The following is a 142,440-nucleotide window of genomic DNA, read 5'->3' on the forward strand; positions in this document are numbered from 1 at the left end:
AAAAAAGATATTCTAGAGTTCCTCCTAAAATCTTTCATCTTTCTCCATTTCCATTTATGTTACATTAGGAATTTCTGTGTTTGGTTTGAGACAAGAATTTCCTTCTTCATTTTCTGTGTGGGTTACCAATTGTCCCAGTCCCCCTTTATTAATAATCTAGCTTTTCCTAATCTACTTTAAATGCCACTTCTGTCAAATGTCAAATTTCTGTGCCTGGGTGGTTTTATTTTAGACTCTTTTATTCAGTTGCATTGGTTTATGCTGCAGGATTCCTTATCTTTTTACCGATTTTTAGAGTCACTCATTAAAATATGGCTATATAGTTAGGGCTTCTGTATAGATTCCCTCTTTCAGATTCATCAAATTCTCTTCCACTTCTAGTTAAATTGATATTTCTTTCTTTCAACTAAGAGTAGATGTCAAGAAGACTGAAGCCAGGCATGGGTGGTTCATGCCTGTAATCCTAGCTACTCAGGAGGCTGAGATCTGAGGATTGTGGTCCAAAGCCAGCCAGAGCAGTAAAGCCCATGAGACTCTTATCTCCAATAAACCACTGGAAGTGGTGCTGTGGCTCAAGTGGTTGAGCACTCATCTTGAGCTGAAGAGCTGAGGGACAGTGCCCAGGCTCAGAGTTCAAGTCCCACTACCAATTAAAAAAAAAAAGAGGGCTGGGAAGGTGGCTCAGTGGTAGAGCACTTGCCTTGCATGCCTGAAGCCCTGGGTTCGATTCCTCAGCACCACATAAGCAAAAATAAAAAAGCCGGAAGTGGCGCTGTGGCTCAAGTGGTAGAGCGCTAGCCTTGAGCTGAAGAGCTGAGGGACAACGCCCAGGCCCAGAGTTCAGGCCCCAGGACCCGACTGAAAAAAAAAAAAAAAAGACTGAAAAAAAAGGAACAAACAAAAAGAATGGATAGTGATGAGCCAGATAAGAGTAGAACATGCCTTTAATCCTAGTGCTAGGAAGGCTGTGGTACAAAGATTGAAAATTTTATGCCAGCTTGGGCTATGTAACAAGTTCAAGGACAGCCTGGGCCGCATATTAAAATCTTGTCTCAGAGAAAAAAAAAAAAAGACATTACTCAGATGCAGTAGTTCAATCATGTAATTCTAACAACTTGGGAGGGAAAAGATTGGTAGATCTGAGTTTGAGGCCAGCCTGGGCAAAAATATGTCTCCATCTCAAGAAGTCTCTGTCTCAACCAATGATGAGGGAAAGTACAAGTGGGAAGATCAAAGTCCAAACTGGCTTCACCCCACTTCCTAACCCTAGTGCTTTCCCATATGCCTCCTGTGGCATAGAAGACTCCTTCTTACCAGGAGTTGGTGGCTCACACCAAGATCTGAGGATCGTGGTTGAAAGTCAGCCCTAAAGGATAGTCCTGAAGACTCTAATGAACTATACAGAAAAAGCTGGAAGTGGCACCATGGGTCAAGTGGTAGAATGCTAGCCTTGAAAAAAAGAATCTCAGGGACAGTGCCCAGGCCCTGAGTTCAAGTCACAGACTAGCACAATAAATAAATAAATAAATAAATATTCCTTCTCTTGTGATCTATATTGTATACTCTGGATTTTAGCAAATTGAGTAATTTTTTTCTCTGTTTTTATTATTCTTTTGGAAGCTTACTGCCCTGTCCTGGGTAGAAGAATTTATACTTTTCTTCACATTTGACATTTCAGCTAATTTTATTTTGTCCTTTCCTCTATCTCCTTGATTTCTGGGAAATTACATGTATGTTAGATTAAGATTGTTCTGATTTTACTTTCATTTTCATTTTATTCCAATCTTTCTCGATCCTCTAATTTGGACTGGTTATATTGCTATGTCTTAACGTTACTGATATTTTCTACTATAGTATTTAATCTCTGAACTCAGTTCAGTGACTTTTCATGTCAAACTATGTTTTTAACTCTAGAAGAAGTTCCATTTAAATCCTTTCTTTTCCTTTTCCAAGACCAATATTTGAACTTGCTATCTGAAGCTTGCTTCCATTCATTGGTTGGTGCTCTATCACCTGAGCTAGACCTTCAAACACCCCCCCCCCCATTTAAACCTTTTTAGTATTCTTTTGCTCATTACGTTCACTTGTCCTTTAAGTCCTTGTTCTGAAGTCCTTGCCTGCTAATTTCATCATCATTCATTTCTATTAAGTGGTTTTAAATATTCGTCATGAATAATGTTTCTGTGTTGTTCTAAAGTATAGTATTTTTTGTTGTTAGATGGTAGGCATATACTATTAAATAATTGTTAAGATTTTTTTTTCAAATTTCCTATAAAGTTTCTTTTGACAGGAAATTGACTTGCCTTGGCCCATAAGTGGAATTTGTAAGCTTTGTAAAAGCAGATCTTAAATGGTCTGTATTCTAAGGTAGTTTACCTCTATTACTAAAGTATGGTCCTTTTGGGATCTCTACTGAATTCTTTTGCATCTGGGTGCTGGTAGCTCACCTGTGTTTTTGGTTTTTTTTTTCTGGTCGTGGGGCCTGAACTCTGGGTCTGGGCGCTGTCCCTCAGCTCTTCAGCTCAAGGCTAGCACTCTACCACTTGAGCCACAGAGCCACTCTGGCTTTTTCTGCTTATATGGTGCTGAGAAATAGAACCCAGGGCCTCATGTATGCAAGGCAAACACTCTACCACTGAGCTACCTTCCCAGCCTCTGTAATTCTACCTACTCAGGAGGCTGTGATCCTGAGATCACAGTTCAAAGCCAGTCAGGACAGAAAAGTCTAAGAAAATTTATCTTCTATTAACCATCAAAAAAGCCAGAAGTGGGGCTGTGGCTCAAGTGACAAAGCACCAGCCTTGAGTTAAAAAGTTAAGGGACATGCTAGACGCGAATGGTTCACACCTGTAATCCTAGCTACTCAGGAGGCTGAGATCTGAGGATCATGATTTCCAGCCCAGGCAGGAAAGTCCATGAGACTCTTATCTCCAATTAACCACCAGAAAACTGGAAGTGGTGCTGTGGCTCAAGTGGTAGAGCAGTTGCTTTGAGTTGAAGAGCTCAGAGACAACCTCCAGGTCCTGAGTTCAAGCCCCATGATTGCTCCCGCCTCCCCCCCCCAAAAAAAAAAGAACAAACTTGGTTTTCTCCAAGCACTGTGACATCCTTAAGAAGCATCTGGCTTACAGACCCTTGGAAGACTTGCTTTGGCTGGCTTTGTAAATTTCACACTAGGTACATTTTGTCAGTTTGGATACTCCAAAAGCAAGAGCCAAGGAGGGGATCTGCTAGATTTATTAAAGTAAATGCTGTAAGGAAAAATGAAAAGGGAGCCAGAGGATGCTAGAAATCTTATGATTGCAACACAGGTCTGATTCTTATGAGAAGAAAGAAAGGCTGAACAGAAGGAAGGCAGAGGGCATGCTGTATTTCTGAAGCACAAGACTTCCTTTTTAGGCCTCAGAAACCCAAGTCTTTAGCAGAGATTAACACATGAGAAATCCGGACCTTACTCAAATGTGATAATGAATTTCAAGAGTCCAGCAGCTGAGACCAGTCAATTAAGCTCTGCATCAAGATCTAAGTAGTATACATTTTGGAGGCCACCAAATATTATTCGTCTCTTGCAGCAAAGAGATTTACTTCTCAAATTTTGAAGAGGATTCCTCCATGATTCCTATTGTCTTTTCTTCCTAGGGGAAAATTCAGAAAAGAAGATCAATCAGACAAACTTACAGCCCTTATTATAGAAGTTGATCTCAGAGTTGCAACTGGTCCTCATTCTCTCTTACCTCCACCACTCATTCATTCTGGATTCCATTCCTCACAGGTATCACTTTGGTAATCATGCCATTCTCAGTCTGAGGTTGCCATAGTTTTCTATTCTCAGTTACCAGGAGTACAAGGCAATATCAGGAGACACTTGGATAATTATGTTAAACACATATGCCACTCCATCCGCCTAATAGCAGTCTTACCTGCTCCTGTTCATCAATAGGCAAACTACCCCTACCAGTAAGGTGACTTCTCTCTTGCCTGCTACTGTCTATGCACAAGGAATCCAAGATGTCATGGCAATTGTAATTTAGTTAAATGTTATTCTTGCTTGTGGCCTCTAGCAAGAATGTAACTCTTTTTGGACATCAGGGACTCCCCAGTTCTTCAAAATCCAGAGATACAAGGATGTGCAATTTAAAAATTCCCTAGTTGGGACTAATGGTAAATAGAACTGCTCCTGCTTCCTAGAGCCTATATTTTTCCATGTGTATCTGCCATATCCCCTCAGGTTCTTGTGAGGGTGTTAAAACCCACAATCTGAGAAAGTGGGTCAAAGTCAATTTATTATTTATATCTAGACCTTCATTCCAGTCTCTTTGAGCAAATGCTCATGCTCTTGGTCCCTCCCCTCCCCCCCCCCCCCCCCCCGGGCCATCCCAAATGTCAAATCTGAGAGTACTGCCTTGGCTTCTTCTGCTACATAGATGGCTACCTGCAAATTCTTTTGAGGATAGAGATCCATGCCAAGGTTTCTGATTTCAACGCACATGCTATATACCTGAAGAAAGGCATGCCATCCGTTCCATATATTTCTTCTGAACTGCCACTTAACTTGTGAATATAAAGACTGGGGGAGTGGGGGGGGCGGGACTAGGAAGGTGGCTCAGTGGTAGAGTGCTTGCCTTGCATGCCTGAGGCCCTAGGTTTGATTCCTCAGCACCACATAAACAGAAAAGGCTGGAAGTGAGTGCTGTGGCTCAAGTGGTAGAGCGCTAGCCTTGAGCTGAAGAGCTGGGGGAACAGCACCTAGGCCCAGAGTTCAGGTTCCACAAATGACCAAAAAAAAAAGATTGGTTCAGTGTTCTTTGAGGCTGGTTCTTTAGGATCTTATTAATATTACCAGTAAATTCCATGGCACAAAAGGGGTTGGATGCTATGCTGTGTTTGATTCTGTCACTGGATTTTGGTTACTGGTTCCAGGGCCTGAAAGACAATAGTTTCATCAGAGAAAAGAATTCAAGGATGGACACTGGAGATTTAAGCAGGAGCCAGTTTATTAATTCAAAGCAAAATGCAGCAAGAAAGGCAAAAGTGCATTCTCCAAGAGAGTGTGCTATATTGGCGATCCTAAAATCTCCAACTTTTTTTTTGTCATTACTGGAGTTTAAACTTGGGGTCTTATTGTTTTTTTTGGGTCCGGTCATGGGGCCTGAACTCTGGGCCTGGGCGCTGTCCCTCAGCTCTTCAGCTCAAGGCTAGCGCTCTACCACTTGAGCCACAGCACCACTTCCGGCTTTTTTCTTTTTGCTTATGTGGTGCTGAGGAATCGAACCCAGGGCCTCTGGCATGTAAGGCATGCGCTCTACCACTGAGCCACCTTCCCAGCCCCTAAACTTGGGGGTCTTATAATTGCCAGGCAAGTGCTCTACAATTTAAGCCATGCTCCCAGCCCTTTGTGCTTTATGTTTTTCCTTTTAATAGGATCTCATATTTATGCCTAAGATAGCCTGGACCACAATCCTAAAGCACATACTACTATGCTCAGCTTTTATTGATGATCTTCTGAACATTTTTGGGGGTCAGTTGTGGGGCTTGAATCAGGGTCTGGACACTGTCCTGGAGCTCTTTTGCTCAAGGCTAGAGTTCTACCACTTTGAGCCACAGCTCCACTTCTGGTTTTCAGTAGTCAATTGGAGATAAGAGTCTCATTGACTTTCCTGCCTGGGCTGGCTTTGAACCATGATCCTCAGAGCTCAGCCTCCTGAGTAGCTAGGATTACAGGTATAAGCTGCCAGGATCTGGCGTCTTCTAAACCCTTTAGTCCAGGATTGACCTGCAACCATGACCCTCCTGATCTCCAACTCGTGAATAGTTAGGATTACAGGTGTGAGACACAGGAGTAGGACTGGGCAGCTTCAAGATTTTATTGTTGTCTTTTGGTATAGGGATGGCTGGTAATGAAAAATTAATGTTCCATTAACTTCTGAGGAGTGGGCTGTATGTCATCAACTCCCCTTTTTGCATTTCAGGTGGTGGGAGTTCATGGCTTTGGATGGCCAGTTTAGTACTGTTATGTTTCAGTTGGTGAGAGCTATGGGTCAGCAAAACCCTGCTATATGTCACAAGTCCTTTCATTAACATCAGCAGTTCAGGGTATTATCAACATCCAAGCCATAGACTTCATAACTCTCTGGCTAACCCCGTATATCACTCCTCATGTAAGGAGTGTGGACCCTTACAATCTTTTTTTTTTGGGGGGGGGCCAGTTGTGGGGCTTGAACTTAGGGGCTGGGCACTGTCCCTGAGCTCTTTCACTCAAGGCTAGTGCTCTACAACTTTGTGTCATTGTGACACTTCCATTTTTCTGGTGGTTAATTGAAAAGTCTCACAGACGTTCCTGCCTGGGTTGGCTTTGATTTGTGATCCTCAGATCTCAGCCTCCTGAGTAGCTAGGATTATAGGCATTAGCTACCAGCATCTGGTCATTTATGATTTAAAGAGGGCTGTATACCTTTTTCAGAAACTACTTTCTGCTGAATGGTGGCACTGGCCCTACCAATGGGTCTGTATTTTCTCTTTGCTATTTGCTGGTGGTTGATAACTGAAACTAAGGTAGGGGAAGGGAATGATGCAACAACCTGTTTTAGGGGTTCTTGTTGTTGATGTTTATCTTCTGGAATATAGCATTTTCAGGGGAAATTTTTGAAGCCCAGTAGTTGGATTTGCTGTGGGTTGCCACTGTGGTTGCTGTAATTTTGTGAGAATGATCTTCCATCTCCTACTTATTAGGTGCAGTTGAATATCCTTTAATGCTTTTTAATGTTGTGGTCCTGAACCATCATCCCATGGCAGATGATGGAACTTTGTATGTAGGAAACCTTGGAGAAGTACTCTTGTCCACCCCAGGCAGATGTGATTTGGTTCTGAGACTCAGTGATTAAAGGAATACTAAAGCAAGCATTAGCAAAATCCAAAAGGGCATGATAAGATATCATTTAATACAACAATAGTAGTGGCGTCCTGACTCTTTTAGCCATAGATTTTGTTTTGACATACAGGACCAAATATGGCTTCCCTTCTATGGAGCAGGCTTAAGATCCAATTAGAAAAATGTGGGCAGTTGTACCCACACTAGTAAATGTTGCACCAGTGGACACATCCTACAGTGAATGATGATGATGGAGTAACACATGGGACCACTGGGGACAATTTTCCCTGGTAGCCTGCTTAGTGCCCTCTGGCATTATGAATACTAACCAATGATGAAGCAGCTTCCAATTTGGTCCCAGCTTGATTTCTCTTTGTCATATAACCAGAGCATGTGAAGAAGTCTCTTCAGCAATAGGAACTTGCCATCCATTTCTGGTGTACAACCAACTTTAGTGGCAATAGCCATTATGGTGTACAAAGGGCCTTAGGGCCTCCCTGACTAAGAACTTATAGGGAGGGGGCCCACCTCCAACACTGCCATTTTATTCAACAGCCTTATGATGGCTTTTGGAAATACCATGTGGGTATCTCATTTAAACTCTTCAGTTGTTGTTCTAAATATTTGAGGTCACACTTTTGTAGCCCAGTATTTTGTTAGTAGCAGTAGTTGTGATTTCCTTTTCTATCTCTGCTGGCAGGCTATACTGCTAAGTATTTATTACCCTGTGTAGGGCAGACATTTTTTTAAAATTGGTCTTTGACTAGTGAGGTGTTACAGTTTTTAACCCGTTGTACCCTTAGGTGGAATTTTGCAATTATACAGTGTGGGGTATGCCCTAGAAGCACATCTACCCTCTCCTTCCTGGAGATAGATCTAAACAGTGCATTCCCAGAGAAGACAACAGTTCATTTCCAGGGGAACCTGTACTCATCTCTCCACATCCATCTGCAGCTGTCCACTGCCCTCTATGTTTAGGGGGAATGGTCAAGAAATAGGGTGCATTCTGTACCAGTTTGCATTATTATAGTATATGTGGTCTGTATATTGGTAGGGATCAAAATATTTACAGTTTAATTTGGGAGTCACCAGCTCATCTTTCCATGGATTTTACTATGTGGATGCAGGAGCATGATGGATTTTACATTTAAAAACAATTTAGTGCTCTGATATAATGCCACAAAAAGTTGCACACACATAGGATTTTAGACCTTTTTTCTGCCAAAAACAAAACAAAAAACAAACAAAAAAAACTACTGGCTAACTCCTGTAATCCTAACTACTCAGGAGGCTGAGATCTGAGGATCGAAGTTCAAAGCCAGCCTGAGTAGGAAAGTCCGTGAGATTCTTATCTCCAATTAACCACCAAAAGACTGGAAGTGGCACTGTAACTCAAGATGTAAAGCACTAGCCTTGAACAAAAGAGCTCAGGGACAGCGCCCAGACCCTGAGTTCAAGCTCCACAACTAACCAAAAAAAGTCTAATGAAATTGTATTAAATTTCAGACTCCCAGTTATAGACCAGATCTATAGATCTCTTTTTTTTTTTTTTTTTTTTTTTTTTTTTTTGGTTGTGAGGCTTGAACTCTGGGCCTGCTCAGCTCTTCAGGCTCAAGGCTAGTGCTCTACTACTTGCAGCACAATTTCTGGTTTTCTGGTGATTTATTGGAAATAAGAGTCTCATGGACTTTCCTGCCCAGGCTGGCTTTGAACTGCGATCCTCAGATCTCAGCCGCCTGAGTAACTAGGATGACAGGTATTTGCCACCAGCACCCAGCTTCAAATCTCTCTATTTTTATGATTAATATAGAGGCCATACCATACTGCAGAAAAAAAATTTCTAATCAAGTTTTTCAAAATTTCATCTCTTTACTATACATCCTAAAGGAGAATCATCAGGAATGCTAATAATACTACCTTCTTGTTTAGTCTTGCTCTGGGCCTTAGAGAAAAAAGAAAAAGACAAAAATTGGTGAGCATAACTACTCTAATTCTCTGGAACTCCCCTGTACCTGTGAGTTCCCAGATCCAGTTCCTAGATTATACCCAGGAAATGCCTCTTTTGTTTCAGAATGCCGTCAATCTCACTAGAGTCTCTCACAATGGCAACCATTTCCAGGACCACTGAAAACTCCTTGACAGCTTGGATCCAGTACCTACGTTCATTGTGACCAAAAGTCAGATGAAGAAGGAGCAGGACCTGTAGGCCTTGCCCGGCATCAGTGGTTTAGGCCTATAATCTTAGCTACTCCAAAGACTGAGATTTGACACTTGTGATTTAAAGCTAGCCCAAGAAGGAAAGTCTAAGACTCTTATCTCTAATTAACCATCCAATAGCTGTAAGTGGTTGAGTGTTAGCTTTGAATGAAAAAAGCTAAGGTACAGTGCCTAGGCCCTGAATTCAAGTCCAGTATTGCACAAGTGAGAGAGAGACAGAGACAGAGACAGAGACAGAGACAGACAGACAGAGAGACAGAGAGAGAGAAACAGTATCACAATTATGACAGGTGGCCTCTTTGAATATCAAAACAGACATCTTTAAGAATTAATCTCTTATGAAATGGTAACCCCTTTGTATATAACCTTAATAATGACAATAAGTTAATATAAGCAAAAAAAAAAAAGAATTAATCTCTAAGCTGGTGGTGGCTCACACCTGTAATTCTAGCTACTCAGGAGGCTGAGATCTGAAGATAGAGGTTCAAAGCCAGCCTGGACATGAAAGTCCAATCAACTACCATGAAATTGGAAGCAGAGCTATGACTCAGTGGTAGAGTGCTAGCCTTGAGCAAAAAGAGCTCAGGGGTAGCACCCATGCCCTGAGTTTAAGCCCTACAATTAACAACAACAACAGAAGATTAATCTCTAGAGGATTTTTAAAAAAATGTTTAGAATCATCTTTAATAACAGTTGACTTTTGTTACAGCAACTTTCATTAGATAAATCTAAGAGTTTGGCCTCTGGGGAGTAGAGTCAGTATCTCATTTCCTTTCTAAAAAAAAAAAAGAAAGAAAGGAGACAGAGTGTGGCCACCTTACACTGATACTCTTTGTTGAGTCTTAACTATGGTGGCAATGATGAATAAATGCATTAACCATATAAAGATTAATTTTAAGGTGTTTCAACAGAAATTTTAATTTTTCTAAAAGCAGAATATAAAGCCTGGTTTAAGAAATATGTCATTAGTTTCAATCCATTCCTCTAACTTATAGTGGGGGTTAGGAGAGGGGATTCTATCTCATGATATACTCTACTTCTGGGGAGGAGGGAGAGGGTCACCAAACATAGAATATGCATATCTTCATCTCCCTTGACCTTCAACAGATTTACCAAGACAGCGCTGAGTAAATTTTCCAAGTTTCTTATAACTTCCCTCTCATAAGCCCTTCCATATTCCTTTGTTTTTGTCCCTATCTGTCTATTTCTAGTTTTGTCCTTATCTATTTCCCTTTTGGAACAAATCTTGCTTTAAGGCAAACCTTTATTTTACCATGTAAAAACCCTTCTTACCCAGAAAATGTCCTCTAACTTCTAACTTACTTTACTCCATCAAATATATCTTAGCACAAATCGTATCATAATCCTTCTGATTTGCCCCTCACCTTCCCATTTCCATTTTGGAACTTCCTGTTTTTAGACAAGCTCTCATATTCATATATTTTATTCTCTTTTTATAGCCCTATTCATATCTCCTCATCTTCTACTTACTGGTTCCTTTTTACCTTGTTTTCTTTTCCCTAATCCAACTATACTTTCCTCCTCCCCCTCCCCCTCCCCCTCCCCCTCCCCCTCCTCTTCTTCTTCTTCTGTCATGGGGCCTGAACTCTGGGCCTGGGCACTATCACCTCAGCTCTTCAGCTCAAGCCTTGTGCTCTACCACTTGAGCCATGGCACTACTTCTGGCTTTTTCTGCTAATGTGGTGCTGAGGAATCAAACCCAGGGCCTCATGCATACAAGCCAAGCATTCTACCACTGAGCCACTTCCCAGCCCCTTCTTCCTTTTTTCCTTCTTTTCTTCCTTCCCTTCCTTCCTTCCTTCCTTCCTTTCTTCCTTCCTTCCTTCCTTCCTTCCTTCCTTCCTTCCTTCCTTCATTCCTTCCTTCCTTTCCTTCCTTCCTTCCTTTCTTTTTCTTTTTTTGCCTGTCCTAGGGCTTGAACTCAGGGCCTAGATGCTGTCCCTGAGTCTCTTTGTGCTCAAGGCTACTGTTCTACTACTTGAGCCACAGCATCACTTTCAGCTTTTTTCTCAGTAGTTTATTGGAGCTAAGAGTCTTATACACTTTCCTGCGTGGGCTAGCTTCAGTCCTCAGATCTCAGCCTCCTGAGTAGCTAGGATTACAGGAGTGAGCCACCAGTGCCCAGCTTTAGTTTTCTTTAAAGGTACCTCTATCTATTTCCCCTTTTGGTCTTACATGAGGCTATGAATTACAGAATGTTACCCTCCAGCCTGTGTACGCCTAGGCATGTCTAGACTGGGATCTTCCTATTTTAGGCTTTCTGTTATAACTCAGATGACAGGCATCCACCACCATGCCCCACTCCTGTTTAGATAGAGTATTGTCACCTTTCTGCCTAGGCTGGCATGGAACCACAATCCTTCTGGTTTGAGCTGACCCTGAAGTGAGGGTATCAGGTGTGTGTCCAGCCCCCAGCTCACCAGGACTTTGGTAATGGCCTTGGTGAATGAAGGTTGTCCTCTAGATCCATTTAGACATCTGGTTTAAACAGTACATCTATCCTACCATGTCTATTTCCCTCAACCTCCTTATTCTCTCCTTTATCATCTATAAGGGCAATCCAGGCATTTACAATATTCTGAGTACTGGCCATATCTTTTGTCAGGCTTCTTAAAACCACCTTACTAGTGAATCTGTCATACTCCCCCTAAGACCCTTGCTAGGGTGTAAATTCCATGTCCTGAGAAAGTGTGCCAAAAATCAATGAATTTTTTAATATTTATTTTATTTGACTTTTTGGTTTTTTTTTTTTTTTTTTGGAGTCCGGTCGTGAGGCCTGAACTCTGGGCCTGGGCACTGTCCCTTAGCTCTTCAGCTCAAGGCTAGCACTCTACCACTTGAGCCACAGAGCCACTTCTGACTTTTTTCTTATGTGGTGCTGAGGAATCGAACCCAGGGTCTCGAGCATGCAAGGCAAGTACTCTACCACTGAGCCACCTTCCCAGCCCTGTATTTTTGTTTTTGTCAGTCCCAGACCTTGAACTCAGGGCCTAGGCATTGTCCTTGAGCTTCTTTTTGCTCAAGGCTAGCGCTCCACCACTTGAGCCACAGCACCACTTCTGGCTTTTTCTGTGTATGTGGTACTCAGGAATGGAACCCAGGGCTTCATGAATGCTGGGCATGCACTCTACCACTAAGCTACATTCCCACCCTTTTTTTTTTTTCTTTTGTCCGTCATGGGGCCTGAACTCCGGGCCTGAGTGCTGTCCCTCAGCTCTTCTGCTCAAGGCTAGTGCTCCACACCACTTGAGCCACAGCGCCACTTCCAGCTTTTCCTGCTTATGTGGTGCTGAGGAATCAAACCCAGGGTCTCATGCATGCAAGACAAGCACTCTACCACTGAGCCACCTTCCCAGCCCCAATAGATTTTTTTAGTAGCTTTGAATAGAACAATCCAGTCTCTGGTCAAACACCCTAAAAATTGAATTCTAAGGCTTTTGCTGACATACAAACTATTCTTGTGAATCTTGGTGTCCCCCTTTTTTTTTTTCTTACCATGCCTAGAATGTTTTCAACTTAGAGTTTAACCTAAGTTACTGGACCTGGCAGTGGGGAAAAGTCAGAACAGTTATTGAGGTGAACCTGCAGCAGCATCCAAGAAAGTGGAAATGTTAGTTCTTATAAGTGAAACTGGGACACTTCTGTTAAGCCTAGAAGATTCAAAGGTTGCAGAGACAGCATTCTTGGCAGTATCCAACTAGATGCCCCTATTCTGCACTTTAGAGTTCTTTCTCCCACAAGGGTGGTTTGTATGATAGGCCTGCTAGGTATTCGGATGCCTCTGAAGTTCTATAAAACAATTAGATCTTCACCCTACTATTCAGCTGAGTCTGCTCTTCCACTTTAGGAGATAAATGCTTCTTTGTGAGACATCAAGGCCCTGCAGGACTCAGTTAGCTTTTAACTCCTTAAGTCTCTTATTATCCCTCTACAAGACACAGATACAAATCAGCAGTAACCAGCCAACCTCCATCTCCATATGTATTCTCTCTTCTCCAAAGTCTTTCATGTACCTATATCATCATACCTGACTCTGCCTTAAAGAGACCACAGCTATGAAAAACCATGCATGTTCAGGATGCATAGAGTTCAGTGCTGTACTGTAGATGCTTATTTTTCCCATAATGCCACACAACTTCTGCTAAAGACATGCTGCCTTATAACAACAAAAAAAATTTTTTTGGGTCCGGTCTTGGGCCTAAACTCTGGGCCTGGGTGCTGTCCCTCAGCTCTTCAGCTCAAGGCTAGCGCTCTACCACTTGAGCCACAGCGCCACTTCCAGCTTTTTTTTCCTGCTTATGTGGTGCTGAGGAATCGAACCCAGGGCCTCATGCATGCAATGCAAGCGCTCTACCATTGAGCCACCTTCCCAGCCCCCGTGAAACTCTTATCTCCAATAAACCACCAGAAAACTGGAAGTGGCACTGTAGCTCAAGTGGTAGAGCGCTCGCCTTGAGCTGAAGAGCTGAGGGCCAGTGCTCAGGCCCAGAGTTCAAGCCCCATGGCCGCCAAAAAAAGAAAAAAAATTTACTTTAACCTTTAAGCACACTAACTTTTACATTGTTTTCTGGGTATCATTTTCTTTTTAGGAGGAGGATTTTCAGAAAATTGAAAGAGGAAATCACTCAGCAAACACATGGTGATTTAAACACAACTGACCACAGCACAGGACTGACTGTGCATTAACTGAGCTCTTGAGTGCACACACAGGAATTAAAGTTTTGCTTTTAAAATCTTATTTTTTTGCTGGGTGCCAGTGGTTTATACTTGTAATTCTAGCTACTCAGGAGGCGGAGATATGAGGATCAGAGCTTGAAGCCAGCCTGAGCAGGAAAAATCTGTGAAACTCTTATCTCTAGCCACAAAAAGCTGGAACTAGAGCTGTGGCTTAAGTGGTAAAGTGCTAACCTTGAGCAAAAGAAGCTCAAGGGAAGTGCCCAGGCTTTGAGAACAAGCCCCAATAATGCAACAAAAAATCTTACTGTTTTTTACTATGCTTGTTCAAAACTACATGTAATGAACATGAATAAGGCAGACTTACTGTAGGTTGAATTCTATCAGCACCTTTGACTTGTCTGAGTTTAATACAAATAACTATGTTCTTTATTTCCCTGATAATGCTAAAATCTTAGAACATATCACTGTATTCACCTGCTCCTACTTTTTTTTCCTACTTTTTTTTTTTTTTGGTCATGGGGCCTGAACTCTGGGCCTGGGCACTATCTCTCAGCTTTTCAGCTCAAGGATAGTGCTCTACCACTTGAGCCACAAGCACTACTTCAGATTTTTCTGCTTATGTGGTGCTGAGGAATCGAACCCAGGGCCTCATGCATGCAAGGCAAGCACTCTACCACTGGGCCACCTTCCCAGCCCTGCTCCTACTTCTTGTTTTAATGTGGTCAAGCACTGTAATTCTACATATTCATATATATATATATATATATATATATATAATTTTTATTTTTTTGCAGTGCTGGGGATCAAACACAGGGACCAAGTGGCAGAAATCCTATCAGCACAGGTAAATCTGCTGAGAAATTGCTACAGACCCTTTCTTACACGTTTTATTTAAGAATGTTTTAATAATAAAAAAATAACCTGGTGTTGGGAAGATGGCTCAGTGGTAGAGTGCTCCTCCTTTGTTTCCCCTTCCCATCCCTTCTCCCTTCCCCCTCTTTGAGACTCTTTTTTTTTTTTTTTTTTGGGTCCGGTCATGGGGCCTGAACTCTGGGCCTGGGCACTGTCCCTCAGCTCTTCAGCTCAAGGCTAGCGCTCTACCACTTGAGCCACAGCGCCACTTCCGGCTTTTTTCTTTTTGCTTATGTGGTGCTGTCTTTGAGACTCTTATCTCCAATTAATCACCAGAAAATCGGAATGGCACTATGGCTCAAGTGGTAGAGCACTTGCCTTGAGCTGAAGAGCTCTGGGACAGTGCCCAGACCTAGAGTTCAAGGCCCATGACCAACCAAAAATAAAATGGAATATTCATTCAATAAACACTTATTGGGGCTGGGAAGGTGGCTCAGTGGTAGAGCGCTTGCCTTGCATGCCTGAGGCCCTGAGTTTGATTCCTTAGCACCACATAAGCAAAAAGAAAAAAGCCGGAAGTGGCGCTGTGGCTCAAGCTCTATCTAGCCTTGAGCTGAAGAGCTGAGGGATACTGCCCAGGCCCACGACTGGACCCCCCCCCAAAAAAAAAACCACACTTATTAAAATAATCTCTAGGAATTTATATAGTTTCAACAAATATTCTGATGCCACCAAATGGTCTTTGGAAAACAGGAAAACTAAAGGAAAATTTCAAACTAAATTACTATCCAAAGAAGACTGCTAATGGCAGGATTATTCTATAATAAATCTTATTTTTCATGAGGCATCAGATGCTTTTAATATTTTAATAACATTGTTCAGTGTAATAATTAGTAGCCTCAAAGAAATTACTCAGAGGAGACAACCAAGAGTAAATGCTGCCTGGAACATGTATAAATATTCTAGGGCTTGGTTTGAAATATCCTAAGACTTTGGAGTCATGTGTCTGGAAGTCCAATTCCTACCTTGTATTTTTATTGCATCTCTCATCTAGAGGATTTGGAGAGGAAAGTGTGATATATTAGTATCCCATCCCCATAAACAAGTTTGGTCCAACAGAAAATGACTTGTTATCTGTTAAACCAGGCAGGGGCTAGCTCCAGCTGGAACTCGGGCTCCCTCTGGAGGACACCTGGGCTATCTGACTTCAAAGAGAACTTCAGAAAGCAACTTTATACTCTTGTTCAAAAGGGGCCTATAGACCACATACTAGCTACTGTGTACGTATAACAAACATGCTGTGATCCACAGTGGTACATGCCTGTAACTCAAGCTACTCAGGAGTTTGAAGCAGGAAGACTTTTTCAGGCCAGGAGTTCAGTGTCAGCCTGGGCTATAGCAAGACTTAAGTCTCAAAGAACAAAACAAAAACCCTAGCATGCTACAGAGACCATTCTAACCCACCAGTAAAATTATAACCATATGTTATTCTTTTCAGATTTTTTGCAAGGAAGATGTTACTGTCAATATATGCTAGGCATTATTCTAAGCATGGAGAATACAACAGTGAGAAAGCACTTAAATCCATGCCTTTATGGAATCTGTTAGTGCAGGAACACAATAAGCAAGATAAATGCAAGAAAATCCCATGTGAAAAAAATAAGGCAGGAAAGAGGAATAAGAATGGGGAGTTCCAGGGCTGGGAAGGTGGCTCAGTGGTAAAGCGCTTGCCTTGCATGCTCGAGGCCCTGGGTTCGATTCCTCAGCACCACATAAGCAAAAAGTAAAAAGCCGGAAGTGGCGCTGTGGCTCAAGTGGTAGAGCGCTAACCTTGAGCTGAAGAGCTGAGGGACAGCGCCCAGGCCCAGAGTTCAGGCTCCACGACCGGACCCAAAAAAAAAAAAAAAAAAAGAATGGGGAGTTCTAATCTTTTTTTTTTTTTTTTTGATTGTGGGGCTTGAACTCTGGGCTTGGGTGCTGTCCTGAGCTCTTCAGCTCAAGGTGAGCACTCTACCACTTGAGCCACAGCACCACTTCTGGTTTTTTAGTGTTTTTTTTTTTGAAGATAAGAGTCTCACAGACTTTCCTGCCCAGGCTGGCTTCCAACCGTGATCCTCAGATTTCAGCCTCCCAAATAGCTAGAAGTACAGGTGTGAGCCACCAGTTCCCAGAAATAGAGCTTTTTTTTAAATGGTTGTTTTTCCTTTTATTAAATCAATCAATCAATCAATCTATCTATCTATCTATCTATCTATCTATCTATCTATCTATCTATCTATCTATTTTATGTGTTACAGAGGAATTGAACCCAAGTCTCATGAATGCTAGGCAAACACTCTACCACTATGTCTGGGGCTTTTACTCTAGATAAAGTGGGAAATCACTAAGGGGATTGGGGGGCTGGGGCAGAGCAGTTTGGAACTACCCAGGCCATGTATCTTAGGAAACTGAAAGTTGAAGGAGGGTGAAAGCAGAGAGATTAGTCTAGAGATTTCTGCAAAATCCAGGCAAGAGCTAGTGTGACTACCAATGGAGAGTTTAAAGTGGTTAGATACTGGAGATACTTAAAAAAATAAATCAGGATGTAAGGGAGAGGAGAAGAGAATCACTCTAAGATTCTTCTGCTGAGCACTTGAAGAATAGAATTGCCCTCAATGAAGATGTGGAAAGCATGGAAGGGAGCAGGTAGAAGTGGAGAAGAAAGAGACCTTAATTTTGAGATACCACTTACATCTTTTTTTGTCTTCTTGTTTTAATGAAGCTGTTGAATGGACAATTGGAAATCAGAGTCTGGAGCCTGTGGGCCAAGTCCACAGAAATTTCAGTTACCATTGTATAAACTGTGAGTTTAGATCAGACAGAAGAGAGATCTAAGAACCAAGTCCATATACTGATTACGAATTACAGACCTCCTATCTCTTGCTTTCCTGTTGTTTCCAGAGTTCACTCAATTATTAAAAGAAACTAGCCAGATAAAATAAAAAATTCATACTGATTGTTATCTACCTTTCTTCCAGATGGCTATAAATCAATTATCTGGGAATTCTAAGTCTTCAGGTTTCAAAATTAGAATGAATAAATCTATTCTCTTTTATATTGGAATAAGATGTTTGTTAGAATGGTGCTGTTTGTTGGCCCTCTGAGATGTTTCTCAAATACAAATTCAAAGCTGATTAAGATATTTCTTGGGAACAATACCGAGGCTGAGTTCAAGCCTCAGGAAAGATGTGCACACACACATACACATACACACTCTCTCTCTCTCTCTCTCTCTCTCTCTCTCTCTCTCACACACACACACACACACACACACACACACACACACACACACACACACAGAGCAAAACTGATAAACCTCAATATAGAATTTCCAAGAAAAATAAAGGAAAATAGAAAACAAATTATAATGGCTGGGCATCAGTGGTTTATGCCTGTAATCCTAGTTACTCAGGAGACTAGCATCTGAGGATCACAGTTCAAAGCTAGCCAGGGCAGGAAAGTCTGTGACACTTTTATCACGAATAAACTACTCAGAAAAATCTGGCCCTATGGCTCAAGTGGTAGCGCACTAGCCTTGAGCACAGAGAGGCTCAGGGACAGGGCCCAGGCCCTGAAGGTAATAAAATCAATCCTAAACATATATTCTATCAGGAAATAGAAGGATGTACTAGTCAGATTTATGCTACTGTGTGAAAATATCTGAGATAATAAAGTCAAAAAGAGGAAAAGCTTATTTTGGTTCATAGTTTGGAGGCTTCAGACCATGGTCAGTTGGCCTATGGCAAGGCAGTTCACCATAATAGGAACACATGACAGAGGAAGCCTGTTTTACCTTATGAAGAACAAAAAGAAAGAGGGGCTGGGAAGGTGGCTCCATGGTAGAGTGTTTGCCTTGCATGCATGAGGCCCTGGGTTCAATTCCTCAGCACCACATAAACAGAAAAAGCCAGGAGTAGCGCTGTGGCTCAAGTGGTAGAGCATTAGCCTTGAACTGAAGAGCTGAAGAACAGCGCCCAGGCCCAGAGTTCAGGCCCCACGACTGACTGAAAAAGAGAGAGAGAGACAGAGAGAGAGAGAGACAGAGAGACAGAGATAGGATAGGCCCAGTTGCTTAATATCGCCTTAAAGGCCATACGACCAACCATCTATCTTCCTTTCAGTAGGCCCCTTCCTAAAGGTTCTATCACCATCCTTAGTGCCACAGACTTCCAACAGAACAAATCCTTTAACATATGGACTTTTGCATGATGTTAACAAATTTAACTATAACAAAGCTAAAATATTTTTCAAGATATGTTATGTATCTCATTAATAAAGATTATGAAAGGTCATGCAAGGACAGCAAAAAGAAAAAAAAAAGAACAGGAATCCTTCATTAACCTAATGTTAGTATCCTTAATTAAATACTAATCAATTGACTCCAACAATACACAAAAAGGATCAAATTACAGTGAAACCAACGAGGATACTCTTAGGAGAGGAACACAAAGGTGCAATACCTATGTACATCTGATCATATAAAATAATATCTATCAAAATGAACTCTAGGAAATGGAAATGAGGATTTTTTTCTTTGTTGCTATTTTGGTTTTCTTTTCTTCTTGTCTTGTTTGTTCACTTACCTGTCTGGATTGGTAATCGGGCAAAGAAATGGAGGGAGAAAGGGTGAACAATGCAGTAGTGGTATTCACTGGACACTGGAAAATGACCTATATAACTTGTGGGTAGAGACGGGAGGGAAAAACTAGGAGAGAAAGAGGGAAAGGGTGACATTGTCCAAGAAGAAACGTATTCTTTACCAGACTTATGTTTTTTGTTTTTTGTTTTTTGTTTTTTTTTGTCAGTCGTGGGGCTTGAACTCTGGGCTTGGGCGCTGTCCTTGTGCTCTTCAACTCAAGGCGAGCACTCTACCGCTTGAGCCACAGCACCACTTCCAGTTTTCTAGTGGTTTATTGGAGATAAGAGTCTCACGAACTTTCCTGCCTGAGCTGGCTTTGAACCGTGATCCTCAGATCTCAGCCTCCTGAGTAGCTAGGATTACAGGCGTGAGCCACCGGCACCCGGCTTTTTACCAGACTTATGTAACTGTAATCTCTTTGTACATCACTTCTTTAATAACAATAAATTTATTAAAGTTTTTTTTTTTTTGGTCGCTCGTGGGGCTTTGAACTCTAGGTTTGGGCACTATCCCTGCACTCTTCAGCTCAAGGCGAGCACTCTACTGCTTGAGCCACAGCGCCACTTCTAGTTTTCTAGTGGTTTATTGGAGATAAGAGTTTCATGGACTTTCCTGCCCAGGCTGGCTTTGAACTGTGATCCTCAGATCTCAGCCTCCTGAGTAGCTAGGATTCCAGATGTGAGCCACCAGTGCCCGGCTTATTGAAGATTTTTTACAAAATGGATCAAATGGAATTTAATTCTAGAAGTGCAGGGTTGTTTTGACACTCAAATACCGATTGATGGAAAGGAAAGAAATGTACATATCATCCAATTTGGAAAAAAATAGTTGTATTGTCAAAGTTTGTAGAGTTCATAAGCTTTAGAGATCATGATCATGACAATTCACCTTGTGCAGGTTAAAATGTGTTTGACTTTGGCTAAGTATCACTTTTCCACAATACTATGAAATTTACATGATCACTTAATCACAATAAAGAAATTTTTAAAAAAAGAACTTGGGAGAGAAGGAATGATATTGTCCAAAAAGAAATGTACACTTTACCTGAATTATGTAACTGTAACTAACTCCTCTGTACATCACCTTTATAGTAACAATTAAGTTTTTTTTTAATTTAAAAAATAAATTTAGGGGCTGGGAAGGTGGCTCAGTGGTAGAGTGCTTGCCTTGCATGCATGAGGCTCTGGGTTCGATTCCTCAGCACCACAAAAGCAGAAAAAATAAAAAAAGTCAGAAGTGGTGCTGTGGCTCAAGTGGTAGAGTGCTAGCCTTGAGCTGAAGAGCTGAGGGACAGCGCACAGGCCCAGAGTTCAGGCCCCACAACCAGATGCCCCCCCCCCAAAAAATGTAAATAAATAAATAAATTTACAAAAAAAGGAAAAAAAAGTCAGTTGATGAAATTCACATTACAGAACAAAGGAGGAAAATTCTAAGAATTCAGTGGATATAGAAAAAAGTATTAGACAAAATTCAACACTCACTCAATGATAGGCTCCCACAAAATAGGAATAAAAAGACCATATCTCCATCTGATAAAAGTCTTTTACCTAAAAGCTACAATTAGGGCTGGGAAGGTGGCTCAGTGGTAGAGCACTCGTCTTGCATGCTCAAGGCCCTGGGTTCAATTCCTCAGCATCACATAAGCAAAAAGAAAAAAGCCGGAAGTGGCGCTGTGGCTCAAGTGGTAGAGTGCTAGCCTTGAGCTGAAGAGCTGAGGGACAGCGCCCAGGCCCAGAGTTCAGGCCCCATGACCGGACCCCCCCCCCAAAAAAAGCTACAATTAACAGCATGCTTCCTGAAAAAGTAATGAATAGTTATCCTCTCATATTGAAAAAATAAAAAAAGGATTCTCCCTACTTTTACTCAACATGTCCTAGTTAGTACAATAAGAAAAGAAAAAGTGGGGCAGGGAGTGTAGCTCAGTGGTAAAGTGCTTGCCTAGCATGCATGAGGCCCTAGGTTCGATTTCTTGGTACCACATAAGATTAATAAAAGAAAAAGAATCATTTTTTTAAAAGTTTTAAAAAAAGAAAAGAAAAAGTGGGCTGGGGAGGTGGCTCAGTGGTAGAGTGTTTGCCTTACACGCATGAGGCCCTGGGTTCAATTCCTCAACACCACATAAACAGAAAAAGCTGGAAGTGGCGCTGTGGCTTGAGCTGAAAAGGTGAAGGGCAGTGCCCAGGCCCAGAGTTCAGCACCCATGACTGAAGGGGAAAAAAAAAAAAAGAAAAGAAAACAAGAAGTAACAAAAGGCACAAACACTAGGAAGGAAGAAGTAAAACTGTTTGTGCAGATGTTATGGTGGCCTAAACAGGTTCTCATCCCTTATCCAAAAGGCTTGGAATTACAAGTGTTTTATATATGAGAGATTTACAGATTTTGTTTTCTCTATTTGCATACACAATGCTAGCTGAACATCCTTAGTCACAAACCCTGAGATGTTTTAAATTCTGAAAGTTTTAGTATAGTGTAAGTGCTTCAGGAGTTTTGAATTCTGGAATATTTTGAATTTTGGATTAGGGATGTTCAACTTGTATAATAAATCAATATGTAATATACATAAGAAGCAGGGGAGGAAGAAAAGTAAGGTGAAGAAGAGGATGAAAGAAGGGAGGAAGGGGACAGAGTAGAAAGGAAGAATGCATGTAAAGAAGGAAGGAAGGAGGGAAAGAAACCCTACTACAACCTATAAATGAATTTAGCAAGGTCTCACGATACAAGACCAATATAGAAAACAAATTTTACTTTTGCACACTTGCAACAAACAATTGGAAGGTGTGATCAAAAAAGCAATGCCATCTGAGGATTGAGGTTTGAAACCTGCTCAGGCAGGAAAGTCCATGAGATTCATCTCCAATTAAGCACCAAAAAAGCTAGAAGTGGAGCTTGGCTCAAGTGGTGGAGTGCTAGCCTTCAGCACAAATCTCAGGGAAAGCACCCAGGCTTTGAGTTCAAGCTCTAGGACTGGCACCAAAAAAAGCCATTTTCAATAGAATAGAAAATACATAGGAATTAATTTAGCAAACTGTGTATAAGATTGCTATATTGCACACAATAAAATATGAGAATTTTAAGATCTAAGAGAAATTTAAGATCTAAATAGGCTTTATATCAGGCTTTTAGATTGGAAGCCTCAATATTGTTAGGATATCCATTCTCTTCTAATTGATATAAAGATTTAAAACAATTCCTATCAAATTCTAAAAGGCATTTTGGCAGAAATTGACAATCTTTGATACTGGTGTAAGAATGGACAAATACAGAAATACAACAGGTATGGACAGACTTATAGCTATTGAACCACTCAATTTCTTTGAAAGAGAGTAGTTACTACAGCTAACAGTGAGTCTGTTAGAAAGGTATAATTTGTGTACTCAGCTATTAATTCTAATTAAACTTTTTTTGAGAATAAAAGGTACTACAATATTGTGATAGATTATGTTTTGCTTGTGGTTTTGTATTTAGTACATACAAAACCAGCTATAAGAAGCCGGGCACTGGTGGCTCACGCCTGTAATCCTAGCTACTCAGGAGGCTGAGATCTGAGGATCACGGTTCAAAGCCAGCCCGGGCAGGAGAGACCGTGAGACTCCTATCTCCAATAAACCACCAGAAAACCGGAAGTGGCGCTGTAGCTCAAGTGGTAGAGCGCTCGCCTTGAGCTGAAGAGCTAAGGGACAACGCCCAGGCCCAGAGTTCAAGCCCCACGACCGACAAAAAAAAAAAAAAAAAAAGAAAGCCCCACTTGTATTTTGGCCGGGCGCTGGTGGCTCACGCCTGTAATCCTAGCTACTCAGGAGGCTGAGATCTGAGGATCGCGGTTCAAAGCCAGCCCGGGCAGGAGAGACCGTGAGACTCCTATCTCCAATAAACCACCAGAAAACCGGAAGTGGCGCTGTAGCTCAAGTGGTAGAGCGCTCGCCTTGAGCTGAAGAGCTGAGGGACAGCGCCCAGGCCCAGAGTTCAAGCCCCACTGCTGACAAAAAAAAACAAAAAACAAAAAACAAAAAACCAGCTATAAGAACCAGTTTTAGTACATACCAAAACCAGCTTACTTAGTCTGGTAAAACACTACTTAGACAAATTTTATTAATTTTGAGAGAGAGGAAAAATCAAGTTAATTTAAATACAGTCCTTAGAAGTTCATATGTCAGCTGAGGATAGAGCCAAGTGCAACAGCAATTGCCTAGCCATTAGGTGTGACATGCTAGGTTCATTCACCAGCATCCAGGTATTTGGGAATGGAGACTTTGGAAGGTAGTTAGGATTAAAGGAAGTAATGAGGGTAGAACATTCGTGATGGCATTAATGGTTTTATTAGAAATGGAAGTGAGACTTAAACTAGCATATGAAGTACTTCACCATGTTTTTATTTTTATTTATTTCATTTATTTATCTATTTGCCAATCCTGGGCCTTGAACTCAGGGCCTGGGCACTGTCCCTGAGCTTCTTTTGCTCAAGGTTAGCACTCTACCACTTGAGCCACAGTGGCTCTTCCGGCTTTTTCTGTTTATGTGGTACTGAGGAATCGAACCCAGGCTTCATGTACACCAGGCAAGCACTCTACCACTAAACTATATTCTTATCCCCTTCGCCTTGCTTATATGCAGCAGGAGGCCTCCCCAGAACTAAGCAGATGCTGGCTACAGATCCTTGGGCTTAAGTCTAGCTTCTAGAACTGTGAGCTGAATAAACATTTCTTCTTTATAAACTATCTAGTTTGTGTTATTCAGTTAGCAACAGAAAAATGGACAAGACAGTAAAATCCTTTTTTGGAGCCAGGTGAAAGTGGCTCACGCTAATCCTAGCTACTCAGGAGGCTGAGATCTAAGGACTGTGGTTCAAAGCTAGCAAGGCCAGGAAAATCCTGGAAACTCTTACCTTCAATTAACCACCAGAAAACCAGAAGTGGCCTTATGGCTCAAGCAGTAGAATGCTAGCCTTGAGCAAAAGAGCTCTGGGACAGCGACCAGGTCCTGAATTCAAGCCCCATGACCAACAACAAATAATAAACAAACAAAAAGAATTTACGTCAGGCTGGCATAGTGGCTTACATATATTTACATTATAATTCCAGCTACTGATGAGGTGAAGCTCAAGATTGCAGTTCAAGGCCAGCTCAGGAAAAATCTTTGTGACAACATCTCAGTAGAAAAGCTAGGGGTGCCGGGCGCTGGTGGCTCATGCCTGTAATCCTAGCTACTCAGGAGGCTGAGATCTGAGAATCTCGGTTCAAAGCCAGCCCGGGCAGGAGAGACCGTGAGACTCCTATCTCCAATAAACCACCAGAAAACCGTAAGTGGCGCTGTAGCTCAAGTGGTAGAGCGCTCGCCTTGAGCTGAAGAGCTGAGGGACAGCGCCCAGGCCCAGAGTTCAAGCCCCATGACTGACAAAAAAAAAAAAAAAAGCAAAGCTAGGGGCTGGGAAGGTGGCTCAGTGGTAGAGCGCTTGCCTTGCATGCCTGAGGCCCTGGGTTCGATTCCTCAGCACCACATAAGCAAAAAAAAAAAAGCTGGAAGTGGCGCAGTGGCTCAAGCGCTAGAGCGTTAGCCTTGAGCTGAAGAGCTGAGGGACAGCGCCCAGGCCCAGAGTTCAGGCCCCACGACCGGACCCCCCAAAAAAAAAAGAAATGAAAAGCTAGGCAGAGTGGTATGTGCCTATCATTCCAGCTATCTATATGGGAGGTATAAGCAAAAGGATCAAAATCTAGGCTCAACAAAAAAAGGAATACCTTTACCTAAAAAATAAAGCAAAAAGGAGTGAGTATTGGCAGAAGTGGTGGAGTATTTCCTTAGCAAGTATGAAGCTCTGAGTTCAAACTCCAATATAACAAAACTCACACTGGAAAGCTTGAGCATTCTAGGAGTTAGCTAACTGTGACTCTCAGAGGGCTGAGGTCAGTAAGTACAGCGTATATCATGTGGCAGGATATGTTACCCACTCAGTAATTATTTCAAGTAAAGAAGCAGGCAGAGAGGAGATGACTTTATAATTCCAAATCAAAGAATCTGAACAACAGAGTTCTTAGGCAAGAGAAGAAAAAGCTGTATGATATTAATTCAGATTGGGTGGATAAATGGCTATCATAACAGCTACAGTTACATTTTTGTTGTGCATAAAATAAAAAGGGGAGAGTTATCAGTTTGTATTTTCAAGATTTAAAAGAAAAAAGAAGAAAAGATTTAGAACACTACCAGAAAAAAAATCAGTTCCTCTTCAAATTCCTCTCCTCACAATGGTCATCTCCACCCTAAAATTAGAAACCAAGCTAGTAAGAACCAGGGAGAAGAATGTAAACAAACACTTCTAAAACATGGAGTTTATTAATGTTAAATTACATGTAATCTACTAAATGATAAACATGCTGGTCAAGCCAAAAGTTTTGCTTCAACACTTCATTCAATTTGTACCTTTCAAACAATCATCATTCTGCTGCTCCAGAATATTCAGTGTGGAACCAAACCAATAGTTCATGCTTATCAACTTTTTTTTTATTGCCAGTCCTGGGTCTTGAACTCAGGGCCTGAGTCCTGTCCCTGAGCTCTTTTGCTCAAAGCTGGTACTCTACCCACTTGAGCCACAGCTCCACAGCTTTTTTTGGTTGTTAACTGGAGATAAGAGTCTCATAGACCTTATTTCCCTGGGCTGGCTTTGAACCATGATCCTTAGATCTCAGCCTCCTGAGTAGCTAGGATTATAGGCTTGAGCCACCAGCACCTGGCTTATTCTTGTTTGCCAGGAATGTTTAGTGCTCCCAGACATTGGGATCTTCCTTTATTATATCTTTAGAAAACCTTTCCTCCTGTAAATTGTAAAGTTCTGAACAAACCTAAGAATAAACATTAATCAAGCATGACTGAAACAACAGAGGATCAAATAAAATTATATGACTTAATGTAAGCTGCAGTTTTATTAGGATATATCAGTCAGGCAGTTTTTATAAATTAGTGCTCAAATTAAGAAAACATGAATAATTAAAGATTATAAGTTCTAAAACAAATTTAGGTGATTATACACATAACTATATAGGATTTGCAATACATCTGATTCTCTAAGTCAGCATTTCTGTGTACGTAACATTAATAAAGAGGATCTTTTTAAGGCCATACAGTGATTCTGGGATTCCCTGAATTTTCAGCTGCTGCATTTTCTACTCTACATCTTGCAGGTTCCTCTTCCTTTCAGTTTGTGCATTTCCTGTATTCTAAAAAGTAAATAGAAACAGGACCTTAATTGAGGAAATATTAAGTCTTTGGCTAAGGAAATACAGGCAGAGATAAAATACCTGTACTTTGCACCTGGGGATTATTTTGTCAGGTAGAAGGAAACTACTTAGCAAAAATAAACTAAAAGTGGACTTTGTTATATACTCTCTTCTTTCTTGCCTGTTATACATTCACAGTAATTTAGGATTTCTCCCTAGTCATGAAAGTTGTCTGCACAATTTCTATGTACATACTTAAGATATATGAAGAGTTGAATGTTCATCTAGAAAATACTTGGATCTACTTAAGTAATTGTAAAAACAAGCCAATGGCCGAGCTAACAACAGAAGAATAAGTTGTTATTCCCTATCATGTTTGATGTTTTGACTAGTTCCAAACATCAATTCTTAAGTTTTTAACCTCCTGAGTAGCTGGGATTTTAGCTATGAGCCACTAGTGCCTGGCATTTTGTTTTGTTGTTGATGTTTTCTGTCTTGGTCCTGGAGCTTGAACTCAGGGACTGAGTGCTGTCCCTGAGCTTTTTTGCTCAAGCCTAGTGCTCTATAACTTAAACCATACCTACACGTCTAGTTTTCTGGTGTTTAATTGGAGTTAAGAGTCTTCAGAGTTTCCTGCCCAAGCTGGCTTTGAGTTGCAATACTCAGATCTCAGCCTCCTTGAGTGAACTACCAGCGCTCAGCTTCTGGTTATTTTGGAGATAATGGTTTTGGTTTTTGCCTAGGCAAGCCTGAACTATGCTTTCTTATTTATGGTTCCTGTCATAGGTGAGATAGCAAGCATATACCATCACATCCAGCATTCTCTGCTGAAAAGGGGTCTAGTAAACTTTCTGTCTGTGCTCTGGGCTGATCTAGAAACTTGATCCTCCCAAAGTAACTCAGATTATGGATTACCTTTCGCGTGCATGTGTGTGCATGCATGCTTGGGGCTGGTTGTTGTCTCTGAGCTGTGTGTGTGTGTGTGTGTGTGTTGATTGTAGGGCTTGAACTCTAGACCTTGGTGCTGTCCCTCAGCTCTTTAGTTCAAGGATAGTGCTCTACCACTTGAGTCACAGTGCCACATCTGGTTTTCTGAGTGGTTTATTGGAGATAAGAGTCTCACTAACTTTCCTGCATTGGATGGCTTTGAACTGTGATCCTCAGATCTCAGCCTCCTGAGTAGCGAGGATTACAGGTGTTAGCCACCAGTGCCTGGCCTGGCACTGTTTCTCAGCTCTTCAGCTCAAGGCTAGCACTTGAGTTTTTTGCTCAAGCCTAGTGCTCTATAACTTAAACCATACCCACACGTCTAGTTTTCTGGTGTTTAATTGGAGTTAAGAGTCTTCAGAGTTTCCTGCCCAAGCTGGCTTTGAGTTGCAATACTCAGATCTCAGCCTCCTTCAGTAGCTAGGATTACAGGTGTGAACTACCAGCGCTCAGCTTCTGGCTGGAGCCACAGCGCCACTTCTGGCTTTTTTTTTTTTTTTTTTCTGCTTATGTGGTGCTGAGGAATCGAACCCAGGGCCTCATGCATGCAAGGCAAGCGCTCTACCACCGAGCCACCTTCCCAGCCCCTACTTCTGGCTTTTTGATGGTTAAGCGGAGATATGAATTTCTTAGACTTTCCCACCCAGACTCACTTTGTACTATGATCCTCAAATCTCAGCCTGCTTTTACTAAGCAGGATTATTGGTGTGAGCCACCAAAGTCCAACTTTTTTTTTTTTTTTTTTTTTTTTGGTTGTGGGGCCTGAACTCTGGGCCTGGGCGCTGTCCCTTGAGCCACAGCACCACTTCTGGCTTTTTTTTTTTCTGCTTATATAGTAATGAGGAATCGAATGCAGGGCTTCATGCATGGGAGGCAAGCACTCTACCCCTGAGCCACCTTCCCAGCCCAATCCAATACTTTTTTTTTTTTTTTTTGGTCGTGGGGCTTGAACTCTGGGCCTGGGCGCTGTCCTTCAGCTCTTCAGCTCAAGGCGAGCGCTCTACCACTTGAGCTACAGCACCACTTCCGGTTTTCTGGTGGTTTATTGGAGATAGGAGTCTCACGGTCTCTCCTGCCCGGGCTGGCTTTGAACCGCGATCCTCAGATCTCAGCCTCCTGAGTAGCTAGGATTACAGGCGTGAGCCACCAGCGCCCGGCTGTCCCTCAATTCTTCAGCTCAAGGCTAACACACTACCACTTGAGCCACAGCACCACTTCCAGCTTTTTCGGCTTATGTGGTGCTGAGAAATTGAACCCAGGGTCTCATGCATGTAAGGCAAGCGCTCTACCACTGAGCCACCTTCCCAACCCAGTCCAACCCCTTTTTAAAGTCTTTTCAGGACTGGGCAAAGGAGTTTTCCCCTTCCTATTTACTTATCCTAAAAATGATAGAAGATTTTAAGAATTCTTTTTTTTTCAGTGTGCTGGATGACTTAGGTCTATAAACATTTGTTTTTATTTTGGTGCTAGACTTGGGTCTTAAACTCCGAGTCTATCTCTTTTGTGCTAGCTCTCTACTACTTGAGCCACGGCTGCACTTTTGACTTTTTGGTGATTAACTAGAGATAGAAGTCTCACAGATTTTCCTGCCAATCCTGGCTTTGAGTCACAATCTTCAGATCTCAGCCTCCTCAGTATCTATAGGAGTACTGGATTAAGCCACTGTCACCAAAAATAACTTAGAAATTTTTAGCAATTGATTATTTTATGAAAAGTGACACAGTTCTAGAGTTCAAAGACTACAAAGTTTGAAATTTTATATAGCTTTTCAATAGTAACAACTAAATTTATAGAGTCAAGGACCTTAAGTAACATTTAGTAAAAGTTATAAACAAAAAATTTTACCTTTTACTTTTCTTGACTTTGATCCATATTAAGTAAGTTTGGTATTTTAGGTGAATCTGTTTTCTTTGATTCCCTCTTGAGCATTTTTATCTGTTTAACTTTTGCAAAAAATATACAAAACGATGAAAATTTGTTATCCTTGTCTTGAAAATTTATTTTCAAGAATTCAAATGGAAATTCTGATGTCCACTAAAGTCAGTTTCTTAGTTTTTTCCAAAGAATTAAATAAATTATGAATTGTAATAGTAAAATATGGTAAACATTTGTTTTATAATTTAGAAAGTCAATCAATTGTTAAAAGACATTTATTTCATTTTTGTTCTGAGTAAAACTGTTAAAGTGGACCAAATAAATTCTCTTCAGTTGTCCAAGTAGTAAATTCTTGCTATGATATCACATTTTCACAAGGTGTCACTATTCTTCAAAGAAAGATAAGAACATTTACTAAGCACAAAAATAAATGGGTCAGCAGGTTGCCAGTGGCTCATGCCTATAATCCTAGCTACTAAGCAGGCTGAGATCTGAGGATCATGGTTCAAAGCCAGCCTGGTCAGGAAAGTCCCTGAGACTCTTATTTCCAATAAATTACTGGAAGACCAGAAGTGGAGGTGTGGCTCAAGTGGTAGAGTGACTGCCTTGAGCTGAAGAACTGAGGGCCAGCACCCAGGCCCAAAGTTCAAGCCCCAAGACTGACAAAAAAAAGGGGGGGAGGGGCTGGGAAGGTGGCTCAGTGGTAGAGTGCTTGCCTTGCATGTATGAGGCCCTGAGTTCGATTCCTCCACATACACAGAAAAAGCCGGAAGTGGCGCTGTGGCTCTAGTGGTAGAGTGCTAGCCTTGAGCAAAAAGACGCTCAGGGACAGAGGCTAGGCCCAGAGTTCAAGCCCCAGGACTGGCAAAAAAATAAATAAATAAATAAAAAGGGGTGGAGGAGTCTCATTCTAATTTAATATTAAGATAAATCTCAAATTTATAAATCTTAACCTACCAAATCCTCGAATGTCTAAAACACATGTAGCACCCTTAGTTCAATACAGTGACAAATAATCACAGAGCAACAGAGGAAGTAACGTATTCCAGGTCACATTACTGAGTTAAAACCACTGTCCTCAAATACTGTCCCAAAATGTCACCATTAAACTAATGAAACTCTACCCTTTTAGGCAGATGTGTATGTAAAACTATCTCCATTAAGATGTATGAGGATGAATTTTAGTGAAAAGTTTGTTTGCATGTATGAAAATGGAAAAATGAAATTTGCTGAAATTGGGGAAGGGAGAGTGGGACAAGGAGGAAGTAATAGATGGGATTTGATTGAAGCTGGGTGACGGTGGCTCACACCTGAAATCCTAGCTACTCAGGAGGCTGAGATCTGAGGTTGCGGTTCAAAGCCAGCCAGGGCAGGAAAGTCCATGAGACTCTTATCTCTAATAAAAACCACTAGAAAACCAGAAGTGGCGCTGTGGCTCAAGCAGTAGAGTGCTCACCTTGAGCTGAAGAGCGCAGGGATAGCACCCAAGCCCAGAGTTCAAGCCCCACAACCGAACAAAAAAAAAAAAAGAAGAAGATGGGATTTGGTTGATTTGGTTAATTGTATGCATGAATGGAAATATCACAAAGGAACCCATCTGGTACAACTAATGTGTGCTAGTGAAAAATATAATAAAGCTGGACACCAATGGCTCACATCTAGCTACTCAGATGGCTAAGATCTAATAACTGTGGTTTGAAGTTAGCACAGGGAAATAAACCTTTGAGATTCTTATTTACAATTAACTAGCTAAAAGGTGGACTGAGCAGGCACTAGTGACTCATGCCTGTAATCCTAGCGACTCAGAAGGCTGAGGTTCAAGTTTGATGACAGCTGGGACCAACAAATCCAAGAGACTTAAGTTCACCAGTAAAAGCAGGAAGTGGAGGTGTGTCTCAAGTGACAGAGCAGCTTGAGGTCCTAAGTTCAAGCCTCTGTATTGGCACAAAAATGGACTGGAGGTGTGGCGCAAGTGGTAGAGCTGAAATGTTGATGGAGACTACAAGGCTCTGCGTTTAGGCTCCAGTAATGGCACTGCACTCACACACTCACTTTCTCACACACACACATACACACTTAAAAAATAAAATGAGGGCTGGGAAGGTGGCTCAGTGGTAGAGCGCTTGCCTTGCATGCCTGAGGCCCTGGGTTCCATTCCTCAGCACCACATAAGCAAAAAGAAAAAAGCCCGTAAGCAAAAAGAAAAAAGCTGGAAGTGGCGCTGTGGCTCAAGTGGTAGAGCGCGAGCCTTGAGCTGAAGAGCTGAGGGACAGCACCCAGGCCCAGAGTTCAGGCCCCACAACCGGACCCCCCCAAAAAAAAAAAAATCAGAAAAAAGAAATAAAATGATGGGGGCTGGGAAGGTGGCTCAGTGGTAGAGCACTTGCCTTGCATGCCTGAGGCCCTGAGTTCAATTCCTCAGCACCACATAAGAAAAAAGAAAAGAGATGGAAGTGGCACTGTGGCTCAAGTGGTAGAGCACTAGCCTTGAGCTGAAGAGCTGAGGGACAGCACCCAGGCCCAGAGTTCAGGCCCCACAACCGGACTCAAAAAAAAAAAAAAAAGAAATAAAATGATCTACCTTAAGTAACACATAGAAATTTACTATTTTCTCAGCAATTTACTATTTTTCTACCTGAATCACACTATAAAATTAAAACTATACCACAAAAGTTCTGTAAATGATATTATTTATAAAGAAATTTATAAATTCATACAATAAATATGTACCTTTCATGTCCTTTGGCTGTATTAATGGCAATTCAGGGAAATGGAATTCCTTCCTGTCACATCTGGAAAAATTCAGCTTCCTTTTGTTCCCATTTGCTGTTTGGTCATTTTGACCTGTTCGCTCATTAAAAACACCCTTCTCCATTTGGTTCTAAAGAAATAGATTTAAAGAAATTGTGTAACTATTTTGTGTAACTATGACTAACTTAGAATTGCTAGTCATTTGGATGTAAAATCAAACAATTATTCTCATAATTAAGAAGTGGATTAAAGCCTGGCACTGATGGTTCACATCTGTAATCCTAGCTACTCAGGAGGCAGAGATCTGAGGATTTCAGCTTGAAGCCAACCCAGGCAGGATAGTCTGTGAGCTCTTACCTCCAATTAACCATCAGAAAACCAAAGTAGAGTTGTAGCTCAAAGTGGTAGAGGACTAGCCTTGAGCAGAAAAGTTTAGGGACAGCACCCAAGCCCTGAGTTCAAGAGTTCAAGCCCAAGACTGACAAAATGGAGGAGGAGGAGGAGGAGGAGGACGAGGAAGTAGATTTAAGTCCAGGCTGTAATCCCAGAACTAGGGAGGCAGAATCAGGAGGATTGTGAATTCTAAGCCAGCCTAAACCACATAGCAGGATTGTCTCTCTCTAAATACATTAATATACACATACATACAAATAAAAAATAGAATACTATTAAATATATAAGTAACTTTTTCATTATATGTAATATTCTGAGAATAATAGTTTCAACCTTCAGAACCACAATCTTACTTTTATAATACTATTCATTGTACTTGACGTTGGATTATTTACTTCAGTTCAGTTTTGTCAAAAATTTACTTTTTGATATATAAAATGATACATTTTTTGGACCCCAGGATTTATTTATTTATTTATTTATTTATTTTTGGGTCCGGTTATGGGGCCTGAACTCTGGGCCTGGGCGCTGTCCCTCAGCTCTTCAGCTCAAGGCTAGTGCTCTACCACTTGAGCCACAGCGCCACTTCTGGCTTTTTTCTTTTTGCTTATGTGGTGCTGAGGAATGGAACCCATGGCCTCATGCATGCAAGGCAAGCGCTCTACCACTGAGCCACCTTCCCAGCCCAAGGACCCCAGGATTTAGACCCCAGGAAAGTTAAAAGTAAGCAGTCATTATGTGGAAACTTTTTTTTTTTTTTTTTTTTTTTTGAATTCAGGGCCTCAGCACTGTCCCTGAGCTTCTTTGGTCAAGGTTAGTACTCTACCACTTGAGCTACTGCACCACTTTTGGCTTTTTCTGTTTATTGGGTACTGAGGAATTGAACCCAGGGCTTCATGTATGCACTCTACCATTAAGCCACATTCCCAGCCCTCTGGAAACTTTTTGTGTTGATTTTTTTTCTTTTCTTTTTTTCTTGCTGGTCCTGGGATTGAATTTAGGGCTTGGGCACTGGCTTTGAGTTTGTTTTGCACAAGGCAAGCTCTCTCCCACTTGAGCCCAGCACTAATGTCCTTTTCTGAGTAGTTCATTGGAGATGAGTCTCATCGACTTTACTGCTGGGGCTGGCTTTGAAAGACGATCTTCAGATTTGACTCCTGAGTAGCTAGGACTCCAGGCCACCAGTCCCTGGCTAATTTTCTTTCTTTTTAATGGTATTGGGCTTTGAACTTAGGCACCTGTATTTGCTAGGCAGGTCACATGCTATATATCAAATTACAATATAGTAAATTAACTAAAACTGAGCCAAATGGAAGAAAGATGCTTTAAAATGTGACCTGTTTTCATATCTGAAAGAAAAAAAGAGAGCTGGCAATGCAGCTGTGTGGTTGAGCATGTGTTTAGCATATGTAAAGCCCTGGCTTTGGTCAACAGTGCCACAGAGAGAAAGAAACAGAGACAGAGATAAACATGACAGAAATAAGCAGCGCACTGATGGCTCACACCTACAATCCTAGCTACTCAAGAAGCTGAGATCTGAAGATCACCATTCAAAGCCAGCCCAAGCAGCAAAGTCTGTGAGATGCTTATCTCAAATTAACCATTGGAAAACTGGAAGTAGAGCTGTGGCTCAAAGAGGTAGAGTGCTATCCTTGAATGAACAAGCTCAAAGACAGTACCTAGGCCCTGAATTCAAACCCTATGAACAACAACAACAACAAAAAGATACAGAGAGAAAAATTAAAAGCATATATTCATATTTTTAAATGTTATAGCCCAGAGACAGAGAAAAGGAAAAGGGATCAATGTTTAAAAAAAGGCCATTTTTCAATGACTAGCTTCTTGCCTTACTTGAGTTGGAACTGTGTCCTCTTGTCTGGTATTAGATATAACTTGTCCAGTAGTTTGTTTCTTTTTTGCTCTTTCACCTAACCTATTATTTAAAAATAAATAAGAAGTTAATAGAACTCCAAGAAGTATCTATGTTTTAGCTTAAGGATAAACAGGGCTAGGGATATAGTTCAGAGGTAAAGTATTTGTTTAGCATGTACAAAGCCATGGGTTTAATCCTCAGCACTGTAAAAATAAATAAATAAGTCTAATAATATTTTTCTGGATATGGAGGTTGAGGCAAGAGGACCACAAGTTCAAGGCTAGCCTAGGCTACATAGTAAGACTAGTCTCCAAAAAAAAATAAGTGAATAAGTTACACTATAGAAGTCTACTATGAGAACATTGAGTACCAAAAAACAACAATCGTTTGGAAGTACCAAGAGCTCCAGAGGAGCCTAGTGCATGCCACCTCTTTTCTTTGTAAAAAATACATGGTCTCACCTCTGATACTTTGTCATAGCAAATAACAGAAAACTAAGACACCAAGATACATGGATACTAGAATTTAGGACATAACACTGCTTCAAAATGGGAGATATTTTTCTGAAGATTTTTTTCCAATGAAAAACTTGCAAAACAAAGACATCGGAGAAAAATTAGACATATTTATAGCCAAGAAAAATTAATTCATTCCATAGCATTCATAAGAACTATTCAGTAATGACCTGTTATATAATTACAATTTCAAATAGATGCCTGTAACTTAATTTACATACAGACACTAGAAAAACAATTCTTTAAAATACCATATGCAGGAACACAGTATTACTCAAGTCCTTTGCTGTTACAGCTCACCTTGGATTAGAGTGAGGGAGATTTGGATTGGGATTTGCAGCCATGAAATTATTGTTTGCAAGGTTGATGGGTGGCATTATCATACAACCTCCAGCATATGGATCTTCTTTCATACCATTAGTGTTAGTGCTGGGATTGACAGAGTTTGGTGGTTCAGTGATTACAGGTTTTGTATCTAAAGATGTAGCATGAGCATTGTCAACTGCATCCTGTTGACGATGAACACCTTCATATTCTAACTTTTTCAGTTCTGAAGTATCTCCTTTTCCTCCTTTGATTTTAAAAACCCTCACTCTAATGTCCTTACTCTTTTTCTCTTTTTCTGTTTCCTGGAACAGATTGAAAATCTGAGTGAGTCATCAGAACAGCTATTTTTCTCTCTCCAGTGCTAACTAGAATATAGTTGAAATGAAAATTAACGTACCTTTCCAATGTGGGAATTATTTATCACTGTATTGTTAAGGTTTGTTTTTCTTTCTTCTCTCATATATTCATTTTCTTTAGGAATATCCTTTGTCTTCACAACTGAATTGAGTTTTGCTTCTTGTAGTAATTTAGCTCTCAGCTCTGGTAAGAATCTGAGAAAAACCAAACAATATCAAACAGTAAACTTTTCATTTATGTAAATACTTTTATCTCTACTGAACAATTTAATCAATTAATGTACATTTTAGGTACAGCATAAATAATGCTGTATAGTTATAACCCATGACAAGAGATGGCATAATTTGGTGATTTTTTTTTTTATGTTTTTTTTTGGTGCTAGTCCTAGGCACTGTCCTTGAACTTTTGTGCTGAAGGCTAGTGCTCTACCACTTGAGCCACAGCACCATTTCCCAGCTTTTTTTGGTTATGTGGTGCTGTAGAATTGAACCCAGGCCTCATGCATGCAAGACAAGCACTCTACCACTGTGCCATCTTCCCAGCCCCCATTTTCTGAAGGTTTAATAGGTTGAACTCAAGGCACTTTTACCCGTAATAGTAAAATCTTTCTTTTTCTTTTTTTTTTTTTTTGTTGGTCGTGGGGCTTGAACTCTGGGCCTGGGCGCTGTCCCTGAGCTCTTCAGTTCAAGGCAAGAGCTCTACCACTTGAGCCACAGCTCCACTTCCAGCTTTCTGGTGGTCAACTGGAGATAAGAGTTTCATGGACATTCCTTCCCGGGGCTAGTTTTTGAACTGTCATCCTTAGATCTCAGCTTCCTGAGTAGCTAGGATTACAGGTGTGAGCCACTGGCTCCAGGCCATAATAATAAAATCTTAATATCTAAATACTAAAGGAATCATTTTAGCTTAATAGAGTTGATAGGACACAAATTTTTTATTTAGTTACTGATACTCAATGGCACTTTCATCAATAGAGTACTACCTCATTTTTTGGTTTTACAGCAAAATTCCTATCATTCTTGAAGTTCTAGTTACTTTCAAAGATACACTTTCGGGGCTGGGAAGGTGGCTCAGTGGTAGAGTGCTTGCCTTACATGCATGAGGCCATGGGTTCAATTCCTCAGCACCACAGAAATGGCACTGTGGCTCAAGTGGTAGAGCACTAGCCTTTTTCTAAAGAGCTGAGGGACAGTGTCCAGGCCCAGAGTTCAAGCCCCATAACTGACCAAAAAAAAAAAAAAATACACTTTACCCTATTCTACCTCTAATGGCAGTTCCCAGACTTTTCTATACCTAACTTTAATTCTATATCTATTTTATAACTAACCTTAAGTTGGTATATGTTTTTCCAACTTCATGTCCATAGGTCAACTGAATGACTTTGCAATAAATGAGAAACTTTTCATTCTATATTTTTTAGCACTACAGAGGTTGGAACTTGGGGACTCATGCTAGTTAGACAGGTGTGTTCTACTGTTATGCTTTCAGCCCTTCCTGTTTCTTTCAAAACCCAAATATAAACATTTTTTAAAGAAGTATGACTAATTTTAATCAACACTGAGCATATAATAGACAGTGTGGCACCGAAAAAAGGGTTTTTCTGTGCTATCCTGGGGTTTGAACTCAGGGCCAAGATGCTATCCCTGAGCATCAGTGTTCAAGGCTACCACTCTACCACCTAGGCTACAGCTCCACTTCTGGCTTTTTTGTGGTTGACTAGAGAAAAGATTCTCATGGACTTTCCTGTCTAGGCTGGCTTTGAACTGTGATCCTAGGATCTCAGCCTTGTAGGCATGAGCAAACAAATGAGTAAATAAATGTTTACTAATTCGCATATTTTTGTTGTTACATTAATTTATTTAGTAATTCTTAGCCTAGCAATATTTCTTACTAAAAATACCACATTCATAATATGCTTACTTTTCAACAAATCCATCTCTAGTAAAATATTCATGATGCAAAAGATCATTAGATGATATCCTTTCAGCAGGATCAATTTGTAAACAAGCCTAGAAAAGAAAAAAACATTTTAATAAATGAGTTGTTTTTATTTGCATATATTAGTTGTATAGAGGTGTTTTATTGTGACTTTCCACACACATAAAAATATATCCAAGTCAACCTTACCTATTAAAATAAGTGGGTTCTTAACAGGATATAAACTTTGATAAAGGATTAATTCCCCAGAGCTAAAAGACTTTCTGGAAAGATAGAATTAGATCTGATTATTTACTTCCCTAAGAAATTTGTACTTGTAAAGCTTTATTACTGGTTAAATGTTCTATGACTCTTGTCAAAACAAAGGTCAGTCTTTTTTTTTTCTACTATAAATGACAGAAATTGGGGGTTTAGAAGTGTAGCTCAAAGGTGGAGGGTGGAGTTATTTGCTTAGTACATGCAAGACCCTGGGCTCTATCCCTAGCACTTTAAAAAAGAATAATGATACATAGAATTAACAGAAATTATTTAGTTATTTGATCCTTTTATCAGCCCAATGTGAGAAGTTGAGTTGCTTGCTCACTGTGCTGGCCTATTATTTGAGCTACTCTACCAGCACAGGACTTTTCTGCCCAAGATTGCTTGGAACCATGATCCTCCATTGTCTCAGCCTCCTGAGTAACTAGTATTACAGGAGTGAGCCACCAACACCTGACAACCTTTCTGTAATTGACTGAATGACTGATTGATTGCTGGTCCTGGGGTTTGAACTCAGGGCACTGTCCCTAAGTCTCTTTGTGCTTAAGGCTAATGCTCTACCTCCTAAGCTACAGTGCACCACTTCTGGGTTGTTTTTTTTTTTTTTTTGAGTAGTTTACTGGAGATAAAAGTTTCACAGGGACTTCTGCCCAGATTGGTTTCAAACAGAAATCTTCAGCTCTCAGCTTCCTGAGTAGCTAGGATTACAGGTGTGAGCCACCAATACCCAGCTGTTTTATTTTTGTTCTGGTTCTGGCACTTGAACTCAAAAACTGAAGGCTGTCCCTTAGTTTTTTTTTTTTTCTTCTTAAAGCTATTACTGTACCACTTGAGCCACAGCTTCATTCCCAGCTTTTTGGTAAATTGGAGATAAGAGTCTCAAGGACTTTACCTCCCAGGCTGGCTTCAAAACCATGATAGTCAGATCTCAGCTTCCTGAGTAGCTAACCTTACAGGCAGGAATCACTGCGCTTTTCTGTAATTTTTCAACAAATGGAATTTCATTTAAGTAATATTTTAAAATTGTATTATGATTTATACAGATTTCTCAGATACAAATGCTTAATCTGTTAACATACATGAACCATATCTGCCAACAATCCATTAAGCTTTGGGTATTTTTTCCTTGCATTTTGAGGGTGTTGAACTTGAGGAAGTATCACCCCATCAAAAATGGGACTCTTGGCAAAGATACTCTGCAAGTGAGGTGTCAAATTGCCTGAAAAGAGACAAATATGGATATAAGAAAAAAAGAAAAATTAATATACAATCAAAACAATGAAATTGGTATGTGATCTACATTAGATTACTGAAAACATAGAGAAGGAAAAGTAACATTTTTTTTTCTTTTGTGCCTTATCTGGGGCTTGAACGCAGGGCCTGGGAGCTGTCTCTGAGCTTTTATGCTCAAAGCCAGTGCTCTACCATTTGAGCCACAGCTCCACTTCTTTTTTTGGTAGTTAATAAGAGTCAAATGGATCTTCTTGCCTAGGCTGGCTTTGAACTATATCTTCAGATCTAGTAGTAGCTAGGAGTAGCTAGGATTACAGGTGTGAGCTACCAGCACCCGGCATTTTTAGCTTTTTCTTTTTTGGGGAGAGGAGTGTTTAACACTGACCAAGAAAGTACCTGAATGTATTTATTTGTCTTGGTGCTTAAACTCAAGGCCAGAGTACTGTCCCTGATGTTTTTGCTCAAGGCTAGAATTATACTACTTGAGCCAGTTTCACATCAAGATTTTTAGAGGTTAATTGGAGATAGAGTCTCATGGACTTTCCTACCTGAGTTGACTTCAAACCATATCCTCAGATTTCAGCCTCCTGAGTAGCCATCAGCACCTGGCTTTTTCAGTTGTTTTTTTTTTTTTTTACATTGAACAAGAAGTACCTGACCATTCATTCATTTAATTAATTAATTAATTGATCCTGGGGCTTGAACTGAGGGCCAGAGCACTATCCCTTGTGTCTTTTGCTCAAGGCTAGCACTATACACTTGAGCCACAGTTTTACATCAGGAGTTTTGGAGGTTAATTGGAGATAAAGAATCTGATGGACTTTCCTACCTGGAGTGACTTCAAACTATGATCCTCAGATCTCAGCCTCCTCAGTAGGATTACAGGGATGACCCACTAGCACCTAGCCTAAACAAAAACTTAAAATAGTTGGGTTGGATGAGATTTTTTTAAATTTTTTTATTTATTTTTGTCAGTTGTAGGGCTTGAACTCTGGGCCTGGGCACTATCCCTGAGCTCTTAAGCGTAAGGCAAGCACTCTACCACTTGAGCCACAGTACCACTTCAGGTTTTCTGGTGGTTTTTGGAGATAAGAGTCTCATGGATGGGGCTGGGAAGGTGGCTCAGTGGTAGAGCGCTTGCCTTGCATGCATGAGGCCCTGGGTTCGATTCCTCAGCACCACATAAGGAGGAAAAAGAAGCCAGAAGTGGTGCTATGGCTCAAGTGGTAGAGCGCTAGCCTTGAGCTGAAGAGCTGAGGGACAGCGCCCAGGCCCAGAGCTCAGGCCCCATGACTGGACCCAAAAAATAAAAACTAAAAAAAAAAAAAAAAAGAGTCTCATGGACTTTCCTGCCCTGGCTGGCTTTGAACCATGATCCTTAGAGCTCAGCCTCCTGAGTAGCTAGGATTATAGGTGTGAGCCACCAGCACCCGGTGAGATAGTTTTGTTTTTTTTTTTTAGTAGTTACCTATATAAAACTTACAAGTAGTTGGAGATAAATAGTCTGTTATTTGCTAGGTGCTAGTGGCTCATGCCTATAATCCTAGCTATTCAGGAGGCTGAGATCTGAGGATCTAGGTGTAATGTCCGTCTGGTTAATCACCATTAAACTGTGGCTCAAAGTGGTAGAGTACTAGCCTTGAAGCATAAAAGCTCAGGGATTGCTCCCAGGCCCTGAGTTCAAGCCTCATGAAAGACCAAAAAACAAAAACAAAAACAAAAACAAAGAAAGAAAAGGAAAAAGAAAATCTGTTAGTTGCTCAGAATCCTCATTAACAAAACAAAATACAGAGTAGATAGCCAGGTAAATAATTTATTCAAGAATATATTTAAGTCAGACACCTTGCATTCATATACTGTTTTGTGGAATGGGAACTTCTTTGTACAACTACTTAAATATAATAATAAAAACTGTTAAAAAATCTAGATTCTTCATGCAAAATAAAAAGAATATATTTAATGACAAACTGAATATTGAAAATACAGTTGGTGAGAGTTTATTTGATGATATATTTTAACTATTCAAACATTTTTGTGGTTAGTCTTGCCCCTAGTGTAATTAAAAAAAAATAGTTCTGAGATGGACATAGGAATGAAGGGAAGAAGGATGAGCAAATGCAGTCATTATAGCAAATGTACATGATGTAAAAAATGAACCATGTAACTTGAGGGTAGGGACAATAGGGGAAAATGAGGGGAATAAAGGAAGGAGTAACATTGACCAAGAAGCATAACCTGACTTATAACCTCTTTGTACAACAATAATAATAATGATAATGATAATAATAAATTTTAAAAATAGTTCTGAATGAAGATCTTGAAGACCTCTTTGTCTGGTGGAAAAGCTATTCATAAACATGTAGTTTCAGGATTAGGAGGAAGTCCTTTGAACAATCTAAGTGAAATCAGGGTAAATACTGATTTTACAATATGTCAGAGTTTTGAGGCATCACATTTTTTTTGTGTCTTGTTTAAAGTTCTGCTATGATATTGTTAGAAATGATTTTAGTTCTGTCATTTTACAGCTGAAGAAACTGTATCTTTAATTAACCATAAAAAGCCAGAAGTGGAGCTGACTCAAGTGGTAGAGTGCTAGCCTTGAACAAAAGAGGTCATGGACAATGCCCACGCCCTGAGTTCAAGCTCCAATACTGGCATACACACAAAGAATGTTCTTGTTCAGAAGTTCTTGTTTAGAAGTTCAAATAAGGGTTGGAGGCGTGGTTAAGTTGGTAGAGTACCAGCCAGTGAGCAAAAGCACTGAGTACCGAGTCCCAGTCTCAAACCTAAAAAGAAAAGTAGTGCAAATATTTGTAGAAGCTAGCTTGTTTTTTATGCTTTTTCTGCAGTACTGAGGACTGCACTCAGGGTGTTGTGGGCTTTGCACTTGTCAAACAAGTGTTACCGCTTGATAAGAAATGTACTCATTATCTTGCCCATCTAATTGTAACCCCTCTGTATAGTATTTTCACAATAAAAAATAAAAATTAAAAAAAAACAAAAACAAGTGTTACCCAACCCCAAAGCTAGCATTTACAATTGAAGTATATTGTTATTGTACTATTTTTCTTAGCATCAACATCTGCCTTCAATATTTGCATTTGCATCCTGGTAAATTAGATAGATAGGTAGGTGTGTGTGTGTGTGTGTGTGTGTGTTTTTCAGTCCTGTAGGTAGATAGAAAAAGGGTGTGTGTGTGTGTGTGTGTGTTTCAGTCCTGTGGTTTGAACTCCTGTGGTGTGTGTGTGTGTGTGTGTGTGTGTGTGTGTGTGTGTGTGTGTGTGTGTGTGTGTTTCAGTCCTGTGGTTTGAACTCCTGTGGTAGAAAAAGGGTGTGTGCAGGGGCTGGGAAGGTGGCTCAGTGGTAGAGCACTTGCCTTGCATGCCTGAGGCCCTGGGTTCGATTCCTCAGCACCACATAAGAAAAAAGAAAAAAGCCGGAAGTGGCACTGTGGCTCAAATGGTAGAGTGCTAGCCTTGAGCTGAAGAGCTGAGGGACAGCGCCCAGGCCCAGAGTTCAGACCCCACTACCGGACCCCGCCCCACAAAAAAAGAAAGAAAAAGAAAAAGGGTGTGTGTGTGTGTGTGTGTTTCAGTCCTGTGGTTTAAACTCCTGTGCTGTACCTGAATTTTTTTGCTCAAGGCTCGTGCTCTACCATTTGAGCCACTTTTGGCTTTTTGTAGTTAACTGGAAATCAGAATCTCATGGACTTTCATGCCCAGGCTGGATTCAAACACTGATCCTCAGATTAGCCTCTTGAGTAGCTGGGATTACAGGTGTGAGCCACTGGCACCCGAATCAGAAAATATTTTTTTGTAAAAGCAGAATCTTCTGGCTTCTTTATCAGCCTACAGTGTCACCACCTATCAAAACAATGTTTCCTTATTCATATGCAGAAAAGCTTAACTTGAAAATCAAGCAGTATTGATCTGGCAATGTTTACTTTAGACACATAATAGATATTTCAGTATTACCTACCTACTTTTAAAACAATTCTATGAAGTAAATCCAAATCAGAACTGCTGGGAAGATAGGGATTTCCAGTGGCCATCTCAATGATCATACAGCCCAAAGCCCAAATATCCACAGGTCTGAAACAAACCAGAATGACTGTGTCATGCAGAAATATAATCTATTGTAGGGTTGAGGAGGTGGCTTAGTGGTAGAGTGCTTGCCTTGCATGCTTGAGGCCCTGGCTTCGATCCTCAGCACCACATAAGCAGAAAAAGCTGGAAGTGGTGCTGTGGCAGAGTGCTAGCATTGAGCTGAAGAGCTGAGGGACAGTGCCTAGGCCCAGAGTTCAGGCCAACAACTGATAAATAAATAAATAACTAAAAATATCCTAAAAAAAAAAAAAAGAAATAGCTGGACGCCAGTGGCTAGCTACTGTAATCCTACTGTAATCCACGCTACTCAGGAGGCTGAGATCTGAGGATTGCAATTCAAAGCCAGCCCTGGCAGGAAAAGTCCATGAGACTCTTATCGCCAATAAACCACTCAGAAAACTAGAAGTGGTGCTGTGGCTCAAGTGGTAGAGCACTAGCCTTGAGCTGAAGAGCTAAGGGACAGAGCCCTGGCCCAGAGTTCGAGCCCTGTGACCGACAAAAAAAGAAAGAAAGAAAGGAAGAAAGAAGGAAGGAAGGAAGAAGGAAAGATATAATCTATTTTAAAAATATTGCTAGCCAGGTGTGATGATACCTCCTGCCAGTAATCTTAGCACTTCGTTGTCTGAGACAGGAGAATTTTAAGTTCAAGGCCAACCTGGGCTACATAGTAAGTTCAAGGCCAAGGCCAGCCTGGGTTACATAGTGAGACTTTTCTCTCAAAAATTTTTTTTTTTTTTGTAGTCCTGGGGCTTAAACTTGGGGTCTGAGCACTGTCCCTGAGCTTCTTTTGCTCAAGGTTGGCACTGTACTACTTGAGCCACAGTGCCACTTCTGGTTTTTTCTGTCTATGTGGTATGGAGGAATTGAACCCAGGGCTTCATGCACGCTAGGCAAGCACTCTACCACTAAACCACATTCCCAGCTGGTTATTTGTATTTATTTGTTTGTTTATTTAATCAGTTGTGCTTGAACTCTGGGCCTGGGTGCTGTCCCTCAGCTCTTTAGCTCAAGGCTGGTGCTCTACCACTTTGAACCACAGCGCCACTTCCAGTTTTTTGGTGGTTAATTGAAGACAAGAGTCTCACAGACTTTACTGCCTGGGCTGGCTTTGAACTTCGATCCTCAGATCTCAGCCTCTTGAGTAGCTAGGATTACAGGTGTGAGCCACTGGTGCCTAGTCAGTTTTTGTATTTTAGATGACTATTTTACATGAGGCCAAAATCATGATCCTTTTAAAGACATGAGCACAATTTAAAAGAGAATAGCATTTTTTTCAGGAAAGCATATGAATTTAAAATCTTTAAAATCTTTATAGGCTATAGAGGCTATAAGTAAACTGAGGAGGCAGCTCTGTCAAGGGTGTGGCAAGCTTAAAGCAAGCATGGACACGTGTGAGGATGTTTACATAGGTCTCTAGTAGATGCAGCTACCTGAATCTGAGTAAATCGTAGCAACAGCAGCCAGTGGTACACGGTCTACAAAGTTTTGCAGTTACAAATAGTCGTTAGCCTGTTCTAAGTCCCAACCCAGATACAGAGAGAAAAAGAAAGGTGTAGGAAAAAAGAGAGATTCCAGGGAAAAGGCCAAGTAGGTTACCCAAAACAAACATACTTTCCATAACTCGTATCTTTTAACACTAGTTCTGGAGCTCTATACCAGCGTGTAGCCACATAGTCTGTATAAATGTCCCCAGGACCTGCTAGTGTTCGTGCAAAACCAAAGTCACAGAGTTTAGTGATTCCTGACTGGGATACTAAAATATTTTCAGGTTTTATGTCTCGATGAATAATCTAAAAAAGAAACAGAAAATGAAATTATATTAAAAATGAGTTTTGTTTCTAGAAAATCTCTCAGAAATTATACAGAGAAAAAAATCTAGCTAATTAAGATAGAGAAGCTATATTCATGCCATATGTAAATGTAATTACATACTTTCAATTTTTGTCCTAGCTATGCCTTCAAAATGAAATGAAGCTGAGTGCTGGTGGCTGGCACCTATAATCCTAGCTACTCAGGAGGCTGAGATCTGAGGATTTTGGTTTGAGAACCCTGCCTGGGTACCAAAAAAGCTGGAAGTAGAGCTATGGCTCAAGTGGTAGAGCATTAGCTTTGACAAAAAAGCTCAGAGACCATTCTCTGGCCCTGAGTTCAAGCCCCATGATCAGCACACATACACACAACTGTCATTGGCAGATGCTCGATACACATGTTGAGTAAATGAATACAAAAAGAAATAAATATTTCTTCCCCATAAAGTGGCCAAAACTTGCACTTATATAATGGCTGCTTTTAGCTAGGAATTGAACCCAAGGCTTTATACAAGCTAGGTGAGCATTCTACCACTGTGCCCAGCCCCCCAAATATCTATATTTTTTGCCAGTCCTGGGGCTTGAACTCAGGGCCTAGGCACTGTCCCTGAGCTTCTTTTGCTCAAGGCTAGCACTCTACCACTTGAGCCACAGAGCCACTTCTGTTTTTCTGGTGGTTAATTAGAGATAAGAGTCTCGGGCTGGGAAGGTGGCTCAGTGGTAGAGCACTTGCCTTGCATGCCTGAGGCCCTGGGTTTGATTCCTCAGCACCATATAAGAAAAAAGCCGCCGGGCGCTGGTGGCTCATGCCTGTAATCCTAGCTACTCAGGAGGCTGAGATCTGAGAATCGCGGTTCAAAGCCAGCCCGGGCAGGAGAGACCGTAATCCTAGCTACTCAGGAGGCTGAGATCTGAGAATCGCGGTTCAAAGCCAGCCCGGGCAGGAGAGACCGTAATCCTAGCTACTCAGGAGGCTGAGATCTGAGAATCGCGGTTCAAAGCCAGCCCGGGCAGGAGAGACCGTGAGACTCCTATCTCCAATAAACCATCAGAAAACCGGAAGTGGCGCTGTAGCTCAAGTGGTAGAGCGCTTGCCTTGAGCTGCAGAGCTGAGGGACAGCGCCCAGGCCCAGAGTTCAAGCCCCACGACCGACAAAAAAAAAAAAAAAGAGGGCTGGGAAGGTAGCTCAGTGGTAGAGCACTTGCCTTGCATGCTTGAGGCCCTGGGTTCGATTCCTCAGCACCACATAAGAAAAAAGCTGGAAGTGGTACTGTGGCTCAAGTGGTAGAGTGCTAGCCTTGAGCTGAAGAGCTGAGGGACAGCGCCCAAGCCCAGAGTTCAGGCCCCATGACAGGACCCAAAAAAAAAAAAAAAAAAAAAAAGAGTCTCATGGATGTTCCTGCCTGGGCTGGCTTCGAACCACGATCCTCAGATCTCAGCCTCCTGAGTAGCTAGGATTATAGGCGTGAGCCACCAGTGCCTGACAATGCATGATTATAATTATCACATGATACAGCTTTGGTTCTAGCTGTCAAGAAAATTCCAATCTGAAATTTCAGTGGCTTTCACAACCATATTTTTCTCTCCCCTCACTTTTTTTTTATTAGCATCAATTAATTCTATAAGGGAGCTTCATTCTGACATGTCCATAAACACATACAATGTACCTTTACTAGACATCCCCGCTTCCTCATAATCATCTCTTTGATAATATATTTTAGTATCCTATACTTGCCTTATAGTTAATTATGTTCTCAAAAAATGTTTCTTGGTTCTGTAACTAAATTTGACCCTCCCCATATCCATGTTCAAGATGCTATTAAATATTGTACAGAAAAAGAATCTTAACAACCTTCATAAAAGTAACATGATATTTAAATAGCACTAGAATACATATTTATCCTAGCTTGGCTTACTAAGAGGCACTTACATTATTATTGTGAAGATAATCAACTGCTCGAAGGATCTGAAAGAGGTATTTTCTAAGTCGTTTACTCTCTAGTCCATGACAATAATGTTGTAACTCATCTAATACTGTGTGGTCAATAAATTCAAACACCAAGTGAATTTTCCTTTTCTGTTTAAAAACTTCAATAAGATTGACCAGGTTTTCATGACGAAATTGCTATTAATGACAAAAAACAGATTTTAATAAATCATATCAAATATAACTTGTATACATAACATCTACATAATTTTAAAAGGAAACAAATATTCTCAGCTCCTTTCTTCCATGCATATCAACAGAAAATTTTCAATTGATACACATTCCTTTTTTTTTTTGTCAGTTGTGGGTCTTGAACCCTGGGTGCTGTCCCTGAGCTCTTCAGCTCAAGGCTAGCACTCTACCACTTGAGCCACAGTGCCACTTCCAGTTTTCTGGTGGTTAATTGGAGATAAGAGTCTCATGGACGCTCTTGCCCGGGCTGGCTTTGAACCGTGATCCTCAGATCTCAGCCTCTTGAGTAGCTGGATTACAGGTGTTAAGCCATTCCTATTTTTTTAATTATAAGTAAAAGGTGACATTTGATTTCTTATTAATATTAACTTAAAGCTAGTATCTTGTAATTTGGTATGCTGCTGAGAAATATCTTGATATCTTTTAACTTGGCTTGTGGTTAAATTTAATATCTGAAAATTTTAAAGTCCTCATATTTTTCTTGTTACTTTTACAGTTGGTGTTGTCATTTGGTGTTTTGACACAGGGTCTTGCTATGTAGACCAGGCTGGACAGAAACTCACAATCCTGCCTTCACCTCTCCAGCATTGGGACTGCCCATTTATTTTGTTTTCTGCTAGGGTTTGAATCCAGAGGCTTCTTTCTACATGCTAAGCTGGGTTATACCTCCAAACTCTAGCAAGCTATTTGAGGTATTTGAAAACAGGTCTGTGTTTTTAAATGAGCATGAATTCCAACATTACTCATTGTATGGTTTAAACTTACACAAATTAATTCTCTAATTTTGGTCCTAAACTCTAGTGAACAAACCATTAGTTCTAGGGGGCATTATAAATTCATTAGATTATAACAAGAGAATATAAAAATATGTAGAAAAATTTCAGAAATGTGAAATATCAAAACATGTAAAAAAGTAAGAAATTATCTTTGATATTTTTCATTTATTGTCTGTACTATTCTCCCTAATAACAAAACAACTTTTATCCCAGCCACTAAGAAGGCTGAGGATAGGAGAACAGGATCTTGAGGCCAGCCTGAGAGGGATCTTTAAAAACAAAAACAAAGATGACGATAACCAAAAAAACCCCGCAGGTACTGGCAATTCCTTGTTAAAAATAATTGTGAAATGTCAAAAATGTGCATGACTATCAGCTTAGGAAAAAAATGTGCTTACCATTTTATGTTGTGTGTTCAATTTTTTCCAACACTTTGACCTTACTAGAATCAATTCCAAGATAATCATTCATTTTTCCAAATTACAAGAAAAAAAGTATTCGGCTACAAATAATGGATATATTTTCAGTATTGAATTCATTCGAAAATTATATTTTCATTAACATTTTTCTTGCCTTTATTCTAATGGCACAGTATCAATTTTTCTTCTTTTCTATGACTAATGGAGACTAAAATCCTTGTAATATGACTAATAGAAAAATATGCCAAAATATAATGCCAGATTCTTTTCCTATTTTTGCTCCCAATTTTCCTGTTCAGCAAGATGCCACAGGGCTGCAGTAGTAAAATACTAGCAGCAGTAAAAAGAACTGACTGCTTTGAAACACCATGGTATTAATCCTCTACCTAAGGAAAAGTCCCCTCTTCCTGTTTAGTCTTTGTTTTAAAGGCAAAAGCATTGAAAGTAATGAGTATGTATTAGTGAAGATTCACAAAGGGCTTATAAGGAATTAGGTATTTTTCTCAGATAAACCATGAAACTCTTGGAAATGCTCCATTATCTCTTTTCAAGTTGTTTTTATTTTTGCTTTTCTCCATCACTAGACAAGCTCTACAGCTATTCATACTACTTATGCTATATGTAATTTAATAAACTACTAACAAAAATTTAACTCAAATGAACCATTTTGGCAATCTTTTTAGATTAAAAATAATCTGATTATGAAGAAAGTACTTTTCTATCTGATAAAGATGCACAAAAAAGCACCTGTTTTCTTCACTGTACAGACTACATTGTCAAGACTATAAAACTTAAAGCATTTAGATCAATTCCAATAAATAGAATATATACACACTGAAGTATTTTTCAGTCACTGGTTTTGTACCCAATCTCCATAGAATGTTAATGCATCTTTGTCAGATCTTTTCCCTAAGCTGATCTCACATGCCTACACTGCCCTGACCTTCCAGGTATTGTTACCTATCTGTAAGAGCCTACTAGGTTCTCTCTAGTTAAACAGTTCTGATATCTTAAATTCATCATTCCCAAAAGTGAACTAGTTCCCAAATATCCCTTCAAATTCCCATCAATTGCAGCAGTCATTGATCTTCAAACATTCCTTTGACTTGCCTATGTTTCTACACTCTCCCATGTTTTCTTTTGTATCATGTTTTAAGTGTATTTACATTAATATTGCTGCATTTTGGAAAGGGCTTTCAAGATATTTGCCATAATTTGTGGACTAAAACAGACTGCACTATTTCACAGCATTTGAATATATTTTAGACAAGGATGCTAGACAAATAATTTTCATTTCTTTACATTGATTTCAAACTTAATTTTCTATTTCTTATAAAATCAAGTTCTGCCTCATTATCCTAAAATGATTTAAAAATCAGCCAGGTGCTGGTGGCTCATGCCTGTAATCCTAGCTACTGAGGAGGCTGAGATCAGAGGACTATGGTTTGAAGCCAGCCCAGACAGGAAAGTCCATGAGACTCTTATCTCTAACTATTAGAAACAATCAGAAGTAGAATGATGGTTCAGTGGTAGAGGACTAACCTTGTGCAAAAAGCAGCTAAGAGACAGAGCCCAGTCCCTGGGTTCAAGCTCCAGAACTCTCTCACACCAGAAGGAACACATACACACACACCTTTAAAATCTATCTCCAATTTACTGAAACTTCATAAGAAACTCTATAAGACTCTACAAATGTCTTTTTTTCTGCTTTAGTCATTTTGTTACCCTAACCTAAAACTCAAGTTTCTCCCTCTTACCCTAATCCTACAAATCCTTTAAAGCCAAATCCATGTCCCACTTGACTTCCAAGAAACTTTGCAGCCAACAGGACTTTGTCAGTCAACTTGGGACTTATGAGTTTCATTTATCGTTTTTCTTTTTTTTTTTGTCAGTCGTGGGGGTCTGAACTCTGGGCCTGGATGCTGTCCCTCAGCTCTTCAGCTCAAGGCTAGCACTCTACCACTTGAGTCACAGGGCCACTTCCAGCTTTTTCTGCTTATGTGGTGCTGAGGAATTGAACCCAGGGCCTCATGCATGCAAGGCAAGCACACTACCACTAAGCCACCTTCCCAGCCCCATGAGTCTCATTTTCTATCTACCTTTGTCTTTCTGATGAAATCATAAACGTCCTTAAGCCTTTTTAGTCCTCAGCTTATAGCACATTACCTTGCACAAAGCAGACTTTTAAAAAAAAAAAAAAGCCAGTCCTGGGGCTTGAACTCAGGGCCTAGGCACTGCCCCTGAGCTTTTGCTCAAGGCTAGCACTCTACCACTTGAGCCACAGAGCCACTTCCAGCTTTTCCTCCTTATGTGGTACTGAGGAATTGAACCCAGGGCCTCATGCATGCAAGACAAGCACTGTACCACTGAGCCACCTTCCCAGCCCCATGAGTCTCATTTTCTATCTACCTTTCTGTCTTTCTGATGAAATCATAAACGTCCTTAAGCCTTTTTAGTTCTCAGCTTATAACACATAACCTTGCACAAAGCAGACTTTAAATTAAAAAAAAAAAAAACTAGTCCTGGGGCTTGAACTCAGGGCCTAGGCACTGCCCCTGAGCTTCTTTTGCTCAAGGCTAGCACTCTACCACTTGAGCCACAGAGCCACTTCCAGCTCTTTCTGTGTATACGGTATGGAGGAGTTGAACCCAGGGCTTCATACATGCTAGGCAAGCACTCTACCATTAAGCCACATTCACAGTCCTATGTGGAGCTTTTTGGTGGCTAATTGGAGATAAAAGTCTCATGAAAGTTCATGAGTCACTGGCAACAGGCCATTTTCATTAATATTATACCTGAATATTCCTGAATGACTTCACAAGTTGGCCAAAATATTACATTCTACATTCCCATGCACCTCTTTTAACACTATAAAAATACAAAAATGTAAAGATTTTTAAGGGTGAACATCTTAGTCCATTAACTGAAATATTTATATATATGTTTATTTAAATTTATAGATTTTGAGGATGGAGAATACGAGGTCAGCCTGGGCTACGTGGAGACCCTGTCTTAGAAAACAGATTAAAGCAAAAGAAGCAAACCTTTAGAAACTTTATTTCTCTCGTGGCAATCTTGTTGACAGATTTTTCTGGTTTCTCATAGAATATCTTAATGGCCACTATCTGCCCCGTATCTTTGTGTTTACATTTCATGACTGTTCCGTAACTTCCCTCTCCCACTTTTCCAAGGGTTTCATACATCTCCATTTTCAAGCCTTGCTTCTACTTCAGAAAAATAAAAAAATAAAAAAATTTAAAAAATAAAAAAAAAAAAGGAAAATGTTAAACCTTGACACTTTTATTGATTGAAGCTGGACAGGGTATAGACTCATGTCCTACTTTTAAATCTAAACATAGAAAACAGGAAATTTTGTCCATGGAATAAGGTATAGACTCAATAAATTCTTACTTTGAAATACAGGAACATGGGGAAGGGGGGGGGAAATAATGTTCTTGTCCACAGAACCCGGGGGTCGGTGGGAGCTCTGCCACTTCGGCTCTAGGGTGCATGTGGAGGCCCCAGTCCTCACCATTAACACGGGGTCACTTCACCGCCCCCCTCCTCCACCCCCGACGGAGATTCCCTCACTAGCGATCAACACCATCAAGCACCCCACATTTCCTGTCAGGTCGGGTCCAGTCAGGGTTCCCCACCACAGCAGCCGCCCAAGACACAGGCCCCGAGAACTCCCGAGGCCTGGTCCCGCCCTCTCCTCAAACCCCACGTCTAAGAAGCCCGGACCCGACCCGTGGCGCTCCCCTCGCCCCACAGTCGACTTCCGTCCAGGCAGGCGCCGCCGCCTCAACCCATTCCGTAGCCCCGCTGGCCTGGCTCGGCGAAGTCCCAAGCGGGACACCGGACACCGACACTACTACACGGGCCAACTCCGCCGGCTCCCGGCTGCCGGCTCCCATAGCAACGGTTGAGGGGGGGAGGTGGAGGCTGCGCAAGGCGCCAGTACGCAAGACCGGAAGAACGGCGGGTCCTGACCCGGAAGTGAAAGGAGAAGGAAGTAGAAAGTGGCTCCAGGTAGGCGCCCAGTGGAAACGTGCTCAGGGTGGGGCGGGGGAGGGGGCTGGTTGTCGCAGTTTGAGCATCCTGAAAGGTTGGTTTTGAACCCCCCCCCCCCCCCCACGGGATGTCTGCATTGCTTGGGGAGAAAGGAAACCGAGGTAGAAACATGCCCGGCCCCTGTGGCAGAAGGCACAGCAACACCTTGTGCTCCCCTCGTCATCAAACAAGACAAGTTGAAAGACTAGACTTGAAGACAAGCCTTGGTGTTGGGCTGGGATGTAGCTTTAATAGCAAAAAGGCTTGTCTCCCAAGTGCAAGGTCCTGGGTTCGATCCCCAGTACCCAAAAGGAAAAGACAAAAGATACAGAATCAAATCTGGTGCCTACAGTTTCCCGAGTACCCTGTAGTCCTCAATTCAACCCCAACAGGCACAAACCCTTCTTGAACATCCACAGTTTGACTTTTAGATATTTCCAGCTCCCAAACTCTATGGGCTCTAGAAAATAATCCAGAGGGTCTTACAACATATGTAGTGATTTCTAAGGGCACAAGATGTGTGTGTGGGGGGGGGGGAGTTGTTTAAGGTGATGAGAATTAGCTGTAGTGTCAGCCTCCAGTGAAATAACGATATCACTAGAGCTGGTGCTCCAGGAGTGCTGTCTCTATTTAGAGATTTTACCTTTTTTTCTATAAAGTGTTAAATGTAAAATGCGAAAGCTTGGCAAGTCTTGTTCAAACTATGAAGAAGAATGATATTATTATTTCAATCCAATGAGTCTCATCCCAGTACAGATATTAAAGTCACACCTGGAAGGCTTTAAAACTGCCCTGCTCAACTGGGCACTGATGGCTCAAAGCTGTAATCCTGAGATGTCAGGATCAAGATCTGAAGCCTGCCTTGGCTGGAAAGTCAATGAATCTTATCTCCGGTTAGCCACTAAAAAAAGCCTGGAGCTGTGGCTTAAGCTCTATGCTTAAGCACTACAGCTTTGGGAGGGGGCCCAGGCCCTGACTAACAAAAATAAAACAAAACAAAATGATAATGAGAGGGAACCTGAGAACAAGTAACTTGTCTTTTTGTTGCTGTTGTGTATCTGCAAGTAATGCCAGCATAAATAATGTGCACTGGGACTGGCTGTAAGTTTAATATATCCTTAGTATTTTAAATATTTGAAAGGGGGGAAAGCATAAACCAGACTGAGTCCCTACTCTGGCTGAACTCAGCATAGAGTACTAAATTGCTACAACATAAAATTATAGGTTTAAGACTGCTCTTTCCACAAATAGGTTTATATAGTAAGCTTCAAGGCCAGGGCATTGCTATACTTAATTCAGCTGTGGAGTCACCTCTCATTGAGTTTGTCAAAAGTGTTTTATCCATGCTAGGTATCAGGTTTGCAATCCTAGCTACTTGGAAGCTGAGATCAGAGGATGCTGTCAAAGCCTGGAGGATAGTGCCTTGGCCCTGAGTTCAAGCCCCAGGACAGGCACAGAAGAAAAAAAGTGTTCATTTATTTTGGAAAATAAAACGGAACATTTCTAAAAGTTATAAATTGTTAAACATTATAGAAATATAGATATCTAGATCTATGTGTATATGTCTAAAGCTATATATCTTAAAGTCTTCCTCTTCCGCTATAGGATGGATAAGGATTGTTATGACTGGTAGGCAAAAATTAAAGGTAAGGGGCTGTACATGGTGGCACATGACTACTCCTGGCCCTCAGCCTGAGCAAGTTAGCCAGCCAGACTATCTAAAACTAAATTTTAGGCTGAGGAGGGCTGGGAAGGTGGCTCAGTAGTAGAGTGTTTGCCTTGCATACATGAGGCCCTGGGTTCAATTCCTCAGTACCACATAAGCAGAAAAAGCCAGAAGTGGCACTGTGGCTCAAGTGGTAGAGCACTAGCCCTGAGCTGAAGAGCTGAGGGACAGTGCCCAGGCCAGAGTTCAGGCCCCATGACTGGCAAAAAGAAAAAAAAAAGGCTGAGGAATGTAACTCAGTAGTAGTGTGTGCCTCACATGTCTGAGGCTCTAAGTTCAATCTCTATTACCTTATGAAAAGTAAAAAAAAAAAAAAAAAAGAAAGCTGGGAAGGTGGCTCAGTGGTAGAGCGCTTGCCTTGCATGCCTGAGGCTCTGGGTTCAATTCCTCAGCACCATATAAGCCATATAAGAAGGAAAAAAAAAGCCGGCAGTGGCGCTGTGGCTCAAGTGGTAGAGTGCTAGCCTTGAGCTGAAGAGCTGAGGGACAGCACCCAGGCCCCAGAGTTCAGGCCCCCAACCGGACCCCCCCCAAAAAAAAAGTTAAAAAAAACCCATAAAGATAGGAATTATTAGCTTTGATTTAGAGAATCACACAGTGAATATGCAATCATCCTGGGGGCAAGAGTTGGGCAATGTTAAGGTCCTCCTTCCATTTTCTCTTCTAGGACTTAAGAATTCCCTGTATGCCCTACCAGGCATTGATGGATCATGGTTAGATCTGGGGATCGTGGTTCAAAGCCAAGTTAGGCAGGAAAGTCCAACTATCCACCACAAAGTCAGAAGTGGAGCTGTATCTCAAGTGGTAGAGTGCTAGTATTGAGCAAAATAGCTTAAGGACAACAGCCAGGCCCTGAGTGCAAGCCCCAGGACTAGTACAAAAAAAAAGCTCCAGCCTACCCTCCCTCCGGCCAACAGAACTTATAGGAAAGTTTCAAAGTCAACACTTATGAAAACCCTAGTGGAGACACTTCAGGTCCACTTGCACTTTGCTGGTATAAAAAGCCTGAAGTAAGTTACCTGTCTAGACACATAACTCCACCCATGTCTGGACTCTCTCACCCCCCAGATCTGAATCACTTTTGTGTTTTGATAACTTCCCATCGATTATGCACTGAGATCACACCCTCGCCTTTCTTGACACATAGGTACCTAGATAGGTTCACAGAGTGACCTACCTTAAGTAAGTCCACAGATTCACCTTTAGCCTCGAACAAAATAAGACCCTACACTGTTCAAAAAGAAATGTACTTATTACCTGATTTATATTACCATCACCCCTCCTACATCAGCTTTTCAATAAGTTTTTTTTTTTTTTTTACAAAGGGGGGGGAAAGGCCCTAAAGGAAAACAAAAAAGAACCTCTAGTTCCGTGGGCTATTTGAACAAGACCAGGTCAATCTGTCATCTCTGCCCGATCCTGGAAACTCCACTCAAATGGGAGGCACAGACTCTACTGTGATAGAATTTTAACTTCGGGCCTGGGCAGTCAATGCTACTTTTATTCCCCTCTCCCCTCCCGATCCTCCCCACCAGGTACCCAAAACGGATAAACCACTGGGACATATATTAAGTCCAATTTTTTTTTAATTGTTTTGGTTCCCTCTTATACAAGACAAAAGAGGAAAAAACCAAATGGTTTGCTTCCACCACGACTCCTTCGGGGGGCCAGCGTCCCCCCTCCTGCACCCGGGACAAACCGGGAGGACAACTTCACAAAGGTGGGGCTCCCAACCCGGGCCGGGTAAACTCTGAGATCCGGGCGACGCTCTCACGTGACGCGTTCTACGCGCGTCACAGGGACACGTGGTTCTGGACATTTCGTTCCCCTCCCTCCCCACCCCCACCCCCCCTCAGAGGAGGAGGGGAGGGTGGATTGTTGACAAGGCCGCGAGCGGTCACGTGACCTCGCGTCATTTTTTTTTCTCCCCCCCCACCCCCTTTCCCTGAAATCTCGGGTCCGGATGCGTCCTTTCTTCCTCTCTCCCCATCCCGCCGAACCTAAGACAGTGACGGGGTGGGGAGAGACCAAGGAAGCGTCCCGGTTTTGGCGTCTCCCGGCTCCCAGCCTCTAAGAACCGGTCACCAAGGGGCACACGAATCTTCGCCGCGTAACTCCAGCCGCCCAACATGGAAGCCACCCTGGCCTAAGAAGTACCCGGAGCGGGCGGGCGTCCAGACGCCCCGCCTACCTCCCACCTCACTGGCTCGGTGGTAGCGGCGGAGGGCGGAGGGATCTGGAGGCGGCGGAGGGAGACGTCATTGCAGGGTTGTTTGTGCAGTCTCGGCGGCGGCGGCGACCCACAGTGATTCGGCCGCGGCGCCGGGGGGTGGGGGGGGCTGCGCGGGACTCTTTTCTTTCAGACTGACCGCGGGGGAGCTGGGGAAGCATGTCGACCCCGGCTCGGAGAAGGCTCATGCGAGATTTCAAGCGGTAAGGCCCTTCACCTTTCGTCAAGAGGACGGCTTTCCTCCCCCCCACCCCCCCCTGCGCGGGGCTGCAGGGCCGGGCGGGAGGGCGGGCGGGGGGTTCCGGACACCTTCCCTTCAGGACCCCCTCAAGCGGAGGAGGGCGGCTGGCGGGAGGCGATGGGCCTAAGGGGGTCGACGGAAGCCCAGTTCTGTCTCGGCTCACTCTGGCAGCGGACAGCTCTCGGCGCTGTTCCTTCTCTCTTAAGTTTAAAAAAAAAAAAAAGGTGGCGTTCGGCTGCCTTTCGGGGTGCCCGCGGGCCCTTGAGGGCCGGATGCTCGACGTCTCGCCCCAGCACTCAAACCTCACCCCCACACACACACACCCCTGTACTCCGCGGCACCCCCTCCTTGATCCCCTAAAATGGAGCTCTTTCGATGGGTTTAGGCCTCGCCTGCAGCACCGATCAGCTTTGTTAAAAAGCCCCGCGGAGCTCCTCGGTGGAACCAGATTGAGGCGAGCTCCCCCCCCCCTCCCTTTCCACCCCCATTCCTGCCCTTTCTGCAGTGAGGGTGGGGTCCACCGCGCGAGGTCCGAAGGTGGTTAACCCATCCCCCCGAAACCCGACTCTGCCCCTGTCTGCCGGGAGGACCTTGAGAACTGGCTCAGAGACCTGGGCCTCGGGTTTGGCCTTCCCGGTTGCCAGTGCCTTCTGGAACAGCGTTGGCTAGTGAATAAAGGCCTATCTATAGCCTTTCCAGTCTGGGGGTTGGGGAGGGGGGGTAGCGTTCCCTCCGACTAGAGCTAATCCGATACTCTCGAGGGCCTCCTTTTGTAAAAGCAGGGTTTTGTTAGGAGGTGTGGGACTTGGAGGAAGTGACCCCCACACCCCCAGTTGTTTACCTTTCATCCAATACTTAAAGGTAGGGAAACAGAGTGACCAGTTGAGCATTACGATTTTCTGTGTACCTGGTCTGATTGATGCGAATAGCTAATATATGAAACTTAACCATTTCCCAAAATACTCAGGAAGTAATTAACCTCACGCCAGTACAAAGCCCTATTGGCGGAGGCATTTAATTTATCATTTAGGTAGTTTTTAGCCTCTTAAAGATGGGTATTGAACCGTAAGTATTGGAGGCTTATTTGCTTGAGGTTAACCAAACGGCACAGTTTTCATGTGGACTAATTGCAAAGTATTATGACACATGAAAATGACCACATATGTATTTTTGTATACTGTAGAAATGGTTATTTTTGTTGAGGTGATATTATTTAAAAGATACTCTTAGTGCAAAGGTTTTTTAGTCTTGAATTTGCTCCCATTACCGAAATTCAAATAAAACTTCATTTTCTGTCCATCACTTCCTCTTGTTGGTTATTGGAGTTCTCTGCTTAATTCTAGTTGAACACATGGCACCTTTGGTAGTTTTCCAAGGGTCTTCATGTTACAAGAATTTGATGATCACAACTGTTGAAGGTTTTGTATTGACTCTCCTGTAGAGTTGATCTTAGTGCAGATACTGCTGAAAAACTTGATTACAAAGCCATTTCTGTCAGAAACAAGAGGATCTTTGCTACATCTTGCTTCCTGATTAAATTGAAGTAGTTCTTACTGATTTTAGTGTGTACACTGCGATTTGCTTGCTTTTCTTTTTTTAAATTTTAGTAGCAATGTACAAGTAGCTATAGCAATAGTTAAAATTCATTGTTCTTAAGTCTTTAGAGGAGGAAAGTTGGTATTTTTGTAAAACTATTTTTTGCCACTGTAGTTTGAAATTTTTATGGCTCTATACTAGTTCTTGAAAAGGTTTGTCTTAATTTTGATATTTGAAGATACGATTCTTAACCATTTGGATTCACAGATAATTAGCTGTATATAGTAATGTACCCCTGGTTGATCTATTTAAATCAAAATATGGCTCATTCCAGTGCAACACAACAAGGAAGTGATTTAGTTACTCTCTCAAGTAGGTGATACAGAGTCTATAGGTACTCTCTTTGGCCCTTTCATTGCCTTAATGTTCAACTTTGAAAATTATGACTCTGGATTTCTAGATTGCAAGAGGACCCACCCGTGGGGGTCAGTGGTGCACCATCTGAAAACAACATCATGCAGTGGAATGCAGTTATATTTGGGTGAGTGAAAAGATTTGCTAAATAATAGGTATGGTGATTTTTAAGAAAAGTATGTATAACAGGTGTCTAGGGAAAGAGACTAAGATAAAATTTGGTTTTGGAAGGATTGAAACTCCAATATAAGGTAAAAAATACTTTTTTTGGGGGGTGGGGAGGTGTTAGGGATTTTAGGCAGGAACACTGAGCAAGTACTCTTGCCACTGGGCAGTGTGTTCCTAGCCCCAGAAAACACATAAAGGTTTGGCATTTGTATAAGATTTCTTTGCTTCTTGCTGTTAACAACAAATGGTTTTGTTTTGAGACAAGGTGGTGTTTGCTATTTTGCCTATGCTAGCCTTGAACTATTTGGGCTCAAACGCTCCTGCCTTAATAGGGATTGTAGCTGGACATGCAGCTGCTATAGATGAACCACAATACTGGGCCCAGCTACATGACATTTTTTGTACTAAGTAAAGTTGTTCTATTTTAAAAAACAAAACACTTGTTGGTGCCAGGCACTGGTGGCTCATGCTTGTAATCCTAGCTACTTGGGAGGCTGAGATAGGAGACTGGTTCACAGCCAGTCTGAAAAGTCCCTGAAATTTATTTCCAATTAACCAGCAAAAAGACAAACGTAGAGATGTGGCTCAGGTCTTAGAGGGCTAGCTTTAAATGGAAAAAGCTAAAGGAGAGGTTCTCTTGAGTTCATGCTCCAACACCCATGCGAAAAAAAACAAGCAAAAATTGGAGGTATTACTCGGTGATGATGTTTGTTTAGCATATGTAGGGCATTGATTGGGTTTGATCCCCAACATGCATACCTATTTGAAACTAAATTGTTCTGGGTTTAGTGATTCACACCTATAATACCAGTTATTTCAGGAGAATTGAGGTTTGAGGCCAGCCTGCTGAAAAAGTTATTGAGACTCCAGTTTCAGCAAACAAGACAGCCCAGTACCATAACTCTTCCTGTTTTCATAGTGTAAGAGGATCTGGTCTGAAAAATAACCTAAAGCAAAAAGGGATGTGGGTGTGGCTAAAGTAATAGAGTACCTGCCTAGTAAGCATAACACTTGAGTTCAAACTCTAGTACCACAAAAAAAACAAGAAAAAAGGATGAAAAAACTAAATGGAACCAGGTGCAAATGGCTTATGCCTGTCATCCTGGCTACTAGGGAGGCTGAGATCTGAGAATCACGGTTCAAAGCCAGCCTGGGCAGGAAAGTCTGTGAGACAGTGCCCCGGCCCTGAGTTCAAGTCCCCCGACCGACAGAACAACAAAAAAATCCTAAATGGAATGAAATAATAAAGGAGAAAAGATAAATTATGTGTAGGTAGAGCATGTTCTGTGGGCACCTTGAAAAGGGGTGGAATAAAACACTGAGAATTCTCACTAGCAAGAATTTTAGCTGAAAATGTTGTATAGCCCAAATACTGGCATGTCTTACCATACCTGGCAGATATATGCTTTCTTATGCCTTTAGCTTTCTTGGGTTTGATCTGTTTTGTTTTGTTTTTTAATTCTTTTAATACTAGAGTTTTGTAGTGAGATACGTAGAACCAATACTTTAAAAATAATTTGAGGGGCTGGGAAGGTGGCTCAGTGGTAGAGTGCTTGCCTCACATGCATGAGGCTCTGGGTTCGATTCCTCAGCACCACATAAACGGAAAAAGCTGGAAGTGATGCTGTGGCTCAAGTGGTAGAGCGCTTGCCTTGAGCTAAAGAGCTGAAGGACAGCACCCAGGCCCAGAGTTCAAGCCCCACGGCCAACCAAGAAAAAATAATAATAATTTGAACTTCTACAAAGTAACTTATAGGAGTACATTCTGAAAAATAAAACATGTGGTTTGTCCATGTAGGGTAAAGAAATTCTATTACATTTAGGCTATTAACTTGCTTCTTGAGACAGGTCTGATTATGTAGCTCAGGTTGGCCTGGAACTCTTAATCTTCCTGTGTCTGTTTCCCAAATGTTGGAGTTACAGGTGAGCACCATCACGTGCGCCTGGCTTCTTTGAGATCTTTTTATTGGGGGGGTAGATCGGTTGTGGGGACTGAACTCTGGGCCTGGGCGCTGTCCCTCAGCTCTTCAGCTCAAGGCTTGTGCTCTACCACTTGAGCCACAGCACCACTCCCGGCTTTTTTTTCTTTTTGCTTATGTGGTGCTGGGGAATCGAACCCAGGGCCTCATGCATGCAAGGCAAGCACTCTACTACTGAGCCACCTTCCCAGCCCCCCTTTATTTATTTTTCAGTTGGTTGTGGGGCTTGAGCTCTGGGCCTGGGCACTGTCCCTCAGCTTTTCAGCTCAAGGCTAACGCTGTACCGCTTGAGCCACTTCCGGTTTTCTAGTGGACTTTCCTGCCTGGTCTGCCTGGTCTGGCTTTGAACCGTGATCCTCAGATCTCAGTCTGCTGAGTAGCTAGAATTACAGGCGTGAGCCAGCAGCGCCCAGCTTTCTTTGAGATCTTGAATATACTTTACCAGCAATAAACTATATGCTGCTACTTAAGAAAATTAAATTGGAATTTGGAAGCAAAGGTCTGAACCTAATATTGGCTTTCTTGGTGAGACAGCTATGCTTAGCTGAAAGAAATCTATTACTCTATTGGAAAGCAGGACTTTTGAATTTGGTGTCATAATTACCTTAAACTGACTAGTATTAATTTCCTTTACATTACTGTAAAATGAAAGAATGCTTTTTTAATACATATTAATGACTGAGCTTGGTGGCAACTGCCTGAAAATCTAGCACATGAGAGACTGAGGCAGATTGATCACTTCATCGTGGGCAAATAATAAGGCCTTGTCTTAAAAAAAAAAAAGAAAATTACAAAATTTTCAGTCTTGTGAGCAGAATTCTTGTTATGTTTAAAGTCATGGGAGGGAGGGTGGGACTCTTAGTGGTAGAGTGCTTGCTTAGCATGCATAAAGCCCTGGTTTCTATTCCTCAGTACCATGTAAACAGAAAAACCTGGAATTGGTGCTGTGGCTCAAGTGGTAGAGCACTACCCTTGAGCACAGAGAGACTCAGACAGTGCACAGGGCCTGAGTTCAAGCCCCAGGACCCGCCCCCCCCCCAAAAAAAAAAATCATGGGCAGATTTGTTTAAGTAAAATCATCCTAAAAGAAAAAAACAGTTCTTCTATATGCTTCTACCTATTAAATACCAAGGCTAAAATGATGTTCAGCTACTTCCTCAAAGCTTTGTACATCATCGCATGGTCCCCTTTTAGTGTTGGAATTTATCCTGTCTGTTGAAGAAAAGGGAAAAGCACAATAAAAAATGTTAATTAGAATTCTTCTTGTTTTTAGGCCAGAAGGGACACCCTTTGAGGATGGTAAGTTATTCTTAATTATTTTCTATATAGTATAAAAAAGATGTTTTTAAATTAGAAATTATAACACCGGGGTATCTACTTTTCAGCCATATTCTACTGTTAATAAGTTCAGCTAAAACTCAAGACTTGCTGGGGCTGGTTGCTGGTGGCGCACACCTGTAATCCTAGCTATTTAGAAGGCTGAGATCTGAGAATCATGGTTTGAAGCCAACCTGGGCAGGAAAATCCATGAGACAATGCCTAGACCCAGAGTTCTATCCCCAACATTGAAACCAAAAAACCCTCAAAACACTATATACATCAGCTTGGTTGCTTGCATTGCTAGTTCTGTTACTTTTTATATCATTTTTGGATAGCTTGTAGGCCTAGATGACAAGGTTTGAGGTTTGACAGTGGTTTGTATTTCGGTGGCCTTACAGCAGCATGTGATGTTGAGGTAGGTATCGGGGTATAATCCTGCTTGTTTACTTTATCTGTATTCATTAGCTATTGTGTTAACATGCTTCTTTTTGTGTGTAGTGCTGGAGATCAAACCCAGAGCTTTGTGCATTGGTAGGAAAGTACTCTGCCACTGAGTTAGATCTATCCTAGACGTTTTTCTTAAATGTATACAGCTGCCAGAAGCATTCTGCATAATTTTTTGTAACCTGAGTATATTCACCAGGAGCCAGAAAAATGGGAAACTAGTTTTTGTGTTTTTTTTTTTTTTGCTGGTGCTGGACACTGGTGCTCAAGGCTAACACTCCTATACTGTTAGAGTCACGGTGCCGCTTTGAGCTTTTTCTGTTACTAATTGGAGATAAGAGTCTTATGGATGGGGCTGGGAACGTGGCTCAGGGGTAGAGTGCTTGCCTTGCATGCATGAGGCCCTTGGTTCGATTCCTCAGCACCACATACACAGAAAAAGCTGGAAGTAGGTGCTATGGCTCAAGTGGTAGAGTGCTAACCTTGAGCTGAAGAGCTCAGGACAGTGCCCAGGCTCAGAGTTCAAGCTCCACGACCAGCAAAAAAAAAAGTCTCATGGACTTTCCTGCCCAGGTTGGCTTTGAACCACGATCCTTAGATCTCAGCCTCCAGAACAGCTAGGATTTCAGGCATGAGTCACTAGCACCTGGCTAGAAACTAGTTTTATTTCTTGTCTGGTCGTGGGGCCAGAACTCTGGGCCTGGGTGCTGTCCCTCAGCTCTTTAGCTCAAGGCTAGCGCTCTACCACTTGAGCAACAGCGCCACTTCCAGCTTTTTTATTTTTGCTTATGTGGTGCTGAGGAATCGAACCGAGGGCTTCATGCATGTAAGGCAAGCACTCTACCACTGAGCCACCTTCCCAGCCCTAGAAACTAGTTTTAATATGTGTTTAAAATTGAACTTATCAGAATTACTTTAACAAGCTACTTAGATTTTTTCCCCCTATTATAGCAATAGTTTTTGTTTTGCTGGTCCTGGGTCTTGAATTCTGGGCCTGTGTGCTTACTACTCTGTGTGATGAAATGGGAAGTCTGACTAATACACTTTTTTTTTTTTGTCGGTCGTGGGGCTTGAACTCTGGGCCTGGGCGCTGTCCCTCAGCTCTTCAGCTCAAGGCGAGCACTCTACCACTTGAGCTACAGCGCCACTTCCGGTTTTCTGGTGGTTTATTGGAGATAGGAGTCTCACGGTCTCTCCTGCCCGGGCTGGCTTTGAACTGCGATCCTCAGATCTCAGCCTCCTGAGTAGCTAGGATTACAGGCGTGAGCCACCAGCGCCCGGCTCTAATACACTTTTTTTTTTCCCTCTTTTTTTTGTGCTCAAGGCCAGGATACTATCCCTGAGCTTTTTCATTTCAGGCTTTTCCACTCTTCCAATTCTTGCTTTTTATGGTAGTTAATTGGAGATAAGAGTCTCAGACTTACCTGCCTAGGCTGTCTTTGAACCACAGGTCCTCAGATCTGAGCCTCTTGAGTAGCCAGGATTAAAAGCCTGGGTCACTAGTGCCAGACTTAAAGCACTTTTTTCTGCATGCCACAGAGTGATGGTTACTGGGAAGAAAAAGTCTTTTTGTCATGGAACAGTTTTTATTGAAAGAATAATTGACAGAACTGGAATGCAGCTTAGCAGCAGAGCACAAGCTTGCTTGGCCTTGGTATTCAGGAGGACATGGGTACAATCAGCATAGGGTTGGGAAGTCGGGGAACAACAACAACAAAAAAAATAGGATACAGAGTACCACAGATTGCAGTGAAACTAAGTACAAAAAATTGTTGATAAGCCGGGCACTGGTGGCTCACGCCTGTAATCCTAGCTACTTAGGAGGCTGAGATCTGAGGATCACGGTTCAAAGCCAGCAGTGGCAGGAAAGTCTGTGAGACTCTTATCTCCAATAAACCACTCAGAAAACTGGAAGTGGTGCCACGTCTCAAGTGGTAGAGTGCTTGCCTTGAGCTGAAGAGCTGAGGGACAGCACCCAGGCCGTGTTCAAGCCCCATGACTTGACAAAAAAAAAAAAATGGTTTTTAACTTCTGATTCTACATTGCAACAAATATTTAAGAAATGACCATTTCTTTTCTGCAGTAACAACAAAAAAGAATACAATTACCTGCTAAAAAGACTGTGGAAATGTCCTTTTTTCAATTACACATTTGTGCTAAACCAGATTTTCTTCATGTACTGTACTTGAACCAAAACAACATATTGTAACAGATTGAGCGCAGAAACAGATAAGAGCAGCCAGCTGTCTTCTGTTAAAGCCAGTCAATTAAAAAAAAATGTGTGTGTACGTGTGTACATGTGGGCATGCTGGTCCTGGAGCTTGAACTCAAGGTCTGGGCGTTGTCCCTGGGCTTTTACACATGAGACTACTAGCACTCTACCACTTGAGCCACAGCTCCATTTCCAGCTTTTTGGTGGTTAACTGGAATTGAGTGTCTCATGGACTTTACTTCCCCAGGTAGCTTCAAATCATGATCCTCAGATCTCACTTAGTCTTCTGAGTCAATGGGATTACAGGCATGAGCTAAACAGTGCCTGGCTAATTTTTCCCCCCAATACTGAAGAATGAACCCATGTTTTATGATTCCTAGGCTGGTGCTATACTAACGAGCTAATGTTCCAAGCTAATGTCTTTTGAAGTTGCTCATTTGAAGTTGCTCAATGTAGCCTGGATCTTGAGATTGTTTTTTTATTGGTGGTACTGGGGTTTAAACTGAGTCCTTGGGCCTGTTAGGCAATTACTGTACACTTGAGCCATACTCCCAGCATTTTTTTTTTTTTTTGAGGGGTCCGGTCGTGGGGCCTGAACTCTGTCTGCGCGCTGTCCCTCAGCTCTTCAGCTCAAGGCTAGCGCTCTATCACTTGAGCCACAGCGCCACTTCCAGCTTTTTTCTTTTTTGCTTATGTGGTGCTGAGGAATCGAACCCAGGGCCTCAGGCATGCAAGGCAAGCGCTCTACCACTGAGCCACCTTCCCAGCCCATTTGCAGCATTTTTACTTGAGAAGTTTTGTGGTGGTCTGGTGGTTGGTTGGTTGTTTGTTTTGTGCCTGTCATGAGGCTTTAACTCAGGGTCTGGGCATTATCCCTTTTTTGCTCAAGGCTAGTTCTCTGCTGTTTGAGCCAGAGCTCTATGTCTGGCTTTTTGGTGGTTAATTAGAGATAAGAGTCTCATTGACTTTACGACCTGATCTGGCTTTAAACCTTATCCTCAGATCTCAGCCTCCTTAGTAGCTAGGATTACAGATGTGAGCCAATGGCATAGCCAGCCTTTTCTATTTGAGTTTTACTTTTCAGCTAGGCTCTCAAAATTTTACCATAATCTTCCTAGCTCCACCTACTGTGTACTTCAGATTATAACTATGTGTCACCATGCCCAGCAAGCATCTATCTTTTTGTGGGGGGAAGGAGGGATGTTTTGGTACTGAAGCTTGAACTCAGATCCTCCCTCCCACCTCTTACTTGGCTTTTTTCCCTCAAGGCTGGTGTTCTACCACTTGAGGCAGCTTTTTGCTAGTTAATTGGAGATGTCTCACAGACTTACCTGCCCCAGCTGGCTTTGAACATAAATCTCAAATCTTAGCCTCCTGAGTAGCTAGGATTATAAGCATAAGCTACCAGTGCTCAGCAAGCTTCTATTTGAAAGATTGAGATTGGTGCATCTTTTCCTTACTATGAACATAATCTACTTTTCAGCCATTTATTTAGTTGTTCATTATGGGCCTCAGCTTCCTGAGTAACTGGGATTACAGGAATGTACTTGGCACATCCTGCTGAATTAAGATTTTCAAATATCAACGAATAGAACTAGTGGTTTGCTGGAGACACTCTGTACTGATTCTAACTATTTGACATTATTATGGTGCTGCCTTCCCATGTCTGATGGTGAGGTGCCATAAAGTGGTATGCTGTTAGAGATACTGTTTCTACTTTCATGTTCCATGAATTCATGATGGACTAAGTATAAAGTGACTACAAAGCCTAAGGATAGGTGTTTTATATTTGTGTTCATCTGAAGTGTTATAAAGCCGTTACTTTCCTTTCTTCCACATAAGGAACAGGGATACAGCTCAGTGGAAGAGTTTGTGCTTAGCATGCACAGGATCCTTGATTTGGTCCCCAGCACAGCGAGGGAAATTAAGCATAAGGACAACTTCATTAATTGTGTTTTGAGTGCATACACACACACACACAAGCAAATGTGAAATGGGAGTCACCTATGGTTTGCTTGTATCTTTGGTCACCCTAATGTCATATTTCCAAACAACAGCAAAAATATATAAATCAGTGGAAGTTGGTTGTATTCAACCTATATGACTGGTGGAGATATAAAAATTCTCTTTGAAGTATGAGAGAGACTAATCTTGATAGATTGAAGCTAGGACTTTAGAATTTAGACCAACAGAAGTCTTGTTTTCACTTGTATTGATGAAATAAGGCAAGAACCTTGTGGAAATCTGGATTGGTTTTAGTTTTATTAGAAGCTAACCAAACGAAATTGGTTTACTTCATTAGAAGTAAGTTATAATTTTACAATCCAAGGGATTGTAGTTGAAGAACCTCTCCACCCTTTAAGTGGATTTCCTCTAAATAAAAAGGTTCTAGATAGTTTTTTTTTTTTTTTTTTTGTCAGTCATGGGGCTTGAACTCTGGGCCTGGGCGCTGTCCCTCAGCTCTTCAGCTCAAGGCGAGCGCTCTACCACTTGAGCTACAGCGCCACTTCCGGTTTTCTGGTGGTTTATTGGAGATAGGAGTCTCACGGTCTCTCCTGCCCGGGCTGGCTTTGAACCGCGATCCTCATATCTCAGCCTCCTGAGTAGCTAGGATTACAGGCGTGAGCCACCAACGCCAGGCTAGGTTCTAGTAGTTATGTCAGCCCAAACACAAAGCCATTAATAATGGCTAATGCTTACTTCTTAGAAGTAGAATTGAAACTACAATTGGACATCCTTAATTTCTTTGTACTCTTTTTTTTTTTTTTTTTGGTCAGTCATGGGGCTTGAATTCTGGGCTCTTTCAGCTTAAGGCGAGCATTCTACCACTTGAGCCACAGCACCACTTCAGGTTATTATCTTAGAGATAAGTCTCATGGACTTTCCTGCCTAGGCTGGCTTTGAACCATGATCCTTAGATCTCAGCCTCCTGAGTAGCTAGGATTCCAGGCAAGAGCCACCGGCACCCGGCTTTCTTTGCACTCTTTACAGGTTGCCTTTGTTAGAAATTCATGATTTTTTTGAAATGCTTCTCGCTGTTGACATTAAATACTGACCAGAATATGTGCTGTGTTGGCCTGTAACCAATAGTAGGAAATTACAGAAAAGCCTATTGATGGTTGGCATATTCAAATGAAGAGTTTGGTGTGGGACAGAACTTCCACATCAGCACCCATGTCTAATTGGGTTCTTTGCCATGTGGTAGTCTGCCCCTCGCAAAAATCCTTTGGCAGCCACTTTGCAAGCTATAATAAACTGTTGGATGTTCTCTGAGCGTGTAGCTTAAAATCTTGGTAGCTAGGGCTCAGTTGCCATACAGTCTGACAGTAACACTCACACTAGAAAGGCTGTTCCGCCTGTGCTTGCCAATGCTGTGTGATACCAGCCTTAACATAAATAGAAGTATAATATGTTTTATGTGCTAAAGTGCAGTTCACTCCTTAATTTTTGTGTGTTTGTGCAAAAGCCAACATGAGATTGAGAATCAATTGAAGAAATTTAGTTGATGGCTTCACCATATAATTATTACTATTTTTTTCCCTTTAGGTACTTTCAAACTAGTAATAGAATTTTCTGAAGAATATCCAAATAAACCACCAACTGTTAGGTTTTTATCCAAAATGTTTCATCCAAATGGTAAGTAGCAATTTATATAAGACTTTTAAGATGATAGTGGGGCGGGGGTGAGAAGGGCAGCGGTCTCCTTCCTTTAGGTCTAGTTGGTCATTTCTCAGTCAGGACCGGCCATGTCCATGCCATCCATATTTTTGTAGCTGAAATATTAACAAGCTTCCAAACTTGATAGAAAGTTTTGTTGTAATATCTTCTGAACTGAACATAGTGTGTATTTTTTTTACAGAACTGTGAACAATAACCAACAGGTTTTCACCTGAAATCTAGCTTTTAAAAATACAAATATATGGGCTGAAGGCATGTCTCAAGTGGTAGATTGACTGCTTAGCAAGTGCAAGCTCACGCTTGTCTGTAATCCTAGCTATTGAGGAGGCTGAGATCTGAGGATCTTGGTTCAAGGTACATACTGGTACTGAGGCTTGAACTCAGGGCCTGGGCGCTGTCCTTGAGGGTTTTTGCTCAAGGATAGCTGTCTTCCCACTTGAGCTCCATTTCTGGCTTTTTGATAGATAGTCAGAGATAAGAGTCTCATGAATCACTGTCCAGGCTGGCTTCAGATCTAGGCCTTCTGAGTAGCTGGGATCACAGACTTGAGCCACCAGTTCCTGGCTTGCATTTATTTATTTTATTTGATTTATTTTATTTGATTTAATCATGAGAGGAATGTCCCTATAGGGAAAGCAAACCATAAGATGAAGAAAGGTTAAAGGAACTAAAATTATTCATAATCCCACTATTTAGATAGTTACATCTTGATATTTAAGAGTGTTTTGGTGATTAAAAGTTTTTAATATATTTTTACCAACATAAGGATTGCTAGATCTAAATAGTTCATAAGCTTATTTTTGAAGGTAATATACTTTATCTTTCTATATATAAACATTAAGTAGGTACCATTCTTATGGCTCATTGTTATTCAGATGTACCATTATTTATCTCTTTATTTTTGTGGTACTATACTGGACATTAAACCCCAGATCTTGTGTACCCTAGCCAGACCCTTCCCATATGGATCACAGCCAGTTTCTAGTTTTTTACTCACAGATGCTATTAGAGTAAACATTCTGAATGTTTTAATTTCCTTACTCTGGTGGTATAATTGCTGTGCTTAGTTAATAAACAGTTTTTCAAGAGCGTTATTTAGTTATTGGCAGTAGTAGGGTTTGAACTTGGCCTGGCACTTAGAGAGGTACTCTACCACTTGAGCCACATTCCTAGCCTCTTTTTAGCACCTTATTTTTTTTTTTTTTTTTTGGTCCGGTCGTGGGGACTGAACTCTGGGCCTGGACACTGTCCCTCAGCTTTTTCAGCTCAAGGCTAGCGCTCTACCACCTGAGCCACAGCACCACTTCCGGCTTTTTACTTTTTGCTTATGTGGGGCTGAGGAATCGAACCCAGGGCCTCATGTATGCAAGGCAAGCGCTCTACCACTGAGCCACCTTCCCAGCCCCTTTAGCACCTTATTTGAAGTAGGGTCTTAGTTTCTACCTTGCATCCACTTTATTCACCACACCTAGCTTCTTCTCTTGAAATAAAGTCTGGTCAAACTTTCTGGTCAGGTTGGTCTGGAAACCTGTCCTCCCATTCTTTGTCTATTACTCCACACAACCAGGATTTACAGACATTGATTAGTGCCGGCCCAAGAACTTCATTTAAAGGTATATAGAAAAACGAACTGATTGCTCACATCTGTAATCCTAGCTACTCAAGAGGTTGAGGATCCTGGTTTGAAGCTAACCAGTGCAGAAAAGTGTGAAACTCTTATCTCCAGTTAGCCAGCAAAATGCCAGGCAGGGACATGTGGCTCCTCTGGTAGAATGTCTGCCTTAAGTGGAAAAGCTAACTTTTAAGCTTCTCATGATAAGATAGCTAGCCTTGAGCAGAAGATCTCAGGGACAGCATTGCCCAGGTCCTGAGTTCAAGCCCCCTGACCACCACCACCAACAACAAAAAGAATTCTTTTAACGGTTAAAATATGACAGTTAACATGTAATCAACTTGAGTGTTGTCTTTGCAGTGTACGCTGATGGTAGCATATGTTTAGATATCCTTCAGAATCGATGGAGTCCAACATATGATGTATCTTCTATCTTAACATCAATTCAGGTAAGCACATGTTAGGATACATCATACTTTGTCAGTGGTCAATGGGACCTAGTGAGCTCCTTCAGAAACACTCCAAAGACAGGTAAGCAGTATAACACAGCACCCAGGTAACTAATGCACAACAGACAGGAACTCAGCTGCCAGCAGGCTGGTCTGCTCTTTTGTTAGTTGACCACATGAGATCCATTCTATAATTCCTTTCTTGATCATGTATAACACACATGTTCTTACAAGTCAAACTAACTCATGCCTATGCCAGAGCAAGTTGTAGAAAAGAAAACCTTTGGGGAAATAAAGATGATTGCTTGAAAAACCATAGAGACCTCAAGAAAATGCCAATTTCAGAGAAGCATTCATATGTTGATCCATCCAAGAAATTAGTGTGTGCGTGTGCATGCGTGCATGCATGTGTATGTGTGCACGTGCGAGCGTGCACCTGCGCGCGCCAGTCCTGGGTCTTGAACTCCTCAAGGCCAGGGTGCTATCTGTTAGGTTTTTTGCCCAAGGCTAGCATTCTACTACTTGAGCCACATTGATATAGTTTAGAACTGGGGGATGTAGCTCTGTAGAAATGCTTGCCAGGTGTTTCTAAGGCCCTGGTTCAGTCCCAAGCACCACAAATAATAATGATGAGGGCTGGGAAGGTGGCTTAGTGGTAGAGTGCTTGCCTTGCATGCATGAGGCCCTGGGTTCAATTCCTCAGCACCACATAAGCAGAAAAAGCTGGAAGTGGTGCTGTGGCTCAAGTGGTAGAGTGCTAGTCTTGAGCTGAAGAGCTGAGGGACAGTGCCCAGGCCCAGACTTCAGGACCCACCACTGGCAAAAAAAAAAAAAAATGATGATAGATTTTAACTTTGGAAAATACTGGCTGGCTACTAAGCTGTTTACACATCTTATTACATCTTAACCAAATTAAGCTCTTCTTAGTAAGAAAGTCTTGAGTATACTGAAAAGTACTGTTATTTTGATTTTTCTTGAAATGAAACGTCTTAAGGCAATTGAGAGTTGTTTTGGGAACTTAACACTGCTTAGAAGTAGGAAACCTTTTTAAAGCCATTTCTGAAAGTATTTAAACCTAAAAATAGATGTCATTCTAACCTCTAAAATTGTTTGCTATTTTGTATAATTTTTCTATATTCCTTATTTGTGCTGTTAGTATAAAAAGAATAACTCTGCAAATCTTTTTTTCTTTTTTTTCTTCTTTTCCCCTCCCCCCAGTCTTTGTTGGATGAACCGAATCCAAACAGTCCAGCCAATAGCCAGGCAGCACAGCTTTATCAGGAAAACAAACGAGAATATGAGAAAAGAGTTTCGGCCATTGTTGAGCAGAGCTGGAATGATTCATAATAGACAACTGGTCTGTTCATCTTTTTCATCATTGTTGTGTATAATTTACCTCCCAGTAGAAAGGCTAACAAATTTTAAGTGCCACAGGTTTTAAGGATTCTGCAAAAAAAGAAAAAAGAAAAAAAGTCCTTCAGTTTAGAACCTACAAAAAGCTTGTGTATCTTGATTAATGTACTTTTTATTGCATGGTGTGAACTAAGTTATTGCTGCATAAATTTGTAATATATCCTGTTTGTATTTTTTTCCAAGTGTATAATGTTGGTGTGGAGTTTTCATGACAGAATATACACATTTTGTAAATCTGTACTTTTTTCAAATATTGAATGCCTTATTTTTGAATTCTTTAGATTTTTAAATTGGAGAAAAGCACTTAAAGTTTTTTATATATGAATATTACATGTAAACCTGTTAAAATACATAACTTCAGTGCAAGAGACTTTGTCACTTATTTCCTGATGTGGGTAGGAGGGGCTAACAAGTCTCTTGGCCCTCTATCAGGTGAGAGCTTCATTTTGATTTCAAAAGAGCATTTCTGTTTTATCAAGAGAGTCTTCAAATTTGATTCAAAATACTAATTCTAATCTCCATTTTTATTTTGACTATACCTTTAAAATATTAGTTTGGGTTGAGAAATTATAGATATAACTGGTTTGATTCTGTCCAGTTCTATGTTTAGGCCACGTTATTATGGTTTATTCGTCCATTACTCACTGTTCGGCTGTACCTTGCCATCTCACAGCTGGTAGCCCTACCAGAGCAGAGAGAATGGACACAACTTAATCCTGCTGGTTGGTAGCACTTTCAATGTAACGAGGAAAAGTAAAACCCATCTACACTTAGTAAAATTCATGCCCCACTAGTAGCAATGAATTAGTTGCCTTGATTTCAGCAAGGCAAATAGTTGGAAGGAATTGGTGTGATTTCAATATTTCTAAACTACCTTTTCATGCAATTGCTTATCTGTTTATTCTGGGAAAATGTTTTAACACCAGGCCTGATGAGTTGCTTTCTCTTGTGGAGATTTTTTTTTTTTAATCTCCTAAGTTGTATAAAAGTTGTGCTGCATCTTAGTTTACTGGATGAATTTAAAACACAGTATTGTAGAAAGCTAATACAAAGTTATCCTATGCCTTCAAATAGTATAGAAAATGGAAAATATACAAGTAAATTCTGTTGAACCACTTGTGTAGTCTCTCTAGTAGTTAAAACTTTTCAGTAACCTGGAGTTTCTTGTCATACCCATGCCAGCCTCCTAGAAATACGGTAAGAAGATTGGGTTAAAGGGTGCCTTTATCTACAATTCCTATTCACTAAGCCAACTTTAACACTGGATTGGATAAGAATTGGTGTTTCCCTTTAAAACTGGTTAAACTGGGTATGGTGTCACACACCTTTAACCCCAGCACTTGGGAGGCTGAAGCGAAAGGATGGCAAGTTCAAGGCTAGCCTTAGACTGCATAACAAGACCTGTTTCTCCCCAAGAATTTATTACTTGACAAATGTATGGGTAAATATTTCATCTTAGGGAACTTGGTACAAATGGGAATACATCTCTTGGAATCATGGCTAAATACAAGAGATGCTTTATTTAAAGGGACTTGATTGTCATATTTTGATACTTTACTAGTTTAGCTTTAAAATTACAGCCATTTTACTTCAGTGACACCTATATTAATCAGTGGCTATGAGGGTCTCTCGTTAAGTTGTATTAAATGCTATTTAGTACTGTTTCAGTGCCCACTTTTATCCTTTAATCTGTTTTTCCTTGCCCAGGTTAAAGCTAGCACATTTTAAGTGTTGATAGATTATTATAGGAAGCTATGTTGACCTTAGTTCAACAGTTACATGAATCTCATAACCCGGTCTGCATAGCTTTTGGAGAAAATTCTTAGCAAGGTCCACTGATTGGTAACACCTATTTTTTATTCTTTGGCCTTGGAACAGCTTTCTATTTCTTTTATTGGGTATCAAATGTGAACCTTCAGTCGATAACAGGACATGTGAAAATACTTGTTTTTAAACTCTAGGTAAGTTTTCTACAACTATGGAAAGAAGCTAGAAGTAAGACACTTAGGTATAAAATTTGTATTGTTGGAATTGTGGTAAAAGTTTAAATGCCTTTGTCTTGTGCTTCCTTGGTAACAATACTTCTAGTATAGAACAGTTTGTACAAGGCACAATTCTAAGCCCTTTAGCATTATTTCATTTTAAACTTTTTTTTTTGTCTAGTCCTGGGGCCTGAACTCTGGGCCTGGGCGCTGTCCCTCAGCTCTTCAGCTCAAGGCTAGCGCTCTACCACTTGAGCCACAGCGTCACTTCTGGCTTTTTTCTTTTTGCTTACGTGGTGCTGAGCAATCGAACCCAAGGCCTCATGCATGCAAGGCAAGCGCTCTACTACTGAGCCACCTTCCCAGCCCTCAGAGTAACTCTTAAGGTAGATATTACAGTGTTATCGAAGAGGAGACAAATGAAGTACTGGCTCCAGTCAGTGATGGAGCTAAGCTTTAAAACCTAGTCTGACTTTTTAACTAGTAACTAACAATACTACCCATTCAGAGATATTAAAAGGATTGAGACATTCATTCTGGTTTGTAATATTTTAGAATTATACACAGGTTTTTATCCAATGAAAAGGTCTTTGACCATCATTTCCCACCTTTTTTCCCCCCCATTGTAAAGTCTAGATATAGGAACCCTTTTCTGGTCTCTTGTATAAAGGACTCTGTGACTTATTAATAAACCATATTCTCCTGTTCCTGCAACTATTCTTGAGACTGTAGGACGTTCCTTAAGTGCCTTCTCTACCCTGAACAACAGAAGTGTTACATTAATATCAGTACCTCAGACCTGAGCTTTTTTTTTTCTTCCTTTTTTATTCTCTCCGATCCTAGGGTTTGAACTCAGGGCACTGTCCCTGAACCTCTTTTGCTCAAGGCTAGCACTTAACCACTTAAATCACAGCACCACTTCCACCTTTTTCTGAATAGTTTACTGGAGATGAGTCTCAGACTTTCCTGCCGCGACTGGCTTTAACGCGTTATTCTCAGATCTCAGCCTTCTGAGTAGCTAGGATTTCAGGCATGAGCCACCAGTGGCTGGCTCTGATCTAAACTCTTACACAGCTGAAAGATAGTCAGAAAGCATGCAAGCTATGTATTGGTACTGTATTTAACTAGTAAGTCTGTTTCATGCTCAGTAAACAAAAGTACCTGTGTATTGTTTTGGTTTTGATGCTGCAGTGATGGGACCCAGGACTTGGTGCTTGCTAGGAAAGTACTCTACCAATGAGCTATATATATCCCCAGCCCTAAGGTTTTTAAACATACCACAGTTTCCCCAAATTTGGGGGTTTAAATAGCTGTTTACTACCATTCCTTTTGTATTTGACAATACAAAGCACCAATGGGATATCGAAGTTACATGAGGATTATGCGTGTAAAACAGAAGTCAGTCGTTAGCAGGCTATGGAAGGTAAATGAAATTGTCCATAGAACAGGAGGGTCCCCCATGGAGGTGGAAACTCCCTCTGTTTGCATCCTATCTAGTTAGGGAGAAAGTAAGCTGATCTCTGATAGGGCAGTCTTCTATTATTTTAGACTGTAGCAGGCTAAATACAATAGAAAAAAAAATCTTGATATTGAAAGGATTGACTTTTTCTCTGTCCTTTGGACAAAGAAGAGATAATGGCCTATGTGTGCTATTCTTCCTTCAGAAATAATTCACTATCGTTGACGGTAATCTCAGCAGTGGTTTAACATTTTAATGTTTTTTGGACTGAAAAAGATGAAATGAGTTTTATAAACCTTGCTGGCTTGTGCTACCATGATTGTACCACTCGAGGTTCAACATTAGCTCCTTTATGGTTGAAATCCAGAACCCTGGAAGGGGTTGAGCTCCAGGCCTGTTTGGCATATGGAAGGCTCAGAATTAGTTGAACATGGAATTCTGCCATTTCCTAAGAGCTCTAAAGCTTGCCTGTGTGGTGCTTTTCTTTGTCAGCAATTTCTGGGTTAATAAGCTGGTGAAAACTCTTGGTTCAACCTCTAGCCCTACACATACCAAACAAGGAAGATGCTCCTGTAGCCTTAGGAGAAGTTGGCTGTTAGTGAAGGCTTATCTGAAAGACTGATCCATAAAGTGTTGCTGGATGGGGCACCTGCAGAAAAAGAAAAGTTTTTCCTGGGATGCAGGAGGGCTTCTCTCCTGCTTTGAAAGCTGCCAGGCTGAAAATTTAAAGACTATTTACTGCAGACCTCTTAAGGAAGAGGAACAAAGTATTGGTTACAGTTGCTTCCTCTCTGAAGCCCAAAATTGTCTGCTTCCCTTTCCCCTTTACATGACAAGATCTTTTGCTAAGGATACCACAGGCTGGACTGGCAGCACTCCCCAGGTAGCTTTGGCTGGGCTCCTTTATAAAGTCATAGAAAACAGTTGAGAATGTTAGGACTTGAGTGATTAGTGCTAGTACAAAGAACAGTGAGAAGGTGCTCACCACCTCATTTGCCATCTTTCTGCTTTCCCTGATAACTATACAGTTCTGGGGTAAGTGGAAAGGCAATAAGATGAACAAGGGCAGCACTGGGTTCTGATGAATGGATGTGTCAAACAGCACTCTTCCCTGACTTGTTAGCATTACATGGTAGTTTGGTGGGGGAGGGAGGGAGGAGGGGGGTGGTGAAGTGATGGTAGTGATTTTTGCTTTTCTTGGTAAGACACTAGTGTAGCCCAGGTACTAGGATGACATGTGTACCATTGTGGCTAATGACAGTCATTTGTTGTTTCATTTTAATGGTCTGGATCTTCATTTGCTTGACAGAAGGCACAGTCAGCATCAGGGATCAAGTTAGAAGAGGAACAACATAAGTATCAAAGAAAAACTAGGCAATGCTTCCCAGACAGCTTTGGTTCACAGGAAGAGGTCTGGAGATCAGCAGAGAATCTTTAAGGCCCAAGTCCTAAGTCCTCCTGGGAAAGCCTTTATAAATAGCAGTCCTGTTTATTTATTTCTTTGTTATAAAAGTAGTCATAAAAGGTAATTTGGTAATTACAAAAAAAAAGCAAAAAGAGGGAGTATGAGTCATATATTATCTGAGATGTCAAAAACTGCTGGTTTAAGAAGTGGCTGTGGTCAGTCAGTCATAGCCTAAACTGTACAACCAGATGAGCAATCTAGTGGGTGTAATAAAACAAAATGGGACCAGGCCTCCTGCCACGCAGCATCAGAGCAGACAAGGCCAGGAGCATATTCCACGCAAGCCTAAGACCCCAGATCCTAGGGGGTTCTAGAATACCTAGTGTTGGGGATGTGACAACATAGGCTTTGGCCAAAGTTCTGCTTCCAGGTGACCATTTTCCCCTTGCCTCTGTTCCTTCTCCAGAATATCTGGTATTTGGTTGGTGTCTGCTTCACAGATGCCAAGTTGCATGTTGGGACCAGCTTCACAGCCCTGGGGATAGAACTTGGTAGAGTGGAATGATTGTGAACTCCCTGTGTTTCTTTGGTATAAATCTAACTGGGTTGAAAGTTTTCTATCTTCCCAGCCTGAAGAGGCCAGAAATGAAGCAATGAGAGCCCACTCAGTGCCAGGTATATCTGCAGGCATTCACTTTTCCACTGACTCCTCCAGTAAAGCATGGAAACTTGGGAAGTGGCGCTGTGACTCTAGTGGCAGAGTACTAGCCTTGAGTGGAAGGAGTTCAGGGACAACCCCCCAGGCCCCCAGAGTTCAAGCCCCAGGCCCAGCAAAAAAAAAAAAAAAAAGATTGGAAACTTGCCCACTTTGTGATGCCTGCGCTAGGCTAACATTGTCAATAGGAAGCAAGCATCAGCCAGCTCATGCAGTAGACAGAAAGGGGCCAAAGGGAAAGAAAAAAAACCTGAAGGGGGAAGAGACTGAGGTAAAGCAAGGGAACACACACACTGTTGGCGCCTTACTGCTGTAACTGTCCCTCCAATGAACCAGGGAAAGACCAAAACTGGTCTCAGCTTAACTGGTACTCCTCTAGGCAAGTAAGGTTGAGAGGTCAAATTCAAGGATATGCTTTGTTGACTTGCCTGCTAGTCTGGGAAAACTCAATGGGGCTAGTTTGATGGTATTTCTTGTGTGGAGGAGGGAGTGGACAATGAAACTGTATTTTAAAACCATGTCATTGGGAAAATACATCATCTCCAATACAACAAATAGGCTAATTATCATTTCAAGTCATAAACTGCTGAAATAGACAGCATGGTCTAACTTATCCAAAAGATAAGTTGCCATGCTAGGGCAGGCAAAAATAGAGAGTAGGCAAAAAAAAAATTTTTTTTAAGGAAAAACATAGGAACCTGTCAAAGTTCTTTTCTGAACCACTCCCTCTTCTAACCCCTCACCTTACATCCACTTCATGCTTGGGTATATAACAAAACCAAGCAAAGTAAAGACCCAGTCTGCCTGGTAAACAGGAGGATGGCACACAGACACATCTGTTCTCAGACTTCACCAGATCATAAGTGAAAGGGAAACCTGCCAGCTTTTTGGTACCTATATAATAAGAACAATCTGGTACCCTGGATAACCCTGGCTTGGTACAAGGGTTATTTCTTACCACATGGAATTTAGGCTCCCAAACTGTCTTTGACCCAAATTTTAGCACCAGTTTTTCTCATTTCATTTTTTTTTGGGGGGGGGGGTGGGGGGGAGCATGTAGGTACAGGGTCTTGAACTCAGGGCCTGGGTACAGTCCTTGAACTACTGTGCTCAAGGTTGGTACCCAGCCACTTGAGCTACAGCTTCACTTCTGGCTTTTTGGTGGTTGATTGGAGATAGTCCCACAGACTTTTCTGCACAGGCTAGCTTTGAACTGCAATCCTCAGATCTCAGCCTCCTGAGTAGCTAGGATTACAGTCATGAGCCACCTAGTAACTAGCTCACTGTCTTTACTGAAACAAAAGAACCAGTGTCCAGAGGCAATGAAGTATGCCTTAAACTTACTGCCATCCTTAGTTTCTTCATGAATGTTGCTTAAAATACTAAAATTCCCATTCCTCTTTTTAAATAGATTCCGGCCCTCAGCCCTAATGGTCACTGGCAAAGACTTTTATTTCCCAATGGATGAGAGAGACTCCATCTTCTTGGTCATAGTTGGGAATGAGTTGCATGTGGTCATCCATACACGGTCACACAGGTCCAGCCGCCGCTTCACCCGAGGCTCCTTAGTCCTTGCATCCATCGAATCTTTGGCTTTGTTATAATCTTTGGATTTGTTATAATGCATGCTGCACTGGGCCAGGCGGTCCTTGAACTTTTCCAGCTCACTGGTCACCAAGGCCTGAGCTTGAGACAGAGGTGCATGACCGCTCAATGCACTGTTGTCTTCATAGCAGTGGGCCTGCACCAGAACACAAGGCCCTGAGTCTTCCAGATGCTCTCTCTCCACATGCTTCACCATGGAATCCACCAGCTCTGATACCAGGAACTGCTACAGCTCCACCATGGAGACCCCGTGCTGCATTGTTGCTTGGCTGTATTCTAAAGATGCATCCCTGTCAACGCTGGCAAGGAAAAAGCTCTGGCGCACATACCCAGATCTAGGTAAAAGGGAAAAAAACAAACAAAAAAAAACAGCTCAAATTTAATGATAGCTCAAGTCTCATTCTTGTTTTCTATTCTTTGATTTCCAAGGGACTCTGTGTTAGGTGATGATAGTCTTTTTTTCATGCATGTTGTATCCTGGTTCTGAGGCTTGTACTTGGTCTAGGCTCTGTCCCTGAGCTTTTTCCGTTCAAGGCTGGTGCTACCACTTGAGCCACAGCTCTGCTTCCAGGTTTTTGGTGTTTAATTGGAGCTAAATGTCAGACTTCCACCAGGGCCAGCTTCAAACCATGATCCTCAGATCTCCGCCTTCTAAGTAGTTAGGATTACAGGCATGAGGCACCAGCGCCCAGCAGGTGAGTTTTTGATCCAGCTCTTCAGTTGGTTCTCAGTGTGTGGATGACTGTGAGCAAGCCTTCAAGCCTGCCTATCACTGACAGACCTCATGCCAAGCACTCTGCCTATGGTAGCTTTGGGTAAAAAACAAAAAACAAAAAACGAAAGCACAGGGAGAAGAGTACCAATACTGCTACCATTTAGTGTTGGAGTGTCCAACTCATACAAAGGACAGAAAGAGGAAGAAACAATGTTCCCTGAACTTTGGTCACAGAACCACTAGAAGATTTGTTTAATGTACACTCAATATTTGTTGAATGAGCCAATTCCCATGACTTAAAGTCTATTTCATAGGTTCTAAACCTCTTGTTCCTATAGGACAGGTGCCACTAAACTATACCAGAATTAGAGCCATAACCAGGTACTGGCAGCTCATGCCTGCAATCCAAGCTCCCAGGAGACTGAGACCTGAAGGATCAGCCCAGTCAGAAAAATCTGAGATTCCCATCTCCAACTAACCAGCAAAATGCAGGACTAGAGCATTGTTCAAGTGGTAGAGTGCCAACTGAGAGCCAGAAAGCAGAATGAAAGCAGGAGGCAGAGTTCAGGTCCCTATACTAGCTCAAAAAAAACAAACTACATTATACAACACAAGTTCTCATACACCAAATGTTGACCATCTTCTTCCAGACATTGGGGCCCAGCAGAAACCAGAGACCTTTTGGGGGGTGGGGGTAGTGGTGGTGCTTGGTTTGAACTCAGGACCTTATGTTTGTTAGTAGAGATTCTTTAAAGATAGAGTAAGTGACACAAGTTACTTGATATGTGAGACTTTCAGTTCAGATGGGACAGAATACATCTTACTATAGACCACAAAGCAGAGGAAGAATAGGCAGGGGTTTTTTCCAGTGTCCACAAATATAAGCCACAGTCCACATGGAATTCTTCTGATAAGGCAGAAGGTTGATGGTGTGGACCACACTCTAAGGAATTATTTTACAAAGAAATTTTCTGAAGGTAGTCACCAAAATAAAGAAAAGAATAAAAGTGGAAATGTGGCTCAGTAGTAAAGCACTTATCAAGTCCTGGGTTTGATTCCTAGCCCTGCAAATTAAGCTGAAAGATTGGGAATCATGCCACAATTTAAACTTCATACAATGGAAAGGATACTTTATTGGGGTTTTGATCATACAGGAAATCCATGAGACAAAGGTGAATTGGACATTGATGGGGTTTTTTTTTTCCATTTTGTAATGAAATTTTAAGCCTCATGAATTTGCAAACAGTGGAAAAAAAGCTAGGCTGCATTTGAGGAAAAGATGTGGCTAACACTCAAAGAACTGCTTGGCCCTCAACATTTGCTATCTTAATCCTTGCCATAGCTCTCTATGGCATTCTAACAGGAAACAGGTCTGAGGTTACAGATTGGAGATCCTGACTTCACTGGATCCCTCCTATTGGTCACTAGGGAGAACAGAACTAGAGGCTGCACAGAGTAGCCCCTATGAGGCATGCTGCCTGGCCTTCATTTCCCTCCGTGAGTGAGTGCGATCCCATCTTTGCCTCAGACACCATGTTCCCCACCAGCCCTGCTCCTCACTTCCAGTGGCTAGCTTACCTGTATTCACCAGTAGATTAAACTAAGGCAAGTGCTACAGTCTCAGTTACCAGTTTCCTGTACTAAGCTCCGTACTTACAGTGAGGGGTCCTGTTGTTGTAGTTATACTACCTCCGGTAATGAACCCCCTCTTGTTGCCTATACCTAAACGTATAGACTTAATGGTGAGACTAAACAAAAGGACACGAAGGCAGCACAGAACACATACATTAACAGAGGAATATTAAAATACCAAATTCTCAGTATTTCTTGAGATAATACATGCAGGACATTTTCTCAAATCTGGAAGATCCAGAGACAAGGACAACATGGGGTTTACTGAGCTGCCTGGAAGACCAGCCGAATGAATTTCCTATCAATGAACTTCATTTACTTTATCTACAGTCCTGGGAACAGAACCCAGGGCCCTGAGCATCCCTGGCAAGTGATCTGCCACTAAGCTTACATCCCCATTCCCCGATGAATTTTAAAATAAGGCAAATACTTTTCTGTAGGCTGCATCTTCCCATGAGCTAGCTCATGGCCTCTCAGGCCTATGACTGACTCTAATTTCTTACAAGAAGATAAGTATGTATAGCCATAGAGTAGGGGCATGGTACAACGGATCTGGTTTGTCTCAGTAGGGAACAAAACGGTCCAAAAAACAATCACATAAGGTACATTGTTGAAAAATCCAAACTATTACATCAACTTCAAAAAAGGGGGCATTTTAAACGAAGTTTGCTTGTACAATGATGAAATAGACAATTTATAAATACATAAATATCCATGCATACTTTTGCAGCAATAGCTACGGGAGGAATGCAGACTTTTAAAGGCCCGTGTAGGCTGATTCCTTGTCATTCCAACTTCTACGTTGGCAATGGCAGGAATCTTGAGAGCTGCCATGCTGTCACCCAGCGTCCTCTTTCTGCCTGCCGCCGGTGAGGGGAAGGTGATAAATCTTCTGCCTTAGCTTTGATGCTGGGAGAAAAAAAAGGAAAGGTTATGTAGTCATGAAGCCCACGGAATCAAATTCATCTTTATAAATTAAAATGGAGCACTGATAGAATATTTATGTACTATCCAGATGGTAAGTCTACTCAGATATTATTAATATTTTACTACACATAGGAAATTCAGCAGAGCCTTGACCACACCATCCATTTGGAAGCCAGAACCTCAATTTTCCTGCCTTGTCACTTCAGTCTCTTAAGTGTTCGCAACTTACTGTGGTAACGGAAATACTTCAAATGCAACTTTTCCTGTCCTGCTCCACAATGAAAGGTTCTAAAAGAAGCATCATGGAAACACTGTTCTAAATTAAACACAGAATCAGGTAGTCATTCACAATATTTCATGTTGAGTCAGGCATAGGTTATCTATTTCTGGAGTTCACACTATTAGAAAACTGTAAAAGCATGTCTTCAAACATCGGTGAACTAGAGCACATATATTCTTTCTGGGTACTCTAGCACCTCTGGTAAATTTAAACTTGGCTCTGGACAACTTTTGAGGAGGGTGTGAAGAAATCGCTTTGGCTCTCACCTTGTATTTGAATGGATTTCCTTAACATTGAGCAGTGTGAGTGAATCAATCCTGAGAGTCTTTTCAGTAATCAGAGATGTCAAGGTATGACCTATTTCCTAGAGAAGCCAAAAGCCCTTAACAAAAGCATAATAAAAGAAGCCCTTTCTCCTTTCAGGACTATGAACATCTAAACAAACCACCTTTAGTCCTAAAGGAAAAGGTCCCATAAGTCCCTTCTTAAATTTCCAACAGGATAAACCCACACAACTGTAACATACAGCTTCTTCTGGTCTGTGCTGTTATAAGTAGACACAGCCAGCGTGGGCATGAGACATGACTGGCTCATGGAGTGGGACCCAGCTTTTCTGACTTCTAATGGAAGTACAGTAAAAATACAAGTAGCTCCACTGAACATTGACCTTGGGATGCAAAACCACCTCTGATTTACTGAGTCTGAAAGGGCGAATTTTTTTTTAAGTTCTCACCAATACTTCTACACGTGGCTGTTTTCATCAGAGCTTGTCAAAACTGGGCTTTCATGCATAGCTTTCCTGAAAGGTGGGTCCGTGTGACTTTCCTATTTTACCTCTTGTCCCTATGAGTGCATGTTGCCATGTTTCATTTTTGGATTAAGAATGTTATCAGGAAGAAGAAAAAAAAAATGAATGAGGCAACCTCCTTAAGCTGAGAATGACAGTTTCCCAGTCAGCCACTTGTCTCTTCAAGACATGACCTTGGAAATTATCCCCTTCTGGAGTCAGCTGCTGCCGTTTTCTATGGCTCATTAGTGGGGTAAGCTTGGCGGCACAGAAAACAACAGACTGCAAGGGATCGTTTGCTCAGTGTATCCCCCCCACCTTTTCGGAACAAAATCATACACTGTAACTGTTCAGCAAATCCACCTGTCAAAGGCCAATGCTCAGTTCTCAGGCAAAATAATAATAATAATAATGTTGGACAGATCTCAAAGATGTACTTGACCCAGAGCTGCAGAGTAGCCAGAAAATATTTTTAATATCTTATTTCAGAGAGCTCATGTCTCTTAACTCATCTTCACTGTCTGGTCTTAAGATGTCAACAATGCCAGGCAATTCATTTCTACTTGCTAGCTAGCTTGAAAGCCCCACTTAACTCTAATTTTAGAGCCAAGGATCAATTCTGAAAGCACAGCAACACACATTTTCAGGTGCATGGCTTGACATCAAGGTTTTTCATCGGTGGGCTGGCAATGTAGCCTGATGTTTGCTAGCTTCCTTCCATGACACGAAAAAGCTGAAGACAAAGGAAATCATGCTGTGAGGACGCCAAGGTTCTCTCTCCAATGGGTCCTTGGGGTGGCACTCAATGGAGAAGAGCGCCTTCCTTCCATACCACAGAAGCATCATGACACACAGGTAGAGGACCTGCTTTCCGGGTGGTAGCATGTTGGTGGTGCTGGGGACTGAACTCAGGGCCTTATGAATGCTAGGCAAGTGATCCACCACTGAGCCACAGTTCTAAGAAGGGTCTTCACTGGCAAGACTCAATGCACTCACTTTTCACTGTTATAAATGGCTGAAAATTACTAAGAAAAGTTTTATATGAAGCAAATGACAACACATAATCCCAAAACACAACTATAGGATTATGACCTCCATGCAGGCTTCTTCCAGGTACAGATGCAAACTGAAAGTGTCAAAGAAAGAATTTTTTTTTTTTTTTTTGGGTCTGGTCGTGGGGTCTGAACTCTGGGCCTGGGCGCTGTCCCTCAGCTCTTCAGCTCAAGGCTAGCGCTCTACCACTTGAGCCACAGCGCCACTTCCGGCTTTTTTCTTTTTGCTTATGTGGTGCTGAGGAATCGAACTCAGGGCCTCAGGCATGCAAGGCAAGTGCTCTACCACTGAGCCACCTTCCAAGCCCTCAAAGAAAGAATCTTAATGGTGGGCTCCGTACATTTTTTAAGGTGTGAGACCCCTGTGACATTCAACAGTTCACATAACTCTTCCTAACATACACACAAACATACTCAACCAACAACTATAATGGAGAACTAATAGAAAAACAGGCATGAGGATGGCCAGAAAATCTCTTAGAAACAAAAAGCAATGGGCTGGGAAGGTGGCTCAGTGGTAGAGTGCTTGCCTTGCATGCATGAGGCCCTGGGTTCGATTCCTCAGCACCACATAAGAAAAAAGAAAAAAGCCGGAAGTGGTGCTGTGGCTCAAGTGGTAGAGCGCTAGCCTTGAGCTGAAGAGCTGAGGGACAGCACCCAGGCCCAGAGTTCAGGCCCCACGACCGGACCCAAAAAAAAAAAAAAAAAAGAAAAGAAAGAAAGAAACAAAAAGCAAAAAAAAGCTACCACAGCAATTAGAAAATGAAGACTTCTCCCATTCCCTGCCTGCCCCTACCCCAAGAAGTCTTGCAGCCAGAAATTCTACTTCCTTTCTGGCTGGGCCCCCAAAACTTTACCACTCTGGGACACCCAGAAAGGAATGCCCAGGGATTTCCTTCAAAGTACTATATGAAGGGAGGGAATGAGAGGGAAAGAGGGAACAGCTTATACTAAGCAAAAGGAAAGAAATGTACATATCACCCAATTTGGAAGTAATAGTTGTATGGTCAAAACTTATAGAATTCACAATCTTTAGAGTCCATGATAATGACAATTTGCCTTGTGAAGGTTAAAATGCGTTTGTGACTTTAAGTATCACTATCCCACAATACTGTGAAATTTGTGGAATTTATATCATCACTTAATCTCAATAAAAAATTATTTTTATAAAATAAAAGTACTATATGAGGGCTGTAGTATTTTGGTTCAAATGACTGCCTGGTAAGCATGAGGTTCTGAGTTCAAACTTCAAAAAAAAACGAGTACATGAGAGGCTCCATAAAGCCTTAACTCTGAATACATAGCTCACTGGCTAAAAACAGCTCCTGTTAGCAGTGGACTTTAAAACAACCAAACACCAACCTGAAGCTTCTGGCTCTAGGTCTAAATCCTAAACCTTTCTTTTCCTCCCTCTATCCTTCCTTCCCTTCCACAAACCAAGTGAATCTTGGGACTGAACTACTTTTTGGGCAGCTAAGGATTTCTTTAGGTCTTGAAGTAACCAAAAGGGAGCCTCTTTATGTGCCCTGCCTCCCCACACAAGCCCAACTGAAGTGCAACAAGGAAACTTCCTATGTTTCTGAGAGTAAAGCTGAAAAGGAACCAGAAGCTCTTTATTGATTTGGTCAATTTTCAAATTTCTGAGTACTTTCTTGCAATTAGTTATTAAGACTAAAACATCAGGCACCATTAAGGTCACAGTCTGCCAGAAAAGAGGCCTAAGCAAATGCCAAAGGAGTCGAGAGAGCTATTAATCCTGCTGTCTGAGGAGACTAGGGCAAATATGAAAAATGCATGTCTGGGAAAGGAGGAGTAGAGTGGTTCATTCTGACAAGGCTGCCATGCCTAGCCTCACCCTCTAGGGTTCTTTCTGCTACAATATCCATGGTAAGTTCTCCATGATCCAGATACAAGACTCCAGGCAAGAATTCCCTGTCCACAGCCCAAGATCAGACTAAACCCTGCTGATTAGGGAACAACCATGATATCAGGATATTACCCCAGCCATGTCCTTATCAAGTCAGAGCCAAAATCAAGCCAAAAACTTAAAGTGGAATAACTCAGGGCTAGGGATTCAATCCCTAGCACCACAGGAAAAAGGAAAAAGAGTATTCCTAGACAAAATGAAGAGGTTTATTCTGCCAATGTTGCATAATTTATTCTCAGTTGTTATCCAGTTATGGAAGGGTTTGCACCATTGTGGGGAAATACAAATAAAGGGATTTAGATCTGTGTTAGTACACAAGCATTCAGAAAGCAACATCATAACATGGTCATCAAAGCAGGCCATTAACTGAACACCACCACCTTGTCACTTTCTATACTTGAAAATCCTATTTACCTTTTTCATTAATTCACTTCTGGTTGTAAATTGTGGCAGATCTTCCACTTCAATCCCATCAGCCATCTCCATCACCTTGTCTAGAAGATCTTTATTGTAACTGCACAATAAAAAGTTGTCAAGTAAGAACCTTAGAAGAATTGGTCACCGGAGGTAAATAAGAAATGATCAGTTACTGGATTATACAGTCACTCAGAGGAATGTGTTTTGTTTTTTAAAGGTGAGGTCTAGCTATATTGTCCAGGCCGAACCTGAATTCCTGGACTTGTGATTCTTCTTTGGCCTCTCCAGTAACTGGGACTACAGGCACATGCTATTGCATAGGGTTCTTCAAAGGGCTAATCTGATACTACAGAAGAAACCTATGTTTGTTCAGCACAAGGTTAGGACACAGTTCTTCCTGCTTGTGGGTAGACAAATAGGCTTTAATAATGATGACAGAACAGATGCTTTAAGATTTACAAAAGCAGAGGCACCATACATCTGGCAGTATATATTTATGAATATGGTACGAGAGCCAAAAATATCTTTTGACAACTTTAAAAACATGCAGAATGTTGGTTTGATGAAAACAACATCATGTGACCATTTGTTCACTTCTTTGCCCATCTGCCTACGCTTAGATTCTGTTAATAAAGATTTCCCAGGAGTATACAAAAGGCAGAAGAGATAGGTGTGTCTGAGATGGGTACACCTGGCTTGGCTTCCTCACATCCTGTTCTAATAAATGTCCCAATATGGGGAACAAAAACCAAATGGCTTTCTGGCAGGGGGTTGCTAGGAATGTGGCTTAGTTGGTAGAGTGCTTGCCCAGCATGCATGAAGCCCTGGGTTTGATTCCTCAGTACCACATAAACAGAAAAAGCTGGAAGTGGTGCTGTGGCTCAAGTAGTAGAGTGCTAGTAAAAAACAGCTCAGGGACAGTGTCCAGTATCAAGTGGTAGAGCAATAACCTTGAATGAAAAAAGCTCCAGAACATAACCAAGCCTTCATTTCAAGTTCCAGTACCTCCACACAAGCACACTCAAAAAAGTATAAAGCAGCTCAAAGTCTGTGACCTGCTACATGATGGGATAAAGGAAATGTCAGTGACTTCAAAAGCGAGCCCTCTCTCAAATGGTAGAGCATTAATTCTGAGTGGAAAAAGGTAAAGGACAGTGCCAAGGACCTGAGTTCAAGTCCCAGTACTGGCACCAAAAAAAAAAAAAGGAGGGAGGGCTTGAAATGTGGCTTAGTGATAAGAGTCCTTGTCTAGCATGCATGAAGCCCTGGGTTCAGTTCCTCAGTCCTACATAAAACAGAGAAAGCAGGAAATGGCATTGTGGCTCAAGTGGTAGAGTGCTAACCTTGAGCAAAAGAAGCTCAGGGACAGTGCCCAGGATGAGTTCAAGTCCCAGGACTGGCAAAAAAAAAAAAGAAAGAAAAAGAAAAAAAAAGCAGGCCTGTGGGAGCAGTAGTTAGCATGAAATACACTTCAGGATCTTGACAACAGGGGACCTTGACAAGGTATGTTATTCTCATAAAAGGGAAAGCAGGTAAGCTCGGGAGAAAGGGGGAGAAATAAGTCAAGAGTCACAGAGTACATTCTTCCAGAAGTTGCCTGGGTATACCATCCTTTCCTTTGCCTCAACAACGGCGTCAGATGGGGAGAGGAATGCCCTTCGGTTTCTGCCTTGTTGCCATGGGGGGGTGAAAGGAGGTAACGGACGGATTGCCAATGCACCCTGCAAAGATGACAGTGTGGCCAAGAACAGCACAACAGTGCAAAGAAACCCCAACGGGACAAAGGGCTTAGATCTTGGAACCCTCCACAGTTAAAACTATGGCAGTCGATCCTTTCCCCCCCCCCCCAAATGGGGACACTGAGGCTCTGAGAAGGTAATAAGCATCTTTGCTGGGGTAGGGGTGGGGTAGGGGGGCCTCAAGAAGGGCATCGACCAGAGGCCCGGCCAATGGGATCGCAGATCGGAGGCGGGGTCACTGGGGTGGGGGGGCAGGGTTCCCGCCAGGGGCGAACCCGGGGAGAGGGGCCCAGGGTCGGGGGTGGGGGGGGATCCGCACCTGCAGCCCAGGAAGAGGTGGTTGGCCCAGACCATGGACAGGGACAGCAACTGGTCCAGGCGGCCGCCGCCGTCGGGCGGGTCGCGGTAGTCGGGCAGATGGCGCAGGATGAATTCCATGCGGGCCTTCCATTGCTTCTCGCTCTCTGAGTAGGAGCGGAACTGCTCGGCGAAGTCGGCCGCCTGCCGCACCCCAGAAACCAGCTCCTCCACGGCAGCGGCCGCCTCGCCGCCAACCATGACGCCTGCCGCTGCCCGCCAAAGGCCCGACCCGCCCGCCGCCTTCCCGACAAGCACTGCGCCACGGCCTGGCGGCTAGAACGTCTTCCTTCCCCTCCCAGCGGCGCGCGACTGCTCTGGAAGACCCGCCTGGAGCGCCCTCTACCTGCCTGGAGGATCTGTGAGGCCCCGCCCCTCAAGCCTGCGCAGCCCGCCGCCAGCCCCTGGCGTGAGTCTGTTCAAGGCTACCTGTTAGGGCGCTTCTGGGGCCGTCGACCTTGCTGTGAACGGCTGGGGAAACTGAGGCCTATAAGCTCCATTAGGACACTCCTCCCTCCCATCAACACACACACTCATTCGCCTGCTCGATTCTAGGTAGATCCATTATGCCGGGTGCTTTTCACCCTGGGATTCCCCAGGCACCACCTTATCTGGATTCGACATCACGGGCTGGGCTGCAGAGGGATTCCCCACCCCCAAGATCTGGGGACTTGTATGTCCCTACATACTTTCAGGTTGGAGCCTGCCTATGATGCATCCAACCATTGGGTACCTGCCAGGCATTTTTAACTGTTGCAGATGCATGAATATAAACTCAAAACCCCGTCCTAATGAACTTTACCATCTTGAAAGGGAGGTACACATCAATGAAATGATTGCTCCAGTAAATGGAAAAGTTCAATGTTGACAAGTAATAAGGAGAAGCCCAGAGTGCTACAAGCATGTATAAGCAAAGGCCCTACTCCAGTCTTGAGGTCATAGAATACATTGCTGAAAAGCTGAAGAATGAACAGGAGTTAAGTTAGTAAAGAGTTAGGCCATGACCACAGAGCTGCACCTCAGAAGATAATTGAAGAGAATGCCTACATTACAAGACAGGTTGAGAGAGGGTGGAACAAAAAGAATAGAGTAGGTTGGGTACTGACGGCTTACAGCTGTAATCCTAGCTATTCAGGAGGCTGAGATCTGAGGATCAGAGTTCAAAGCCAACCCAAGCGGTAAAGTTCCAGAGACTCTCTATCCACTTGACAATCAAAAAGCTGAAAGTGGAATGCTGGCACAAGTGGTAGAGTGTAGCCTTGAGCAAAAAAAGCTCAGGGACAACACCCAGGCCCTGAGTTCGAGCCCCAAGAGCAGCATATACACACACAACTGCATCTGTACTGAACACAGACTTTTTTCTTATAATTCCAGAAGCAATACAGTATATCACCAGCATTTACATTGTATTAGGGATTATAAATCATCAAGATATGGTTTAAAATCTGTGGATGTGCATAGATGTAGGTGTATAAATGCATATGTTATGCTATTTTTTTTTTTAATGCTGTTACTAGGGCTTGAACCCAGGAACTGTCTATTAGCATTCTTGCTCAAGGCTGGAGCTCTGCCACTTAAGCCACACCTCCACTTCTGGCTCTTTGGCATTTAACTGGAGATAAGACTTTCCTACTCTGGATGGCTTTGAACCTTGATCCTCAGATCTCAGCCTCTTGATTAGCTAGAATTACGGGCATAGAGCCACTGGCACCCTGCCAGGTATTTTTAATGCACCTTTATTTTTGAACATTTTAAAAATAGGATCTTTTTTCCCACCGAGGCTTCCCTCCTCTCTCCACCCCTCCTCCACCCCCACCTCACTCCCACTCCCTTTGACATATCCAAGACCACTATGAATATAAATCCCTTGCTGAGCTTTTCTGGGGTCCATGATTCATTCTCCCACTACCCACTAGGAGGCCTCCAGGAGTTATTTCCAGGAGTCTCACCAGTTGGTCTCATGGATTTACCTGCTCAGGGCTAACTTCGAGCCACAACCTTCTTAGCTTCCAGAGTAGTTAGGATTACAGGCATGAGCCACTGGCACCAGCTTTTTACAGATGCAGTTCTTTTATCTGCATATTTCCACCTGCAGTTGGTGTACACATAAAAGAATGGAACTTGCAGATGTGGAAGGTGAAATGACATCTCCCCAGGCTTCTCCTGTGGCTGATGCTCCAACATCACAGGACAAATAATCTGCAAAACTTTCTTGAGTGTATTTACAATAATTGCCTGAAATGAGTATCACAAAAGCAATGGAACTTCTATTCCACCATAGCCTTCGCACAGCAGGCAGGAAGTAATGCTGCTCCTAGCAACACAGAGAGTAAGGATGAAAAGTCAGGTTACTTTTTACTGTTTATTTTTATTGGTGTCAGTCCTGGGGCTTGAACTTGGGGTCAACACACACACTGTCTCTTACCTGTTTCACTTGAGACTGGCACTGTACCACTTGAGCCACAACTCTACTTTGGTTTTTTTGTTGGTTACTTAGAGGTTTGTCTGGGTTTGTCTGCCTGGGCTGCCTTTGAACCTAGATTCTGATGTCTCAGCTAAGATTACAGGCATGAGGTACTGGCACCCTGCTGAAAATCAGGTTACTTCTGTCTTGGCACAAGTTTGTCTGTTAAGGCATTATATCTCTTTCATAAAGGGTGGCATTTTCTGGATGGATGGATCAGCTTGTTGGGAAATGTGTGCTTAACTGTTTTGTGATAAATTAGACAAGTCTTTTCTCTGCCAGAAACCTTAAAATTGGTGTTCTTAGAATAGCAGTGTAGTGGCTACTCTTGCTTTCCTGAATAGGTGTTCAGCAAGGAGATCACAAAGTTAAGCTCTTTAAGGTTCTGCATGCCTGGGGCCATACTAGGAGAACTTCAAACTGAGTGCCTTATTTTAAGCTCAGCATTGATGAACTCAAATGCTCAGAGGAAGGAGATGGAGGCGGAGAAGTGGAGAATAGCCGGGTAGAAGATGCAGTTGGAGAGGCTTTGAAGAGCTATTTTGTAGATGATAGCTCATTCTTCCTGGTTTTTCAAGGCAAGCTTAGGGTCAAATCCTGAGAGCTCTATAATGTGAGATCTCATCTCTCTTCTTCTTCCCTCCCTTCCTCCCTCCTTCACTCCCTTCCTATCTCCTTTCCACCCTCCCTCTAACCCTCCCTCCCTCCATCCTTCCTTTCCTTCCTTCCTTCCTAGCTTGCTTGCTTGCTTGCTTCCTTCCTTCCTTCCTTCCTCCCTCCCTTCCTCCCTCCCTCCCTCCCTCCCTCCCTCCCTCCCTCCCTCCCTCCCTCCCTTCCTCCCTTCCTTCCTTCCTTCCTTCCTTCCTTCCTTCCTTCCTTCCTTCCTTCCTTCCTAGCTTGCTTGCTTGCTTGCTGGCTTCCTTCCTTCCTTCCTTCCTTCCTTCCTTCCTTCCTTCCTTCCTCCCTCCCTCCCTCCCTCTCTCCCTCCCTCCCTCCATTTCTCCCTCCCTCCCTCTCTTCCTTCCTTCCTTCCTTCCTTTTCTTTCTTTTCTCTCTTTTTTTTCTTTCCTTCCTTTTTCCTTCCTTCCTTCTTTGGCAGTATTGAGGTTTAAACTCAGGGCCTCATTCTTGCTAGGCAGATGATATAACACTGGAACCATATACCCCCAGCCCATTTTTTTTTTTACTTTAGTTATTTTTCAGAAAGGGTCTTGTGTTTGTATCTGGGTTGGCTCAAACTCATCCTCCTCCTGAGTAACTCCAATTACAGATATGCACCACTATACCCTCCTTGTTTGTTGAGATGGGATCTTACTGACTCTTTGTCGGGGCTGAGCTGAACTGTGAACTTCCTGATTATAGGAATGCACTACCATGCCAAATCTCATTTGTGGGGGGAGGCAGGGGGATAAAATCCAGGGTCTGTGTATCCCAAGCAAGCCCTCTACCACTCATCTACAAAACAATCAAAACTGTCTGAAAAAATATGAAATACTTTCTTGTATTGACTTCTCTGTCATTGGGAAAATTCAAATAAATGGTCATTCACAGTTCTACAATAAATATGTGATTGAACTAGATACAGGTATTTCAGTTAAAAAAAAACATATATGACCACAGCCAGGTGCAGGTTCTCATATCTATTTTTTTTTCTGGTCCTGGGACCTGAACTCTGGGCCTGGGAGCTGTCCCTGCGCTCTTCAGCTCAAAGCCAGCACCCTACCACTTGAGCCACAGCACCACTTCCAGCTTTTTCTGCTTATGTGGTGCTAAGGAATCGAACCCAGGGCCTCATGCATGTAAGGCAAGTGCTCTACCACTGAGCCACCTTCCCAGCCTCAAGCTCTCATGTCTAATTTCAGCTACCCAGAAGGCTAAGATCTAGGGATCGTGGCTCAAAGCCTGTCTGTGCAGAAAAGTTCAAGTGTCCTGAGATCTCAAGCAGCAAAATAGCTGGCCCGGGGACATGGCTTAAGAAGTATTTTATTAGCAAGCCTGTCACATCTCTCAATCAAGATTTAAGTCACTTAAAGAAAATAAATAGAAAGAGACATAAAGTTCAACAGGACAGAAACAAATGAAAGATATTATTAATTATTGACAATTTTTATCTTTTTCTCAATTTAAAATACATGTTTTTTTTTTGCTAGTCCTGGGGCTTGAACTCAGGGCCTGGACCCACTGTTTCTGAGCATCTTTTGCTTTAGGCTAGCATTCTATCACTTGAGCCACAGTGCCACTTCTGGTTTTTCTGTAGTATTGAGGAATGAACCCAGGGCTTCATGAGTGCTAGGCAAGTACTCTACCACTAAGCCGCATTCTCAACCCAATATTTTATATGTGTGTGTGTGTGTGTGTGTGTGTGTGTGTGTGTGTGTGTGTGTGTGTACCCCAGTACTTGGGGCTTACGTGCAGAGCCTGGGCACTATCCTGGAGCTTTTTTTTTTTTGTTCAAGGATGGATGGTCTTTTACTACCTAAGTCTCCACTTCTGGCATTTTGCTGGCTAACTGGAGATAAGAGTCTCAGACTTTTCTGCTGGGCTAACTTTGAACCCTGATTCTCAGATCTCAGCCTCCTAAGTAGCTAGGGTTACAGGCATAAGCCACTGACACCTGGCTTTATTTTTGTTTCACAGTGTATTTTATATTTGTAAAAATAATGAATACTCACGTAAAAATTAACAAGTTGAATTAAGTTTTAAATCTAACAGCTCCCTATCCAGCCCAATGCCTCTACACCCCATTCCCCAATGATACCCACTTCCACACTTTCACTTTCTCCAAGTTTTAACTCCCTCCCCATTCCTAAAAAAAATGCTTACATTGCTATTTGGTTGATTTGCCCATTTTAAGAGACATTAATGTTTTCTTATAATTATAGACATGAGAGCCAGGCACTGGTGACTAATGCCTGTCATCCTAGCTACTCAGGAGGCTGAGATCTGAGAATCACAGTTCAAGGCCAGCCTGGGCAGAAAAGCCTGTGAGACTCTTATCTCTAACTAAACCAAAAAGCTGGAAATGGAGCTGTGGCTCTGGTGGTAGAGCACTATCCTTGAACAAGAAAGACTCAGTAATAAACACTTGAGTCAGGCACTTGAGACCCAGGACTGGCACACATAAAAAGCAATTATAGGGGAGGAAGGATTTTTTTAACTATTTGGGATTGAACCCATGATCTCTGCCAGTGAGCTATACTCCCCTCTCTAAGAAATGAGGGTTGGGCTGGGAAGGTGGCTCAGTGGTAGAGTGCTTGCCTTGCATGCATGAGGCCCTGGGTTCGATTCCCAAGCACCACATAAGCAAAAAGAAAAAAGCCGGAAGTGGCGCTATGGCTCAAGTGGTAGAGCACTAGCTTTGAACTGAAGAGCTGAGGGACAGCGCCCAGGCCCAGAGTTCAGGCCCCATGACTGGACCCAAAAAAAAAAAAAAAAGAAATGAGGGTTGCATTATTTTCCCCACAGCTACCCACATACTCTTCCTTATACCACCTTCCCAGTTCATATCCTGTTATCATGCTAGCATGGGTATATAAAATGTTTTTACACTGCATTTTCTTTCTCTCCTTCTTCCCCTTCCCTTTCTTTTCTTCCTTCCCCTTTCCTCCCCCTTCCTTTTTTTCTACCCCCTTCTCCTTTCCTCTCTTGCCCCTTTTCCTCTTCTTTCCTGTCTCCTTCCCTTCCTCCCTCCCTTCCTCCCTTTCCCTCCCTTTCTCCCTTTCCCTCCCTCCCTCCTCCCTCTCTCTCTCTTTCTTTCTTTCTTCCTTCCTTTCTTTCTTCCTTCCTTTCTTTCTTTTTTCTCTCTTTCTCTCTCTCTTTCTCTCTTTCTTTCTTTCGTTCTTTCTCTTTGCATTGGCTACCTTCCAAGCAGGGTTTTGCTTTATGTCCAAGCCAGAGCTCAGCTTCCATTCTCCTACTTGTGCTTCCTTGTGTCTCTCCTGATGAACATCACTGCACCCCACCGTTGGGGATGCCCAGCTATTGGTTGAGATGGTCTCACAAACTTGTATGCCCAGACTGACCTTGACATTTAATCTCTCGTCCCTACATTCCAAGTAGCTAGAATCCTAGCTAGGTTTGAACGACTGTGCCCGGTTTATGTTGCATCTATTTTCTTTTCTTGTTTGGGTGTTCTGTGTGTTTGGTAGAGGTAGTTGTGTTGTATCTTTTATTTACTCAGTTTTCTGTAAACTTATTACTAATTCTTACAACCCCCCTTCCCTTCCCTTCCCCCGCCCCTGGCCAACAGCCTCTTACCACTTACTCAAACCTGATGGGAAAACTATCCAGTTCATTTTTTCCCCCCTGAAGTCTTCAGAGGCCTATTGCTCATCTGTCAGCCATGTCTTCTCCTTGGATGTGGTCCTTGGATCCTTGGCCTCTCCTGGCTACATCTTCCTCACTCTTGGATCATTCTCTTGTTTGGAGGGGAGACTTCCTGAGAAAGGAAGCATGGAAGGCCAATTATTTGACATCTCCGTTGTCTGAAGATAACTTTTATTCAACTATTGCCTTGATAAATGTAAATCATTATTCTCACTCCTAATTCTGAAAGCCTTGGGCCCTCTTGGGTCCATTCCCACGGTCGTTGTTGGGAAGTTTAGTGCCTTTGGACGAGGGTAGGTTTTGTTTAAAGTCATTTCTCTGGGGGAGGGGATGATCTGACATTAGATCAGGGACAGTGTCTAGGCCCTAAGTTCAAGCTCCATGATGGTTACAAAAAACGAAAGAAGGAACTGGGCATCAGTGGCTCACACTGTAATCTTAGCTACTCAGGAGGCTAGGTTGGAAGCTAGCCTGGGCAGAAAAGTTTGTGACTCTTATCTCCAATAAACCACTCCGAAAAAGCTAGAAGTGGCACTGTGGCTGAAGTAATAGAGAACTAGCCTTGAACACAAAGAGGCTCAGGGACAGCATCCAAGCCCCGAGTTCAAGTTCCAGGACCAGAAAAAAGAAAAAGAAGAAGGAAGGAGGGAAAAACAATAAATTGTTTTCCCTGAATACACCATTTTTTCCCTGCTAGGTTTCTACCTTCTTCCTCTCCTCCTACTCATTCATCCCCTGTCCCTTCCTCTACATGGTCCCTTCTCCTACATTCCTTAAATGTCTGGGAATCCTGGCTTTCTGATCACATTGAAGGGTTTGGGAATAGGTAGTCCAGATGCCAGGGCAGAGCGTGTCTATTGAAGAACTTCTCTGTTCTGGTTCTGGCAAGTCCTTAGCTGGATCTCCTCTGAGGGGCCTAGAATACCAGTATCTAGTGATCTTCCCTTCAGGTTTTCATGATTTCTATAGAAAAAAGCTCTTTGGTCTCTAGTCGGATGGAATATATTGGGTATGGTTAGGGCTCAGGATAGGGTATGTCTGTTTTTTTGGTTTTTTTTTGTCTTGGGGGCTGAACTCTGGGCCTGAGTGCTGTCCCTTAGCTCTTCAGCTCAAGGCTAGCGCTCTACCACTTGAGCCACAGTGCTACTTCTGGCTTTTTTCTGCTTATGTGGTGCTGAGGAATAGAACCCTGGGCCTCAGGCATACAAGGCAAGCACTCTATCTACCACTAAGCCACATTCCAAGCCCCTAATTTTATCTTTTTAATGGTCATTTTTAGTGGCGTTTGGAGAGGGAGTAGACAGATTCACGGGAGAATCTTCTGCTGGTGTTGAACCAGTAGTCCTTCAGTGTTGGTTTTCATTTGGAAGTATTTTCCGGTGACAATTTCCAGGCTGCCTGCATTGTGAAATAACTCTTCCTTTCAGTCCACTTTTTTATGTTCTTTGGGGTAGATGTTTCTTTATGGCAGATGGAGCAAAGTCCAAACACTCACGTCATTTAACACTCATATTAGTAAGACACTCTTGACCTTTTGGAAAAAAAAAAAAAAACAGCTCATAGACCTCACTGCAGCGCTGGGTTTGGCTTTTTCTAGGACAGCTGGAAGAGCATGAGAGGCATTTTGGAGCAGAGCCCTGGTCCCAGTACTTGCCAGGTCCTCTCTACCTCGTGTGGCCCCAACCAAAGCAAAATGAAGGCCACAGGTCATGGCCCATCTCTCCTGTTCTGCTGTGTTCCTGCTACTGTGCTGTGTCTGCATGGAACCCCTTCAATTCCCTCTTAAAAAATAGGGGGGACCTGGTAGCAATGGTTTCCCCATGTTTATTACAGCAGAGTTCCAAGTTTCTTTTCTTTTCTTTTCTTTTGGTTTTTGTGTGTGCCAGTCCTGGAACATAAACTCAGGATTTGGATACTATGCCTTAGCTTTTCTGCTCAAGGCTGATGCTCTATCACTTGAGCCATACTTCCTCTTTGACTTACAGACTTTTCTGCCAGGCCTGGCTTCAAATTGTCACCCTCAGATCTCGGCTTCCTGACTAGCTAGGATTACAGGTTTGAGCCACTGGCGTCGAGCTCAAGAGGCTCAAAGTCTTAGGGAAGATTGTGCCACTTTCTTGTGCCCCATTGTTTCCAGATGCCATCTAGAGTTCAGACAAGCTGACATGGAAAGGACCTGTGAGTGCCACACCAAAAGCTTTGGGCTTTCTGCCTGCTGTGGAGAGCTAGCTTAGGATTTTGAGCAGGTAACTAAGATAAGCTATGTTTTTATTTATTTTTATTTATTTATTTATTTTTTTTTTTTTGGGTCCGGTCGTGGGGCCTGAACTCTGGGCCTGGGCACTGTCCCTCAGCTCTTCAGCTCAAGGCTAGCGCTCTACCACTTGAGCCACAGCGCCACTTCCAGCTTTTTTCTTTTTGCTTATGTGGTGCTGAGGAATCGAACCCAGGGCCTCAGGCATGCAAGGCAAGCACTCTACCACTGAGCCACCTTCCCAGCCCCTAAGCTATGTTTTTAAATCAGGCTGATGGTACATGCCTACAATCCTAGGTACTCAGGACGCTGAGATCTGCGGATTTAGGTTCAAAGCCAGCCCAGGCAGGAAAGTCCATGAGACTCTTACCTCTAATTAACTACCAGAAAACCAGAAGTAGTGCTGTGGCTCAAAGTGGTAGGGCACTAGCCTTGAGCAAAAAGAGCTCATGGGACAGTTCCCAGGCCCTGAGTTCAAGCACTATGACTGAAAAGAAAAAGAAAAATCAAGCTGGGTAAGAGAGTTCAGAAAGGAGTGGGTAGATCTCAGCACCATGAGTGATCACAGGGTCATACACAGGCCTCTTCAGCAGGAGGCTGAGAGGATAGAGATTCGGAGATTGAGGTCTGCAACCCAGGCAGTCCCAAACAGTAGTCTGTCTTTGTGACTGCAGTGAGTCTCCAGTGTCATGTCTCCTCCCTATAGAAAGCACAGGCTACTAGCAGCTAGCTCATCTGGCTATGAAGACTGGATTACACGCTGCTGCCCAGCAAAGCTGGGCTTGATGCCTGAGGCCCAGGGAGTGCCCTGTAGGAGGGATCTAGGGAGTAATTCTGAAAAACGCCATGTTACAGCTGAAGCCAGAGAGCCATACATATTTCATTCAGTGTGAGGAGGCGAGTTCACAGGAAGGCATGAACTGTTCATTTGTTGCTACCCGTTCTGGGCTGGTGCTCTCTCTCTCTCTCTCTCTCTCTCTCTCTCTCTCTCTCTCTCTCTCTCTCTCTCTCTCTCTCTCTCTCTCTCTCTCTCTCTCTCTCTCTCTCTCTCCTCCCCCCTCTCCCTCTCTCCCTCTCCCTCTCCCTCTCTTTCTCTGTGGTGACTCCTTTGCCTTTGATTTCTAAGACTTGCCGAGAAATGACAGTCCCTTGCTACTGCATTTAATTGGAGAGGAGCACAGAGACTCAAGATTGTAATTATGACGTCTTTAAATGTCAAGCTCTTCAAAAAGTCTGCCATTGCCCTCCCTGTCACCCTGAACAGATCTGGGAAGCAAAACCATGCAGTCCCCTTCCTCCTCCCTCCCTCCCTCCCTCCACCCTCTCCCCACCCGGCCGCCCCACTTAGAGTATACCCTAGGTCTCAGCCAGGCTTCACCTGGGAAATCGGTGTGACAGTGACGTACAGGCAGCTGGAAGACGCACAGTAAACCCAGAAGCCTGTGATGAGCTAGGGAAGAGGTGAGTTGATGATCTGCTATTTATAGCCTCACTAAGAGGCTCCGGCCGCCAGCTTTTTTTCGTGAGGCTGGGTAGAAACGATGCCTTCGCAGAGCTGAGAGCACAAAATGAAATTGGTGATTCATGGGCAGCCACCCCTTGAAATACAAACGCGCCTGCATCCCTTAGCCCCCCCCCCCACTTCTTTCACGCCAGTTTGGAGGCATGCTAAACAAAGGTGCCAGCCTGCTGTATCCTCCCAGGCTGCCTGGATATATAAAGACCAGCAGATTTGCCCTTGGAAAGGTATCACCCTCGGGAAGGCTCTGGCAACTTTGCCCACTCTTCCAGAAGCTGAGGCTGGAGCCAGGATGCAGGCAATCGAGGCAAGCTGGGGTAGGGGTCTGTCTGTCTCCACAGGTGACATTGCCACCAAGCAGCTTTCTTATGATGCTGCTTCTTGCTGCACATGCAGAAATATACAATGAAGTGGGGCCCCAGTGGCTTATACCTGTAATCCTAGCTACTCAGGAGGCTGAGATCTGAGGATCTTGGTTCAAAGCCAGCCCAGGCAGGAAAGTTTGTTGAGACTCTTATCTCCAACAACTAACCACCAAAAAGCCAACAGTGGAACTGTGGCTGAAATGGTAGAATGCCAGCCTTAAGAAAAGAATAAAAAAAGGGCTGGGAAGGTGGCTCAGTGGTAGAGCGCTTGCCTTGCATGCCTGAGGCCGTGGGTTCGATTCCTCAGCACCACATAAGCAAAAAGAAAAAAGCCAGAAATGGCGCTGTGGCTCAAGTGGTAGAGCGCTAGCCTTGAGCTGAAGAGCTGAGGGACAGCGCCCAGGCCCAGAGTTCAGGCCCCACAACTGGACCAAAAAAAAAAAAAAAAAAAAAAAAAAGCTCAGGGATAGCACTCAGATCCTGAGTTCAAGCCCCAAGACCGGAACGAAAAGAAAAAAACCAGAAACAAAACCACATCAAGGACCAAATGTTGGCCCAAGCGAAGCAAGGTCAGAAGCCAAGTATCTCCACTTGCCAGCTGCTTCAGTGCTTCAGTCACACTGCTGCATGAGACTCACTTTCCTCAATACGTAAAGTAGGAACAGTAACAGTACCTGTCTCACTGAGTTGTGCTGAAGAGTGCAAGATATAGCTAGGTGCAGTGGCTCATGGCGTGTGATTGATCCCAGCTCAGCTACACAGAAGGCCATGGGTGGAAGGATCCAGGTTTGAGGCTAACCCTAGACAAAAATATGAGACTACCTGAAAAACAACTATCGTATAAAGGGCTATTTGATTTCTCAGTAAACGGAAAAAGCCGGAAGTGTCTCTGTGGCCCAAGTGGTAGAGTACTAGCCTTGAGCAGAAGAGCTGAGGGACAGTCCCAAGGCCTTGAGTTTAGGCCCAAGACTCGCAACAGCAACAACAAAAAAAGTTCAAGAGCCAGACATGGTAGCTCACACCTGTAATCCTAGCTACTCAGGAGGCTGAGATCTGAGGATTGCTTTTAGAAGCCAGCCCAGGTGGAAAAGCCTGTGAGACTCTTCTCTCCAATAAACTACTCAGAGAAAGCCAGAAGTGGTACTGTGGCTTCAGTGGTCAAGGGCTAGCCTTGAGCACAAAGAGGCTCAGGGACAGTGCTCAGGCCCTGAGTTTAAGTCCCAGGACCAGCAATATATTTATATCTATCTATATGTATATATAATGGAAGCTTAGGGGCTGGGGGCTTCATTTGAGATCCTCTGTCCATCATCAGCACACCTGTGTCAGGCTGCCTGGGCATATGGCCTTCTCTCATGGGCAGTTTGGTTCTATGCTTGAACTGCCCCTACTTATTGCTAGGACAAGCGCCTGGCACTCAGGCCTGGGCCTTGCCCAATGGCTCTGCTCCTCTGGATCCTGGGATGGTCTCTACTGTCCAGTGGAGGACTCCATTGCAGGTCCTGTGTGTTTCCTACCCTGTGGTAGGTAGGCAGCAGGCTGCCCTGCCCGAGGAGGGCTTGGTGACTGGCAGGAAGGACCCTCCTGGCCTCCAACTGGGCACAACACAGATTGGTGATTCATGGACACGTGTGAGGCCTGGGCTCATCGTCTCCAGCTGTCAGCCAAAGCCTAATTGTAGTTGTCACTTTGGCAGTGAGGTGCTGTGCTGTGTCCTAATGCAAGTGCCTCAGCTGGATGTCAGCGAGCTCTAGGAGGGCTTTGCAGCTGCTTCTGTGGAGACAGCCATGTTGGAAAGCAGTCTGGGTGACAGTTGACCAAGTTGTAGTCCAGGTGGTGGGGTGAGGTCCCAGAGTCAATCCTTGTATTAAGCCAGGCCAGGCATTTACCTGTATTAAACATCTACCCTTGTGCAGTCCTGATGGCTTCAATGAATAAGGAAGAGGTTGCCATCGAAGGGAGGCCTTTCTGGCAGCCAGCAGGACTTGGAAAGCAGCCTTTTGACGATGCATGAGTTGGACTTTAGTGTGCACGGGTGGTTAGACAGTGGTGCAAAGAGATGGTGCCAGAGACACAGTGGGAATCAGATTGAGAAGTAAGGAAGCTGAAGGCCAAGCCAGCAGTTTGGACTGCAGCCCGGAAGCGATGGGGGAGCCCTTGAAGGCCTTCAGGGAGAGAGAGAGGTGGTTAGATGATATTGAGGGTTTGGGCTCAAGCATCCCTGAGGAATGGCACCAGAGCAGTTGGTAAGAGTCTTGCAGCTGGGCATCAGTGGCTCACACCTGTAATCCTAGTGACTCAGGAGGCTAAGATCTAAGGATTGTGGTTCAAAGCCAGCTCAGGCAGAAAAGTCCACAAGGCTCTTATCTCTAGACTCTAACCCAGAAAAAGCTGAAAGTGGCACTGTGACTCAGGTGGTAGAGTGCTACTACCCTTAAGCACAGAGGCTCAGAAACAGCTCCCAGGCCCTGAGTTCAAGCCCCAGGACTGGCACAAAACAAACAAACAAACAAACAAACAAAAACACAGAAAAAGAGTCTTGCTCCTTGCAAAGGAGCTATTATCAACCTCTGGAGCACAGCTCTTGATCTAGGAGACTAAGGCTTTGTGGTTAGTGGTCACTTCTCACAGGCCAGCAGAGAGCGTGGGTGAGCAAGGGAAAAGCCTTGAACTCATGTTTTTCTTTTCCATCTCCCTCCACTAGGAGTTCAAGCACAAAGTGCAATGGATGCTTAAAAACTACTTTTGCTGAGCCGCAGAGATGCCTTACTTTGGTCCATGAGTTGAATTAATTGAGGGGGAAATAAAAGCTAAGCATTCCAACTGGGCACCTGTGGCTTACGCCTGTAATCCTAGCTACTCAGGAGTCTGAGATCTGAGGATTGAAGTTCAAAGCCAGCCTGGGCAGGAAAGTCATGAGATTCTTATCTTCCACAAACCAGCAAAAAGTGGGGAGTGGTGGTGTGGCTCAAGTGGTAGAGCATTAACCTTGAGGGGAAAAAAACTCAGGGACTGAGACCAGGCCTTGAGTTCAAATGCCAGTAGTAGAACACACACACACACACACACACACACACACACACACACACACACGAAGGCAAACATGTAAACTTGCTTCATGGAGGAATTTCTAGAAGAAAGGCTCTGTCCTTCTGCACCAAAATAAATCTGTTTTATGGGTTGGTTCATGGAGACAGAAGGATTGAACTATGAGGAGCCATTACAGGATGATTCACCTGTAAACCGGAAAGCCAGAGCCTATCTGGACCATCATGTAGTCAGGAGGAAGACACGACTCAGTTGACAAAAATGTTGTGTATTTCCTCGGAAGTATAATGTTGTGCAAGAAATGGTTTGGCAGTGACTCTTCCCTGGAGCTGCAAGCCATGGAGGAGGGCAGAATGCCTTTCCAGTTGCCAAAGGAGGAGGAGCAAAAGAGACAGATGTTTTCTCTCTCTGGGGTGCTCTTCCATGGAGTGGGGTTGCCCAGGGCATGTTCCGAACAGTGGGACAGTCCTATCACCTGAGGGTACTGGGATCCTTTGCCTGGGCGGAGCATGATTCTCTTCCCTGAAGACATTTTACAACCCGTTCTAAGTGATCATAGCCAACTCTGGCTGACCATGGCTAGTTTGGGGCAATATTCCAAAATGTAGATTTTTTTTTCCTCCTACTTATTTTGCTTTCCCCCCTTTACAATGTCCATAATTTAATGTTAACATATATTGGGCTTTTTTTTTTTTTTTTGGCACCTGTTCCAAGACATAAACTCAAGGCCTGTGTTTTATCACTGAGCTTTTTTTTGCTCGAGGCTAGTACTCTACCACTTTGAGCCACAGCTCTACTTCTGCCTTTTTTGGTAGTCAATTGGAGATAAAAGTCTCATAGACTTTCTTGCCTGGGCTGGCTTTGAACCTTGGTCCTCAGATTTCAGCCTCCTGAGTAGCTAGGATTACAGGTGTGGGTCACTGGCACCTAGTTTTTTTTTGCTTTTCTTTTTAAAATTCTTAGTTTTCTTCTTTTATTTTTTAGAGGGTACTGAGCATCAAATCCAAGGCCTAGTACACAGAAGCAAGTACTCTACCACCATGCTACACCCTCAGCCAACGTCTGCCTTTAGAAAAACGTAGAAATAGTCTTGTCAAAAACAACAGACGAGCCAGGCGCTGGGGGCTCACACTTGTAATCCTAGCTACTCACAATGCTGAGATCTGAGGATCGCTGTTCAAAGCCAGCCCGGGCAAGAAAGGCCGTGAGACTCTTATCTCCAAGAAACCACCAGAAAACCGGAAGTGGCACTATGGCTCATGTGGTAGAATGCTAGCTTTGAGCTGAAGAGCTGAGGGACAGCGCCCAGGCCCAGAGTTCAAGCCCCATGACCAACAACAACAACAACAAAAAAAACAAAAAGAAAAACAACAGAAAACACTCACTATCTTTCAGCATTGTTCAGTTTTCCCCACACTTATAGTTGGCTTCCTCCCTCTCTTCCTCTGAGCTTTCCTCCTGCCATCCTGGGCTGCCTCTATACAGAGTCCTTCTTCCTAGCTTCTGGTGATGGGTTAGGCCTGAAACTAACACTGGGGAATCAGCTTATTCCCAAGGGCCTAGAGCCTAGGTAGAACCAAACAAATGCTCTCAGCCTTCTCCATTCAGCTTAGATGGTGGTGGCCACTATAGTAGGAGTCAGGCTGACTCAAGGCTGGTGGTCATGGTGGGTTTTGTAAAAGATGACCAAGGGATAAAGGTTTTGTGAAGGGGAAAAGGTGAAAAATGTAAAGAGAAGAAGTTTACGGTCCAATAAGAATGAACCAGTGCCTGTCCAACGAGCTTCCAATTCCTGGATGGCTTTCTGCAATTACAGTCCCCCATTCCCTTTGTTTTTGGTCAGTCATGGGGCTTGAACGTAGGGCCTGGCTGTTCTCTCTGAACTCTTTTTGTTCAAGGCTAGCATTCTACTACTTTGAGCCACAGCACCACTTTGTTTTTTCTTGTGGTTAAATGGAGATAAGAGTCTCACACTACTCAGGAGGCTGAGATCTGAGGATCATGGTTCAAAGCCAGCCCGGGCAGGAAACTGTGAGATTCTTATCTCCAATAAACCCCTAGAAAACTGGAAGTGGTGCTGTGGCTCAAGCAGTAGAGTGCTTGCCTTGAGCTGAAGAGATCAGGGAAAGGGCCCAGGCCCAGAGTTCAAGACCTGATTTTAAAAAAAAAAAGGTCTCGGGCTGGGAAGGTGGCTCAGTGGTAGAGCGCTTGCCTTGCATGCATGAGGCCCTGAGTTCAATTCCTCAGCACCACATAAGCAAAAAGAAAAAAAACGGAAGTGGCGCTGTGGCTCAAGTGGTAGAGCGCTAGCCTTGAGCTGAAGAGCTGAGGGACAGCACCCAGGCCCAGAGTTCAGGCCCCACGACCGGACCCAAAAATTAAAAAAAAAAAAAAAAAAAGGTCTCACAAACTTTTCAGCCTGGGCTGGTTTTGAACTTCATTCCTCAGATCTCAGTCTCCTGAGTAGCTAAGATTACAAGGCATGAGCTACCAGTGCCCAACTATAGTCCCCCTTTAAAAAAAAACAACTTAAAGATTGTTATTATAAAGATGATGTACAGAGGGGTTACAATTACTTGTCGGGTAAGGAGTACATTTCTTTTTCTTTTTCTTTTTCTTTTTTTGGGTCCGGTCATGGGGCCTGAACTCTGGGCCTGGGCGCTGTCCCTCAGCTCTTCAGCTCAAGGCTAGCGCTCTACCACTTGAGCCACAGCGCCACTTCCAGCTTTTTTCTTTTTGCTTATGTGGTGCTGAGGAATCGAACCCAGGGCCTCTGGCATGCAAGGCAAGCGCTCTACCACTGAGCTACCTTCCCAGCCCCTACATTTCTTTTTTTAAACAATGTCATCCCTTCCCTTGCTCTCTCTCCATTTTTCCTTCCAGTTCCCACCTACAAGTCCTATAGTTCATTTTCAACGTAGTGTCTGTGGGTATCACTGCTCCACTTGTTCACTCTATGTTCCTCTAAGGTCCCCCTTCATGCTCCAGCCAGCTTGGGTTAACTTCTATTCCAATAATTGCTTCTATTTGAGAATAGCTGACCTATAAGATGACCTCCAGGGCCGCAGGTGCCAGTGGCTCAACACCTGTATCCCTAGCTATTCAGGAGGCTGAAATCTGGGGTTTGCAGTTTGAAGCCAGTCCAGGCAGAAAAGTCCATGAGCCTCTTTCTCCAATTCACCAGAAAAAGCCAGAAAGAGGGGTGTGACTCAAGTGCTACAGTGCTAGCCTTGATGAGAAAAAAAAAAAAGCTAAGGGACAGTGCCCAGGCCCTGAGTTCAAGTCTCAGTACTAACACACACACATACAAGATGATCTAAAAAGTTGGGGTGTGTGCTTCAACCCACCAAGGCCCTGTCTAGTCCTGGACTGTTTTTCACAGCACCTAGCTCACCACCTATGTGCTATTCTTGGTCCCTAGAGACTTATGGCACCTGGGGTGGGGAAGGGGAAGCAAGGTGATCTGTGGCAAAGCAGAAAAAGAACAAATATTTGACTTCTCTGCGCCCCTGGAACCATTACTACAGCTCCTTGAGCAAGTTTTCTGTTTGTGCCAGTACTGAGACTTGAACTCAGGTGCTGGGTGCTGTCCCTAAGCATTTATGCTCAAAGCTAACACTCTACCACTTGAGCCACAGCTCCACTTCCAGCTTTTCAGGGGTTCAGTTGGCACAAGAGTTTCAGGGACTTTCCTGCCCAGGCTGGCTTCAAACCTTGATGCTCAGATCTCAGCTTCCCGTATAACTAGCATTCCAGGTGTGAGCCACTGGCACCCAGCTGAAGTTTTCTTACCTTGAATGTGGGGTGTGGAGGGAATGAGAGAGAGCAAGAAAGAAAGAAAATATGAGACTACTGCTGAAGCCAGTCAGGAGGTAGCCCACAGCTCTGGCAGGGTAGGAGAGCTTGGCACTCTGTGTATAGTGTTTTGGGAGTAGAGGTTTTGTGCAAATAGCCCATCATGACTAATTAATGAGGAGGCTCTCAGGCAGGGGATCAGATTTCTCATATATATATATATATATATATATATATATATATATATATATATATATCTATCACACACACACACACACACACACACACACACACACACACACACTCAATTTAGTATCCAATTTGGCTCTCCTGGGCAGGAAATGTTCATTCAACACTAGGCAAGAGTGCATCAGGCAGGAGTGTCTAAATCAAGGTTTTCCAGCTCTTCTCCCCACCCCATCCCGTCATTCACTCAGTGAGGGCTCATTGAGTCCTTTCTGTGTGATAAGCTCTGTGCCAGGCACTGAGGTATAGAGATAGAAAAGGGCAGCTCTGAGATCATGCTTAGCTCCTGCCCTTGGGGCACTAAAGGAGTTTGACTGAGGAGTTTCAAGAACACAGACAGGAACCGGGCACTGGTGGCTTATACCTATAATCCTAGATACTCCGGAGGCTGAGATCTGAGGATCAAGGTTCAAAGCTAGTTAGAGCAGAAAGTCCTTGAGACTCTTATCTCCAATTAACCAGCTAAAAGCCGGTAGTGGAGCTGTGGCTCAAGTGGGAGAGCATTAGCCTTGAGCACCAAAGCTCAGGGATAGAGCCCAGGCCCAGAGTTCAAGACCCAGGAATGGGCACAAACAAACAAACAAAGAAAAAGAGAGAGAGAATAGACAAATAGGAAAACAAAGACTATTCTAAAAATCCAAGGTAGGAGACCAGAAGTATGTAGATAAGATGGTTGTGTTTCTGGAGTATTGGAGCAGACCAGGGACTGGCTGAAAGGGGTCAAGCAGAGCAGATCTGTGGTGTTTGGGGGACCTCAGTGAAGTCACTTGTGTATTATGGGGTGTAAAATGTAGACACATGAGGCTGAGGTGTAGTTCCAGTGCAGAACACACCTGCATCCCATTCTAGCACAAGTGCAGAGAGACTGTGCTAAGATCAGAGCTGTGGTTTGGAACACTGGCTACCTGTAGAGATCAGGGTAGAAGGGACTATGTACTGGAGGCCCAAAGACATGACGCAGCAGCAACAGTTGTGCAAGCAAGGAGTGGGGATTGGAGTCATCTGACTCATCACATGAGGGAGGGAAATGATTTATGACACGTCCTGCTGGGTACCAGAGGCTAATGCCTGTAATCCTAGCTACTCAAGAGGCTGAGCTCTAGGATCCAGGTTCAAAGCCAGTCCTAGAAGGAAAATCTATGTGACTGTTAGCTTCAATTTACCAAAAAAAAAAAAAGCCGGAAGTGGTGATGTGGCTTAAGTGGCCTTGAACAAAAAAAAAAACTCAGGGACAGGGCCAAGGCCCTGAGTTCAGGCCACAGTCCCAGTGTGTATGTGTGTGTGTGTGTGTGTGTGTGCGCGCGCGCGCGCGCGTGCGTGCGCGTGCACATGTATGGGAACACACACACACACACACACACTTTTTGCCCAGAATTTAACCTGAGAAACAAGACAAAACCCTACAGGCTGGGATGACTGGGTTTTTTTGTTTGTTTGTTTGTTTGTTTGTTTGGGATTATTTTTGGGGGGAGGGGGATTGGTAATGGGGCATGAACACTGTCCCTTAGCTCTTTTGCTCAATACTAGCACTCTATCACATTGAGCCACAGCTCTACTTCTGTTTTTTTGTTTTTATTTTGCCAGTCCTGAGGCTTGAACTCAGGGCCTGGGCAATGTCCTGAAGCTTCTTTTGTTCAAGGGCAGGCTAACACTCTACCACTTGAACCACAGCACCACTTCCAGCTTTTTCTGCTTATATGATACTGAGGAATTGAACCCAGGGCTTCATGCATGCTAGGCAAGCACTCTGTCACCAAGCCACATTCCCTCTACTTCTGGTTTTTGAGTGGTTAATTGGAGAGAAGTCTCACTGGGACTTTTCTGCCTGGGCTCACTTTGAACTGCAATCCTCACATCTCAGCCTCCTAGGTAGCTAGGATTATAGGCGTGAGCCATCAACACTTGGGTTGGCTTAGATTGACTGTGAATAAGGGAGACATTGATTAAGGGAAAGTCAGTGCAGATGTCAACCTCAGCCCTTGTCTCCCTGAACACAGTGAAAACAATAAAAAGGTTTCTTAGGAAAGAAATATGACAGAAGACAAAGATTCTTTTTTTTTTTTTTTTTGGTCCGGTCGTGGGGCCTGAACTCTGGGCCTGGGCGCTGTCCCTCAGCTCTTCAGCTCAAGGCTAGCGCTCTACCACTTGAGCCACAGCACCACTTCCGGCTTTTTTCTTTTTGCTAATGTGGTGCTGAGGAATTGAACCCAGGGCCTTAGGCATGCAAGGCAAGCGCTCTACCACTGAGCCCAGCCCGAAGACAAAGATTCTTACGTGCATGATGCCACAGGTCATTGGTGCTTCAGTTCGTCTTCAGCCATCTTTAGGGTACAGACATGAGTAGAAGGTTTAAATATGGGAAGAATTAGGGATGGAGGGAGGGGTGTGTGTGTGTGTGCAAAAGTTGTGTCTAGTTTAAGAGGTCCGGTTACAGGTGTGATCCACTTGGTTTCCCTCTCAATTTTGGTTCCCTTGGGTTTTGGAGAATTTCTCTGTCATCATTTGAGGGGAGCAATCTAGTTCTCACGAGACGGTTCCTCAGGCTCCAGGGTGCAGCCTGATCATTATAGGTAATTGCCTTCTTGTGGGGGGGCGGGGGTCTGCTCTGCTAGGTTCTGCTGTACCTTCAGGATGATTTCAGCCCCTCGTCATAAAGATGTTATCGATCCGTCCTGTCTTTCCTGGAACCTGAGATGATTGAAAAGTCCTGAGCAAGGACAAATACAAAACGGAAGCAGAAATGCCAAGTGTTTCTCTTGCATTTGGTGAGTTTGTGGCAGAAAAAAAAAAAAAAAAAGTTTAAGCCAGGGGCTGGTGGCTCATGCCTGTAATCCTAGCAACACAGGAGACTAAGATCTGAGGATTGTGTTTCAAAGCCAGACTAAGCAGGAAAGCTTTTTGAGACTCTTATCTCTAAAAAGCCAAAAGTGGAGGCATGGCTCGAGTGGTTGAGCACTAACCTTGAGCAAAAAAAAAAAAAAAGCTCAGAGACAGAGACAAGGTCCAGAATTCAAGCCTCAAGACTAGCACCAAAAATAAATAAATAAAACCAAAAAAAGCACTTCTAGTAGGCTGAAAGCTGGTTGTCTATAGGGTGAGGTCAGCTTTAGCCTTAGGATTTGAGTACTTAGATTGCTTCAGAGAAATTCCTATCTCTCAGGTCAGCCTAAGGCGCTGAGGTCAACTGTGAGTAGAGACATTTTAATTATAGTCCAGTGTTTTCTCCCAAATACCAAGTGATCTTACCCTATGCTTTAAGTTTTCTTTGCATATCTCTATCACTCTGGCTAGCTGCTAACTAACATCCTCAACATGGAGGAAGAAACTATGAGGGGAGGTTGGACTGGGTGATATTCTACTTGGAGTGAGACACAGAGAACATGAAAAAGATGTAGGTGTTCGGGTGGAAGGTATGGAGAAATAGAGGAAGAGGCTTGGGATGGGAGGCTGGAGTACAAATGGGTATTGGTAAGAATATATAGAATGTTGGTAGCTCTTGCCTGCAATTCTAGCTACTCAGGAGATGGAGATCTGAAGATCATGGTTCTAAGCCAACCTGAGCAGAAAAGTCCCTGAGACTCTTATCTTCAATTAAGCACCCGAAAAAGCCAGAAATAGGGTATGGGTCAAATGGTAGAGTGCCAACCTGAGTCAAAAGAAATAAACAAATCCAAGCAAGAGCTCAAGGACCTGAATTCAACTTCCAGTTGTTCATTATCTCAGGATTGGTTAGGCTGGGCCTAACAATATGGAAGTCATGGGGGCTGGAGAGAAAGGTGTAGAAGGCAATCTGGACCATTGTCAATAAGATATTGCCAGTCCTGTCCTTGCTAGATTCCAAGGTGGCCACAAAGGTGACAGAGGAAAACTGCTCAGAGAAAAGGCAGCTATGAAATGGAAGTGGGGGGTCACGCTGTCACCCTACTTTTAGTTATCCTTTGCACATTTGTAGGCCCAGTGAGGACTGTTGTGGTTTTGTTTTAGTTTTTGGCAAAGGCAGGTTTTTTTTGGAACATTAAAAAAAAAGAAATTAGAACCTAATTTATATACCATGCACTTCCCCCGTGGATATCTTTTTGAAAATATTTTAAAATTGATATTAGGAAGCAGAGGTGCAAAGGGGTTAGAGTTACATAAAAAGGCAGTTTCTAAGTAACTGTTAGAAGTCTATGAAAGGGTCACCTGCAAATGCTGAGGTGAGCTAACTCCATCCTGAAACAGCCAAACCCCAGCGTGGTTGCTGCCTTCTGCTGGGAGAACAGCTTGGCACCCAGCAAAGCATTTCACAAATCCATCTGGGCTAATGGCCGTCCCAGCCCATACCAGGTAAGGACACCTGAGTGCTAAGTGAGACCTGCAGGGGGGATGGACACAGTATTTCCCCCATCCTTGGCTAATGGCTCTCATTATAAAACTCCTTTAATGGATTTATCTATTTTACCAATTAATTAATTAAGACAGTACTGGGGTTTGAAGTCAGGGTCTTGGTCTTATAAATACTCTACTATTTCAGTGGTACACCCAGACCTTTTTTTTTTTTTTGTCAGTCCTGAGGCTTGAACTCAGGGCCTGGACACTGTCCCTGAGCTTCTTTTGCTCAAGGCTAATACTTTACCATTTGAGCCACAGTGCCACTTCCAGCTTTTTCTGTGTATGTGGTACTGAAGAATCAAACCCAGGGCTTCATGCATGCTAGGCCAGCATTCCACCACTAAACCACATTGCCAGGCCCAGATCTTTTAGTTTAGTCTTTTTTCTTTTTCTTTACAGATAAAGTGTTGTATTTTTGCTGAAATCCAGGCTCAGATTGGGATCCTCCTACCTCAACCTCCCGAGGTATATATGCTACCACATGTAGCCTTTGTGGACATTTTTCAACATGAACTGCACATCATGTTAGGAAGATTCAAACTTCTGCATGTCATTGGCAGAGGATAGCTAAGGAGGCCTCTTAGTCATTAGTCAGCTATGGGCTCTCAAGGAATTTCTGAGGCAAACCTGAATAAGAAAAGGAATGACAGAAAACTCAAAATAATAGTTATGAACGCATTTACTACTTCTTTTAAAAAACAATGACAGCCACTGGGTGCCTGTAGCTCACACCTGTAATCCCAGCTACTCAGGAGGATGAGATCTGAGGATCACAGTACAAAGCCAGTCCATGCAGGAAACTCTGTGAGACTCTTATCTCCAATGTACTACCAAAAAGACTGGAAATAGAGCTGTGGTTCAAGTGGTAGAGCACCAGCCTTGAGTGATGAAGCTAAAAAAGCATAGCTTTGCCATGAGTTCAAGCCCCCATACCAACATACACACACACACACACACACACACACACACACACACACACACACACACTACTACTACTACTACTACTACTAATAATAATAATAACAATAAGAAGTCCCTGTAGTTGCAAAGGCCTGTTATGGCCCTCACTTTGCTATTGCTTTCTTCTAAATGAATCCAAGATTCAGTGGCCTGGGCTGGGGATGTGGCTCAGTGGCAGAGGTTTTCCTAGGGTGTTCAAGGCCCTAGGTTCATCTCCAGAACCACAAAGAAAGAAAAAGACGAAAGTCTGTGGTTTGAAGCAGGATCAACATTTATGACCTCATACTTCCTGTGGGTCAGGAGGGGCTCCGCTGGGTGGTTGTGGCCCGGACTTCCCATGATGCTGCAGTCACCATGGCAAATGGGGCTGTGGTCATCCGAAGGCTTGACTCGGGCCACAGCACCGCTGACAAGTTGGCTCTGGCTGTTGGCAGGAAGCCGGGCTCCTCACCACTTAATCCTCCATAGGGTTGTTTTGAGTACACTGAAAATATGGCCACTGGCTTTGGCTAGCCTAAAGCATATGACCCAAGAGAGGGAAAGGCATAAATTACGTTGTACATGCAGTTTGGAAAGCCACATGCCATTTGGTTCCCTCAGCCAACCTGACTGAATCTAGGTAAGAACTGAACAAGAACACATACACAAAATCAGGCACTGGTGGGTCACACTTGTAATCCTAGCTACTCAGCTGTGATTTGAGAATCATAGTTCAAAACCAACCCCGGGCAGGAAAGGCTGTGAGACTTTTTTTTTTCCAGTGAGACTTTTATCTCCAATTAACCACCAGAAAATGGAAGTCATGCTGTGGCTCAAAGTGTTAGAGAGCTAGCCTTGAGCAAAAAGATCTCAGGGACAGTACCCAGGCCTTGAGTTCAAACCTTGTGACTGAAAAACAAAAAAACTGAAACACAGTTGAGTTCTTGAAGGCCCAGAAGCTGGAAGCCATATCTGTCATCCTCATGTTCCAAAGTAGCTGCTGTAGGTCCAGCAAGGCAAGGCATTCTAGTTAATGTGAAGAAGGAAAAAAGAAAATTGTGTGCCCGCCTGTATTTGTATTGCATGCAGATGAAGGTGTGTATATATGTCTGAGTTCTGTATGTAGGTGTATATATCTATGTGTGCATGTTTGTAGAGGTACTCACACAAATGTATCTGTGTGTATGTCTGTGCATTATGTGTGTGCATGTATGCATGTATGCACATGTATACATATGTATATGTGCATGTATGTGAATGTCTGAGTATGTGTGAATGGCTGTGTGCATCCATGAATATGTGTCTGTGTATGCACGATGTATATACATAGTATGTATATGCATAGTTTGTGTATGCATCTGTGCATACATGTATATCTGTGCATGCCTATGAGTCTGTGTGTGCTTATGTGTGTACGATATATATGCGTGCGTGCATGTGTGTGTGTGTGTGTGTGTGTGTGTGATAGAGAAGGAGTGCAGATCAGTGTCAACACTATAATTAGTGAATATCAGGGTTACAAGAAAATAGTCCTGGGCTGGGAAGGTGGCTCAGTGGTAGAGCGCTTGCCTTGCATGCATGAGGCCCTGGGTTCGATTCCTCAGCACCACATAAGCAAAAAGAAAAAAAGCCGGAAGTGGCGCTGTGGCTCAAGTGGTAGAGCGCTAGCCTTGAGCTGAAGAGCTGAGGGACAGTGCCCACGCCCAGAGTTCAGGCCCCACGACCGGACCCAAAAAAAAAACAAAAACAAAAACAAGAAAATAGTCCTTCACAAAGCTCAGGAGACAAATGAGTCTGAGAAACAGACCTAGTCCTGGAAGCCCAACCAGCCAGAGATGGTGGGAGAAATGAAGACAATTCAAAAATGGAAGTCCCTCCCGGGAGGCCTAGTGAGGGCAGCCTCTTTCTATATGTAGAACTGCAGGTTTAAATAAATTCCAGGCTGCCTAATTTACCGATCCAAATGCAGAAGCACAGATGGGCAACTCTACCAGCTGTGTTTTTAAAAGATCATATGATTCCTGATCAATGAACCAAAGAGACCAACTGCAGAAGTGCTTGGAGCTGAGCAGCAGATTTGCCCTGAGACCTCTGAGAGAGCAAAGCCAGGGCTGGAGCAGCCAGCTGAGCACTGACTCAAACTCAGGAAGGAGGAGGGAGGGAGGAAGGGAGGGAGATGTCAGCTGCGGCAGCCTGGCTGGGCAGAGAATGAACCACCCCTTGCCAGAGAATTCTAAGGCTCCAGAAGAGACTTAGCTCTGGCTTGGCTGAGTGGCCAGGAAGCCCTATGACCTCAGCCTGGTCCTGCTGAGGCCTTCTGGCTAGGCTGGCTTCCTCTTCCTCCTCCTCCTCCTCCTTTTTCTTCCTCTCTCTCTCTCTGTCTCTCTCTGTCTCTCTCTGTCTCTCTCTGTCTCTCTCTCTCTCTCTCTCTCTCTCGTTGGTCATGGAGCTTGAACTCAGGCCTGGATGCTGTCCTTGAGCTCTTTTTTTTCAAAGCTAGTGCTCTACCACTTTATACCACAGTGCTACTTTTGGTTTTCCTGTGGTTGATTGGCAATAAGAGTCTCACCGACTTTCCTGCTTTCCTTCCCAGGCTGGCTTTGAACTACAATCCTCAGAACTCGGCCTCCTGAGGAGCTAGGATTACAGATGCGAGACACACTAGCACCTGGCCTGGCTTCCTACTCTTTCCAGCAGTGACTTGGACAGCGGATCTCTAGAGAGGATGGAGAGGATGGCTGGTCTTATACTCCTTTGCCCAGGATCATGGGGTTGGCATAGACTGGTTAGGAGGTCCTGGATCCTTCAGGCTGTGTACTCACTGGCTCACTCAGGCCATACCCACGCTCCTTACTGCACAGGAACTGTCCATCATTACTGTGTTGCTGTCATGCGGGTCAGCTTCCAGAGGGGGCTCACCAATGCACCCAGCTTTCCAGGTTGGAGTCCCAAAAGAGGGAAGATCTTGTTCATCAGCAAGATTCTGGGGGACCTCCAGGTGTAGTTGAGGCCATATCTCATTTTGGGCAAAGGGAAAGATCTGTGGCGTGCTGCAGGTGGAAGAGATGTGGTATCAAGGAGGACAAAGTCCCTTGAAAGGCCTGAAATGGACTTGGGCCACCTGGGCCTGTGCTCTGTGGCTCTGATGAGTCTACTTAATGGGGAACACAGAGTAGAGGAAGGGTCATATGACATCATTCCAGACACATACAAAGAGGAAGTTAGCCAGTGGCTTACTCCTGTAATCCTAGCTACTCAGGAGGCTGAGATCTAAGGATCAAAGTTCAAAGCCAGTCTGGGCAGGAAAGTCCGTGAGACTCCTACCTCCAATGAACTACCAGAAAACCAGAAGTGTCACTGTGGCTCTAACTGGTAGAGTGCTAGCCTTGAGCAAAAGAGCTCAGCGATAGAGCCCAGGCTCTGAGTTCAAGCCCCACGATCACCATCACTACCACCAACAAAGAGGAATGCAGCAGGTGGTTACAACTCGGAGTTAAGTCTAAGGTCCAGAAATGATACCAGGGCACGCTAGTGGTGGAGTAGGGAGGTGACACTTGCTGGAAGGGAGTGCGGCAGTTCTCAGCCAATAGTGGAGTCAGGAAGAAGCACCCTCCCAGCCTGTCCCTACAGAAGGAAGCGGCCTACAGCAGAGGTCAGGGCATTCCCTGCCTGCTGTTCCCAATGCCCAGAAGTCTATAAGCTCCTGGAGGTGTGAATGACCTTGATCTTCTTACACTGACAACTCAGCAGGGTCAGAGGAGAAGAGAGGTGTCTGCTCCACGCATTTACTAGGTTTCCTGTCATCTTCAGGGTTTTGGTACCTGACTATGATGGATCAAGTAGGCAAGCAGGGAGCCAGTGGCTCACACTTGTAATCCTAGCTACTCAGGAGGCTGAGATCTGAGGATCGCAGTCCAAAGCCAGTCAGGGCAGGAAAGTCTGTGAGACTCTTATCTCCCAACTAACCAGTAGAAAACTGGAAGTGGCATTGTGGCTTAAAGTGGTAGAGCTGTAGCCTTGAGAAAAAGAGCTCAGGGACAGTGCCCAGGCCCTGAGTTCAAGCCCCAAGACCAAGACAAACTCTCCCTGTGTCGTCTGTCTGTCTGTCTCTCTGAGCATATCTATATATATATAGTTAAAGTAAAAAAAGAAAGAAAGAAAGAAAAAGAAAGCAGATGGGATTTCTCTGACTGGAGATCCTGCCCAAAGAACTCCATTCTTTTTCAGTGTAATGACCCCAAGTGACCCCAGATGGACCTATAGGCCTGAATGGCTGCAGCTACCACTCATGGAGCCAGAGGCAGGTCTGGAAGGTGCCTGAAGTGGGGCGTTCTGGCCCTCTACTCCCTGCAGTCAGACCCATACTTCTGCAGTCTGGACTTCATCAGAATCCATGGAAACAGCATCTCTCTCTCTCCCTCTCCCTCTCCCTCTCCCTCTCCCTCTCCCTCTCCCTCTCCCTCTCCCTCTCCTTCCCCTTCCCTCCCTCTCTTCCCCCTCTCTCTCATGCTAATACTAGAGCTTGGACTCAGCTCCTGAGTGTTGTCCCTCAGCTTTTTTCGCTCAAGTCTGGCACTCTACTACTTGAGCCATATCTCCACTTTCACCCCCCTCCCCATGGTTAATTGGAGATAAGAGTCTCATGGGCTTTCCTGCCCAGGCTGGCCTCAAAACCCAGTTCTCAGATCTCAACCTCCTGAGTAGCTAGGATTACAGGTGTGAACCACTGTCACCTGGCTCTGTGGTGTCTCCTTCAGCCCATCCTGCAGTATGAAAAAGTGAACATGAGGGCTGGGAAGGTGGCTCAGTAGTAGAGCGCTTGCCTTGCATGCCTGAGGCCCTGAGTTCAATTCCTCAGCACCACATAAGCAAAAAGAAAAAAGCCGGAAGTGGTGCTGTGGCTCAAGTGGTAGAGCACTAGCCTTGAGCTGAAGAGCTGAGGGACAGCGCCCAGGCCCAGAGTTCAGGCCCACAACCGGACCCAAAAAAAAAGAAAAAGTGAACATGAGCTGGAGCCAGTGGCTCACGCCTGTAATCCTAGCTATTAAGGAGGCTGAGATCTGAGGACTGAGGTTCAAAGTCAGCCTGGGAAGGAAAGTCTGTGAGATTCTTATCTCCAATAAACCAGCAGAAAACCAGATGTGGCTCAAGTGGTAGAGTGCTGGCCTTGAGCGAAAGAGCTAAGGGACAGATCCCAGACCCAGAGTACAAGCCCCATGACCAACCAAAAAAAGTGACACAACTCACACTGCCACATGGCGTGCAAGCTTACTTTCCCTTCAGCACTCAGGAAAACGAGAGATACAAATAAATTATGGAAGGCTCCAAACCAAGCAGCTGTTCTGGAATTGTTCCATGAAAGCCAAAAGCAATCATGGAGCAATCAAGGTCTAACAGATACCACCTCCTCTCAGGATCAAAGTGAGCCCATAAGGATGCCATCCTGCCTGAAGCTATAGGTAGACCAGCAACCTGAGGCACAGGCCCAGAGCTTCAATATCCAAAGAGGCCATGGAAAATGTTACAATATAGGTGGAAGGCAGGCCCTACCCTTGTTATTTAGGCCCTGGCCAACCTAGTTCAGACATCCAGGAAGCCCTCTCCTGGTTGTTACTCTTCTCACTAGGATGTAAAAATAGTGCCCAGCATCCCTGGCTCCTTGCTCACTTCTGTTAGCTATGATCATATCCCTCTGGCTCAGGGACTCTACAGTCCCACACAAGGCCTTACCTAACCCATCTGGCCAACCTACCTCTCACCAGTTCTTGCCTATTCTTCTCCTGTCAAATGTGTGTCCATCCTTCCCTTCCCTTCCACTTCCTTTCCTTCCTCCCCCTCTCTTTGTTTCTTCCTTTCTTTTCCTTTCTTTCTTTTGTACTAGTCCTAGCACTTGAACTCAGGGTCTGGACACTGTCCGTTAGCTTTTGTGCTCAAGGCTAGTACTCTACCACTTGAGCTACAGTTCTACTTCCAGCTTTTTTGGTGTTTAATTGGAGATGAGAATCTCATTGACTTTCCTTCCCACACTGACTTGAACCTCGATCCTTAAATCTCAGCCTCCTGAGTAGCTAGCTAGCAAGCATTATAAGCATGAACCACTAGTGCTCAGCTATTTTTTTTTTAATTTTTAAAAATAATGTACCTGGGGCTGGGAAGGTGGCTCAGTGGTAGAGTGCTTGCCTTACATGCATGAGGCTCTGGGTTCAATTCCTCAGCACCACATAAGCAGAAAAAGCCACAAGTGGCACTGTGGCTCAACTGGTAGAGCACTAGCCTTGAGCTTAGATGCTGAGGGAGAGTGCCCAGGCCCAGAGTTCAGACCTCACGAAGGACCAAAAAAAAAAAAAAAAAAAAAGTACCTGAAGAAATTCTTCATCTTCACAGGAACTCTAGATCTTGCCTTTAGCTGGTTTAATGCCACCTTGTCATTGCTATAGACATCTGGTCTACCTGAGCAGGCCAAGCTTCAATGTCATCTCACTTAGCCAAGTCTTCCAAGCCATGCTCTTTCCTCTGAACCCATGGCCTAAGGGATGAAGCTTTTTATTATTAGATTTGCATCTTTAATTACAGGCGTGATACATGCTTGTAAAAGTATTCCCACATGACAGAAGCGTACTCAGTAAAATGAACATATGTCATCCTAACTCCTTTCCCTAGATTCACTCCAGGTAGGTATGTGCACATATGCTCATCTCACCCAGCATTAGAAGGGGTTTGGGGGGTCCTTCTCTACCTACCTGATGTGGTAGTGTCAGAAGAGAGTTGGGTGTGAGCAGAATTGTTGAAAATTTCCAGGGTGGTGGCCTGGAGTTGCCTTAGAAAGAAAATCTCCAAAGTGAGTAGAGAGACCCTTGATTTTTTTTTTTACAAGACAGTTCAAAGCGTAGAGCCCCAGGGAGGCATTCCTAGTTCGTGTGGGAATATTCATTCTATTCACCCAAGAGCCAGAAAGTCAAGTTCAAAAGCAACTAGGTCTCTAGAGAATCCCTTGGTCTAGTATAACCTGCCAGGGCAAGTCTAGGCTCAGCTGAACTGAAGTCTGGCTAACCAGTCAGCTTAGTATTATGGCCACTCAATGAGAGAGAGAAAGAAAGAGAGAGAGAGAGAGAGAGAGAGAGAGAGAGAGGGGGGGGGGAAGAAGAAGAAGAAGAAAGAAGAAGAAGAAGAAGAAGAAGAAGAAGAAGAAGAAGAAGAAGAAGAAGAAGAAGAAGAAGAAGAAGAAGAAGAAGAAGAAGAAGAAGAAGGAGAAGAAGGAGAAGAAGAAGAAGAAGAAGAAGAAGGAGAAGAAGAAGAAGAAGGAGAAGGAGAAGGAGAAGGAGAAGGAGAAGAAGGAGAAGAAGGAGAAGAAGAAGAAGGAGAAGGAGAAGGAGAAGGAGAAGGAGAAGGAGAAGAAGGAGGAGGAGGAGGAGAAGAAGGAGGAGGAGGAGGAGGAGGAGGCGGCAAAGTGGAGGGGCAGGGGACAAGTGTCTGTTCCAAATTACCTGAGGGATCACATCCTGTCCTTCACAAGCCAATTTAAGCAAATAGCTGAACAGAGAGAGCAACTGGGAGGCACCATTGGGACACATAACTGATACTTAAGGATGTCAGGAAAGGCTCTCTGAAGGAGCTAGCATCTCATCTGACACTTAGGCCATGGCTGGGCAGTGGTGAGGGCAACATTTTTGCTGGGACAGCACCAAGGGCAAAGGCATGAAGGTGAGAGAGAGCAAGACTTTATTTGGTTTTTGTTTCCTCTCTTTTTGTGTGTGTCAGTACTGAGGCTTAAATTCAGGATCTAAGTGCTGTCCCTTTGCTTATTATTATTATTGTTGTTGTTGTTGCTGCTGTTATTATTATTTGTTAGTTTGCTCAAGGCTAGCATTCTACTATCTGGACCATACCTATTTCTGGCTTTTGCTCATAATTGGAAATGAGAGTCTCACAGACTCCTGAGTAGCTAGGATTACAGGCATGAGCTACCACTGCCCAGCTGGGAGAAAGAGTTTAGAGGAACTGAAAACTCACTGTACTGAGCCTGGAGTTGGGAGGGAAGTTGAACAGTGGAACCAAAGCATGTGGTTGCCATTCTACCAGGGGCCCAGGCCTTGACCCGATGACCTGGAAGCATTTTAGACATGACTCTGATTGCCACATTTACCATGGGCTAGAGCTGATAGATTCAGAGGAAATGGATGCCTGTCGGTGAGCAAGGTGATATGAATGAGGACAGACACAAAATATGAGAGTGAAGGGGAGAAACAGGATCTTGGTTGTTGAGGAACTAAGCCTAAGATCCTGAGCTTCATTAAGCAAATAATTGATGACTGGGTTCAACTAAGAGTGTATAGAATTATGGATTCCTTTACTCTTTCACAAGCAAAAAATCGAAGGCTCTTAGAAAGTGATAAGGAAGCTCCAACCTGGCTATCTAGTTTGCCTACATCAGTCAACATCTATTCCCAAATCTTTGTTTGGGCATGTCATATTGGGTCTCCTCCCCAGACCCCAGTCCTGAGGCTTGAACTAAGGGCCTTGTGCTCTACCTTGGCTTTTTTACTCAAGGCTGGTGTTTTACTACTTGAGCCACATCTCTAGTTCTGACTTTATGCTGGTTAATTGGAGATAAAAGCCTCATGGACTTGACTTTTCTGCTCTGGCTAGCTTCTGAATCTCAGTCCTCCAGATCTCAGCCATCTGAGTATCTAGGATTACGGATCTAGGCCACCAGTACCAGACTCTCATAGTTGTTTTTTTTTCCTTTGTTTGTTTGGTTTTGTTTAAGCTCTTATACATGCCTGTTAAGTGCTCTACCACCCTGCCATGCCCCTAGCCCCCTAGTCTTGAGGAAATATGTTATCTTTACAAGGCCCCGCTGGCTGAACATAGACATGACCTGTCTGGGGCTTGAAGTAAAACAGAGTGATCAGTCATATTTAAACAACAAAACAAAACAGTGCCACTGTTCCTTAGAATCAGGATGGTATGAAAACTGTAAACCCTGAGTGAAGGAACAGAGGAACCCTTCAGCAGCTTCAGAACAGAATATCCATTTCATTCTCTCTCTCTTTTTTTTTTTGGGTCCGGTTGTGGGGCCTAAACTCTGGGCCTGGGCTCTGTCCCTCAGCTCTTCAGCTCAAGGCTAGCACTCTACCACTTGAGCCACAGTGCCACTTCCGGCTTTTTCTTTTTTGCTTATGTGGTGCTGAGGAATCGAACCCAGGGTCTCATGCATGCAAGGTAAGTGCTCTACCACTGAGCCAACTTCCCAGACCCTCCATTTCATTCTCATGCCTGTAATCCTAGCTACTCAAGAAGCTGAGATCTGAGGATCTCAATTTGAGGACAGCCCAGGCCCAAAAGTCTATGAGACTCATCTCCAATTAACCAGCAAAAACTCAAAGTGGAGCTGTGGCATTAGTGATAGAATACCAGCCTTGAACATAAAGAAAAGCTAACCAAGAGCATGAGATCTTGAGTTTAAGCCCTAGTACTGGCCCAGTGATGTAATATCTGCTATTCAGATAAGCAAATCTCTGCCCAAGGATCCTTTGATCTGATGGAGGAAGCCTGGGATGATCTATGATACTCTTACATTCATCCCTTGAGGTACCAAGTCTGAAAATTCCCCTTCTGCTCAGACTAACAGTCATTCTCCCTTTGAGACATCTCAGCTGGCCCAGGCTCTCCTTCAATTTGCATGGGTCAGTCCCATCACTATCAAATCTCTATTAACATCCCAAAGTAGCTTTTCCCAGAAATACAAGAATCTACCACAGAATCCTTACAGCATCTCAAAGGACTCCAGACTGTGAGGTGGGGGAGACCCAAAAATGTCCTGAAAAATGATAAAGTTGAGATTTCTACCTCCTGACTTCATAACTTACTACAAAGCCACATTAATCAAGACTAATTGTGCTGGCATACAGACAGACAGAACTCAGAAATGAACCTTCATATGTGCTCCAATGATCTTTGACAAGAATTTCAAGATCAGAGAAAAAAACCGTATATTAACAAATTGTATTTGAAAAAAGTGCATAGCTACCAGCAAAAAAAAAAGAGAAAGAAATCAGAACATTTCTTTAAACCATATACAACAATTAACACAAAATGGATCATCAAAGATTTAAACATGAGGACTAAAACTATAGAACTCTTAGAAGAAAATGTAAAAAAAAAAGTTTCACATGTTAGATTTAGCAATGTTATCTTAAGATACCATACCAAAAGAAGAGGTACCAAAAGAAAAAAGAGAGATAAATTTGGCTTCATAAAAAAAACAAACGTTTATTTATTAAATGATTGTCCCAATAGGCAACATATAGAGAGTGAGAGAGAATATTTGCAAATCTGATAAGGGATTAATATCTAGAATATATAAAGAACTCCTACAAATCAACAGCAATAATGACTGGTTTTAAAAATAAGCAAAGGGACTGGGAATGTGACTTAGTGGTAGAGCGCTTGCCTAGCATCATGAAGCCCTGGGTTCAATTCCTCAGTACCACATAAGCAAAAAAGCTGGAAGTGGAGCTGTGACTCAAATGGTAGCGTGCTAGCTTTGAGCAAAAGAAGCTCAGGGACAGTGCCCAGGCCCTGAGTTCAAGCCCCGAAACTAGCACAAAAAAAAAAAAAGCAAAAACTTGAATAGACATTTTTCCAATAACAGCCAATAAAGATGCTCAACATTATTCATCATTAGAGAAAAGCAAATCAAATCACAATGAGATAGAGACCACTTCACATTAATGAGGTTATTATAGGAGAAAAAAGAAAAGGAGGAGAGTAGAAGTTGTTGATAAGGAGGAGGAGAAATTATTAAGTTTTGTGCATCTTTTGTTTGTTTGTGAATGTACTAGTACTGGGCCTTGGGCCTTGAACTCAGGTCCTGGGTGCTGTCTGTTCCCTTTTTTTTTGCTCAAGGCTAGCACTCTGCCACTTGAGCCACAGATTCACTTTTGGCTTTTTTTGATGGTTAATTGGAGATGAGTTTCATGGACTTTTCTTCCTCAGCTGGCTTTGAGCTGTGATCCTCAGCTCTCAGCCTCCTAAATCATTAGAATTATAGGTGTGAGTTGCTGGAACCTAGTCATGCTTTTTCTTTCTTTCTTGCTTTCTTGCTTTCTCTCTCTCTCTCTCTCTCTCTCTCTCTCTCTCTCTCTCTCTCTCTCTCTCTGTGTGTGTGTGTGTGTGTGTGTGTGTGTGTGTGTGTGTGTGTGTGTGTGTGTGTGTGTGTGTGTGTGCTGGTATTAGAGCTTGGTACTCAGGGATTAGGTACTCCCCTGAGTTTATTATTATATATATATATATTTTTTTTGCCAGTCCTGGGGCTTGAACTCAGGGCTTGTCCCTGAGCTTCTTTTGCTCAAGGCTAGCATTCTAGCTCTTGAACCACAGTACCACTTCTGGCTTTTTCTGTTTATGAAGTACTAAGGAATAGAACCTAAAGCTTCATGAATGTCAGGCAAGCACTCTTATCACGAAGCCACATTCCTAGCCCTCCCTGAGCTTTTTTTGCTCAAGGCTAGTACTCTACTGCTTGAACCACAGCTTTCATTCCGTCTTTTTGGTGGCTAATCAGAGACAAGTGTCTCATGGATTTTCCTACCTGGGTGAGTTTCGAACCATATCCTCAGATCTCAGCTTCCTGAGTAGCAAGAATTACAGATGTTGGCCACTGGCATCCAGCAACTTTAGTGCATCGTTAATGGAATGTAAGAGTACAACCACCATGGTAAACAGAATAGTGGGTCTGCAAAAAGTAAGCATAGAGTTACCACCGATCTCTAATTCTATCCATTTTCTTGTGAGTGACATATTTCTGAACAAAACTCTCTACCGTGTATATGTACCACATTTTCTTTATTAGTTCATTTGCTGATGGGCACTTAGGTGATGCCTTGACTTGGCCAGGGTGAATTGTAATCAACACAGATGTGTAGGTATCTCTACTGTATGTGATTTAGATGCCCAAGTCTAGCAGGATTGTATGGGAGTTCTATTGAGGAGCCCCTATGCTGATTTCAGTAGTTTCCATTCACACCAGCAGTACGGAAAGGGGAAGAGGCTTTTCCCATCTTTTACCCCCTATTCTCAACAGCATTTCTTGTTGTTTCTTGATGACAGCCATTCTGACGGGGGTGAGATGAATCTCAATATAACTTTTACTTGCATTTTCCTGATGGCTCTTTTTTTTCTTCATATATTTACTGGCCATTTGTATTTCATTTATTGATTGCATTATTTGTTCTTTAGGGTTTTTTTTGGGGGGGGGAGTTGTTTGTTTTGGTCAGTTGTGGGGTTTTAACTCTGGGCCTGGGTGCTGTCCCTGAGCTTTTTTGCTCAAGGCTAGTGCTCTACCCCTTTGAGCCACAGTGTCACTTCCAGTTTTCTGGTGGTTAATTGGAGATAAGAGTCTCACAGATTTTCCTGCCCAGGCTGGCTTTGAACCACAATCCTCAGATTTTTAGCATCCTGAGTTGCTAGGATTACAGGCATGAACCACCAGTGCCTTGCCTTTTTTTTGTCTTTTTAAAATATATTTTGGGTACCAATTCTCTTTCAGATGAATAGCTGGCAAGGAGTTTTCTCCCATTCTGTAGGATCTCTCTTCACTTTGGTAGACATGCTTTTCAGAAGGTTTTTAATTTGATGCAATCCTATTGTCAATTATGCTATTGTTTCCTGAGCTATTTGAGTTACATTCAGAAAATTGTTGCTTATGCCTCTAGTTGAAATGTTTCCTCTGTATTTTCCTGTGGTAATTTCACAGTAAGGTATTTGACCCATTTTGAATTTATTTGTGTGTGTGTGTGTGTGTGTGTGTGTGTGTGTGTGTGTGTGTGTGTGTGTGTGTGTGGTATGCTGGTACTGGAGCTTGAACTCAGGGCTTCACATTCTTGCTTGGCTTTTTCTCTCAAGGCTGGTGCTTTGCCACTTGAGCCACAGTTCTACTTCTGGTTTTTGTTGTTTTGTTTTGTTTTGCTGGTTAATTGGAACTTCAGATATGTCTGCCCAGGCTGGCTTTGACCTGATCCTCAGATCTCAGCTGCTTGAATAGCTAGGATTACAGGTGTGAGCCACTGTCAGCCCGGCTCAGACTTACGTTTCTAAGAGGCCTCTCTTGCTGTCAGGTGAAAAATGAGCAGCATGCAGAAGAATAAGCAGGCAATGGGGAAGTTATTGCAGAGTCCTGAAGAGAAAGTTGGTGTCTTAGTCCAAGGAAGAGAGATGAAGATTGACACTGGATCAGCTAAGAGTCAAGGCAGCTAAACAGAGGGCCTGGGTAAATCAGTGGAAGGTAATTCCTGAGCTCTGCCCTGTAGAAAGCATGAGGTAATTGGACATCACTGGCACTCAGTTCTTGAGAGTTGAGTAATGATCTCCCCTACTTTTCCCGCCCACAGATTCACAGCTATTATCATCTAAACATTCTTTGAGTCTAACCAGGTCCTTATAATTTGAACTTAGGCCATCCCACACTGCTTGTAGTCAATCCGCCTAGTGCAAAGAGGCCATGGGAGTGAGGGATGGGTGAGAGGTGAAGGGTTTGGGTGGCAGAGATGCCTCTTGCATGATCGCCCTCAAGCGAGCCAACCTCTCTGGTGCCCAGCAGACTCCGATCCAGGGAGTCTGTGCCAAGGTGTGTGGGCTGAAGGACATGGCACATGGGTCTCCTGCTCCAAGAGCTTCAGGTCCACGCATGCCCTCCATCCTTTCTCTGGAGCCTGTTCACAGATCAGAAGCATCCCCCAGGGCCCCTAAGATAGGCTCTTCCTTATGACTCTTTCAGAGGTAGGAGGTAGAGAACAAAACCTCTGATCTTTATGCCAGACACAAACCTTAAGAAATTGCTCGCCTGAGGGTTAAGTTTCAGAAGCCCAGGCAAGGGGATCAGGCCCCACAGGCTGTCAGAACTGGCTGGTCAGTAGAAACTGCAGGGCAAAGGGACTTTCAGGCCTGGACTTCCCTGAGCCCTCATCTTACGAAACTGCAAGCAGAGCCCAGTGCTAGTGGCTCATGCCTGTAATCCTAGCTACTCAGGAGGCTGAGATCTGAGGATCACGGTTTGAAGCCAGCCTGGGCAGGAAAGTCTCTGAGACTCTATCTCTAACTAATCATAGAAAAAGCTGCAAGTGGAGCTGTGACTCAAGTAGAAGAACACTAGCCTTGAGCAAAAGGAGCTTAGGGACAGTGCCCAGAACTCAAGCCTCAGGATAACAGGGGAAAAGCCAGCAACAAAAACTTGCAGGCAGAGACTAGGATTTTGTTCATGTTCATAGGTTAAGCCTCTACCTTGACCCTCTAATGGACTACTTTGGGCCCCTCAAAAGCCCCAGACCTACCAAAGATTCATTTGTCATATATTCATTTGTCATATATTGTCATATATCAGGAGCTTCCTGATCCCCAATCCCCACCATGCTTTTCTAGAAAGGGTCAGTTGGCTCTGTGTTGGTGGTTCACATCTATAAATCTTAGCTACTCAAGAGGCTGAGATCTGAGAATCAAGGTTCGAAGCCAGCCCTGGCAGGGAAGTCCTTGAGAATCACATCTCTGATTAACCACCCAAAAGCCAGAAGTGGAGCTATGGCTCAAGTGGTAGAGCATTAGCCCCTGAGTTCAAGCCCCAGTGCCAACACACACACACACACACACACACACACACACATACACACACAGTGTCAATTGGTACTCTTCGGTGTCTGTCCTGGCAGTCTGCTCACCAACACCCCTCCAGAAGGTATCCCAGCCTTGACTTGTCATGAGTTCCCTAACCCAGGACCTAGGATCTGATGACGTGGCTGCTCAGGTTCCCTTCTCCATTTACTTCCAAAGACAGAAACTTCTGGGCCCCCAGGGCTCTCAGCTTTCCTGAGCCTGGCTCATAGCCACGAGTGGTAGAGTCACTGACCGGCAGGGAATAAGGAGAAGAAACACTGGGGTGGGGGGTGGGGGGGGTGATGGTGGAGGCAATCAGGTGACCTGGGTTCCAGCTGCTGGGCGTTTTGGAGCGGATGGTGAAATCTGGAGGAGCATGATGAGTTCATAAGAGGGCGGCTGTCCATCCATTCTGAGCAGGGGTGCATCTCGCAGAGCTACTAGAGGATCAGCTTGTGACAGGGCGCTCTCCCCACTGCACCCCAGCGTGCTAAGAGAAGCTTGAGAACAGCCATGTTAGGCTACGTAGAGGGGAGTCAGGCACAGTGCACTCCCCAACATCCATCTCTGACCAGTCACTGACGTTCAAGATGATGCCCAAAGGGACTTCCCCTTCATCTCCACTCTCAGCCATTGCCACAAGTGGCAAGCTCCTGAGGGTACACCAACCAGGGAGCCAGCAAAATTGGCACGGTCCCTCCCTTCCTTCCATCCCAGTCCTGTCCTGGCCACAGAAGTGCCCGTCCTTGCTGACCAGCCCATACTGTGTGGTAAACAAAGCCGGCCACACCCTGAGCCCCTCCCATCCATGGGATGGTGACTCTCTCAGTGTTCTGTCCTGCTGCTGATCTCTATGTCCAGACTGGGCCTCTGGCCAAGGCCAACCTTCGGCGGCCAGCAAGCCACTCCTTATCCTGGTACTCCCTGCTCTGTGACCAGAAACCCATGTCCCCCAAGGACTAAAGGTGAGGCAGTTAGGAGGGCTGGGGAAGGGAATGCCTATAGGCAGAAAAAGGCAATTGCAGCATGTGCTCCCCGCCCCCCATCCTTATCTTCTGCTGTCTTTCTCTAGCCAGGTGATTCTCCCCATGTGTCATGGGTACAGGAATCTCTGGGAGCGGGAGGGGCGGGGGAGAGGCTGAATTCTCCAGGGGCTTTGTATGTTTGGACAGATGTGGTCAGAGAGGGGAAGATTGTTAGGAGAAAGCCCTAGAGAACAGCTGTGACCTTCAGGAAGGCGCTCCCCTGGGACCGACAGCTGCTCTAAAATGGAACAATAAAGCCGGGCACTGGTGGCTCACACTTGTAAATCCATGCAGGATGTAGAGATTTTGAGGATCCCAGTTCAAAGCTAGCCCAGGCAGGAAAGTCCATGGACTCATATCCAATAACTACCGAAAAGCAGCAAGTGAGCTGTGACTCAAGTGGTAGAGCACTTGGCCTTGTGCAGACAAAGCTCAGGGACAGTATGCTCAGGCCCTAGTACTAGCACACACACATAAATACACACACCACCACCACCACTACTACCACGAAAGGAAAACACCCTGGACAGTGAACAGCCTCCTTAAAAGAACCCCATTCTTTCCAAGGAGGGACAAGGGTCAGGCTAGCAAGGCCTAGGATAACGTCTCATACACTGTTAGAAGAGCCCCCAGGGACTTGAACATCTGGGTCTCAGCATCCCTTTGGTCACACGCCAAAGCATTGCGAGCTTCTGTCCTTCTTTGCACCTCAATTTTCAGCATTTATAAAATGGGAATTGTTATTTCAAGGGCTCAAAAGACGTTCATTTTATGCCCGATGAGACTTCCTATCCTTTATTCAAAAAGCTCCCTCTCCTTTGCAAGTGTGATGTTCTGATATTCTTGGAAGGTAGCTGAGGACACAGCTGAACTTTCAGGAAGGGATGCATGTATCTGATGTCACAAGGGCTCTCCAAACCTTTCTTGAGCTGGCTGTCCCCCATCCATGGAGACCTCCAGACAATGCCTTTGCCTTCTGCTCCCTTTACTGAGCCATGATGGGGTCATTTCACTGGACCAGAGCCCAGACAAATATGTCAACAGAAATGTTCCTTTGCTAATGGGACACTGAGCTGTCACTGGCTCAAGCCGGAGCTGTAACACTGGCCATGCCATCGTCTAGTTCATCTAACACCTGTTTACTGAGTTCTCACTGTGTGCCAGATATGTTGATTGGCTGGAAGAAAGAGACTAGACAGACAGAAACATGAGTCAAGCTAGGGCTTTCGAAAGGGCATCACTGACCGCCAGCATCTTCACAGGCACTCCTTTTGGGGTTCAACTACAGCAAACTTCTCTCGAAGAGCATTGTCTCTGGGGGCTAGGCAAAGAGGATAAGGGAGCAGGACATTCAGGACCCCAAAACCTTAATAACAGGGAACTGCCAACACATGTCTGGCCAGCCAGCTTGACCAGAAAACAGTCTCCTCACATTTAAGAGGAAAATAGGATGCTGGATTTCTTATCAGACTCAGAAGCAAGTCCCTAACAATAAATCAAGAGCTGAAAAGCCATGTGAGTGATTCAAGCGAAATTCCTAAGCCCAGGAAACAATTGTGTATTACAATCCATCAGAGGCGGGGAAATCTATTAAAACTTCAGGAGAAATGCTTTGCTTCAAATTAGTTTTTTTTTTCTCCTGCCACCCAAGATAATCCAATAACTTCCCCCTTGACGTGGTTGAGATTGCTCTTTGGGGGGGGGAATTATGAGGCTTTCAAGTTGAGAGTGACATGTTTCCAAAGAAAGATGATGAACTGACCAGAAGGAAGAGTGAGAGGGTAAAATTGGAGACTTCTAATTCAAGGTGAGATTCCCCCACCCACCCCCTTATTTCTGGTGGATCAATACCACTGACCTGAGGGGTTCCATGGAGCCAGGGATTGAATGGGAGATGTCTAAGGCCCTATCATGACAGACAGACAGACAGACAGACAGACAGACAGACAGACAGAGAAATCTCAGGGGAGAGAGAATTCTCAGGCTTTAAAGAATGCCGTGGAGATCTAGTATTATTTGAGAGTTAGGGCAATCTTGACTTTACAGCTTCCCTGAAAAACACTCTAAATCTGTCCTCAACTACGTGGAACCAGATCTAATCTCAGGTTACTCCTTAGTTTGAGGGTAGGAGTTGTCTGTCCTCATTCCTCCCCCACTGCTCAGGGCCCCTCCCCTCCATGCTATGTCTCATATAATTTGACCTTAATCCCAGCCTTTGTCAACTCTGATCTTTCTACACAAGGTCCCACAGAGTCGTGATGCTAGACTTTCAGACTGGCCAAAGTTACTCTGGCTGGTGAGGGCAGCTAAAAGATATAGAAGGAAGGTGCTAGGCAAGGCAGGAATCTTGGACTAGGAACAGTCATCCTGGCCATTGGGCATTAGCTTGCAAGACAAACTAATAAGGTGGACAGAGGGCAAGGAAACCCACCCCCTGTGGCTGAGGCTTAAGTCCCTTTCTTCTCTCCTTTCACTTCCAACCACACTTGCCTCTCCTTGGGGACTTAACCTCCTCCAATCAGACCACAAGGCTGATGGCTACCTGGAGAGTTAAACGGCCCTCCATCCTGCTTAGTTACCGTGATCATTCAGAAGAAGGGTGTGAATTCTCTCTTTTTACAGGGTCTTGGGAGGTGAAATGACCTTGCTCAAGGTCGCCCCTTTGGAAGAGGTTACAGCTAGGACCGGGAGCCAAGTTAGATCAACAATTCAACCACAGAGCAAGGTCTTCACCTCAAGATTTCCTCTTCCCTCTGCCCAACCTTCCCATGAATCAGAGACTCGCAGAGTCTTAGGCACTGGCCACTGAGAAGTGGTAAACTGAGGCCAGAACATGGGGGGTGTGCCCTTCTCGGCCAATAATTCCCTGAGGCTCGAGGAGGAAGATCACAGTGCTCAGCAGAAAGAGGTCAAAGGGGGAAGGAAGTTGGAGAGTCTGGGAAAGTTTCCATTTCCCAAGATGGGCAGCCCAACCCTTTTGGACACTGACTGACTCACAGGATAGAGTCGCTGGGGGTGAAAGGTCATCTCATTCCTCCCTCTTTTTCTTTTTTTCTTTTTTTTTTTTTTTTGAGCTAGTACTGGAGCTGGGAGCTTGAACTTCTGGCTTCTGTTGCTTAGCTTTTCCTCTCAAGGCCGAAGCTCTACCATGTGAGCCATACTCAGCTTCCAGCTTTTTTGTTGGTTAATTGCAGACAAGAGGTCTCATGCATGGCTTCCAACCACCATCCTCAGAACTTAGCCCCCTGAGTAGCTAGGATTACAGGCGTGAGCCACCTGCACCCAGCCTGATTTGGTTCTTCCACAAGTACAATCCCAACCCAGAAGACAAGATCCTCACCCATTCACAGGACAGTCCTTCTCATGGCAGGCTGCTCTTTGCTCTTCAATCCTCTTTGGGGATTTAGGTTGCTTTTCTGTGGCAACATCCTGGCCTTTGACTGGTCCACATGGGCAGAAGCCAGCTAGTGGCATAAACCTGTCACTTGCCAAGTCCCCTGATCTTAAAGACTAGTCTGTGTCCAAGCAAGTCAAGTTTTGTTTTGTGTTGTGTTGTTTTTTTGTGAGACCACGTGTCCCCAGAGGACGTGCAGGGGCCTGGAGTGGCAGTATTCCCAGGGGACTCTGCTGGATGCCAGGGATTTTCCCAGGATGGGAAGTGGAAGGGGAAAACTCAGGGGTGGGGAACTTTGTCACCACCTGAACACCAAATTCTTCATTTGGGCCACTGTCATTTGCTTGGGAAAGGCTGATGATCTGTATTGAGTTAGCCCCAGGCTGGAAGAGGCCCAGGTGTCTGGTTCTGCCCAGACACTGCAGCAACCCATTGGTTATCTGGGATTTGGGCATGGACCAGGGTCAGAAGGGGAGGGTGGGGGGAGTGGAAGCTGCAGCCCTGCCACTCCCAGGTGGCTGTGGCAACTTGTCCGTGTCACTTGTGAGCCTCGGTTTCCTTGTCATTACAGGCAAGTACTGTAAAGTGCTTGCTTGGTGCCAACCTTTCTCACCATTAGAAACAGATGGGGGAGAAAACCCATGGGAAATCCGGGCGCCTGGGGGAAGCTGGGGGTGGTGGGCCGGCCTTCCCGGAGCAGAGGCTGGGGAGGGGGCGTGGCCACCCAGCCACGCCCACCCCGCCGAGAAGCCACGCCCACTCCGCCTCCCCGCCCGGGCTCGGTCGCGGCCTGCGAGCTTCCTGGCGGCCAGCGGGAGCTGAGTCACTGCGGCTTGGCCGCCCGTTGGCCTTATCTCAAGACGTCGCTGAGTCCTAAATTCCCCGGCCTGTCCTCCAGGCTACATCCAGCTTCTCGTTCCAAGCCTCTCCAATGGTTTGGGGTGGGGGTGGGGGGAAGTGTCCCTTGGGGGTCCCCACGGGTTTGGGGTCGCGAGGGAGCACCCCCCACCCCACCCCCACCGATCTTGCTGGCATTTGCTGGAGGAATTCCAGGAAGCCCCCCCCCCAGGCCTAGGGATCTCTCCCCACCCCCCACCCCGCCACCCCCAGAACCTCTTGGCACCCTGCCTATCTTTCCACCGTAGCTCCGTTTTTTATTTCCCCCTTTGGGGCTGTTTCTGCAGATTCCTGTAGAGAAATGCACCTTCTCCCCCACCCCCACCCCTCTCCCCAGGGTGGAGGGGCACCCCGGGCGGGGGGGCCCAGACCGGTGTCAGCTAAAAGGGAGAGGGGAAGTGGCCGCAGGGGGAGGGGGACCGAGCTGACAGATTCTGTAAACAGAGCCGGTTTGGGTCCCGGCCAAGGACGGGGTGTCCTGGCCCAGCCTGGGTGTGAGGCCCATCCGCGGCTCTCCAGGACACCCCGCCCTACCGGGCTGCCCCGAGGGTACCCGGCCCAGAGCCCAGCTCCAGCCAGGATTTTGTCTGGGGTTTTGGGAAGAGGGCCAGTTCCCTCCTGGGGAATGTGTCCCACACTGGCTGGGAAAAGGGGGGCAGGGGGAAGATGGGGGCTTTTCTTTTAAAAAGCATCATTGATCCTTCAATCACCCAGTGCCAGGCTTCAGGGATGGGGCAGAAGAAGCCTATGGCCCCCCCACCCACCCCCTTATTCTGCTGTCTGAGGCCCAGTCCCTGGGGGAATAGGAAAGCTAAACAGAAGGGCTCAGATTCTCAAAGTCCTTTAAAAGGACTGCCCCTTGGCTTGTGGCCAAGTGATCTCCTGTGCCGTGGCCCCACACACGGGGCCATTTGGCGATTCCTGAAGAATGGGGAATGGGGAAGGACAGCTCTTGGGAGAGACTTGAGCTAGCAACAGTCATCCAGAGTAAAAGGCAGCTGTAGGTATGAGCTGGGAATGGGGCTGGGGCGCTGGGGAAGAGGGTATCCCAGGAGGCGGAAGCAGCTGTGGGCCTGGTTAAGATATATGTAATTTTTTTTTTTTTGCCAGTCCTGGGCCTTGAACTCAGGGCCTGGGCACTGTCCCTGAGCTTCTTTTGCTCAAGGCTAGCACTCTACCACTTGAGCCACAGTGCCATGTCCGGCTTTTTCTGTGTATGTGGTACTGAGGAATCGAGCCCAAGGCTTCATGCATGTTGGGAAAGCACTCTACCACTAAACCACATTCCCAGCCCCTGGTTAAGAAGACGCCCCAAGGGCAAGAAGAGGTGTGGTTAGCCCAAGGGCCATAGTGCCTGACCAGGATTTTATTAGCGGGGCAAACTTTTCTCAAGATGTGCCTCTGAAAAATAGTGAATTGGATGGACAGATAAGCTTGGGAAATACCACTACCTACAGGTTTTCTCTGAGCCTTTATTTCTATGATAATGAGCATCTTGGCTCTAGGAATGCAAAAGGCTTCTTTCCATCCTAACCCAGCATCTTGGGACCTGTGCTCCTCCCTCAAAAAAAAAAAAAAAATGAAGCCCAAGAATTTGTAAGTATGTCTTCACTTGCTGGCTTTGGTCCAGTCAGAATGAGTGGGCATCCGTAAGCAAACATCAAGACAAACAGGGCCTTCCTAGAAAGTGACCACACCCCAGAGGAAGATAAGCTTGCAAAAGGCTAATGGTAAAGATGATGGCTAGAAGAGAATGTAAATGAACAAGTATGGAAAGCTGAGGAAGGTCCTGGGTCCTAGAACCAGGCAGACGATCAAATCAGACCCCACAGTTCAGCATCCTAGTATGTCAGTTTCTTGGTCATGGGAAGGAAGGGCAGAAGCCTTACAGCCTTCTGAGAATATGTGTAGGTGTTAATCATGGCAGGAGTTACACACTGAGGCAGAGTTCAGTGGTTCTTCTGCTAGTCCCCACAAGGTAACACATCTAAATACACACACACACACACACACACACACACACACACACACACACAGAGGAACAAAGCCAGGCCCCAGTGTCTCACACCTGTATTCCTGCCCATTCAGGAGCCTGAGATCTGAGAATCATAGTTCCAAGCCAGCCTGGGCAGGAAAGCCTATGATTCTCTTATCTCCAATTAACCACTAAAAAGCCTAACGTGGAACTGTGGCTCAAGTGGTAGGAGAGCCTTGAGCAAAAAAGGCTAAGGAACAGTACTCAGGCCCTGAGTTCAAGCTTTAGACCTGGCACAAAATAAATAAATAAATAGTCTGAGCACCAGTGGCTCAAGCCTGTAGTCCTAGTTACTCAGAATTACTCCTAGTTACTTTGGGGTCAAAGTCAGCCTAGGCAGAAAAGTTCCTGTGAGACTCTTATTTCCAATTAACCACTCAAAAAAAAAGGGGGGGGGGAGGAGTGGAGCTGTGGCTCAAAGTGGTAGAGCACTAGCCTTGAACAAAAGAGCTCAGGAACAGTGCCCAGGCCCTGAGTTCAAGCCCCACAACCAACCAAATGAATGTATGAATGGTTAAGGAGAGATAGGCTGGAACTCTGGCTGTGGGTACCTGCATCCTTCCTACCCTTGCAAATAGTTCACACAAACTGTAAATTACATTAGGGCAAAACTACCTAGTGTGAAATGCCTAGATGAGCTCAGAAGAGTGGTCAGTGGGAGCTGGCATCCCTAAGGAAGGGCTCCAGGGTAAGGCAAGGTGTGGGAAGGCTTTCTAGGTACCTACATTCTAGCAGCACATTTAGGAGGTAACTGGGCTGGCCGGTCTGTCTAGTGTCAGCAAAGAAGGCTGGAGAAATTCAGGAAGTCAGCCAGCATTGCCAGCTTCTTTCAGGCTCTTGATCTTGCTGAGGAATGTGATGGTGTGTCTCTGGAGATAGGGGGGGTGATGGAGGGGGGAGGTCTGCAGGAGACACACAAGCCTGACTTCCATCAGGCTTCATTCTGCCTTCATGGACAGATGAGTCTCCTGAGTCTTCTCTGTATATTTCTTGTTCAAATACAATCCTCAGCCCTCTACTTACCACTAAATACGGCTTGGGCGGGGGCTTTGAGAGATCTTTTTAGCCACATCCCATATCACCTATTTTAAATGGATAAACTGATTTTTTGGGGTTTTTTTTTTTTTGCATTTTGAGAGTTGTACAACTATTACCATAATCAATTTTGTGATGCTTTATCACCCTCCTATTCACAACATGGTAGCCATGAGCAGTTATAACCTCTTATCAATTTTCTATCTACATTTGCCTATTCTGGATATTTCATTGAGATAGTATTAGGGCTAGGGGAATAGTTCAGTGCAAGATCATTTGCTTTGGGCTGGGAAGTTGGCTCAGTGGTAGAGTGCTTGCCTTGCATGCCTGAGGCCCTGGGTTCGATTCCTCAGCACCGTATAAGAAAAAAGCCGGAAGTGGCACTGTGGCTCAAGTGGTAGAGTGCTAGCCTTGAGCTGAAGAGCTGAGGGACAGCGCCCAGGCCCAGAGTTCAGGGCCCCCCCCCCCAAAAAAAAAGATCATTTGCCTTGTAGGCACAAAGCCTTGAAGAATCCCCAGCACTAAACAAAACAAAAAAGGAATGTATGTTTTTCTGAGCCTGCCATGTCTTGATGTTTTCATGTACAAAGTATTTTCAATGATATAACATGTATCCAAATTTTCTTTTTTTTTTTTTTTTGGTCAGTTGTGGGGCTTGAACTCTGGGCCTGGGTGTGGTCCCTAAGCTATTCAGCTCAAGGTGAGTACTCTACCACTTGAGCCACAATGCCACTTCTGGTTTTCTGGTGGTGAATTGGAGATAAGAGTCTCATGGACTTTCCTGCTGGTAGGGCTGGCTTTGAACTGCCATCCTCAGATCTCAGCCTCCTGAGTAGCGAGGATTACAGGAGTGAGCCACTAGCACCCGGCTCCATATTTTATTCCTTTTTAATGGCCAAGGCATATTTAACAGTCCATTGTATGGCTATGTCACAATTTCATTTATCTAGTCAATTCATAGATATTTAGGTTATTTCTACATTTTATAGGGAATTATGAACTCTCAAGTATAAAATTTTGCATGGACATATGTTTGCATTTCTCTTGAATATATCCTAAGGAACAATATTGCTAGATCATATAGTAATTCAGTGTCTGAGATTAGACTCCTCTAATTGTTTTCTAAAGCAGCTGCATTATTTTATTGATTGATTGATTGATTGATTGTGCCACTACTGGAGCTTAAACTCAGGATCTGGGTACTTTTCCTTAGTTGTTGCCAGTCCTGGGGCTTGAACTCAGGTCCTGGGCACTGTCCCTGAGCTTCTTTTGCTCAAGGCTAGCACTCTACCACTTGAGCCACAGTGTGACTTAGGGCTTTTTCTGTTTATGTGGTACTGAGGAATCGAACCCAGGGCTTCATGCATGCTAGGCAAGCACTCTACCACTGAGCCACATTCTCGGTCCTCCCTTTGTTTTTTCACTCAAGGGTAGCTCTCTACCACGTGAGCCAAAGCTCCACATTTGGGTAGTTGCTAGTTAATTGGAGATAAGAGTCTCATGAACTTTCTTGCCTGGACCAGCTTCAAACTGTGATCCTAAGATCTCAGCCTCCTGAGTAGCTAAGATTCCAGGCAAGAACCCTAACCCCTAACAGGGCTGAGTCATTTTAAATTCCTCCCAGCATTGTATGAGGGTTTTGATTTCCCTACACCCTTGCCAACATCTATTATTATCTGTCTTTTTGAAGATAGAATCATAGTGGTTATGATTTGATTTGCATTTCCCTGATGATTAACAATGTTGAATCTTTTTTTATGTGCTTATTAGCTGTGTGTGTGTGTGTGTGTGTGTGTGTGTGTGTGTGTGTGTGTGTGTGTGTGTTGCTGAGGATTGAACTCGATGCCTTATACTGCTAACTATGCTCCAAATCCTTATTTGCCTTTTGTTTTGGTCAGTCATGGGGCCTGAACTCTTCAGTTCAAGGCTAGCACTCTACCATTTGAGGTACAGCACCACTTCCAGCTTTTTCTGTTTATGTGGTGCTGAGGAATCAGACCCAGGGCCTCATGCATGCAAGGCAAGCACTACCACTGAGCCACCTTCCCAGCCATTTTTATTTCTTTGTTTCTTTTTCTTTTCTTTTTTTTTTTTGGGGGGGGGTCCGGTCATGGGGCCTGAACTCTGGGCCTGGGCGCTGTCCCTCAGATCTTCAGCTCAAGGCTAATGCTCTACCACTTGAGCCACAGCACCACTTCCAGCGTTTTTCTTTTTGCTTATGTGGTGCTGAGGAATCGAACCCAGGGCCTAAGGCATGAGAGGCAAGTGCTCTACCACTGAGTCAACTTCCCAGCCCCTATTTATTTTTTCTTATTTGCCATTTCTATATCTTCCTGGAAGAAATGTCTGTTAAGATCATTTACCATAATGTAACTAGCTTCTTGTTTTTGTTTTGACAGTGCTGGCCTTTTCCCTCAAGTTCTTGTGCTTGCTAAGCAGGCATTCTACTGCTGAGGCATACCTCCAGCCCATAATTATCTTTTTTATTATTGAGTTATAAGAGTTCTTTACATATTTGAGAAACAAATCTTCTGTCACGTATATCAGCTGAAAACATTATCTGGGTTTTCTCATACTTACTTGATATTGCGTTCTGTTGCACGGAATTTTAATTTCTTTAGTTTTATGCTTTTGGTTACGTGACTAAGAAACCATTTCCTACTCCAAGCTCAAAGATTTACATCTCTGTTTGCTTCTTGAGTCATTGATTCAATGACTTTAGCTTTGATTCATTGACTTCTTTGCTTCATTTAGAGTTAATGCTTGCATATGGTAGGAGATGAGTCTAATTGCATTATAGTGCATGAGAATATCCAGCACTATTCATTGAAAAGATTGCTTTTCTCTGACCAAAATGTCTACACACCCTTGTCAAAAATAAGGGTTTATTTCTGGATTGTTTGTTTATGCCGGTCCTTGGGCTTGAACTCAGAGTCTTGTTACCATCATTGGGCTATTTTTGCTCTCTACCACTTGAGCCATAGCTGTACTTCTGTCTTTTTTGGGGGGTGGGGAGGGGAGTGAGGGAGGTTAATTGGAGATAAGAGTCTCGTGGACATTCCTGCCCAGGCTGACTTGGAGCCATGATTCTCAGATCTCAGCCTCATAGGATTGCAGGCATGAATCACTGACACCTGACTGTTTCTGGATTTTTATCTTTTATATTTTACTTCCGATGTTAAAATTGCATTTGTAACCTACAGTGGGATTTTCTTCATCCATGGGAAAAAAAAAAGAATAATAAAAGAAGAAACCAGGTGCCTCTGGTTCACACTGGAATCCCAGCTACTCAGGAGGCTGAGATCTGAGGACTGCAGTTCAAAGCCAGTTTGGGCAGAAAAGTCAAAGAGACATTTACCTCCAATTAACCAGAATTAAAAAGTAAATAATAAACTGGGACTGGCATGGCTCTAGTTATAGATTGACAACCATGAGACACAAAGCCAAATGAGAGTTCAAGCACTTGAGCTCAAGCCCCATTAATGGCACAAATAAATATATATGTATTTAAACTATGCCCCACATATATATATATATGTATATGAACATATATATATATGTATGTGTGTGTATATATTGGGCATAGTTTAAATGCAAAAATGCCTGCCTAGCAGGAGTTCCCCAAATCTTCCCCCCAAAAAGGAATGAGGTGCTGATACTTTTTTTTTTTTGTCTGTCATGAGCTTGAACTCTGGACCTGGGCACTCCTTAGCTCTTCAGCTCAAGGTGAGCGCTCTACCACATGAGCCACAGTGCCACTTCTGGTTTTCTGGTGGTTTATTGGAGATGAGTCTCACTGACTTTCCTGCCCAGGCTGGCTTTGAACTGTGATCCTCAGATCTCAGCCTCCTGAGTAGCTAGGATGACAGGTGTGAGCCATGTATGCCTGGCTTGAAGTGCTGATATATTTTGTGACATGAGTAAACTTCAAAACTACTTGCTTGGTGCAACAGCTAGACATAATTGCATATGTGATTCCATTTCTTTTTCTTTTTATTATGTGTGTAAGTGCCAATCCTGGAGTGGAACTTAGGGCCTAAGCACTGTTCCTGAGCTCTCAAGGCTAGTATTCTACCACTTGAGCCACAGCTTCACTTCTGGCTTTTTTGGTGCTTAATTGGAGATAAGAGTTTCACAGCCTTTCCTGCCTGGGCTGGTTTTGAACCAGGATATTCAGATCTCAACTTTCTGAGTAGTTAGGATTACAGGCATGAGCCACCAGTGCCCAGCTATATGATTCCATTTCTATAAGATACCTATAATAAGTCAGTCTATGGAGACAGAACTCAGATGGGTAGTCGCCAGGGACTGGAGGATGTGACAGAAAGGTAATGAGATTGAAGGTCATGTGTGAGAGGGATGGAGAAATAGAGGGTGAGCAGGAGGATATGGAATAGAGAACTATGGCTTACTGGTTACAAGGGTTTCCTTTGGCTGTGATGATAATATTTTGGAACTAGGTAAGGGGGTAGCTAGCTACACAATAAGCATATGCTTACCCAGGCCCTGAGTTCAAGCCTCAGGACTGGCACACAAAATAAAAATCTTTGTTGGTGGACTGGGAAGGTGGTTTAGTGGTAGAGTGCTTGCCTAACACGCATGAAGCCCTGGGTTCGATTCCTCAGTACCACATACACAGAAAAAGCCGGAAGTGGCGCTGTGGCTCAAGTAGTAGAGTGCTAGCCTTGAGCAAAAGAAGCTCAGGGACAATGCCCAGGCCTTGAGTTCAAGCCCCAGCACTGGGGGGAAAATCTTTGTTGGAAAGGAGAAAAAATAAGGTTTTTAGAAGATACCATAGGATATCAGATCTAGCATTGAAAAGGAGAAGGAGGAGGAGGAGAAGGAAGAGGAAGAGAAGGGGAAGGGGAAAAAGAGGAGGGGCGGAAGAAGAAGAAACTAGGAGAATATCTTCATGATTTGAGAATAGATAGAAGTTTATTAAACTGAACTCATGCAGAAAATATATAACAAAGCACATGAGCTGGGCATACCCCTTCCTCCTGCCCTGCAGTGGAAGACTACTTGCTTAGCTTGTGTGTGTGTGTGTGTGTGTGTGTGTGAAAGAGAGAGAGAGAGAGAGGCACACACATATGGTAATCTCAACAGATGCAGGAAAAGCATTTGATAAAAATTTAACATTGGTTGGATTAAATGGATGAATAATTATAAAACAAAAAATGCTGCCAGAATTTCCATTTCCAGAAATGGAAAGAAACTTTCATAATCTTATAAAGATTGTCTGTTTAAAATAACTAAAACAAGCATCATACTTAGTGGTGAAACATGAAAAGTTTTCCCTTTGAAAGCTGGAACAAAATAAAGATATCCATTACTATCACTTTCTTTTTATTTTATTTATTTTTAGTGACAGTACTGGAGCTTGATTTCAGGACTTAGGGTTCTCCTTTTTGTTGTTGTTGTTCATGCATGTTGCTTTACTCTGGGCCAAGTCTCTAATTTCAGGTCTTATCTGGTTATTTGCACAGATTTAAGCTGGGTTCTGGGGGCTTACACCTATAATTCTAGCTACTTAGGAGGCTGAGATCTGAGGATTGCAATTTGAAGCTAGCCTAGGCAGGAAAGTCTGTGAGACTCTTATCTCCAATTAGCCACCAGAAATAGAGGTGTGGCTCAAGTAGTAGAGCTCTGAGCATAAAATCTCAGAGACAGCATGTAGACCTTGAGTTCAAGCCCCAGGACAGTAACCAACCAACCAAACAACCAAATAAATAAATAAATAAAACTAAAAGGATGTGAGTTGCTACACCCAGCATCATCCCTCCTACTTTGTTGTTGTTGTTTTAGTTTGCTTTTTTGTTTTTTGTTTTGCAGGTCCTGGGCCTTGAACTCAGGGCCAGGGCACTGCTCCTGGGCCTCTTGTGCTCAAGGCTAGTGCTCTACAACTTGAGCCACAGCACTGCTTCTGGCTTTTTTGAGTAGTTTATTGGAGGTAAGAGTGTCATGGGGACTTTTCAGCCTGGGCTGGCTTCAAAGTGCGATCCTCAGATCTCAGCCTCCTGAGTAGCTAGGATTACATGTGTGAGCCACCAGCACCCAGGTTCTACTGTAGTTTTTTTATTCAACATTCATGGAGATGAACAGGCCTCCAGCCCCTGACCTCTTCATGATCCCACTCCAGCCTTCCCTCAGTGAAGCTAGACTCCAGACTAGTGGTTTTCTACCAGGGGTATTGCTTCCTTATGATGATGCCAACTTTACTCTGCAAGAAACACTGCTTTCCTCTTTTGCTCCCTCCAGCTGATACCCTACCCCAAGAATTCTTCCTAGAACTTATAGATATAGGCTCATATCCTTCACCCTCAACTGCCAGCACCCCATATCTCATTCCTGACCCAGCTTGGAGGCTACAATCTAACATCACATTCTACCTTGAATTCTACAGTATAGTCAACCTGGCAAAGCCACAACAATCTTCCCTTCCAAACGTGACCCTCAAGCTGATCAGGCTGAACAGTGTCTGATTATTTATTTCTTTTTGGGTGCCAGTACTGGGGTTTTAACTCAGGACCTGGGTACTGAAGCTTAGCTTTTTTTTCTTTCTTTCTTTTCTTTTTTTTCCTTTTTTCCCTGCTGTCTCCCCAAAAGCTGGCACTCTACCATTTGAGCCACAGCTCTCCTTCTGGCTTTTTTTTTGGTGGGTAATTGGAGATATAAGAATCGCACAGACTTTCCCACCCGGGCTGGCTTTGAACCACGATCCTCAGATCTCAGTCTACTGAAGAGCCAGGATAACCGGCACAGATCTCAGCTTCCTGAGCAGCTAGGATTTACAGGCGTGAGCCCTAGGCACCCTGCTGTTTATTTGATTAATTAATTTGGTGGTGCTGTGGGATCAAAGCAGACTGAATCCCCTTCTTTTCCAAGACGCTACCCTCCTCCCATTCCCCCAGCCCCTTAATTTCACCTGAAATTAACACAGCCTCAACCCTTGGTAAGTGAGGCCTGCAGGCTGCCCAGCCAGCCATCCTCCTCCTTCCTTAAGTCTATTCACACCCTCTCTCCTAGACTGTTTCCACCTCCTCCTCACAGCTCTGAGCCGACAACCTCTTCCGATTTTGCTAAGAAAATAGAAGCCCTGAGCACAGAAGTTGCGCCCCCACCCACCTGCATCTGTGCCCATGGCTCTGCCTTCCCTCCTACCACCGCATGGCGGGCAGCCCCCTTTCTGTGTTTGCCAGATGCCAATCCCACCTGCCCCTCTAGGGCGCTATGCCAATACTCACTGCTCCCCCCTGTTACCAGTGCTGCCCAAACTTCCCTCTCCTCCAATAG

At 43.6% G+C, this 142,440-nt stretch overlaps 3 protein-coding genes and 1 pseudogene across 18 annotated transcripts; 1 reads left to right on the forward strand and 3 right to left on the reverse strand.

Moving 5' to 3' along the window:
- Positions 1–3,256: 3,256 nt before the first annotated feature.
- Cdkl3 (cyclin dependent kinase like 3) lies at positions 3,257–52,233 on the reverse strand. Of its 13 annotated transcripts, XR_011366341.1 has the most exons (15): positions 52,064–52,233; positions 51,359–51,538; positions 46,871–47,065; positions 44,743–44,921; positions 43,004–43,116; positions 38,872–39,011; positions 37,517–37,605; positions 35,637–35,790; positions 35,213–35,541; positions 34,376–34,457; positions 32,111–32,261; positions 29,351–29,448; positions 26,424–26,518; positions 25,509–25,564; positions 3,257–3,635 (listed from the first exon to the last, which is right to left on the reverse strand). XR_011366341.1 is itself a non-coding variant. In XM_069993769.1 (13 exons), exons 1-12 carry the CDS (start codon positions 52,229–52,231, stop codon positions 25,554–25,556), a joined length of 1,791 nt encoding a protein of 596 aa, XP_069849870.1. In that variant the 5' UTR covers positions 52,232–52,233; the 3' UTR covers positions 3,257–3,635; positions 25,509–25,553. The 13 variants fall into 13 exon arrangements, 6 of the variants coding, with proteins under 6 accessions (XP_069849870.1, XP_069849871.1, XP_069849866.1 ...); XR_011366343.1 differs by lacking the exons at positions 26,424–26,518; positions 29,351–29,448 and adding an exon at positions 17,367–17,432; XR_011366346.1 differs by lacking the exon at positions 3,257–3,635 and having other exon boundaries at positions 25,282–25,564; positions 51,359–51,541; positions 52,145–52,233.
- Positions 52,234–55,954: 3,721 nt separating this feature from the next.
- Ube2b (ubiquitin conjugating enzyme E2 B) lies at positions 55,955–79,343 on the forward strand. 4 transcript variants are annotated; one of them, XR_011366347.1, is made up of 9 exons: positions 55,955–56,526; positions 56,950–57,018; positions 58,561–58,641; positions 61,935–61,960; positions 68,184–68,273; positions 70,288–70,376; positions 71,595–71,733; positions 73,668–73,750; positions 78,762–79,343. XR_011366347.1 is itself a non-coding variant. In XM_069993773.1 (8 exons), the coding sequence occupies exons 1-7, from the start codon at positions 56,483–56,485 to the stop codon at positions 71,721–71,723; spliced, it is 501 nt and encodes a 166-aa protein (XP_069849874.1). In that variant the 5' UTR covers positions 55,962–56,482; the 3' UTR covers positions 71,724–71,733; positions 78,762–79,343. The 4 variants fall into 4 exon arrangements, 3 of the variants coding, with proteins under 3 accessions (XP_069849874.1, XP_069849873.1, XP_069849875.1); XM_069993773.1 differs by lacking the exon at positions 73,668–73,750 and having other exon boundaries at positions 55,962–56,526; positions 70,315–70,376; XM_069993772.1 differs by lacking the exon at positions 73,668–73,750 and having other exon boundaries at positions 55,963–56,526.
- On the reverse strand, positions 78,801–79,196 carry LOC138807921 (protein FAM136A pseudogene; annotated as a pseudogene).
- Positions 79,344–80,783: 1,440 nt separating the features above from the next.
- Cdkn2aipnl (CDKN2A interacting protein N-terminal like) lies at positions 80,784–89,058 on the reverse strand. Its single transcript, XM_069993776.1, has 3 exons — positions 88,751–89,058; positions 86,690–86,789; positions 80,784–82,211 (listed from the first exon to the last, which is right to left on the reverse strand). The coding sequence occupies exons 1-3, from the start codon at positions 88,987–88,989 to the stop codon at positions 82,200–82,202; spliced, it is 351 nt and encodes a 116-aa protein (XP_069849877.1). The 5' UTR covers positions 88,990–89,058; the 3' UTR covers positions 80,784–82,199.
- Between the last annotated feature and the right edge of the window lie 53,382 nt (positions 89,059–142,440).

The sequence above is a fragment of the Dipodomys merriami genome, unplaced genomic scaffold (assembly GCF_024711535.1).
Source record: "Dipodomys merriami isolate MVZ:Mamm:240054 unplaced genomic scaffold, mDipMer1.0.p SCAF_44, whole genome shotgun sequence".
In the NCBI taxonomy this organism is placed as follows: domain Eukaryota; kingdom Metazoa; phylum Chordata; class Mammalia; order Rodentia; family Heteromyidae; genus Dipodomys; species Dipodomys merriami.

Coding starts and splice junctions, on each gene's coding strand:
- Cdkn2aipnl (XM_069993776.1), bottom strand. CDS start 88,989: ATGGTTGGCGGCGAGGCGGCCGCTGCCGTGGAGGAGCTGGTTTCTGGG. Junction 86,790..88,750: donor CACCTCTTCCTGGGCTGCAG/GTGCGGATCCCC, acceptor TTTATTGTGCAG/TTACAATAAAGATCTTCTAG.
- Cdkl3 (XM_069993765.1), bottom strand. CDS start 52,231: ATGGGAGCCGGCAGCCGGGAGCCGGCGGAGTTGGCCCGTGTAGTAGTG. Junction 43,117..44,742: donor AAAGATACGAGTTATGGAAA/GTATGTTTGTTT, acceptor GGTTTGTTTCAG/ACCTGTGGATATTTGGGCTT. Junction 29,449..32,110: donor ACAGCCAAAGGACATGAAAG/GTACATATTTAT, acceptor TTTTTGCAAAAG/TTAAACAGATAAAAATGCTC.
- Ube2b (XM_069993772.1), top strand. CDS start 56,483: ATGTCGACCCCGGCTCGGAGAAGGCTCATGCGAGATTTCAAGCG. Junction 57,019..58,560: donor CTCGGTGGAACCAGATTGAG/GCGAGCTCCCCC, acceptor CTGGATTTCTAG/ATTGCAAGAGGACCCACCCG. Junction 58,642..61,934: donor TGGAATGCAGTTATATTTGG/GTGAGTGAAAAG, acceptor TCTTGTTTTTAG/GCCAGAAGGGACACCCTTTG.